Below are 144,179 nucleotides of genomic sequence, written 5' to 3' on the forward strand. Positions count from 1 at the left end.
ATCAGCATTGTGCCGAGTGATCGGGGAGAGGAAAGATCATGCTACCCACTTACACACTAAAACTGAGGTACGATATAAGTACTTTCTCGTACTCAAAGGTGAACTTTTCATAATTGTACCCTCAAAGGTATAATATTGGTCTTTACAGTCTTTAATAATAGCAGTAAGTACAGATTTGTACCATTTAAGACAGAGCCATTCTAACACATTAATATTATTTTATCTAAACCATTCCTCTGTAGTTCTGGCTTTATCTTTAGAATCATTGTCTTGAATCTCCTTCCCAGTCTCAAGTCTTTTGCAGCCTCCACTGGGTTTTCTTCCAGGTTTGTCCTGTATTTAGCCCCATCCATCTTTCCATCAACTCTGACCAGCCTTCCTGTCCCTGCTAAAGAAAAGCATCCCTACAGCATGATGCTGACACCACCATGTTTCACTTTGTGGATGGTGTTTTTAGGGTGGTGAGTAGTGTTATTTTTTAGCCTCACAAAGCACTTTGTATTTAGGCCAAAAAGTTCAACTTTGGTCTCATCTGACCACAGCACCTTCTTCCACATGTTTTCTGTACAAACATCACTTCTTATGTCTTTCTTTTAACAGTGGCTTTCTTCTTGCCACTCTTCCATACAGGCCATATTCGTGGAGTGCATGACTTACAGTTGTCCTGTCGACAGATTCTTCCACCTGACCTGTGGATTTCTGCAGATCCTCCAGAGTGACCATGGGTCTCTTGGTAGGTTTGCAGTTGTATAATACATGTTCCGTTTTTGGATGATCGATTGAACAGTGATCTTTGAGATTCTTAAAGCTTGGTAGATGTTTTTATAAGACAACCCTGCTTTAGACTTCTCCACAGCTTTATCTCTGATCTGTCTGGTGAGTTCCTTGGTCTTCATGATGCTGTTTGTTCACTAGTGTAATCTGACAAACCACTGAGTCCTTCACAGAACATGTGTATTTATATTGAGGCTAAGCTGGACTTTATTAACTTATTCAGTGACTTCTGAAGGCAATTGGCTGCATTGGATTTTATTTAGGGGGTTCAGAGTAAAGGGGCTCACTACTTTTGCACATCACAGTTTTCAGATTTTTATTTAAAAAAAAAATTGAAAACAATGTATCATTTTCATTTCACTTCACAATTAAGTGCTACTTTGTGTTGTTTTATCATTGAAAATCTCTATAAAATACAAGTTTGTGGTTGTAAAGTGTCAAAATGTTCAAGCTACGAATACTTTTGCAAGCCACTGTATGTTTTTAGTGTATACAGAGAACAAGGACAAGTGTGGTTTCCTAGATTTTTTAGCATTGTAGTGGCATCCCTGGGCATCCAACCTAATAATAGCAGTTAGGAGATGATTTTACAGTTAGATTACGTTATTCGAGCATAAATAACATACTGTTGTGTATGCAAAAATACTATATATTCAACTTTTGCACTGAAAATGTAAAAAATTTATTTAACACCCACATTTGTTAATTAACATCAGCAACTCTTTGAATAGAAAAGTGTGAAGTTTCTATAAAAGGCAACTTTAATGCAAATTTAGCACTCCCTTTCTTTGATTCAACTCACCAAATAAATGACAGGTTTAGTAGGTGTGTTGGACAGAGTGTCCACCCCTGCATTAAAAATTAACACAAGGTTTGCAGTTTTCCTGAATTCTGGATACATAATGTACTAGGACCAATAACTTTTGGAACCTCTGTGACTGTGACATGCGACACTGTTAAGCTGATTTATATCCTTGCTAAAAAATTATTAGCTCAAAACCAGCTGGTCATACAGAAAAAAACATAACCTTTGCTGATCAAGAGCAAGTTAATGAACTAGTCTACCAGCATATGGTAGGATTTATTTTTTGGATCACCAGATGGATTTTTAGCAGGGATATTTTGAAAAGGAGCAAAGCAGGTATAAAAAAGCCTTTATAGTGATTAGAGCAGAGCATAATTCAAATGAGGAAATAAGAATGTCATTCTATTCTCCTGAAAAAAAAATAAACAAACACAGATACTGTTAATAGGATTAAATCTACAGCTGTTTTTCTGCTGTGTTTCTGCCGTCTACTGTGTTATGACCACTGTATCACAAACATATGATCAATGAAGCTGAAACTAGTATGATTTTTGGCTGTAGATGATGTGGTATACATTTCTTGGCTGATAAAGCTGTTCCAAAGTGAAGGATCCTTTGTTTACAGCTTTAAAAAAAAGTCAGCCGATTTTCTTAAAGGACGCAGCAGAGGCATCCTTCCTGAACCTCTGTTACTCACAATTCTCTGCAAATTTAAACTGTTTGTTTAAAATGACACTGGGCAACAATGGTCTGCATGGCAGAGTGCCAAGTTAAAAAACACTGATAATCAAAAAAAAACATTAAGACTCGTCTCAATTTTGCCAAAAAAAACCTCTTAATTATTCTCAAAACATTTGGGAAAATACTCTGTAGACTAATGAGACAAAAGTTGAACTTTTTGGAAGGTGTATGCCATTACATTTGGCGTAAAAGTAATACCACATTTCAGAAAAAGAACATAATACCTAAAGTAAAACATGGTGTTGGTAGTGTGATGGTATGGGGCTGTTTTACTGCTGTAGAATCTGAGAGACTTGCTGTGATAAATGGAACCATGAGTTCTGCTGTCCACCAAAAAAAAAAAAAAAAAAAAAAAAACGAAAGTAGAATGTCTTGCCATCTGATTGTGACCTTTGTGACTTGGGTTCTGCAGCAGGAACACATCAGCAAGTCCACCTCTGATTGGCTGAAGAAAAACAAAATGAAGACTTTGGAGTGGGCTAGTCAAAGTCCTGACCTGAATCCTAATGAGATGCTGTGACATGACCTTAAAAAGGCCATTCATGCTCGAAAACCCTTCAATGTGGGAGAATTACAAGATTTCTGTAAACATGAGTCAGCCAAAATGCTTCCACAGCACTGCAACAGACTCATTGCAAGTTACACTTTTTCATACAGGGCCAAGTAGGTTTAGATTTTTTTTCTCCCTTAAAAACTTAACAGGCTACTGAAAGGGACAGTTCTGCCCTTTGGAATGCACATAATGTCTGCTATCATTCAGGGATAGTTACAAAAAAATATTACAATTTTTATAAAAAATAAAAAACACTGCAAATCTATGCTGTTATATGGCGACTTTGAGCCATAATGGTAAACGGTAATAAGTAATCGAGCCAATAAAAGCAGAGCTTTTTCCAACAATACCACAATAAATGTAAAATCAGCATATTTTTATTTCATGGAAAAATAACACTGCATATCCTACACTTACTATTAACAATCAAATAACAACTTTAACTTTGCTTTGGAAAAAAGAAAAAAAGATGTCTGGGTGAAGAGCTCCCTCTAGTGTGTGTATGACACACTACATTAAAATATACACCACATATCTTTGGCTTTTTGGGGGGTTTATGAAATGTGTTGATGCTTGAGTATGTAGGTCAGCAGTGTGCACATCAGCAGTATTATCCACTACTGCAAAATGTCAGAGCAGAGGTATTGGATCGGTGTAGGCCTACTGTGTTAAAGCAGCAGTGACTCAACCTGCCTCCTACATGTAACAGTCATATTTCTGAATCTATTATTTGCATTGATGGCCTTCCCACTGTGATTTCTTATCACTTGGCAACAGAGATGGTTGAGTGAGCTTCGGACTGATTGGTAGAGAGGTGCAAAAGGTGAGACGTGACATTTAAATACACTGACTGAGTGTGTTTCACTCCCATCAGTCCTGATGGCCTGAATAGTGAAGTAATGCTGGTCACAAGGCAGATTTTCTCTGATCTCTCTGCTTGTCTCTCTTGTGTGTCACTCTAAACAGGTCAGTGCATCCAAATGTGGGCGAAAGGCACACATTATAGATAGGACAGCAGGGGAAAAACACTTACAAGCTCCTGCTGAGACCAGAGGCTGCCCTGCTTAATAAAGTGCCAAGCAGTCACTGAAACACTTCTCTATATTCAAGTGTCTGCTTGCAGTGTGATAGCAGAACTCTTTTTATGAGGGGATTTTATCTCAAGCTGCACAGTCTGTGACCATGACTTAGGAATAGTCCTTTTCTTTTATACTAAATAAGTCCCTATGAGGCTAGTCTCGATTCACAGGCCCTGTGTAAAAGTAGTCTGTGCTGTCCCCAGAGAAACGTTTGCCATCCTCCCAGTTCTTAAAAAACAAGATGCTAAACAAGCCTAGACTGCCATTGGTTGTATGGCATTTGTGTCACACAAGTGCTTGCTGTATAGGACACACCACAAAAGCAGAACATCCATTTTGTGTCCAACAGTGCTCATTTGGCCATTTCAGTAGAAACACTGAGAGGTTGCAACATGAGCCTTCTTATATTTTTGGAACAAAGACATCAATATTCACTTCACTATCTCAACCCTCTGATGTAAAAATTGCATGAATTCCTTAGCTTGAGTTGCACTGCCACAATTATGTATCAGATTTCAATACTACTAGTGTTGGGCACGTTACTTTGAAGAAGTAATTAGTTATAGTTACTTCTCCAAAAACGTAACTGAGTTACTAACTGAGTTACTCCACTTTAAAAGTAACTAGTTACCAGCAAAAGTAACTATTGCGTTACTTTTGTGTTACTGATTTCAATTTTTTAACTGTCCATACTGTGAAAAATCAACCTGGACACAATCTAAATAGGCTAATAACTGGATTTGAGATATCTGAACATAACTGAAGTGGCCATACACATGGCACATCTGAGATTTAGTCACATATGACAAAAAAGAGTGGGTTTGGGCTAGAGATGGACCGATCAGTGTTTTTGGGGCCGATTCCGATCGCCGATCGTCTTTCACCACGATCGGCCGATCGCCGATACCGATACTGGGTGGGGCCAAATGCCACATTAATGCCACAAAATCTGTTTTAATGACGTTAATAAACTGTGACAGCGCTAGTCGCAGTTTCACCGCAGCAAAGGACGAGGACGTGAATCACTTATCTAACCAGCCTGTACTGATTTCTGCCCCCAATAACCCTTTCAATAACCTCCAATAGCCTTTAATAGTCTTCAGTATTCTTCAGCAGTCTAACCTTGCAGCCGTGGTGTGTTCTAAACTCCGTAGTTATAAACATCCTGAGGTTAGCAGCGCTAACTGACCTGTTTATAATGTAATCCAGCAGTGACTCCGCGACGGCTGCTCTAAACTGCTGCTGTTAGCTGCTTGGGCTGAAAGATGAACTGTAGATAGCTGTATTATCCTACACAGATAATATTAAGAAACTGAAAAACGCTCCAGACTGGCTGAGCTGCCCCTGTAGCCCGTGGCTGGGCTGTAGCTCTGACTGAGTAAAGACAGCGGGGTTTGAGCTCCGGCTAGTGGTTGGATGAGGAACTGCAGCCTCCTGTAAGCGCAGTTTTACCGGCCATCCACACACAGCTCTGCTTTACTGCTTGACCCTAAACTCCTGAATCAAATCGGCTAAAATCAGAGGAATATCCGACGATCGCCGATACCGTATTTTGGCTGAAAATCGGCCGATACCGATACACTTCCGATCGATCGTTCCATCTCTAGTTTGGGCCACCTTTTCCTGACGAATCTTGATTTCTGCAGAGGCAGATGGATATTAGGGTTAAAATGTGCCAGGAACAGCATGAATCCATAGACTGAAACTGACTTGTGTTAAGTTTAGTTCAGTGCAGGCTGGTGGAGGTGGTGTGACCATGTGAGGAATACATTCTTGGAATATTTTAGGTATGTTAATACCAATCATTCATGTCTTGAGTGCCACAGCATGTTGTTGATCATATGCATTCCTTTGTAACCACAATTTCCCTTTTTTTCTATTAATGGTTATTTTCATCAAAATGATGCATCAATAGAAGTCTTTCGAACTTATTTAAAAACATGACCAAGAGTTCACTTTTTTCCAATCACTAAATTTCAATATTGAACATATTTAGCATGTGCTAGTTTTTAGAGGCAATTCCTCTAACACCACTGACAATGGTACGACTATTGTCGTACGAAGTGGCCCCATAGGAATGAATGGGGCCATCGGAGGATGGCAGCTAGATCGAAGGACGGCAGCTAGAACTCCAGTACTGTGTGTAATGGAGCAACTGGTCAAAAGTTTGGGCACCCCTGCCAGCACTGCAATCACACTCGCAGTTTCTGTAGGAACTGCAATCTAGTTGCCATTGGGTTTCCGCGTGCGTTTGTTTAAAAACCTATGCTGCTCTCTCACCGGCTCTCGACGAATCTGTGAGACAGCGGCATCTATCGGTTAATGAGTGTAGTGCAAGCAGAGTTTAGTGACGCTGCCTCCACACACACACACACACACAGATGAATTAGCTTGCGACCGTATTCAAAGCTAATAGGACTTAAAGCTCCTTTGGGAGCATTTTCTATAGTGGCGCTTTAAAATGACATTATTATCATTTATGGCAATAATTATTGGGACAATATATTGTCCTGAAAATGTTTTTATCGTGACAGGCCTAAGCACAGATAAAATAAGTGACAATAATGAAGATGGCACAGGTGAAGATTAAAAAATATATAGATTTCATTAGATTTCCCTCCAGTAAAGTGCCCTGGTAGTTCAATTTACCATTCCTCCAGCTTTAACACACTTGCTTAGCTTCAGCTGTTGGGTTGATTTCAATATATTGTGCCTTTTGTGTAGCAGCATTACATACATTACATACATAAAAAAATTATTTTAATTACCACATTACTGCAAATAAAAGAATTTTAAACTTCACTTTAAATAACTTTTAGTAAATTTTATACAGTTTTATTTTTTTTCTGTTTTGCTGCTGCCTGGTTAAGTAATGAAGATTTTATAAAAAAAATAATTAATGGTATTATTTCAATTATTTATTTTGCTATTGTCATAAAAATATTGGTTACACTTTATTTTGAGAGGCCTTTTTTAAACAAAATAAACAATTACTATACTCTCAATAAATTATTAATTACATATCAGAGATATTCACATCTGGACATTCAGAAGATCGTCAATATGACATCTACTGAATTAAATAGTTTTTCAGTTTATTTGGAGTGTCTATCATAATATCTGTAGATGTTAACCTGAGAAATTACTGACCATTTAACACCTCTAATACAGACCACCTAAACATCTCCAACAAGATGTTACAGACCTGCTACTGACACTAGTCATTAAACTCTAATTTAGATCTTGGATTTGGGTTAAGGTTAGAACTAGGTTTTGGACTTGCTTTGTGTTGAGGTTAGGATAAGATTAGGGTTATGTTTTGGGTAAGTGGAAGTAGCATTATTAGGTTTATTTAACGTAACAGGTCAATAGAACATCTACTAAATATAAGTAATGCATGAACATCACAATTTTACGATATTTACCTCCATGTATTTAGACGCTTCACTACTGCTACTATGCTGATATGTCGTTGATGTGTTACTGATACTATAAGAATTAGATTATGACTCTTTCAAATTCATTATGCATAATGCTCAAGGAAATGCTTTAAATCCCAGTTTACTAAGAGCAACTGGAAAAATGAAGCACTGTAAATGGATACAAACGGGAAGTTAGCAATTCCATTTTTTCCCAGCAGAGAGCATCATTCTCAAACATTTGTCCAGATGTCATGAAATACTTCAAATTCAGGAGGTTGGGTCTCCAGAGAAATCTCCTGATAAAATCTTATTGTGTCTGTATTCCAAAAAGGTATAGGCCTATTGCAGATGGGGTTGGTTATGACCACCGGCTGTGAAAGGCTGAGGGGTGGTCAGCAGCTTCCTGTGGCCCTCAGTGCAGCTGCTCAGGATGTCTTGCTTTCTTCACAGGAACTCAGCAGCAATGGCACTTAGAGTGACTCACAGGACAAAATTATCTAACCCTTTTTCTGTGGATGACAATGAAAATTAGCAATACCAAAGCATACAGCTTCTGTGTGTAGAGAGAGTCCATTTTCTTTTAAATTAAAGCTAGATTTGGGACTGCTAGTATTGAAATAGTCTTATCCCATTCTCTTAATAAATCACATATCCGCGATTTCCACTGATTTCTGCACAAATGAGTGGTTATTTAAAGTAGAATTGATCCACCCTCCTGCCACTTTTGTAGTATAAAAAAATATTTTACCAGTTTTTTTTTTTTTTTTTTTTTTACTTTTCTACAACATCAGCTTGCTATTATTATTTACTTGAATCGTCCAAACTGGTTTATTTTTTACATCAATTAATCATATCTATAAATGTTTATATTAATTCAGTATTTATGATACTGGGGGCATTTAAGTAAAGAGTGATTAATGTATCAAATTATCCTTCTTGATTTATTGCTACCTCAATTACATTATCTTTACCTTCTGAAAGTGTGATGTATGCTATTATAATATTGGAAGCATTTAATAAGTCTGATAAATGTTTTTTTAATATCTAAATTTCCTACCTGTTGTTTTATACTGGGAAAATTATGATAAGGGGTGTTTTATCTTAAAATGTCCAACAGTTTTATTTAGTCAGCTATACCTATAAATATAAACTACTGTAGAGCAACTTAAAGGTATCACAGTTACAAAAAACGTATACACAATATCTACAATGTAAAATTACGATCAGCAGCGTCACATGTCACAACATAAGACAAATAACTGTCAGGGGCCCCAGCCCAGTGGAGGGACAAACTTTAAACTACAGAATGCCAATGTGGAAATCTGCAACGGCATCAGAAAAGACCCAACCTCCCTTAGGGTGCCCCACCTGACTCCACTCATCCCCATTGCAAGTGGCGTGTGTGATAAATAAAGAGTGGAAAACGGTGAACAAAAAGCAGGACTGCGGTGAGTGGAGCAAATAATAATGATTAAACATAATGTTGAATAACGAAATTGTTTTCTAGCCTAAATGTAAACGGAAGGCATACCATTTCTCATACACAATGTGCTTTACAGAAAATTTTAAGACAAAATGCAAAAGAATTTAAAAGAAAGTTATATGTAATTATAATCAGAAGAATAAAGAAATAATAAAAAACAAACACAAAAGAAATATACTTGAATCAAACAATGAATGTTAAATTGAAAATAAAAGTGTTTAACTAACTGATTTTTTTTGTTGGCGTCAGAATATTTACAACATAATGGTAATAATTGCTGGTTAAAGGGGCACCTTGCTTTAGGCCCTAACCAACTTTATGAGTGAGTTATTTTCAGACTTCTGGACTATATTTTCTTTTTAGTGTAAAATCTCTTTTCGGAATTCTGTGTAGCCCAAGAATACCCTGCTAAAAAAATCCAGCAGGTCATTCAGAGAAAACATACAATATGGTAGCCAAGAGGTAGTTAACAAGCTAGACAGCCAGTAACGTTTTAAGGTATGTTTTTGTTTTATAAATGACCAGCTGGACTAGAGCTGGATTGACCAACATCCCTCTTAACGTGCCTCTTAAAGCTTGATTTTCAGAACATATTTTAGTGTAAAAGCTCCTTAGAACTGGCAGCATTGTCCCTGGCACGGGGTAGCGCATGTATGACCCCAGTACAGTGTCTGTGGAGAGACTGCAGGCTGTGCTGCTACTGCTGCTGGTCTGTGATGAGGTCAGTGCTCGCCCGCTCCCGGTATGTGTCAATCAGGGCGTTACGTCACGCATCTCCATGGCGTTTCCGGCGCGGTGGGCGGGGCTCCGGTGTCCCGGTCTGGAGGAGTGTTTGGAGGGGGGAGCGCGAGCGAGCGCAGCCTGGACTCGGACACGCGCGGCCATATTCGGCTTTAGACTCAGCCACACCGGCTAGCACTGGGGCTAACAGCGGAGAGCCGCCGACCGGAGGAGGACCGCCGCCCCCTGAGTCCGCGCACACCCGCACTTGCGTATAGCGCGGGCGGAGGGAGCCGCCGGCGGTGGAGGTGCTTGCGGTCAGGGAGAGGGAGGACACGGCTGGCTGTTCGGGATATATAATAGCTGTGTTTCGGGCCGAGTCTGAGGGAATGGGCGTCCGGTCAACGTGAGACTCGACGGGATTAAAAAACTGGCTTCTGACCGCCGAAAGTGCGGGTTTCCCGTCAGGAACCTCGTCAGTGTGAGCTGGAGCAGATGGGAGCCCCGGGGCCTCGAGTGTGAGACGGGGGTTTTGCGAGGCGGCCGATTAGCTGGAAGCTTCGTTTAGCAACGCTGAGCCCGATGTTGGGCTTGTTTTGCTAGCTGGCTAGCTGAGCAGCTAGCTAGCAAGTTGGAGTCTGGCACTCCAGAGCTCCAGTAAAAGGCCGAACAGACACTCGGGAAACTAGTGGTTTCGCTGCGCCCGGCGGTGCGGGGTGGTCTCTGCCCCCTGTTCCTGTTCACTCCGGCTCGGGGTTGTTTTTTCCAGGCTAGAGGGAGGGAGTGGTGCTGATAGAAAATGTCTGCGAAGGTTCGCCTGAAGAAGTTGGAGCAGTTGCTCCTGGATGGTCACCAGAAGAACGCCAGCTCGCTGAGCGTCGAAACCCTGCTGGATATTCTCATCTGTTTGTACAACGAATGCAGCAGTTCGCCCCTGAAACGGGAGAAACATGTGACGGAGTTTCTGGAATGGGGTGAGTTGCTCTCGGCTGGTCTCTGTGTGATGATGATGGCCATTGATTGTATCAGCCCCTAATCAACGGGTGTCCCCATTGTAACTGTTCCAGTTAACTAGCTGAGCTGAGCTGGTCCTGGAGGGCCTCTCTGCCCCGCTGCACTTTTTTAGTGTTTCTCTGCTTTTAACACACCTGATCCAAATAATCAACTGATTAACAGCTCATTCTATAGTTGGAGTAGTTGTGTTAAAGTAGGAAAAGCAATAGCCTAGCCCTAACTACAATGTTCAGGACCAGGGTTGGGAAACACTGAGATAGTTAGTTAGGTTGGCTATCTGACCTCATCACTGATTCAATCTGAATATAGTCAGTCAGACATAACCAATATGCCATAACCAGTGTGATATCCTCCCAGAGAGCTGGTTAACATGAACATGTAGTCCCCACATATGAATATCAGTGATGAGACCAGATGGGGTTTCACCTGGATTTGCCCAATCTGAGTTGAGATTAAAGTAGGTTGTAACGATTGGCTCCATTTAGGAAGTCCATGTGGATTCCAGTGAAATCACATTTACAAACCCACAAAGATACCATGCCCTCCTGATAGCCACCCAGCTCATGTTCCACCCACTGAAAATTCAGTTTGGGTGACAGCTGGTCACTTTTAGTTCTGTACACTAGTGCTATATGTCAGTACGATAGTTAGCTATTTAAGTTGTCAATTCTAAGTTTGTAATGTTGACCGTGCATTAGGCACCAGCTGTACATGGATTTTGCTTATGAGCCTGCTAGCTTCAGATTTAAGTATCCTTTGTGGTCCGATTGGTTTATCTTTGAAGAATTTGCCTTCTCATTAAGAAGAGACATTCATGAACAAAGCTCATGGGTTTTAGTTCCTTCTTAATATAAACCCAAATTCCCCTCAACTTCCCTTAAAGCCAAGTTTAGTCATGTAGAAGTAGACTGTTGCTTGGTGAATAATTAACAGCTCCTCTGTAACGCTGAACCCGTTCCTCCATCTTATGCCAAGACCCTGTGGTTTACTTAGAACTGTTGTGTGTGTATTTATTTGTTGAGATTGTTGGCAGGCAAAGCCCTTACACCACCTCCTCTTCTAACACCATGTAGTGGAGCTTGCTCTCTGCTGGAAATGAATCCAAGGTGGGCACCGTCACTACTGTCTCTGGGCCTGCCCTGGCCTTGTGTGAGTGGTTAGCCAGCACAATGAGAGGATTCTCTACTCAGAGAGTTTCAGTGACGTCAGTAATGAGATTACAACCCAGTGTGTCTACTCCCTAAAAGAGCACCACTGTCCTTGAGAAACCCGTCACAAGCAGGTGCCACCTCACATCCCATTACTAGTGATAAGCCCTGAGTGTGACTCAGGAAACCCACCAGTGTGCTCCTCCTTAGGCTGCTGGGCCATTCACTTCCTGTCTGGGCTTCTGGTTGTGGAAAGTTAGGCTAGTTGACTCAGTAGATCCGGTGTGGTCAGCCGGAATCCGCGTGAATGATGTTAGGGATGCTATTTTGAGAGTTCTAATGTCTGTTCTTTTTTAGAGAACTCAATACACAGTTGTTTACTACAGTAAAGCATGTACCTGTTGCTGGGTGATAATAATACAACTCAAATTGCAACAAATTGTGTTATTTAGGCATGTGCAATAATCTCAGTAAAAAATTGACCACTATTATCTGTGTTAGAAAAAGAATTGAGCGACTTTTTAGCAGTAGTAACTTTTAGTTTTCTTGTGGTGTCTCAATCTAGTCTTTTGGCATATCTTAGAATGGTGAACTATATGTATACATATGTCTTCATCATTCATTCAGTTTAAACATAGCATGAACTTCAAAAAATGAGGGTTGTAAAATGGGTCAATTCTAAATCCCTAAATCACTATGACCCTGTGTTCTTGTCCTTGTCCAAGATTGTGGTACAGTAACATGCCACAGACACTGCTTGAGAAAGTGGTGAATTTGTTTTACTTTGTCAGCTGTCAATTTTTGTGCAGCAGCTATACAATAATATGTCACAATAATCTGTTAATTGTGTGGGCTTTGCTTGATGCAACATCCCAGGAAAAGGGCATTAAATGGTGCTTGTGGATGCAAAAGCATGGCAAATTAGTTGGTAGCAACCAAAGCCAAAAGCTAACTCTGGCCTAGCAGCATTCCAGATGAGGCAGTTTAGTTAGCTGACAAGATAGCAGCACTATCTGGTAAAACTTGTATTGTTTGAAATAATTACTTAAAAATGCAGTGTTATTTCATGCCGATGGCTGTATTAACAATGTGGCTACATGTGATAATACTGTGTGAGAAGTCACATAGCGATCAGAGATGTCAGTAAATAGTATTTGAGAGAACAAGATATAGCTAGACTATATAAAAAAAAAGTTTAATAAACATAGAGTTACAAAACTGAATGACAGTCTAGAATGTAACATTTTAATAGCCTAATAAGGTGATTTGCTTGTGTAAATTATGTGACTGTATTTTGACTGTATTTAACTGCTTGATTTGGCTGGTATTCTATCATAATTTCTCATTAGGCAAAACATTAATTCGTAATTTTTAATGTTAAATGGTATTTATTTTAGTAATGTATGGAATGATTGGTAAATACAATAATTAGTCTGAAATGATTAATTAAGCACTGGCAGAAAATACTGAATAATAATAAACGGAATAATTGCAAATATATTTCATTTATATTATTTCAGTCATATGGCAGTGTTTCCTCTTACATTAGGATTTTGTCAGCAGCGACAGGAGGCTGTTTGGCTATTTTTGCAGAAAGATATGAGCTGCACAGAGCTAGGACAGGATAGGCTGTTGAGATGTGATAAAAGTAACACATTTATTAAAAACCTGCAAAAAATGTTGTGGCTAAATATTGTTTGGTTCTAGTCATGAAATTTCATTTTGGTGTGTCTCTAAATTATTTGTTCTGTTTGTTTTGTTTAATTAGGTCAAATTAGGTCCAAAGAGCAGCTGTGGGAACTGCTCCTGTTCTATCTGACAGATATTGACGTTTTACACTATTGACTCGAGCTGTAAGTCCACAGTCCATCACTGCTCACTCAGGCACTTTACTTACTGCTTAGACGCTCATATGTGTGGAGAATCAGGTCAAAGACCTGTCAGGTGGGATGTCTTGCAGTTGCAGTATCTGTTTAGAGATTATATGTATATTATATGTGTATTTCCTCAATCGATGTTCAGGATAATATGTTAGACATGGCTCTGTTTTGTTCGTGAAAGGGAACGTTGAAAGGAACGCCGGGTGGTGTCCCCCCCAGAGGAAGAAGTGGCATCGAGGTCAGCAGGATATAGACTGTGGTATGCAGGTGTTTAGGCTTGTGTGCCTACCTGATAACAGGGCGGTGGTGACAAACTAAAGGAGGGGATTAAGGGATGTAAACATAGAAACTAGGGGTGGGAATCGTTTACTATCTCACGATTCGATTCGATTCCGATTTTGGGGGCCACGATTCGATTCAAAATCGATTTTTGATTCAAAACGATTTGAATTATAAAAATTTCTGCTTCTGGCTTATGAATCTTATTGAAAAAAAACCCTCCATAATATACACTGGTCCTGGAGCAGGTAATGTGTTACAAAAACAATAAAATGTGCAGGAATGTGGGTCCTCAGTGACAGAGGAATCACTGGGATATCACAATGACGTTAATGAACAATAAATAAATAATAAATAACACTGCTTTATTACCAGGCTACTAGCGGTGGTGTGTAGGTGACGCTGCTGGGCTGATGTGATGATAGCAGTGGAGCGCTAAAGTTCAGGAGCAGCTGCTGATTAACTAGTTAATTTAAGGTCGTTGTATTTCTTCAGAAAGGGGGCAGGAGGTGGAGAAATTAATTCATATGGTCCATTCCTTAATTCCTCTGTGATGAGGAGCTGAAATTAGCTCTGATTAGCTTATTGTATTTTTCCGTTCCGCCTTAAACGCTGCAGCCCGCTGCCACCTGTAGCGTTATTTAAGGTGGAACTGGAAAGTTAGCTAGTTAGCTAGCTAACAGTTACTGAAACTAACTACTAGCGATCTTTTTTATGCTTGTTATGAAGCATTCTGCCATAAAACATTGAAACTACACGTTAATCTAATGTAATATAGTGCTTGTTCTGCCATCTTACCGGTGATTCTCAAACACCTACGCTCTGTGTGTGTCTGGAAGATCTCCGTTTGAAAGGACAAGCGCTATCCCCAGGGTTGCCAGGTCCAACAAAAATACCCAGCCCAAAATCAGTCTAAAACCCGCCCCTCAGAATCGATTTTGGGACATTTTAAATCGATTCTGAATCGTAGTAAATGAGAATCAAGATTCTTATGTGAATCGATTTTTTGGCACACCTCTAATAGAAACCCACATTTACTTGCAGTTGCAAAATTTGTAAGGTCTCTGATGCATACATTATTTGATCTTTATAGTATATATTCACAATAGCATTGGTTTATGATTTTTTTATGTGTGTGTGTGAGTCAATGTGAGTCTGTTTGAGAACAGATGTGTCACTTCTCTCTGTGGTTGTAATGGGATTCTCTATTCATCACAAAGGAACGTAGGAGACTAGCTGTGCATCTCTAAGGAGGGTAGCAGCTGAATGGCTGGCTTACCTCCGGTGTTTACGTGTAAACAGCATTGGGTAGTGTTCTCCGATGGCATGCTGCAGAGCAGGTTATGCTTCTGTTTAATTCTGACCCAGAGAGAAAGAGGGAGAGAGGAGAGAGAGGGAGCGGGAGCAGCAGCGCTAGCAGGGAGTAGGCTTAGGAAACATTGCTACAGCTCTCTGGCTGGCATTCCCCCATGGGATCAGCACTGTTTATCTGTGCCAGTCTCGAACATCAAAGCCACTGCTAGTCAAGCATGCTGTGCTGCTGCGAGAGCTTTGACTAGAGGATACTCCCCTTCTGAACCCTTAACCCTCCCAGCACACTGCTTTTCAAAAGGATGTGGAAGAATGAAATCTAAGACAACAAAACTACCTGGTCCCTGTGGAGAAATCAGTGTTTGTCACTCGCTGTATCCGTGGCCTAATTTTGAGAGGTCTTGTATAGGCTGTCTCTTACATCCTCATGAAATAGACAGAAATGAGAGTGCAGTGTATTTTTGGGGCCTGAATATTTGTAATTGTAATGCAGTGATAAAACATTTCCATAAACTAGGGCTGAAGACTTAACAGTTTTAGCAAAAGTAGTCTTTTATTTATTTATTTTTTTTACCATACCACAGAATATATATATGCTATTATATTTTAAGTGATGATTTACCAGACTCTGTTGTAGGACTACACAAGAATTTGATATGCATGTATATTACAACAAAAAAAAGGTTTTAATAATGCTGATATTTCAGTATCTCTCGCCAGAGACCAGAGTGAACTACAATAAGAATACATATGTTGAACAGCAGAACACAGAGTTTCCCTAAACTCCTTTATAACTAGCCTTAACAAAAAATGCACCCCTGCATCACGATAAGCCCAAATATGATCATCTATTGGTTAAAATTGGTACTGCGCCATCAGGAAGACGCTAATTATCCGGCAAGAACTCGTGAATCATCAGCAAAATATGGTCAAATATTTAAGTTTTGTTAAGATTTCCATCACAAATTGAGACATATATAAGTATCCAATGATCTGAAAAACATAAGGCATTTGTGAATTGTAAATGTTTATAAATGTGTTTTTAGATGAATGAATGTGCATTAAACTCACACTATTTACAATTATAAAAATATTCAGAATTATTTCAGTCCCACATTATTACTTCCAGAGCAGTAGATGCTCTGAATTGTAATCGGGTTTGATGAAGCTCATCATCATTTAAGTGAATCAAGCAATCAAGCTATCTTATAAAAAGACTGCACAGTTCCCATTCTGCCTTTCATTATGAGAACTTTCCACTGCTTTCTGTAAAAACTACATAACACACTACTTTACTTTTACTTTCAATACTTGAGTAGTACATTTAAGAATAAACTACTTGCAATACTTGAGAACAAAAAATGTTGAATACTTTAGTACATGCCTGGTGCTTAAATAATACTTTTTGATTGAGCACTTGTGCTTTTTCTCAAGCCTAAATGTATTTTATACATCTGTTTAGTTTACTGCATTCAAGCCGAGCACAGAAGCCAGAACACCCTGTTCTTCTATAGTCTGGCAGTGTCAGTGTGTGATGACTTACACCACAGGTGGTGACATTATAATGTTTCCATCAATGTCAACTGAAAGTATATAAAAGAAGTATATAAAATAGTGCTCCACGTATTGTGCGTATCATTTAAGCCCTATTCTGGAGTGGGGGTGCACAGTTTAACTCTGCAGTGACCCTGACACAATACATTATATGTCCTAATGTTGCTGGACTAGAATTTGCCCCTGTTGCTGACACAGATGCCTGATGTAGAGAAGTATTGCCAATAGAATGTGGAGCAGATAAGACAGGAACATACAAGGACCATGCCTTATGCCCAGCATAGGCAAAAGGGCTATAAAGCCCCTAAATTGAGCTGTGGTGAAGCAGAACTGTGTCCTCTGAAATGCTGGTGCACCATGCATAACTTTTGGGGCGGGATTGTGATCATCCAACAACCTAAGCTTACTAATGCTTTTGTCACTGTTGCATTTTGGAAGTCAAAAAGTACATTTCAGAAGGTAAGATGGAAGAATGAAATAAAAACCAACAAATTCCAGAATTAAGAATTATACCCATTACATCACCAAAAAATAATTTACTTTCTTAGCTTTTCTTTCTGACCGTTTAATGCCATATGCCATATTTTTCATGCCTAGTGCCCAGAAGAAAATCTGGTGATATGACCTCTGTGTTTGCATCTTTATTCTGTAGATATCATGGCAACAACTTGCATGGCTCCAGTTGGAGATTCTTGTTAGCACTTATGGCCAGATTCATGCAAAACTAACACAAGCTCTTTTAAATGCTTTTTTAAACGTGTTTTATGTCGTTACTACCCTCGTTAATTTAAATCTCCTGGGGTAAAGTAGAGTTGTAAAAGTTTTGCTGCTTGCTTGCCTCTCAGAATGTTCCATTCTGTAAATTGAAACCTCATAACATTTTGCATAAAACTGTGGTGCAACACAGCAAGATCAGCAATTATATGCTAATTGAACAGAGCAGTGAGGGATTCAGTGTTTAAGGTGGTTTAATTTGCGGTGTGTCCAAACGTTTGTAGACACCCCTTCTAAATAATGCACCAAGTTAACCATTCTATATTTAAACTAATCAGATCTACAGCTGATCCATGACTCAGCTTTTTAGGCAGTTTCACAAAAAAACTCCCTTTTTTACTGGCTTTGTACTGTGGCAATTTGTAAGAGGTAGACATGACTGACCTATCCTTTCCTAATCAGAAAAAACACAATTGTGTTCTTTTCTTTCAGTTGTTACAAAGCCAAAGAGGATTTACAGAATGTCACCAGAAATTTTCCTCATTGTGTTTTGTTTGTGGATATGACATTTTATTAGATTTTCTTTATTATTTGTTTAGTTTTTTTTTTGTATTATAATGTTATTCTCACTCAAAGTTTTGAAGTAAAATCAGTAGTAAAATCAGACCATGTGAAATATTAGCTGACTACACTGCCATGTAATAAACCAAATGATTGTTCCCAAGTAACAGACTCCAGACACCTCCACTTAGTCAGACTAAATCAAATTGCTATAGACCGAATTATGGAAAGTGGCTAGTTGTGAAATACGTCTTTGAGAAAAGGATGAATTTACACTTTATCTGTAAGGAGTAGAAATCACAGGCATCACAAGATATGATATCGCACTATGTTGCCCACGATAGCGATGATATCACGGTACTGTGATTCTGCGATGTCACAAGACAATTCTCTACGATACTTCACAGCAGCTGTGTTGCTGAAGAGGATGAACTACTCCTAAATTCAAATACCAGAAATGATATATTTGACAACAACAAAACGTTTCTCTTGACCACAGTGCCAACACATATCGGTTGCTGGTCATCTCCTAGAAGACAAAAGCATAAAGGCAAGGTCTTTAGTGACAAGACCTGCAGTGCTGCTTTTGGCACTGTCAATAGTTTAAGTAGCACTAAAGGCCTATTTACACCAAAAACAATATTTGGCTGTCAGAAACTGATGCAATTGTTAACATAGAGGAACCTTAACACTGTATTATGTAATGTGAACTACTAATAAAATTAAAATAAAAAAATAAAAACAAAGTTCTCAGCCAAATGTGCAACTATACTATAGTATAAATATAAAGCTGACTGTTTAAAGAGAAGCTTATTCTAGTTTTGCATTGAAAATGTAGCATTCCTACCTGCAAGCTAAAAAAAAAATGACACAATGTTTCAAAATGTTGTTCTTAAAGGTAAGAGAACATGGCGAGTCAGGACAGGGCTTGTCTGGAATGTCTTTCAAAACAAATGGTGCACACTTCTACATAAATCCTGCAGACAAACATACAAAGAATACAGAGTACAAGTTCTTACTTTGTCATTGTAAACTGTCTAGCAGTCCTTTTTTAAAGGACATCATTTTTGAAACATGTAAAAGTCACCTGACTTCAGGCCGAAGGGAATTCCAGTCATTCCTGAGAATATCCTCCCCCAACATAAGGCATGTGTAGGCGGGCTCCCCTTCCCCCTTCTTTCCCCTCCTCTGCTTGAAGGTGCTAGGCCACAGGCATGACACAGATTAACTGTTCGGGTCTCCCATACTTCTGTACTTCTAAAGTCAAGTGTGTGCATGAGACCTTCTACTCTACGCAGAACATAGTATTTCTTGGCTTAACTAAATTCCCTCAGTTGAATGATTTCTTGATTTATTAGAGAACCAGTGTCTAAGTGTTTGAGTCAATAGACACTAAGCAGGCACTATAGACAGTTCAGAACATAACACTTGTTTATTAGAAGCTCTTCTTTGCTCTGATTGGTGGAGTGAGGGTGAAGAAAGGGCACAGTTTCTGCCTGCTCAAGTCTACTCTAGCACACATACTTAATCTGTCATGCCCGTACAAGCTTGATCAGATGTTTTATCTGATCCATGGTTATTTAACACAGTGGAGATATTGGTTGAGGCAGAGGGTGGTAGTTGAGCATTTATGTTTGCACTGCCATTAGGAATTTTAGTCTAATGGCATTATAACTGGCATTATAACTTTAAAAGGCTCTTTTACTTATATTTATTTAATCAAATACTGATTGTGTTAACAATAGAAATTCTTCTGCTTAACATTGTTTACAGATTATTTAATTTTGATTTAGTTTCAAGTACCTACCAGCTTTATAAAACTACCTATTAATCTGTGCTAACAGTAACACAATTTATACAATTCTATGACACATTTTAAACCTAAAAATCATTACACATTTAGCATCAGTTAAAAAAAAAAACTCAATGTCTGTTAAAAAGAGCGAACAAACAAGACTTTATGATAAATTCGCATACTGCCCACACACCCAGAGGAAGGCGCGGGATCCCCAGCTCTAATACATCAGCTGAGAAGAGACTGTGCTGGCAAGCATCACAATGGGCATAATGAGTGAGAGTGCCATCAATCCACCCAAAGAGCATGGCCAGTTTTGGGATCTGGTTAGCCTAATTTTAGCCTTATCTAGGGTTATCTTAACTTGATTACTAAAATTCTGTTCATCGCAAAACATGCTAAAATGTTACTGAAACCCTACCTCTAAAGGCTAAGATGAGAATGAGAATAAGCGGCTGGTGTCTGAAATTGCCGTTTTTAAACAGATACATTTAGAGCCACAAGTTTCAAACTCACTCCTGTCTGAGAGAGTAACGTCGAGTGACTGGTGTTGGAATAAGGGCAAAATGTGACTGTACTACCATGTTTGATAAGCTAGCTAAATTAGCTAACAGCCTAAACACCACAGCACATGCTGTGTTAACGCCGTATACCTAAGAGCACATATTTGAGTACACTTAAACTTGTTTGAAACTCACAACTATGGTGGAGCTGTAACCCACTTCCCACCCCAACTATCAGATACATCATAATTTTGCCCAACCTTAGTTAATACAGCAGGTAAAGTGTTTTTTTTGGGTTATTTTTAAGGTTTATGTTTGCTATTTATCTGAACAATTCATGCTCTTAAACACACATGTCAGAGTCACAACAAACACATTGCAGTCATGTATATCTTTTTTTTTCCCTTTTAAATGCAGTCTGTGCCTTCTAACTTAGCATATACTTTAGTGAAATATACTCTAAATTAGTAAAGGAAAATGTATCACTTCTCTTTCTTTGCAAAACTGATTGTGGGTGTGATGTCACAAAATCCCCTTACATGGTGCTACTGATCATTATGTGACTCCTGTCTTTGAAGTAGCAATTTTTAAGGACATCAGTTAGACTTAGATGAGTGTTGTGTCAGTAGTTCCAATCTAGATTCATTTTGGATCAATAATGCAGCCAATGAGTGACCATTAAGAACGTAAGCATGGATAAGAGATGAAAGCCACAGAGGCTGTGACCTTGACACAAGCTGTGTTCTCAATCAAGAAATGTCACTGATCCTTTCATACCTTTGGTGATTGTTCTCAGTGGTCCATTTGGTGGGGCACTGCAGCTGTTTTTCCTAGGCCATATGTGAGGCTTTCTTTTTCCATGATTCCAATACAGGATAATGTGATGGTATGAAGCGGAGATCAGAGAGATAAAGTGTAGCATCATCCACTAATCTCTACAGTTTGTGTATGTGTGTCCTTTCTTTGCCTCATTCAAGTTGTGTCCCTTGCACATTAGAGCCATTTTAGGATCCATAAAAGTCCGTTTGATGTGTTAGTATTTATTTATTTATTTAAAAAAAGAGCAAAATTGCATCACTGTTGTGGTCAGATCTGTGTCTTTTAGCCCACAGAAGGGGAAGCTAAATTTCACATCTGAGGAAAAGGAAGTTGTTTGTACTGTTCGAAACCAGGGTTTGTGGTTAGGAAATCTGTATTAATGAGGTCAGCTTATGCTGTGTTTAAAATGTGTTGGGGGTGTAGTCGTGCACCACATGAGGCTTACCTTTCATCATGGTAAGATGTGAGGATAGAATCCCAGTTTGCTCCAATGAATTGTGATAAGAAAGAAGCTTGGTCCAGTTGCAGCACTTGGCTCTTGTTTTGTGCTGTGCAAATTTTATGGTGCCATAAACAGACATTACCCACAGCCTGCAGCAGTGAGATGTTCTCAGAAGTTGACTGTGCATTGTGTAACTGGTTTTGTGGGAAGAAAGAACTATTAAATATAATTCCTGCAGTATTAGCACTTTTGACTGGGGTCACCTTTAAACTAAAGTTGTTCACATAACAGAGAACCTAGTGTTCTAAATTGGATTGATTAATTAAGCAATAATACACGAGAGGGAGTGCTATAACGTGTAATATTGGTCTGTGACTGCAGCACAGCAGTGCCAAAATTGTACGTCATAGCATGAACCTCGAGTGGATTATTGCGATTATTCCATAGTTCCATTATCTCTGTTTATTGAGACATTTTGAGTTAAAGTGGATGCCAAAATATGATCTGTTTGGTTTTAAAAACTCTACAAGCTAAAATAGTTTCTATGCTGCTCTTTTTTTGTGGCTGTGTTAATTGGCTGGTAGGCGCTGCATTGTTGCTAGGTTACCTGTATGTGGTGGAGTAATACATGGAGATCTTCGGTTACAGTGCATTACCGTCTGATAACAGCACTCATAGAACACCTCTCAGCCAATCACATTGCAGGATCAAAACTAACTGTGGTATAATTGATTTTACAGCATGATTACTAAATTTATAAGCAATATTGATAATGAGTCGCTTTGTGTCTTTGTAGACTTAAGTCATAAAGACCATAGTTCAGTTGTTTGTCAATAACTGTTGGCTTCACTGTAGTGGTTGTTAATCCCTTGTTGCGTTATTTGGGTTTGCAGTCACTAGAGGCATGCATTTTTTCTAGCTCCAATCAGTTGTTTCTGGCAAAATTAAGGTTTTTTTACTGCATGATTTGACGTAATGGACAGTTTATCAGAAACATTTTCTCAGATAAAATAAGTGTCGGTGATCTTTTGCTTGGTTCAGCTGGTATGAGATTGAGGCAAACCGTGCTATAAGATTGTGGAAGTCAGGAGAGCCGTTGAATGACACAGCAAGTAATGGCGACCAACTTTGCTGTAGGCACTCAAAATGCAGATGCAAAATGCAGACCCTGCAGATTCAAAAGTCCCTGGAGCCCAAGCTTCAGGATCACCGTATGAGGATGCACAATAGTGTCAGAACTGATTCAGCATTTTAGTATCGCCCTTTGTCATAGGTCAATCAGGTTCACTTCACTGGGTTTGTAAAGTAAAGTATTTTTACTACAGGATGTTTGTAACATGTATGACCAATGCACAAAAGATAAGAAATCTCTGCATTGTGGAAGTGACCACTCATTTAAAAGACTGCTTTTACCTCCAAATATGGGATAAAGTGTTATAAAAAGTGTCAATTTCGTTTTGTATAAACCTGATCTTTAAACTCACTTAAATTGATGAAATTTTAGTTAGAAATTTGCAGCCACATGTTTATAACATGTACATAAACTATAGCCTGTGCTACAGAGTGACTTGACTGAAGCATAGTGCCTCTGAGGAGTCCATAGTTCCTCTTCTGTATTTGACTGATGTTGCCATTTACACAAAATTGAGCAAAATATTTAGACACGTGTGTATTCGCATGTAACCTGAGGCTGTTTTTTGGCATGTTTAACTGTTGAATCAGTTAAAATGTTGGATCAGTTTGTAAAAATGGCTGGTGTATATGGTGCATTCCTACGCTAATAAAATCACTGAGAAAAAACTGAGTAATAATTATCCCCACCAATAAGTTTCCCCACCTCCTCAGGTAAAACAAATTGGGTTTCAACTGAGCTTTTGATTGCAAGTTGTATTATTTGTAGTGATTCATTCATTTGTTTATTCTTTTAAGCAAGTTAATTTATGGCAAGCTACCACCACTGTACCGAAGCCACTAGTGTTGTAAGTAGTGGGGATTTCAAGAGCCTCCACCTCTGTCTTTTTGGCTTTTATTGTCATCCTCTGGCTGATGTTTTCCTCACAGCCGGTAGAAGAGGATATTGTTGAGGTTGGTTGAGCTGTGAAGGTGTTCAGGCCTTCCTCAGACATCTCCCCCTCGGATGGCTGGCTCATTCCTCAGCTGGCACACAAGAAAAGTTATCCGATTTCCCCAAGGGAGCCCTGGAGTAAATCCCTGAGAGCTGAGGATTGCTGTGCAGCCTTCCATGTAAGAGCCATGGCTTTACATCTTGAGAGACTATACCTGCTTGTTTATTCCCATCACATTCCTGTTACTCCCAAGATGTTCAGTACATGCCATGCAGAGTTCCAGCCCTGGGTGTGCATGGCTGGCTGACAGGCAGCAGGCTCCGATGGGAGCTGCCGGTAAATGGCTGGTTTTGGTGGGGGCTGGGCCTGCGTGGCAGCTGGTGCAGGATAATAGATTAACCCTGGGCGGGGCCTTGATGCTTTTACCTCCTGTTACCAGCCAAGCCACCCCCTCCTCCTCACTCTACCAGCCTAAGCACTTCCACTCCCCTCCCCGGTCTTCTCACATCGACGTCCCTATTAATGTTTAATAAGCCATTTTGTGCCTGTCAGCCCTATTCACTGCCATGCCATGTCAATTGGAGCTGCTTTATGATATTGCTTGTGTCTGAGCCGCTTTGTGTCTTTGTAGAATGAAGTCATAAAGATCGTAGTTCAGTTATTTGTCCAAACGTTGGCTTCACTGTAGTTGCTGTTAATCCCTTATTGCTCTATTTTGGTTTGCAGTCACTACAGGCATGACTGCTTCCTAGCTCCAGTCAGTTGTTTCTGGCCATGGTTTCATCATTCTATCAACAAACACTGGCTTTTCATGAATTACAGTTTCCCTTATGGGCTTTTCTCATGAAGATAACATTACATCATCACTATGTAGCTATGCTTATTAACATCCTGAAGAAGGATCTGTTTCATTGGTGGACAGATTTTGTTTTTGTAGAGCTTTTTCTGTGCCTTTGATGCAGGCCTCACCTGTAAGGAGTGTTCTCATAATTCTTTAACTGCCAACTAGTTGTGATGCCTAACAGGGGTGTGCCAGCTTTCAGGGCATGTTACTCAAGTGCAGTGGCTTTTGGAGCTTAGTTGCCCCACCTTAGGGTTTGGTCTCTGTTGCTGTGTCTCAACCCCAAAGCTCACCACTAGTACGCTTACTTTAATAGCTCAGATGTTTTTGGTTGGTTTTGTATATGTACACAGCACATTTCTAGAGTTTGAAAATCTGGAGTTAAACACAAATGTGGGAAAGTTTTAAATTGTATGAGTTTATTCTCCAAGTTAAGTTGAGGGGAACTATTTAGAGGTGTAATATTCCAGTTTATTCCAAGGTGTATGAGCATCATTTATGTGCATAATGGATGTGTCCCCAATCCTACTTTACCATCAGTGTGTAGTCTTGCTCCAGGGTACCTTCCATTGGGTATTCCATTATACTTAATAAAATGGTTGTTTGCCTAGTCAACATGTTGTTGACTATAAGAGCAAGTTACCATTGTCTGTACTCTAAAGTGTGACAATGTGTTGGCAAAGCACTAAGAAGATCAATGCAGAATTAAAGTTCCCATGCAATGGAAAAACACACTGGCATACACTTGTTGAGTATGAAAATGTTATTGTGATCAGTAATGGAGCTTTTTGTTTGCCATTTTCTTCTAAATGTTCCAGTGTTTTAAAATATTACAATGTTTTTAACAATAAAAGTTTAATAATACACATTTTTGCATTAATCATTAACACTGTGAAGGAGTTTATGTTAAAATTAACTCCAGCTGAGAGCTGTATTTAACTCTTGATGGAATAAGTATTTTAAGTCCCACAACAGTTTAGATTTAACTTCTGAACAGAGTTCAAATGCCAACTCCCAGAAAAGAGTTACTCTGTCATAAAGTGTTTTCGATTATCATGCATATACACTAAGAATTAGGTGATATTTACTCAGGGAATTTAACCAGATTTTGCTGTGTAGGTAATAGGGTTGCAACGGTATGAGATTTTCACGGTATGATAACCGTCTCAGAAAATACCATGGTATCACAGTTTGTTACATATATTATTATACTGACCCTTAAAGAAATTACAACAAAGGTTTTTTGTTCAGTTAACTATTTATTGTAGAAACCTGGAACAATTATATAGATAATGTCTCCTTAAAAAAAATAAGCTGTACACCATCAGGTGAAGGAAACCAGGTTTTTCCACTACTCTTAAGGGCATTAAGATTGTATATAAAAAAATATATATATGAATATATATATATATATATATATATATATATATATATATATATATATATATATCCTGTATTTAAAATATTCAGTATAATTATTTAAGTTTAAATTATTTAATATCTGTTAAACTGAGCCTGGGTCAGTGTCTGATCAACAACTGTTGTAAACGTCCTTTTTACTGCCAAGTTGGTATATAACCAGATACTGCAGAAAGAGGGGATTTATTTCTGACATGATCCTCACAACAGAGACTTCTATTTTAAGGCTTTCACATCGAGTCTGGTTTTAACATATGAAAAACAGGCACGTCAGAATTTGAAAATGAAGGCATGTAATTGAATGGCGTCTTTCACATCCAGTCCGGCCAGGACCTTTACACGGACACGTGAATCCATCGTAGCACGCACTGTACCTGCGTGCCCAAATTTCGGATAACTCGGCGCTTTTGCTTACCGCGTGGGTTGTGCACGACTACAAAGCGGTTTTATTTAGGTTCAGATTAAAATGATAAACTTAACACTAGGGTTGCAGCGGTAACCGGTTTCACGGTATACCATGGTATTAAAATGCACGGTTATCATACCGTGTGTGTTTGCTTATTACCGGTAAAACGCAAGCCAGCGGAGAAACTCACCCGCGCATGCGCAACTCTGCTCCGCTTCAGCTCCTCAGCACACAGCGTTGAGAACAGCAGAAAGTGCATCAGACTAAACAAATCTCCGTCCGCCTTAAAAAAGGCTAAACTAAAATCAGCAGTGTGGGACTATTTCGGATACCCGCCGAACGCACCCGAGGATGGTTATCTGATTTGTAATCAATGTGGACGTAAAGTCACAGCTAAAGGTGGACATACGTCAAACCTGTTGTCCCATCTCCGAGAACACCACCCCGCTGTGCAGCGCAAAGTATGTGTTTAGTTTATAATTTTAATCTGAACCTAAATAAAACCTCTTTGTAGTCGTGCACAACCCATGTGGGAAGCGCCCGCAAAAGCGCTGAGTTATCCGAAATTTGGGCACGCAGGTACAGGCGTGAAGTGCGTGCTACGATGGATTCACGTGTCCGTGTAAAGGTGCTCGCCGGACTGGATGTGAAAGACGCCATTCATTTACATGCGTTCATTTTCAAATCCTGACGTGCCTGTTTTTATGTGTTAAAACCAGACTCGGTGTGAGAGCCTTAGAATAGAAATCTCTATTGTGAGGATCATGTCAGAAATAAATCCCCTCTTTCTGCAGTATCTGGTTATATACCAACTTGGCAGTAAAACGGACGTTTACAACAGTTGTTGATCAGACACTGACCCAGGCTCAGTTTATCAGATATTAAATAATTTAAACTTAAATAATTGTACTGAATATTTTAAATACAGGATCTTTACTTCTTAGAGGACATGTAATGTGTGTAACGTGTGTGTGTGTGTGTGTGTATATATATATATATATATATTATATATATTTATATATATATATTTTTTTATATACACTCTTAATGCCCTTAAGAGTAGTGGAAAAAACTAATTTCCTTCACCTGATGGTGTACAGCTTATTTTTTTAAGGAGACATTAAATTATAATTGTTCCAGGTTTCTACAATAAATAGTTAATTGAACAAAAAAACCTTTGTTGTAATTTCTTTATGGGTCAGTTTAATAATATATGTAACAAACTGTGATACCGTGATAACCGTGATACCGCGGTATTTTCTGAGACGGTTATCATACCGTGAAAATCTCATATCGTTGCAACCCTACTTAACACATACTTTGCGCTGCACAGCGGGGTGGTGTTCTCGGAGACGGGAGAACAGGTTTGACGTATGTCCACCTTTAGCTGTGACTTTACGGCCACATTGATTACAAATCGGATAACCATCCTCGGGTGCGTCCGGCAGGTATCCGAAATAGTCCCACACTGCTGATTTTAGTTTAGCCTTTTTTTAGGCGGACGGAGATTTGTTTAGTCTGATGCACTTTCTGCCGTTCTCACCGCTGTGTGCCGAGTAGCTGAAGCGGAGCAGAGTTGCGCATGCGCGGGTGAGTTTCTCCGCTGGCTTGCCTTTTACCGGTAATAAGCAAACACACATGGTATGATAACCGTGCATTTTAATACCATGGTATACCGTGAAACCGGTTACCGCTGCAACCCTAGTAGGTAATATTAATGTCTTTCTGCTAACAGACCCGTATTTATTTCCCCAGCCAAAAAGGTGGTGGTTCTTTGTGTTGGAAAGTTTTTTTTAAGGGTTTCAAAACATATTTTTTTACATACAGCTAACACTGAAAGGAGTATTGTAGCCTAGATTGCAGTTTTCCTCATTTTGAATGTGACCAACAAGCATGTCAATCAATTTTCATCATGCAGGGCTTCTGTAATGTTCTGTGCATTCAGTCTTTCAGCATGAAATGTACTTCTTAAAATCAATCCAATGTAGAACACTGTCAAACTATGAGCAAAAGCTGTGAGAGTCTGTGAATTCCTGTTTTAACTAGTGTTTAAAAATGATTTGAAAAAGGTTTTGGCCTTGCCTTTGAGTCACTACAAAAAACGCACAGTCGATATTTGGTCTAAATGAACTGGATAAGAAGTTTGCCTTTATGCCTCAAATGCTTTAAGTGCATTAGCTGCTTTTGGTTCTGTCCTGTGCTCTTAAAGGTCATCAATTTATTAAGCACATTAAACATGTGCCCTTCTGGGGAAAGAAAAACAAACCTCTAGCTCTTCCTTCCTTTTACTTAACCAGTGGTTCTTAGTTCTGTTCAATTTTCAGAAGCGAAATGCTCCCAATGTGCTGTATGTGTGCACGGCTTATGCTTAGTGCAGCAGCTTCAGTCTCTGTGTAGTAGTTTTTTAGCTGGATACTGTATGAATATCTGTATATTTGTATGAAGCCTCATGTCCGACACTCACTCTGCTAGCATCCGTGCTCAGCAGGAGCCTGGATGCCCTCCAATCAGTGGCACATATGTTTAGAATTCAAAAGGAGTGTATAATATTTAGCATATTAGACTACAGATCCATATATCAGATTAAATCAGGCAAATTTGTTGCATGTTCACTTTTAGACGCTGAATTCTAAATGTGATTTATTTTTAATTAGACTAAGAGCTTTACACAAGGAAATAGAGTATGGTAATTCTCTTAAATTACAGATTACGTCTGTGATTTGATGGCTTTACTGCTTCCTCTCTGTACATCTTTCTTTAATGTGGTAATCTATGACACACTTTTCGAGAAGCCTGTGAAGTGAATCAATAAATAAAAGATGGGATTCTCTTCATGTTACTGGGTAGAAGCAGCATCTAGAGCAGTGCATTGCTCTACTGATCATGGTCCTAGTGCCCGTGGGATTAATACACTGCTGAATGTTGTATTTTGAGTGCTTCCAGTAAACCCCACAGGATGAAGAATGTCCTGTAGAGATTGGCTCAGAGTGGAAGGTCTCTGTTATCTGTGGAGTATTTTAGACAGTAAATAATGTACATCTTACAGATTAATATGGATGTACAGATATGGGACTGTGCTCTGATAGTCTGCCAATCCTGATAAGCATTTATGTGAAGTAGGAATCGGGACAAATTCCTTCTGAAGGCAGTAAAATTCATGAAATAAAGCATGAATTGAAGTGTTTTTAGCACTGTAGTGTCATTTCTTCTGAAAAAATAATTAAATATTAGTCAAATTGAGGTATTACTCAGCAGAAGTCAAATTTTGTTTTTTATTGTAACTACATAATTAAAATATGTAACAAGATTTAATGGGATTTTGCCGATTTTCCCGTTCCTGTTTCCAGTCTTTTATCTAATTTGACCACCAGCTGGGCACTGACAGGCCTTTTCATGAGCTTTCCAGCCACTGCCTTGCCCGTAAACATTGTTTCGGCCTCCAGTCATGGCGACTACACTACATGTCCCGGGTTCTGACCCTGTGGTGAAGAAAGAACAGTGCAGACTGTGTTGGCTGACTCTCAGGCACGTTTCCTCATCCTACCGACCAGCCACAAACAAAAGTCTCTCTCATACCCTGACTTGTTAATCTTCGCTTAGTTATGTATGTATTTTGCAATGCTGCTGCATTTTAAGGGCGATTCAGACAGAACAGTGGGCGCTATTCTCCCTCCCGTTGTTCACTACTTAGTGGCTCTCCACTGCAATGACTGTCTCCAGGCGTGGCCAGTTGTCTTCATGTGAAATGCACACACACGTCCAGTTATTTCAGAGAAGTGGAGTTGGAATTTTTGACCGTGTTTCTCTTTAGCGCGGCAGTTAAGATGAATATTTGCACTTTCCTTAACTAAACGTTAAGAGAAAAGCTGTGTAAAATCAATATGGATTGTGTAACTAGTATAGTCAGCTATTAGTCCTGGGCATTATGATCTCAAATCAGTGCCACGGTTAATTGAACATTTCACTTAAATTACAATTTATGAACATCATAGTGCTGGCGATTTTCACAGTTATTTTTATTTAGTCGAATTACAGTTTTATTGCGATTTTCAAAAGGGAGTAATAGCGATTTAGCATCTTTACTTACAGACCTGTTGTCTTTTAATCTAAAATATCTGAAAACGCTACCTATTTCTAAAGTGTTTATCAGCCTTTCCTTTTACCGTCGCCTCCTGCAGACCAACGCGCACATATTTTCTAAACATTCCGCCGAGGACTGAGTTTGTACTGGAAAAAGTTCTAGCATTTTCGACACAAACACCCGATGGGATAAAGCAGTCTCAGCACTCCAGTTCTGTGATTAATTGTGGAAAACCAAACTTTCGTTCTAAGGTATAATTCAGTGTCTGTCAGTGTGGGAGTTTCTCTGCGGCTGTATAGACACGAGTACAGCGTGTGGTATCAATGCATGGGCCTGTAAACAATGTTTTGAATCATTGATTCACTCAATGAGTCGACTCCACCCAAAGCATCTGAACACCAAAAACAGATCACAGGATTATTTTACGAAATATCAGCAGAATTTATGTGTGTACCATCTTTCATGACTGTATAGATGGTAATATGATGCTACATGTGCTACAGTGCACGACATAATGCAACATTAGCTAGTTTAACCTACCTTTCTATTTTGTGTCTGCCCCTGTCCTACGTATTTCCTCTCCTATGTCTTACCTCTGTCCCTTTCTTCCTGTGTCCCTTGTTTAAAATTAAAAGTCCTCTTTTTGTAATTGTGTTTCCATAGAGTTTTAAATTCAGAAGCAGCAGTGGCAGTAATTGGGTGGAGCCAGACTAATGAGTGTTGCTTCTGTATTAATTGTCTCTATGCCTACTTAGACGTGTGCATTTAACATTATCTTATTGCTTTTTAATCAGTTAGTGTGATGCACTATGCTGTTTGAAATGTGTGGGTTATGACATGAATTTTATTATTGGTCATCATAACAGCCTACAAATTCTATATCATCAATATCTTGTGACTTATACAATAACATCGCTAAGAAAAATATTTCTCATATGTGAACATTTCTCTGATGTAGGTCTATTTTACTAACACAGGTATAATCCAGATATAATTGTATATACCTAATATTATTACTTGTTAGAATGAGAAATGTTACACGGAAGAACTCAGAAGGAAGAATTCAGGGCATCCTATCCTCAGAAGCTTTTCAGCAGGGTAATGTGTGTCACAAATGAGTAATAGCAGTCCCCTCTGATGGATAAAGGCTTGTCTGCTGTGCTTGGTGTAAAACAGGACAGTGATTTTCCACCAGAGGATGTTTGGTTCACTTTTTTGTGGGCCAACTCCTCTATCACAGTCCATACACTGAAACATTCCTGGTCTCTGTCACCACCAGTGCTCTGCTTCCAGGTGTCATAATGGCTTTATACTTAATTTCACAACCCTAGACAAGACAAGAAGATTCTTCATTTTAGACTAAGCATTGAACACACATTTAGTTAATGATGACAGAGTTTGGGGTTTGATGTATGTAGCCATGTTTGGCATGTCTTGTTATTAATAATATCGTCTGTGTGTCCAAGATTGGAGTAAAATAAATGATTATTATTTGGAAAGATATGCCATTAAAATGAGAAGTTCTAATTGTTTTTTTGTATCAAGCAGCCAAAAACTGTTATTTACCTATGCAATTGACTTTTATGACAGTTGCACAGTGCGATTGGGATGCTAAAACAATATATTGTCTGATCAAAATTGAATCACCGTCTGCTTCGTTTGCAGTGTGAAAGCACTTTTCTATATGGTTCAGACTAGTGCTGGACGATATGGCCAAAATTTATATCACGATATATTCCTTAAATTTCGGTCGATACGATATAATTTCGATATCGATAAATACTTTGAAGGCCTCAGAAAAAGAATCCCTGCAATCTCTGCAGCTTGCACTGCAAATTTAAATTATTATTTAACTGTGTATTTGCACTTTTTGTATCAATCTATCTAATGGAAATCTGTACCTACTACTGTATGAAAATGTTTTTTAAGTCTTTGAAACCTCCTTTCACAAAAACTTTAATACTTTAGAAATAAAAGTAGTCAAAATAAATCAATGCTCAATTTTATTTGCATATAGCAAAATAATAACATGACATCCCTGTCAAACATAAGCCTATATAACTATTACAAATAAAAATAACTTTAAATGACAACAGAGGCAGAGCTTCTTATTCATTGTAAACAAATTTAACAGATTAAAACAAAAGTGTTTTAACTAGGATATATAATACAAGAAGCCTTTATATGCATAAAAGCAACAAGATTTTCCCGTCAAATAAACAAACCTATAGGATTTTTCAACTATAAATAACTTAGTGACAACATAATCTATTAAAGTGCTTCAGCCAGAATACAAGAGGTATTCAACATGATATCAACGGCAAATAAACAAACCTAAAGGATTCATAAACTTTAAATAACTTAGTTTCAACATAATCTATTAAAGTGCTTCAGTCAGTATAAGGAAAATATTGTATGTAGTGAAGATGCTTGAGGTGGTGGAACAGATTAGATGTATTAACGTTACGCTGCTTGTCGGCTCCACTCACCGGCACAATTTGCAGCAAAGCCGCAAGCGAGCGGACCCGCGGCTGGGCGAGCGGAGCCGCGGATGAGCGAGCGGACCCGCGGCTGGGCCAGCGGAGCCGCGGATGAGCGAGCGGACGCGCGAATGGGCGAGCGAAACAGCGGCTGACCGAACCGAGTCTACCCTAGCCTTGGATCCGCTCGTCCCGGCTCCGTTTCGAGACATTTTAGATGCGTAGCGGAGCGGACCTGAACCTAACCTAGCCTAGCCTAGCCTAGCCATTTTAACCTAGCCTAGCCTAGCCTATCTGGCTACGTGCCTGTGTGATTGCGTCATCACGCACTGAGGTAGCACAGCTATGGGGGCTGAATGTGTTTGGCTCTGCGGCGAGCTGACGCCAGTAAAAAACGCCTGTCCGTGACAGATTCTGTACATAATACATATCGATATACCACAAAAGTGATATCACCGTTATTGAAACATTTCTTATCGCGATAAATACCGATATCGAATTATTGTCCAGGCCTAGTTCAGACTTTTGCTAAGTGTCACACGTGTGCACAAGAGTCATTCTGTTATGGAGGCAGAATTCCAGGCACTACACCTGGAAAGGCAACTCACTCACCTGGCAAAGTTCTACAAATCAATCTGTGTCAATAAAAGAAAAAAGCAGCCCACATAGATAATAGTCCGCTCAATAAACAGAAGTTGGAAACAAAAACTGACTGCACAAAATGTACGCAGTGTAACAATCACATGAATCTTGGTTCCTGAAAATATGTTTTCTTAATAAAATTATAAAGAATATTTAGCATTTAGAATTTCAGTTTAACTTGGAATCAGGCCTAAAGTGTCAAAAAAGCTTTCTTATCATGGTGCTAATGTTTTGTGCTGTAATTGATTTTGCCCTGGAATCAGTGGAAATTCTTTGGTGTTCTGCCTTCCTTTGCCCAAACCCGTTTGGCTGTGGTGTGAATGGGCCTATTTTAGAGAGGCTAAAGCAGCTGTTTGAGCAGTAGGAAGCGCTCTGTGTTCCATCAGGACCACACTGAGCCAAGAAGAACCTTGGGTGCTTGTGATTGGCACAGGATCAAGAGGAGTGCACAGGGCTTCAGCCATTCTATCAACTGTTTTAACTGTTTCTGACTTTGGCCTTGTGTAAATTGTGTATTAATATTCAGATAATATTCAGCCTTTGCAGCTGGTGTTCTAATTCTGGCTGTAGACTTAATCATTGAGATTGTGGGTGATGAGAGTTTATTGTAATTGAGAGGTCAGGGCTTGTGTGAACAGCAGAAATGCTGCATTATTTAGGCTGAGGGGATTATCAGATTACACATTTGGACCCCCCTCATATTTGGTCTTTGTCCTCAAGGAGTGCATCCAGAAAGTATGTGACCCTCGCTGTCTTTGTCTCATGTAGCATTGTTGGATGTAATGCACACAAGACACAGCAGCCCAGTGATTATCATCAGACAGAGGGCTGCTGTAGCTGAGGTGGTGGCAGGTTGCATGCGTCTGCTTGCAGTCATATCTCTTTAAGCTTTGTGTTGTTTTTGTGCTTAGTGGGTGGTTATTATCCATTTAGTGTGCAGTCCTTCAAGCTTTTGTCTTATCTCTCTTGAATCTCTTGCTTCATAGATATGAGCACCAGTACAGTGTGGAGAGTTAGTGGATGGATGACTATTAAAAGGTGGACTGATTGCTGTAATCCGGTCTGGTAGAGATCTCTCTTGGAATGTTTATACTTGTAGTTTGGTTCCATTGGTCCGGACCAAATGAGAAATTTTATTTTGTTCTAGTTTTGTTTGCATTGAGATCATAATGACACATGTATTACAGAAGGCTCCAAGTAGAGGTCTGCACAAGGCAAGGTTGATACTAGATTTTGTGTAGCAGTGATTTTCTGCAGTACTCTGCACCACTCCTATCAAGAGGACTTTCAGCAAATTGTCTTGTTCTATTGGTTTCTTCATGTTTATCATCAGTCAATCAGCTCATTTCAGTTAGAAAAGGCTGACCATCAATCTCCCAAAAGATATGTCTGCATTCAACTAAAGAAGTGGTTCCCGGAATGGTGGGCATTTGAGCAACGTGGTAAAACAATAGGCACTTCACACATTTCCGAAACAGCTCCGTCATAAAATACAAAATAGAACACAACCTGTAATACTGCTGGCTGTGGTCGATCATCTGCCAGTAAATTAGACACACAGAAACCAGGATATCCATAACAGTATGGATTGCTTGTGTTCGACATATACATTTCCATTTTCTCAACTGCATCCGGACATGAAAATAGCATTCTGCTTGCACATGTGTAATATGTGCTTGGAGTATATCTGACTACCTCTAAATGTGGTCTGAGTAATCCGATCACAGTATAAACCTTATGCATTCTGAGCATTTATACACATTTTTTATGTGTTCAAGTAAAATCTGAATCTAAAATGACCAAAAACGCATGTAAGTGCAAGTTGTAAGCAGCTTCAAATATTGCTTTATTGTTAAAATTGACTCATAAAGTATCATATGCATTTAAATGCAGTGCATTTGCAGTGCATGCACATGCAGTTAAATTTTAGTGCACTGAATTTAATTTAAATTTGATACCTATCCAGGATTTAGCAAGGCAATCAGTCATTCAGTAAGTGTTGTTGATCAGCTACAGAGAATCAGGATCTAGGAGCTAAGCTAACCTCTACTTAGCTATCCTGTAGCCGAAGATCCATAAAGTAACACACAGTACAGTACAGCAGCATTACTGCTGTACATCTGTGACCATAGGTTTATCATCAAGTATTGACATAGTATAAACACTCTGCACTAATTGTGCTGCCCTACTGGTGTTGGAATTGGCAGAGTTGAAATGCAAGCTGTTCTGATCTGTGTTTGGACCTGTAGATGTTTTTTCAGGTTTAGCTTATCCCAAGTTAGTCTAGTTACCAGGCCAAATGTAACAGAACCACTGAGAGCGTTTTCACACCAGCACTATTTGGTTTGGTTAAAACAGACTCTGGTTTGTTTGTACCCTTAGTGTGTTTTTAATTTGAGTAGGTTTAAAAACAACAATTGCAATAAGCAGTTTCACACTGAACATAGCATGTGCAGCATTCACTACTTGCAGCTGTTCATCTCTGTCAACTATGTATACATCTTCGCTGCACGTCTCCTTGAAAACACTGAGTTTAAAAGTGCAGGGGCAAATTTTCTGCGTTCTTGTTAAAGCAGATTCACACTGCACAGATATACGTGTTGGAACAGAGTATCTTCTCACTATATTTACTTTCTTGCTCCTGCCTCAGACAGTTCTGACCAATCAGAGGAGACAATGTGCTTGCGTAGTTTATTTGTGCGCATTTTGGTGCATTTAGGTTTGTGCCTGTGTGAAACCAAACCAAACAGAGGGAGAAAACCCTCCAAATAAACAAACTCATCAACTGATTTGGACCGTAAAACTAACTACAGGTGTGTAAATACACTCTGAAGTGACCATAGAAACAGCCAAGAAGAGGTTAAAAGCTGCATAATTATTTTAGAAAGGATTGCTTGGAGGATTTTTTCTATTTCTGACTGTGACAGTTATCAAGTAGACTCATTCATCCAGGTTTGCTTGCTCTCCACTTATTATTTTTATATTTTTTATTTGTAATGACTCAGCAAGTTTCTAAACAGGCTCCTCTTCTGACCGGCATTACATTAGGAGTGATGTGAGGAGAGAGTACCATCTGCTCACCCTGAGAGAGTAAGGCCAGTTGTGCTCTTTTAGACTCTTACATTTGACATGTCTCTCAGGTTAATAATTTGTATATTCATTGTATTCTAAGAGAGCTATTTATAATATTTATCCTATATTTGGCTGATAATGTGAAGGGCAGTGGTAGCTGTCTATTAATACATAGAAATATTAGTAGTATATTCAGCCAGGTTGCTGTCTCAGCAGTGCTGTAAATCATTGACTATAAACCTGCTGCTAAGTGCTAGGTTTCTGTGAGGAGTTGCCTCGTGGAAAGCATATGCTTTTCCTACACTGCTCCTCAGGCCCATCCCTTTCCGAGGGGTCAAGGCTGGCCGAGCCTGTGTTTAAAGTTAGTGGCCTTAGGAGTGATAAATGTCTTTTGTGCACGAGACTGTGCACATGTCCTCATATGGCGAGGGCTGCAGGCCGGTTTAGCCACATCTTGGGTGCCTGCCAGGCCCCCTGCAGTGCTTCGTAAAAGAGGAGGAGGAGGAGCTTTTGTTGAGATAGGATGCTGTCCAGATTGTTTGGGTCTTCAGGCTGTGTAGTTCTCCGCTCCATACTCCCTCATACTCCAAATAATTTTTTTCTGATGTTAGGTTTTACACCCTCACTGCTGTTACATGCAGACTGCTGTTATTAGAATATTGATGAGCAAGATTGTTTAGGCTTCCTGTTGGCGGCGCGAGCAGTCACAGCAGCCACTCCGGGAACAAAACACAGTGCTTTTTTTGTTTGTATTGTTTTAAAACCCAATGTGAACTCGCAGCACTTTTTGTTTGTACTGTATCTGTCCTGTATCTGTTTGTATCTGTCTTGTCTGTTAAGTTGTCTCTTGTCTGCTGTATTTATTGTATTGTCAGTTTTATGTTGCACACTCGTTGCACACCTACACTTTGTTGTCCATTATATTGTTGCACCATGTTGCAAAATGTTGCACCATGGTATTGGAGGAACGTAATTACTTTGCACTGTGTACCTGTACTCAGATGTGATGACAATAAAAGCCTCTTGACTTAAATTGAGACTGCTCAAAATAGGTGCTGTGTTGTGAAATGGTACACAATGGCAAACATTGTGGTGTTTTTAAATGGCAGCCAACAAGTGGGCGAACTGGTTATGTGGAGCCTTACAAACAATTATTGTTGCTGTTAGATGAATAAACTTAGATCAATTGAGAATGATGTTTACTGATTTACTGACTGATAATCAAGTATCTGTCTTTTTTTCTTCTCTTTCTCCACAGTTAAGCCGTTCACCACCACAGTAAAGGAGATGCGGCTCCACAGGGACGACTTCGAAATGCTCAAAGTGATAGGCAGGGGAGCCTTCGGAGAGGTAAGATGAAATAAACTTATCTAAAGACCCTCTAGCTATTTAGAATTTTCTCCATTTAGGAAAATGCCTTTTTCTCTCGTCACAGGGCAATTTGCTGTTCAGTGTGGTTTGTTTTGGTGTTCCCGAGTTTTGTTTTCACGACCCATAGCACAATTCTGCTGTATCACATTCGTTAGACAGCGCCTCCGTATCCAACCAAAACCATAAGTTATCGGCCAAACAGCAAACGGTTGTAACTCTCTCGAAAACCCCCTTATCTGCAGCCACAAGCTCGTTCCTTCCTCTCTACCTCCTTTCCCTTCTTTCTCTTTCGTCCTCCTGCCAGTTCCCCTGTGGCCGAGCCTGGCCTTACTGTGCTGTTTTTGGGCCGGGACAGATCTGGGCGTTTGAGATGGATCATTTGTTTAACTGTGGAATGTGCTGCTCAAGTCCCTTCTCTACCGACCCTGGCCTGTTCAGTCCATACACAAAGCTCTTTCTCTCAATCGCTCTCTTTCTCTCGCTTTCTCTGGAACAGGACGGATGGAAAGATCAGTCGTTCTCACTCTTCTTTTGTCAGCGAATCTCTTCTGTCTTACCTTTGGACTGAACCGGATCAAAGCTGGTAGAATAATAGATTTTCAGTGCAGTACAGATTCAGATTTGCCTTGGCTGTTTCATCTGCCTCTCAATTCCAACTCATACTTGGGAAAAGCTCTCCAGTGCTTGACTTTGTCGAAAAACATATTTTTCATGGAATGGGGTCCTGCATTCTTTTACACAAGCAAATATGTTAAGCAAATGTTTTATAATGTACTGTTTTACAGGGCTGATTAGACTCGAAGCATTGAAAGACAAAGTCGTTTTTAAATAATCTTATGTAACCTTTCAAGGATGTGTCAGAAAAAATGACATGATGTTATGACTTAATTATTTGACTTAAAATAAATGACCATTAAAACCATGTCTTCAGAGTATGGAAATAAATGTCAGTATATGGTAAGGTTATTGGATATTGTGGTGATTTTACAAGAAGGAATCAATTATTAGAAAACACAGTTTTAGTGCAAGGGAGTAAGTGTCCGGTACTAACACTCATCTTTATTTAACAATATTTAATATAGACAATGTAGAGTGTTTTCTACATGCTGACATTACAAAGCACAAAATATATTTTTTCATCTCCATCGACTCATTTCAGCAGTTACTTTTCATTTTGCTTATATAGTAACATTTTATCATGGTTATCATATTAATGCACTTTACATGTAGAAAATGAAGTGACTAGCTTTATAATCAAACTGTTTTTGTGCTGTTGATCACATTTACAGACACTCTGTACAAAGTTCTATAAAATTTGAACATAAAATGGCCTATGTGATCTAATTAGCTGTTAGCTACACAGCTTTCGTTAGTGTAGTTAGATGTGATAAATTGGATAGTATTAGTACTGAGTGTACAAAGTAGGGGTTTAGATGCATGCAGTAAATATGCTGCAAGTTAGTTTTTGAGGTAGATATTTTTTTAATTCTGCTACACTTGTTATGTTACTGTTTTTGTTATGTTACTGTTTACAAAATAAGTCAAACAAGCGCTGGATGTTAATCTACACAGTCGGATATACTCCCCTCTGAGCTAGCGTGGTTAGTGGATAATGCTAATGCTGCTCGAGCAGTGCTAGCTGGGGTTAGCAGCAGCCTACAGGCCGCTAACACTTATGTCTAGACAGGGTAATAGTTAGTGGCTAATGCTAATGCTACTTCGGTCTCGGTGCAGGAGAACCAAACTGAAACTCATGTATAATGCTGCTCTCCAGTGGAGTGGCTTTATTGCTCCTTACAACCAGCCTGGTAGAATTCATAAATAAGAAGCACCGCATTAAATAGCATAAATAGCAAAAATTTTAAAGGTTTTTAAGCGCCCTTTATAGCTCGGAATACGGTAGTCTGCACTATAACAGCTGCTTCACTCTGCGTTGTTGCGATGCATTTTGACTTTTCAGGGTGCGTGTAGGCTAAGGCACAGATTCAATGCAGAGCCATAAATTAACCTTAAGACACTCGGTCTGGGAAAAGGGGGCCTGATTACCAAAAAGAAGGCTTGTCTGAGTCTGCATGAACAGACTCTCATTGTAAGTTTGACAATATAATGTAAAATTTTGGCTTCATTTCTATAGATTAGAAGGGAATGGAACCACAATGGTTTTCTGTAGTCATTGCTTCTTACATGACTGTGAAAATATATTTTGTGCTTTGTAATGTTGTAAGAAATCCAGCTTATTATGGAACTAAACACAGATAAATGTAGTTGGTGCACTAGTGGTTTGGACTAAGTATTGCTAGGCCACATACGTTTTATGTGAACTGCAGTGTGAAAGACATTAAAGTACTCAGTTTGGAGCATTTTAACTACACAAGTGCTGCTGTGTGTGAAAAGTCTCCTATGAGATGCACGTTGTAGGCACCATTGTAGCATCACTTATTGTGTCATTTGTTAAGCGTGAGCTTGTAAATTTTTGAATACTCCAGTAATGTGTTTCCCACCTTACAATGCAGGCAGGATTGCCAATTGTGGCAAAGGAAACGGGGCAGGACACTGCAGCTTCCAGGAAAGGCTCAGGAAATGAAGTCTGTCTCAGAGGAGAGGTTGTTACCAAAATAGTGTTTCCCTCCACAGATAATGTACTGTCAAGCACATACTAGGTAAAACTTCCTTAACATCTCCTTCAAACACAGAAACTATCTGCCTGTGAGGTCCTAGTCTGCAGTGGCAGGCAGCTTACTGTCTCATTTTAATATTTATGTTCTTTATTCATTTTCAAAACATTATCATCATCTTGTTATTATTTAATTATCAAAATCATTACTATCATGGCTACTTTGCTATTACTATTAGATTATATTAAGGGTAAACTGAATGTGTAACTGTAAGTTTAAGACATCATTATATGAAACATTAAATTTCTTGCTCCTTGCTACTCCTCTTCCATTCAAGAAATTGAATTTGTTCTTTGAACCTTCATTAAATATAATAATTCCTTATACGCTTAGAAACAGAATAGTTATTGAAAGTGAAGGAAGCATATGCACTAACAGATTAGAGTTATATTACGGGATTGTACCTAAATATGCCTCAGTCAAAGCAGGCAGTACAATGTTTGCGATAACTGTATAACCAAAGTTACACTGTTAGAGCAGTTTGAAGAAAAGTGCAGAGCTGTAGAGACTCTGTTCTCTCTATTACAGTCTGCTTTAATAAATATAAAAATGCTCCAGATGTCAGTGATCCAGGATTAAATCCAAGATTGGAGTAAAACAAAAGATTTTGGGTAGATGTAATTGGCCTCTCAGAAATATCATAGAAAATGAGAAAACTGTGAAATTTCCTTTGATTCTCTTTCAAAAGTTTAAAACAAATGCTTTTGTAAAAAAAAAAAAACACATACTTATATAAAACAAAATTTAAAACAATGATTGATTAGTTTCCAGGTGTGTGAAAAAAGTGTTGTATGAAAAAAAAAAAAAATGTTTATGAAAAAGTCCATAGTATAATGTATATGGATTTAGGGTGTGTCTGTGTGAATGGCTAAGAGTCTAAGCAAGAGCCACTGCATGGCTTCATGTATTCCCACTCCCAGCCATTTCCTCTACCCAGGCATTACAGGATGTACTTCCAGATAAGTCACTGCATTTCCTGTTTATGATTGATGGCTGTATCCCCTCTGAACGCCTACTGCATGACTGGCCTTTATGATACACCAGGTTCCCCAGACAGAGCCATGCACTTCAATGGCTGCCAAAACGTACCTCCTCGGAAACTTGTTCTGAATAACTCACTTAAATGGAGTAAAAGGAGAGAGAGAAAAAGACTGTTCAACTCTACATACACAGTGAAAGTGAGAAGCAGCCTTTTGCTGCAGTGTGTTGACAGTAGCATATGTGTGCTATTTTCAGAACGTGACAGATGTCCTATATACAGTGTGGTTACTTGAATTTTTGACAGAGAAACAGATGCATATTGTGATTCCTGAGCTTGAACAAACCCCTTCTTGGGTTGATTTTTGTGAAGTTTTACTGTGTGTGCAGGATGTTAAATTTTAGGGTTGCAACATCTTTTGAATATTTTGGGTCTCTAATAAGTATATGGCTGCCCAAAAATCTGATGTTTAAACCATTCTGTAAATGTATGTCTTTAATTCTCAGCCTCTGCCATCTTCACTTTAATATTGTCAAGTATTGAGCAGCATTGCATTGTATCTAATATAAAATTTATATGTGACAGAGGTGCAATACATAAAATCATTCAGATTCAGGAATTCAGCTTAGGAAAATTCTCACATTAACCATGATACTAAGGGAAAATGTGGTATGATTGATTTTGATTGTGATGTTTGATTTTAAGTATTTTCATGCAGAGTAGCCCTTAGCGACCCAATTGTCTTATTTACTTATTGGCTCTGATATTCTTTCAACAATTTTGCTGAAGAGAAAAAACACCTCAGAATGCTCAACACTTCCAATCTCAAGAGTTCAAGGAGACTTTGTCATTTGCATCACATGTGGTTCATGAGGTGGAACAAAATTTTATTCCCACGGTCCAGTTTACACCCAAAAAGCTATTGCTAAATAGGTAAACAAAAAGATAAAATAAAATAGATATCAATATAAATACACAAAATATAAAAATGTAAAGGAAAGTACTTGCAACATGAAGTCAGCATAATAGTCTGAATGAAGAGCAGTAATAAGGTAAAGTGTCTTAGTGTGTATAAAGTGTCAGTGTTTTTTTTATATGTAATTGTCCTTGTAAAGTGTCAGTGCAGGGTGTTGGCTAGGTGGAGTTTAAGAGTCTTACTGCTTCATTCCAGAAACTCATGGTTATCATTATTAATATTATTCTCATGGTAGGTAGAATACAACTGCATAAGACCACATCAGGTTCCAGTTCTGTCAGCCAAGAACAGAAAGCTGAGGCTGCACTGCACAGGTTCACCCACAGGTATATTATTTTAGTAATTGTAGATCAAAGTTCACATTAGTACAATCTCTAAAAATAAATTGGTCCATGGAATCAAATAACCTTCTTAATGTGATTTAAAGCTATAATGTAATTGCAGAAAGAAATATATGGTTCCTGTCTTTGGGTGTGTGAATGCAGAGTAATGCAGAATTGCACATTTTTCTCACTCTTCAAAATTACAACTGTGGAGTCAACAGCAGTCTTTGATCCCTCAGGCAGTGACTGCGTACATGATCTCTGCCTTGCGTAGGAGTGTGCCAGTGACTTGTCCAATCCTGCAGCAGCATGACAGGACTCTGGCCACCCGCCTTCCCTGCATGTACCTCCCTGCCTTTCCAATCAGGTCAGGCCGACTGCCTGTGTTGAAATCTGTGTCTAAAAAAGGAGAGATGGAAAGAGGACGAGAGACACTCTGGGAGGAGGAATTGAGGGGATTCTGAGCACATTGGGTTTGGTTTGTTTTTGTAATGAGGTCAGTTATCTGGTGTGGTTAGGAGTCTGCCTGATAAGGAGTTTGTCTTTGATTGAACCTCTGTTTTAGGTTGTTTGCAGTGTGTACCTTTCGCATACTTTCCCCGTGACTTCTCCTTTCCTGTGTTCCAACCTGTTTGGTGTGTGCGTTCGCTGTGGATCCCTTTCGAGTGTTTATCTTGAGCTCACAGTTTGCCTTCAGTGTTCTTTGCTGAGGCAGCGCATAGTGTTGTGACCAGGTGTGGGTGAGGTGGTTCTTCACTGGAGCTTACTGTGGGTAAACATGTCACGTGATGTCTGTGGAGCTACGAGGCAAAGTGCACAGAAACAACACTCGAAACCAGGTTGTGAGCAGAGTGCACTGTGATGAAAATCTCCCAGGCTGCTGCATCTCAGTATGACACCTTTTATGCAATTCCTATAACCACTCTAACCTTTCCAGAACTGGTTCTTGCTTATGGATAGTCCAGAGCTTTCCTGCGCTGCTTTCTGCTTATTGGTAATCTATATCCTTAGCAACCAGCAGTTGTTTATTTTCTTGTTTTTAAATAGTCATTATCACCCTTCTGTCACTCATAGCAGACGTTCTTCATGCCCATCCCTGCCTCCCTGTCATGTCCTCGCTCATACAGGGTGTCTCCCTCTCCACCCCAAGCAAACATCTCTCTGCTCCCCTCCCCTCTCTCTCCCTTCCTTTCTAGCGCTGACTCACTGCTCTATACAAGAAGACCATAGTCACTCACACACACACACACACAACACACACAAAAGTTGGGCTGTTGACATTAGGCCACACACAATATTTTAGTTTGTTTGTTTTTCTGTTGATACTGATTTTAACATTTTAAGCGTATTTAAACCACCAAAAGCTTTAGTTAATATAACCTATATAAAACTATAAACACCTCACAACTATAAAAAGCTCTCTACTACCTTGTCACACTTTGCAAAACATCTACAGGTGTTCTTGGACATTGCATAGAATAGGAAAACGAATAAACATGCTAAATATTGAAAAAAAAATCGAATGGCTGGGTGTACTGATTCAAGCTCTTTTTTAATAATGCTGTTTACTTTAAAAATGTTAATTAAGTAAACATGCATCATCATGTGTGTTTTTCATGTATTCCTACTATTACATCTTTTATTATTATTATTATTATTATTATTATTATTATTATTATTATTATTATTATTATTATTATTATTATTATCATCTCAGACCCCTGCATTTCCAGATCAAAAACCTTCATTCTGAAACCTTCATTCTTTTCCCAGTGGATCTTAACCAAAGTAGGGCAAGTGTAAATATGATAAATAAATGAAGAGAAAACAGCCTGAATTCTCTCTAGTCTCGTAATTGATCTGCATTTTAACTGGATTATTTTTTTATTTTTTCCTTAGGTTGCAGTGGTGAAGATGAAGAACACAGAGAGAGTTTATGCCATGAAAATTCTAAACAAGTGGGAGATGCTGAAGAGGGCTGAGGTAAAGAAAGATCCTGCTGTTTTTTAACTTGGGAAAAATTAACTGGTTGCTTGTTTTACACCCTTTGGTTCATGCTTTCTGACCAGCGTATCTGACGAGTCATTAAACCAGTAGAAGAGTTTTTTTTTTATTATTAATACTACTGAGCTCATTGATCAGGACCAAACCTGTGCAGTGAAGTCTGTGATGGAGATGGGGGCCATTTTCTTTCCACTCCATCTTGACCCAGTTTCAGTACAATGAGCTCTGACAGTGGCCTCGGGCCTCCCAGAGCTGTGTCAGGAGAGCTTTTGTCAGTGTGGCTGGTCAGTAATCCCATGCTGAGCAGCATCGGGCCTTCTGTGTGTCCCAGTCATAATATACCACATTATCAGCTATTAGACCATCAGAGGAAGGTGTAAAGCAGAGGACTGTAATGGAACAACAACAAATCTAACAAGTAAGAGTGAGAATGAAAGAGAGGGAGGTTTGATTGAAGTTGTTGTCTGTTGTTTTCATCACAGACGGCCTGCTTTAGAGAAGAGAGAGACGTGTTGGTGAATGGAGACTGCCAGTGGATCACCACCCTGCATTATGCTTTCCAGGATGATAACTACCTGGTGAGCCTCTTAATCTATGCCTCTCAATTTTTCTGGGAATTAAACAGATTACAATGTCCATTTCATTATTAAAACCCTCCTGTAGTTCCAAGTCTTCAGCTAACCCATGAGTGCTGCATTTTCTGTTCAGTACCTGGTGATGGACTACTATGTGGGCGGGGATCTGCTAACACTACTCAGCAAATTTGAGGACCGGCTGCCTGAGGACATGTCTAAGTTCTATGTGGCAGAGATGGTCCTTGCCATTCACTCAATCCACCAGCAGCACTACGTGCACAGGTAAGTGTGTGTGTGTGTGTGTATAAAAAGAGAAAGAAAATGCAGTAAACTGTGAGAAGTCAGATTAATATCTTGTAAAACCGGTTTGCATCAGGGTTGTGCACAGTTAGTCCAGGTTTGTGTACATAGAAATAAATGAATGTGTTGTGTGTATATGGGAGACAAGGTGTGGTTAGCAATTAACTTTAGCAATGCTTTAATAGCCTTTTCCAGTTTAATGCTTCTCTATAACATCTAACAGTTGTTTTTATCAAAAAAATAGTTTACACTAACCAAACTTTCTTGAAAAGAACAGATTTGCCATTTAGCAGGTTTTAACCCAATCCCATTTCACCTCTTGGCCCAACCTCTCTGTTCATGTTCTGTTCTTGTTACGCCTAGGGTAGGGTGTCCTGATTTTTGTTAGTCTGGAGAGGTTCGAGCTACATGGCTTTTCAAACAGAGATTTTTTAGAGGCACACTCCAGTTGGAGGGCAGAAGAATTACACAAATTCAAGTATTTTCATTATAAAACAAATATGATAACCGCTACATTATCATAGTTTAATGTGTAGTTACAATTTATTATGGTCATTATCTTCATAAGAAGCATATACAAAAATTGCTAGTAGTTTGTCTAAGTAGCTAGCTGGCTAACTTTACTGTTCCTCTGAAAAATAAAATAAAATAAAAGCTTATAAAAGCTACCTTCAGCTCCCCATCACAGAGGAATTAAGAAATGGACAATAATTCAGAAGACATACAGTGCCCTAAAGTTAACTAGTTATCCAGCAGCTCGGTTACTGAACTTTAGCACTCTATTTTAGATCTTTAGTGTTCTGTATTTTTGCAGATCCAAAAGGACTCATTGCTGTAAAACTGTACAGAGCAAACAGCTACTTCTTACTGATGAAGAAAATCAAGTTAAATTTTAAATGAATAAATTGTGAATAAAACAATGCTGTGTACATTTTATGCTTTAAAACTATATATTTATATGTAATTGTCTGTGTTGTACTTGTTTACAAAGTAAAAAAAAGCCACTAAAAAGCCACATCACTGCCTCACACCACCTTCACAGAGAAGTGATAGGACTGCAAATAGGCCTGGTTTGGAAAGGCTTAATGGGTCTTTTCCTGGCAGTGCTACTAAGTGGGAATGACCTGTGCTGGACTGCTGTTTGGCCCAGCTGAGCCCTTTTTCCTTCCTATTCTGAGGGGGCCTGGTATCTTTTGCAGCTTCCCGCTGACAATGAGTGAATCTTATGTCTCTAATTGCTGCCTCCTGGCCTTCTTTCACTGTGTCCTTCAGCCATGTCAGCTGTTAAATAAATATGTTGTGTGAGAAGAATTATCTCTCTTTGTATTTTTGGTTACGTTTTTTTATACAAAAGGTATTGAAAAAATATTGTTTGGATATCGGTTCAAACTATCTGTATTGGTACTGGCAATTGTAAAACGACACCCAGCCCTAATTACCTGTAGGAAATAATTATAAGCCATATAACAAATGATTTTAAAATATTACCATTACCATTAAAATTACCATTAAAAATTACCATTTCAGCTGAAGAATTGCTATGGTAAAAGAGTTAGGTCACTGTATTGTTTATTTTCCCCAACTGCATACTATAAGAAACAAAAGTATCTTTAAATATTTTTTATTAATTTGTTGGAATCATTTTACATACAAAATATACTTTAAAATGAATTAATTAGTCATTAGCAAAAAAAAACTAGTAAACATAGGAAAAATAAATAAATAATTTGAAACATTATTTAGGTGCCACCATGTTAACAACATCAAACATCACAAAATATGACCTTTTTTAGAACCTTTGAAAAGGCCAGGAAAACGTGAATAGGTCCAGGCTCCTATCTTTTTGTTTATTCAGATGTATATCTTACAGATTTAGTTTTGTATGTGTCTCTGTGAGTGTGCTGAATTTTGACACCATGTTTACACTATGCCTGCTGTGCCCAGCATGGCACCAACACTGTAGAATAGAGGGGCACGCTGTGTGTGGCCCTGGTCCAGCAGAGAGAAAAAGTGAATGATGGAGACGGCTGAACAATGCCAGGCTGTTCAGTGCTGTGAGCAGGGCACTGCCGGGCATGGAAAAAAGTTACCCTGCAGAGCTTTAGGCGCGAGTGTGTTCTGAAGACATGATCACTCCATTTGGTCAAAACAGCTTCTCTGTGCTGGAATGTATTTCTGAGTTTATTTCTCTCTCCCTCTTGTTTCTTCTTACAGGGACATAAAGCCTGATAACGTGCTGCTCGACATGAACGGCCATATCCGCCTGGCTGACTTTGGGTCTTGCCTGAGGATGATGCAGGACGGCACGGTGAGTGAGAAACAGCCACGGTGTCATCCATCCCGTCTTTCTCTAAAGCAGAGCCCACATGCCTTTCAGCATCTAAACAGCAGTTGATCTATATGTGTGTGGTGAAAGGACACCCCAGCCCTCATCACTATGCCCCTGACAGTGATAGAACTGGCTTCTGACCCTGGGTCAGCGGAGAGGAGTGCCTCGTTCATTTGATAGCCTGACAATTCATGATATTGCACTTAAGTACAAGGTGTAGTTCAATATAGGGGGTGGTTATATGGTCCTGAATTATGTCATAATATTTTTAGTGATGTGACAAAAGACTGAAAATATTTTATTCATTTTAGAAATGCTTAAAACTAAGAAGGTTCTACTATATATAATATACTTTTGTATATTGTGTGAACAGTAACTTATCGAGAAACAAGTAAAATGAAATAATAAACAGAATGAATGAATATTATAACAAAAATTATGCATTATGTGATTTAATGCATGCATACAAACTATGCACACAGTTACACACAAAATGCTCTTAAAGCATCACAGTCAATAGCAAATCAAATTTACAGTTGACTGCTGTCAAGAATACTGCTAATATCACAATGTTTTTCAGAATAGTTTAAAATGAGGATTTTAAATTTGTGTTTTTATTTCTGTTCAGTGTTTTTCATCAGCCTGACAGATTTATCTCTTTTGTCTCCTGAAAGACTTATCTCTTTGTGATTAGGAATTGTGCAAAAGCAATTGCAGTTGTTATTCTCTGTGCTGTCCTAAGGTTACTTGATTGTATCAGCTCTGATTGGATCAGATTCAAAGTTTACTTCCTGTTGTACTTTACCACTCCAGCTGCAGCGATTTTAGTTTTGAAGGCTTGGAGGAAAGATTAGCTTTCCATGTGATTTTCTCTTTTACTCAGTCTTTTAAATCCGGTGCAAAGTGTGTTACTTGTCTGACTTTTTGATTAGATTCATTTCAGATGTACTCAGATACACCAGCAAGTCATCTTTTCACTGTTCCCTTGCATCAGTTATGTTCCTAAATAGCAGAAGGAGTTTGGATTATAAGGAAACCCAGAAAGCTCTGTGTGTCCCAGGCTAACAGTAGTTTCAGTGTGTGTATGTGTGTGTGAGCTTGAGTCACTCGAGCGTTCAGTAGTGTGACTGTGACATAATAGCATAGAGTGGTGACAGGCCATGCCGGGCAACTGAGGGAGAAGTGACAGGTCGAGCAGCAGTAGCCCCGGCTCAGACTGCCAAAGAAACTGGGCCAAAGACAAGTGGAGAAGTTGTGTTTTTACCTCTCCCCAGTGTGCTGGGCTTCGTTCCCATTAACCTCCTCTCTTACTCGCTTATAAATCAAACACTCTTGTTTCTGTTGTATGTTTTTTTTTTTTTTTTTATCCTTTTATCCACATATCTGGCATCCCTTTAAAACCATAACGCTTTAAAAGAAAGCTTGTGGATTATAAAGGTCTGGTGTTTATTGTGGTGAAGACTTTACTAGCTACCCAGGGAAACACACATGTACCTTTGTGTAAACAAGGTTTACTTCTAACCTTTTTACCTTTAAACAAAGCCGTGCAGTAAAGGTTTGTGTTTAGAAAAGCAGATGTGTTCCTGATCTGTTATATTATACCTCCACATACACCAATCGGCCTTAACATTAACACCGGCTCTTTGTTTCTGCACTCATTGTCCATTATATCAGCTCCACTTACCATACAGAAACTTTTTGTAGTTCTATAATTACCAGATTGTAGGCTAGGGGTGGGACAAAATATTAATACAGTGATGTATCAAGTCATATTCATTTGAGATACATTATCAATATGTTGTGTCAAATATCATAAACATGGGTGCTTTAAACTCCATAAGACTTGCTCACCCCCAATTTAACTTACTAAATTTACTGTTCATTACTCCACATGGGTAAATCTGCGGTGACGAATATTGGCTGTATATTGTATACACTGTGATTCCCATGCCTACTGTAGAGCATTTGCTTTCTTTGCATACAGGACCACCACAGAGCAGGTGTTATTTGGTCATGGATCATTCTTACCACAGTGACGCATTCACTGTTTATTTATTTATTTATTTGCTTGCTATGGAGCTGTTGTCTCATATTAGCGAGTGTCCAATACAATGTTAATCACTCTGTTCTTTCTTTTATTCCATTGAGTTTGGTGTACTGTCTTCTCCATTGTCTCTCCACACCATTTTATTTCCCCCTGTCCCAAAACGAATTGTTTCCTTTTTGTTTGCCTATGAGGTTTTTTTTTTGTTTGTTTGTATTATCAAGGTTTCTTTCTGTCTTTTCTCATTTAAAATGTATTTTTGTTGACCTCACTCTCCGTGATGTCCTTTTCTGTGCTCAGGTCCAGTCATCAGTAGCAGTAGGAACTCCAGACTACATCTCCCCAGAAATCCTGCAAGCCATGGAGGATGGTATGGGGAAGTATGGGCCAGAGTGTGATTGGTGGTCTCTCGGCGTCTGCATGTACGAGATGCTGTATGGGGAGACACCCTTCTATGCAGAGTCTCTGGTCGAGACCTACGGCAAGATCATGAACCATGAGGTGAGTCCCTTAAGATGCTATAAATATTTTTAGAAATCGGATCAGTGTCACGGCTGACTGATTTGTGGCTTGATTGGCCGACCTCTGACAATGACCAAGAGCAGGACTGCATGCAGTGTTAATTTATTTAATGAAAAAAATATTAATATAAAATATTAAATATCTGTATAAACTGATGCTACTTGACTGGATATGTTTAAAAATATATATTTTTAAGTAATTCATTTCTAAGCTAAAGTAAGTAGTGTTTGTATAAATGTCTATTTGCTTCATTTGTCTTGATATGTTATAGCTCAGTTTAATGTTAGCATAATTTAAATGTAAAAAAAATGTTTTATTACAAGTTAGCAATAAATAATCACAAAATAATAAAACACAATTATAGTAAAGTCTTAAAAATACATGACAACCTGAATATTTTAGAAATTTAATTGACTAGAATTTGACTAAAATTTCTAAAACTTCTTAAACTAAACTAAAACCAGACCAAAACTAAATGTCTAAAATGTGACAAAAATATTAAACAGTCAAAACACTAAAACAAAACCAGAATCACTGCCTGCTACCTTAACCTTTCCAGGCATGGCTCCGTAGTGTTAAGTGTATGGTCTCACAACAAATGAATGTTGCTTTTTTGGAGTTTAAATGTTAACACAACATTTAAACTGTCAAATTCTGGACATGTGCTTTCTGTGTCGCAGGCAGTGTTAGTTTTATACATTCTACAAATTAATGAGTTTGTCATATATGACTAAAAAATCGAACAATAAACCTGACAACATTATCGATTTGTAAATGAAAAATAACATTTTTATACACAATGAAGGCAGAACTGACAACATTATCGATTTGTAAATGAAAAATAACATTTTTATACACAATGAAGGCAGGAAGTGTAGCACCCCGGTAACAAAACAGAGAAGCAAGATGAGCAACAAACCTGAGCGACAAGTCGCGTGTTCCCATAGTAAATAGATTATTACCTGTCGCTCTGTTGCCTGCCAGTGTGAACGCTTGGTTAGCACTGCCTGGTTTAGTTCAGAGCATGTCTGTTAGTGGTTTTGTCCGATGTGCATCTGTGCTATCGGCATATCCTGGTCAGATACAGCTAGCTAAAGAACGTTTTTAATAACACTGCTGCTAGCTGCTATTTCACTTTTTTCTTCACTGTCATTTTTTTAAAATGTTGTTTTAATAAAAAACTAATTATTATTATTGTTGTCCTTGTGGCATTATTATTAACATTATTAAGGGAAAATATTCAAATTTATTTGCACTTGCAAGCGTATTCCTGTGTGTCTATAAAGCATTACGAAGCCTATTAAAATGTGTAACTTTCTATTATATACTATGCATAATACTTTGTTCATATGCAGATTAAACACAGATCAGCCACAACATTAAACTAGCTCTGTATATACATTACACTGGTTAGCCATAACGTTATAATCACCTTCTTGTTTCTGCTTTCCCTGTAGCTGGTTTAAATATTGTGGTTGAAGCTTGTCTAACCATTACCCTAACAACATGAATCCTACATTTTTGTATTGATCATTTAATTAACTGAAATAACTATGCTAGGATTCATTATGGATCATTACAGATACTTTACTTTAAAGTATGAAATAGTCATGCAAAGAGGGAAGAGAAATCCTGTATAGAAGAAAAAGACCTTGCATCGAATAGTAATGTACCTAGAGATCCCCACTCCTACTGAGTTTATTTCTTCACTGGATTTAATTGGGTTCTGTTAGATGAATAATTCCATGAATATGGTTCATAGTTTTATTTTACAGTTAAATGATGAACTGCAGCGTTTTGTTAACATAGCAGGTTATTAACACAGCTCAGCATAAACTGAGATCACTTTTCTAATACAAATGACCAGATATATTTTTTTAAATAAAATGTTGGAGTTGTAGATCACACATTTATAGCTTGGTAAATGTACTTGCATGTTTTTATTCTGTGGCTGAGCTCCCTCCCGCTGAGGTTAGCAGGATTTGTGGAAATGAGTGCGGCCGTTGGATCATGACAGGCGAGCAGGATTTGGGTGAAATTTGCATGGGAATGAAGAAGTGTGCTCTGCAGAATACTGCTTCAAAGCAGGCGTGCATGCTGTAGCGCATGTCAGTTGATGTGCACTGGCTTTTTTCCCTCTTTTTCTGCTGAATCTTAAGAAGACAATGTAGGTTTAGGGTGGGGTGTGGTTCAATGATAAGCAGAACTTCAGCTGTTCCAGGATGTGTACTATTGTTGATGCATACAACTTTGCATACTGTTTTATTCTTTTTCTAAAATTTACACACATCTCTTAGAATATTCCTATATTTAATGTATTGTTATGAAAGTGACCTGCGGCTGTGTCTTTAACCTATCTGACAGTATGGCTTATGAGTCTGTACTTTATCTTGGTTTTATTACTTCCTTATTGTAAAAGTTAGAGATATTCAAATCATGTTTCTCAAAGTCCAGGTACTACAGATTTTCCCCACCCTCTTACCTAGAAATTATGTGACGTATTGGCCAAGCTATAGTTATATTACACTGTATGTACACTATATGGGAAGTATTGGGACACCTGCTCATTCATTGTTTCTTTCTAAATCAAGGGTATTAAAAAACGTTTATCCTGCTTTTGTTGGAGTGACAGTTTTTAATGTCCAGAGAAGATTTTCTACTAGATTTTAAAGCATTGGTTTGAGGTAGTGCTGGGCGAAATAACCAAAAATGTATATCATAGTACTTTTCACGATTTTGACGCTTTCACGGTATATCACTGTATTATTATTTTATCTTATTTATTCATTATTATTATGTATATTACATTTTTTTTGCATGACTGGGCTGTTATATAGGTTTCCGACTCTGCTAGGTGGGCTTTAATGCATATAATTTAAAACACTAAGGCTTTAAAATTAGGGCTTTGATTACTATTACAAAATGACACAATATATGAAGGAATCATTCTTCATTAGCAGAAAAACAGACGAATGTAAACAATAGACCTTAAAAAGAGAAACGACATCAAGTTTAACGCGGCTACCTTAACAAAACTATGTATTTTAAATAGTTCCATAAACAACATAAATTGACCAAAATACATAATGTTTAAGTATTAAAAGCTCTATTGCACAAGTTAGACACAAATATCAATATCAATTTACAATTTTTTTATTATTAAAGCCATTGTAGGTATACAGTATTAAAATCAGCCATATTTCCCTTCTTTCTCCAATTAACAAATACATTTAATGCAGTGTGCCATAAAATTATTCGTCAAGCTACAGTATTAATATATTTAAAGAGGGCTTTAGTTACTTCCTTGTATCCAGAGTTTTAGGGAGTTTTATCTCTTGTTTTGAATAAATGACTTTGCACTCAGGACGGATTCTGGGCTCCTCTGGGGGACGAGGGGAACTTTTCTCAGAGCTGTCTGATTGCGCAATTCCATTCCTCTCACTCCAGTCACTACAGTGTGTTAGCTTGTTACGCTAACTGGTTAGCATCATAGACATATATACATGTCTATATGTTAGCAGTATCTAGGGAGCTGTGTGCTTCTTTAGCTGTGCTGTTCTACACGGCGCTCCTCAGCACCTCTATACCCTGAAATATTGTGTTATATCATCCACCCCTAATGATCACATCTGGGTACTACTTTTTTGCTGTTTTAAGCAAAAGAAAAAGTATTTACTTTAATCCTGGATATATGGAGTGCATTATTAGAAACATGACATTCTGGATCATTGACTTCTGTTACGAATCTAATAAAATTCTTGTATTTTTTTATTATCTAAGTTGGGGATGTGCAATATCATTTTATATATGCAATATTAAAAATTAAATTTTAATTTTGTTGCAGTAGTGTATGCTAGAAATATTTTTTTCCTTTAATTAAGTGTTTTGTCATATCGCCAAGAGTATTGTATTGCAAAAAAAATAATAATAATAATAATAAAATAACGAAATATTGTGACATTATTTTAGGGCCATATCGCCCACCCCTAGTCCACAAACATTTGTCATATAGTGGAAGTGTTCAAAAACTAAATGTAGGACAAGGTCTCTTGTGTAACCAAACGTTTATGCACCATTTATGTTTGTTTGTGTTTGAAACTTCATTTTAAATTGACCTTTTCTGTTCTTGTTTTACTTCAGGAGCGCTTCCAGTTTCCGTCTCACATCACAGACGTATCAGAGGATGCCAAAGACCTGATCCAAAGGCTGATCTGCAGCAGAGAGCGCAGACTTGGCCAGAACGGCATTCAGGAGTTTAAAAAGCACGCCTTCTTTACCGGCATTGACTGGGAGAACATTCGCAGCACCGAAGCTCCTTACATTCCTGATGTTAGCTCTCCATCCGACACCTCAAACTTTGATGTAGATGACGATGTTCTGAAAAATCCAGTGAGTCTTTGTTTCATCGCTCCACAGAACACAATCCCATAACTTCTCATAACCTATCTATGAGCAGATAGGAGCTTTTGTTATTTTGATTCAGTAGAAGTGTACGTGTTGAAGTTTGTTTAGTATGTGCATTACTGTGTAAACTGAAACCTTAGTACCTGTTGCCACCAAATCATGCTGCAAATCTTTTTCAGTCACTCACAGGTTTGCGACTGCCTGCGTTCTCAGAAATCTGATGGCAGTCAGTGATGGTGCCCTTTTTGCTACATTCAGTGCCTTGAAACATCACAGGAGTTTTAGCTTAAATATTATGTAATGCTCACATGTTGGTATAAAAAAACAGAAAAGTAGAAAAACTACATGAACAGAAATAATGAATTTCTACATTAATAGAAATAATAAATATGGGCATCATTCCGTTTAATGTGGAAGGACTGATTGAAACCAGAGCATGAAATTCCATGAGAGCATGAAAAACAATGAGAGAAACAGTGTGTGAACCCGACCAAACCTGTTGTTGGATCTTATCTAGAAGCATTCAGCCTATTGTTTGTATATTTGTTATTCATATCTTCATTAGACCTTATTTGGCTTAAAGTTAGTTTATATAATTCTCAAAAATGTAGCCACTGACCTTTCTATGTTTTCTTTGCGCAGGACATCGCTCCTCCTATGTCGCACACTGGCTTCACCGGCCAGCATCTGCCCTTTGTTGGTTTCACCTACACCACAGAAAGCTGTTTCTCAGACCGAGGTCGTCTGAGGCTGGCAGCGCTTGCAGACGGTGGCTCAGGAGAGGGGCTACGGAGCAGTGAGGATGGAGGCCTGCAGCTGGAGGCTTTTGAAAGGAGGATCCGCTCTTTAGAGCAAGAAAAACAGGAGCTTAACCGCAAGCTGCAAGGTACGGAATCACTGATGCTCAGTGTTTTCAAAATAGCTTGAGCAAAGTGTCCATATACAGCTCTGGACAAAATTAAGAGATTACTTCTGTTTCTGGATCTGTTTCTCTGATTTTGCTATTTATAGGTTTATGTTTAAGTAAAATGAACATTGTTGTTTTATTCTATAAACTACGGACAACATTTCTCCCAAATTCCAAATAAAAATATTGTCATTTAAAGCATTTATTTGCAGAAAATGAGAAATAGTCAAATTAACGAAAAAGAGGCAGAGCTTTCAAACCTCAAATAATGCAAAGAAAACAAGTTAATATTCATGAAGTTTTAAGAGTTCAAAAATCAATATTTGGTGAAATAACCAATTGACTTTGATTTTTAATCAAAGTTTTCATGCATCTTGGCATGTTCTCCTCCACCAGTCTTACACACTGCTTTCAAATAAATTTAAGCCACTCCTGGTTCAAAAATTCAAGCAGTTCAGCTTGTTTTGATGGCTTGTGATCTTCCATGTTCTTCTTGATTATATTCCAGAGTTTTTCAATTTGGTAAAATCAAAGAAACTCATAATTTTAAAAAATTCAGAGCTGTATATTTGCTTTGCCTTTTCCACTTTCATCCTTTGACTAATTGAAATGTTGCATTTCGTCTCTTTTTACATCTGTTTTCCCAGAATCCACCCAGGCTGCGCAGTCCCTCTATGGCTCAGGCCGTGGGACAGGCACACTGGGCCGTGATAAGGAGATTAAAAAGCTTAATGAGGAAATTGATCGCCTCAAGAAGAAACTAGCAGGTAATTGGACACATTTAACTCTTAACTGATTATAAAAAAGAAAAAAAATCATAATTGAGAAATCATAAGCATGGTGACAAAACAGCATGACAGCTGTAACTCCCACATTAACCAATGATGAGTAAAGAGATTGTGAGGAAAACTGTGAACTCACTCTCTTATTCATAAAGGAAATTGACACCTTCTTGGAAGATCCCTAATGCTTCCAGTAATAAATAATCAGTGATAGTGAGTCATCACCATGTTCGCGTTGTTTCATAATGAGCCTGTTTGATTGTAGCATTTACTCACTGTGCTGGGTGTATTCTTCTCCTAGACTCTGATAGGCTGGAGCACCAGCTGGAAGAAGTGGTGACCCTGCGGCAAGACTATGAGAGCTCCTCCACCAAGCTGAAGGCTCTGGATAAACAGGTCAAAGCTCTGCGTCAGGAGAAGGAGGACATCCACAAGGTAGTGAAGCCATCAAAGTTGTGGCTACCTTGGAGATTTGTGCTCATTCACAACTTTCTGACTCTGAATCTTTCTCTTTGTTGTTTGAGACCTACATTGTCATTACTGTGTCACAAGATCTAGAATAAAATGCAAATATAATATGAAATAATATAAATAAATATAAATATAAAATAAATAATATTTAAATCAAATTAACATTAAAACTAATTATACAACAAAATTAAAAAAATAAAAGGAAATCAGAGAAGCATTTTGTAAATTTACTGTCAGTTTCATTACATACACGTGGTTCCTTCCATCACTTACTTCTCTCTCTAAGATGCCATTGTGCTCTTTTCATGTGACACAAATGGCTTGTCGTCATCCGGGCAGCTGTCGGCACATAGGCGCAAAAGCGTTTTTCTCCTCAGCCTCAGTTCCTCCCTGAGCCCCCCAGCACTCTCTGTTTCACCCATATCGTGACCCTTTGTCTCATTCCTTTCCAGTGTTTATACACACTGGGCTCCTTCATCATGATTAATGCCATCATTGCCTCACTTAAGCAGAGGCAGAGCTCTCTACCAAGCCAGGGCATTTCTGTCTAATTGGATTTGTCCTGCTCTTCCACTCGAATGTTGACCCACAGCTCTCTCTCTGGCTCTACTGCAGCAGTGATATGTTGCTGGCAGTGGGATTTTGACAGATAGGCCAGCTAGAGTCTGCATTTGCAGTTAAGCACATTGTTTTTATAAGATTTGGAAATGCCCTATGCCTCCAATAGTGAAGCTGCACCAGCTATATCATGTCCCTCTCTCTTAGCGTAGCACTTCCAATTCTCTTGACGATTTCTATTTCTCACTCAGCCTCTTTTTCAGTCCTCTTTCTGAGGCTGCCAGGGCTGCCGTCTTTTTTCTTCCACTCCTTCTTTATCTTACATGCACGTCTACTTCTCTCTTCCACTTTCTTCTGTTCTTTTTACTATTCTTTTTCCTTTTAGTCTTTTTCGTTAACATACGTCTCTCTCTCACCTCTGTGTTTCTCCTGCGTCCGCATCCACAGCAACTGGTGGAGTCTCTGGAGCGTCTGAAGTCTCAGACCAAGGAGCTGAAGGACGCTCACCAGCAGAGGAAGCTGGCCATGCAGGAGTTCTCAGAGCTGAACGAGCGAATGGCAGAGCTGCGTTCACAGAAGCAGCGTCTGTCGCGCCAGCTTCGCGACAAGGAGGAGGAGATGGACGTGGTCATGCAGAAGATTGATGCCATGCGCCAGGACTTTCGCAAGACCGAGAAGGCCCGCAAAGAGGTGAGAACAGAGTAGTTGAGTGTAGGAGTGTGCATGTGAAGAATGAAGTGTAAGACTGCGTAAAGTTTGAAGCTTGTTTGCAGAAGGACTGATTCTGAAAACAGTTTGAATATTTAAGTACCAAACTGGTGCTAAATTAAAAAAATAAACTACAGATAATTCCCCCTTATAACAACAAGCTGGTTACCCTCATTACATTTATGGTCTTATTTCTCAAATCATTTGTTGCTTTTCTTTCTTACAAACCTTATTTGTCTAAATCAGTAAAGTCTAGTTAACAGGGTGCCTTCAGGACCAGGACTACTATAGATGCATTCCAAACCTAGGATGCAGTTCAAGTAGGGCAGAGCCTTGGTAGGACTGTCTTACGAAGACTCCTTGTCAGTAGCTTATTGTTTAAACAGAACAATATAGAACAGTCTAATGAGGCTTTGTGTTCACATCACTTGAAAAGTATTGCCTCCTGCAATTACAGCAGTTTCTTTGTTGAAATGAGTTAAAATGATAAAAACTGACTCTCCTGAGGCTTGATTTTTCTAAACTTTTCATGCAACTTTCTTATTGCTATTTTTTTTTCAGTTCCGCATAGTATGTGTGCAGAGAACTGTGGGTAAATTGATGTCCAGGAAGAGTACATCCTTCCAGTTACATCATTGTGGTTGCGCCAAAAGTCTGCTCTATTAAAGGGTGCTGTATATTGGAACAGTGTTCTGTTTTGTAGAGGCTGGGAAATGCATCCCATCTTGGCTGCAGTCTAAGATTTGGAACACAGCTACTGCTTTAGTAGCAACTGCCCTGTTATTATCATTTTAACCAGAAGCGGTAGCTTCTCCATTTCTTGCCATTTGGACCCATGTTAATCGATATTGTGTTTTATACATATTTTAAAAAGAAATGTATAGACTTGTCTTAGAACTTATGAATTTGGTGTTTGTGTGATGTGCTACATGGGAGTTTTAATGGGCAATTGCTCCTCCCCCCCCCCCAAGTGTTTACATATAGTTCTGCTTTAAAGTAAACTGATTCATTCAAAGCCCTTCAGATGTGACTCATGTTTGAGAGTGTCATCTAAGTATTCGGTTGCTGTGCTGCGCTGCAGAGGTTCAGTGATGCTTCGTCCTGCAGTATTTATAACCCCGCATAACACCATAGTCCCTTTGGGGCTGACGGCACATACTGCCAGACAACAGCGAGGCCTGGAATTCACAGCATTTTTGGAGTTCCTTACTGACACAACAGAAGCCCCGGGAGAAAGTGAAGCCGGGTCTTGCTTAAACGTAGCAGCCTGAGGTCTCCAAGGGCAACAGCAAGAATTTTGCAGCTCTCTCCTTGCACCCCCTTCCCCCACCTCACTGTAGGCCTCACTGCTGACCCCCCTCGACCTTTAGCGGTCTTGTATGGCTAACCAGGGCCAGATGGACAGCACTGACTCGCAGGCCTCTTTTACTAAGATTTTAGAAAGAGATCTGATGTCAAAACCGTTATAGTTATTTCTTCAGAGCAAAGTATATATCTCTTCTTTCTATCTCTTATTTTTCCTCAATTTTGCACACATTCTCACTCACTCATGTATGCAGAACCCCTTTCATATTTAAAACACATTTACATTTATTTGTTCTGGATTTGCCAGAATTGTGTGAGTGTTTTAGGAGAAAAGACTTTGATATTTTAAGACATATGGCTTTTCAAAATCAATATACCGGATGAGCCCCCCCCCCCCCCCCCCCTCCCTCTCTCAAGTATCAGATTTCTACAGCAGAATGTCACTCAGGGCGTGTGGTTGAAATCAGGCCAGGAGAAAGAATGTGCTTTTCTAATTGTGAGAGTGAGTTTGAAGAGTGGTTTCTGTGATTTATTCACTTTGTCTGTGTGTGTGTGTTTGTCTTTTAGCTTGAATCTCAGCTGGAAGATGCTCGGGCGGAGGCTTCAAAAGAGCGGAAGCTGCGAGAACATAGTGAAGTTTACTCAAAGCAACTGGAGGGTGAACTGGAGACACTAAAGGTCAGAGTTACTTCACACACCTTCTCTTCCCAACTCTGCTGCGTTTCTGACGTTATTCTTTAATTCTGCTCTAATTCCTTACTTAAGAAAAAAAAATAAAAGTAAGGAAGTAAGTCTGCCTGACTCTCCGTACCTGTCTGTAGCTGTTCTCCTTTTGGGCCTCCCTGTGGGCCTGTTCCACCTTTGTTCCAGCTGGCCAGCTCCTTCCACCCTGTTTCACCCATGTTTCATCCTGCTTTCTGCGTACACTGTCTTTATTTTGCTTTCTTTCTCCCTTCTCCCCTGCAGATAAAGGGATATCCTGCATGGGTTATTTTTAGCTCTGTTGTTCTTGTTGTGTTGCCTGTTATTTCATTTGGCATTTGTTAAGGTGCACAGCTGGGCTAAAGTGTATGGCTTCAATGTTTGTTCTAAATTCCTATTTTACACTGTTTGTATACACTCTTTCATTTTCCTCTGATGTCTGTTTTACTCTTTTCCTTTTTCCTATTTTCATTGACCTTTTGATTTCATTTGGTTGTTTTCTGTTCCATTTCTGAAAGCAGTGTTACATGTTTTTAGCTCTCCCTTCTCTCAACACACCTGATTCAACTAATCATCTCATTAACCAGTGCTTTAGAGTTGGTGTATTAAAATAGGGAATTCTCTAAAATTTGCAGGAGGTCCCAGGGCCAGAATAATTTAGTAAGAAAAAATGACCCCAGATGCAGTCAATCAGCCAAGACAAAAGTTTTTGTGTTGTTTTTATTATTATTTCCTTTAAAACAATTGCAAATGCTAGACCAGGGGTCGGCAGTTAAGGCCAGATATTGTCAAAGTCATTACATGGTGGGCCACAAAAAATAAATCTGTTTTGGAAAATGAAGTGTAATGGGATGGAGTGCTACAGACTAGTAGCTCTCCAGCCCAGAGGGTTGTATCTCCTTATAAGAAGATACGGAGCCCAAGAATGGGTGGAAACTAAAGTCAAGCCAAACGACAGAGAAACGGGAGGAATATACACAAATGCTCGCCAGAAAAGCATTTTATTTTTTTTAATTATCGTTCATTATAGTTCAAACAACCTCATGGGCCAGATGTTTCATGCTTGCGGGCTACATCTGGCCTGCGGGCCGCCTATTGCCAACCCCTGTGCTAGGCAAATATTGCAAACAAACACTGGACTGAAGGCCTCAGCATACCTCTTGTAGAGTCATTAATCTGGCTTTGGCCATGTCGTACACATGGCAGCTACCTATGATTGGTCGGTAAAAAATGAGACATGCCATGAAGCAAACTTGAACGGCTTTAAACAGCACTTTGTAAAAAAAAAAAACATGTAATGCTTTGTTTTTGCAGAAAATATGCTGAGAGCTTTATGCAATCACATTTTTTATCGATGATTCAGACAATTGATTTGCAGTCCAATGTATGCTAGTAATTGTAGCCTAAAATGTTCTGTTCTAAACTAGCAAAACCCATTTCAGATGCCAAACCTGTCTTGGTTGATGGGCTGCTGATGACCAAAATCTTGCTTAACTGTTCCTTAACGTTCCCTAACGCAGTTATGTCTCTCTGGTGAAACAGGGCAGTGGGCGAGCTTCAGGTGCGAGTGCTGAGACCCAACAAGAGCTGACAAAGGTGAAGTCCGAGCTGGATAAGAAAGTGTTGTTCTATGAGGAGGAGCTGGTGAGGCGTGAGGCCTGCCACAGCACCGAGCTGAAAAACCTGCGCAAAGAATTGCACGATTCTGAGAGTCAGCAGCTGTCTCTGCACAAGGAGCTGCTTGTGCTCAAGGACAAGCTGGAGAAGGCCAAGAGGGAAAGGTAAGTGACGAGCCTGAATCAGTGCAAAGTGCAGTAAAGCATTGTCAAAGTGTGCATGAAAATTTGCATGTGAGGACATGTCTCCTTGAATTTAGGATCATGTCTAATTTTGTGTTGGACAGGCAAACGGAGATGGATGAGGCAGTGGGTACTTTGAAGGATAAATATGAGCGTGAGCGTAACCTGCTGACCGAGGAGAACCGCAAACTAACCTCCGAAACTGACAGGGTGAGAACTTTGTGGAGCCGGTGTGGAAGATGCTGGAAGGGATTTGGGTTTGCAGACAGCACAGAACATAAAAAAGACCTTGATCCTTGACACTGTTATCTTGTCCCCCTGCAGCTTTGCACATTTGTGGACAAACTAACAGCCCAGAACAGACAGCTGGAGGATGAGCTACAGGACCTGGCGTCTAAGAAAGAGAGCGTTGCACACTGGGAGGCACAGATTGCTGAGATTATTCAGTGGTGAGGAAGCTAATTTAATACTTCTAATGCATCTCATCCATTTTATCTATGTTGGATCTCCAGGAACCCGTACCTAGAAAAGCTGTGGTGACCTGCTTTTGCTTTGTGTCTGGTTGCTCTGCAGGGTGAGTGATGAGAAGGATGCCCGTGGCTACCTGCAGGCTTTGGCCTCTAAGATGACTGAGGAGTTGGAGTCACTGCGCAGTTCCAGCCTTGGATCCAGACACCTGGTACATGATCCCTTTTCAACTTTTACTCAATTTGCTTAGTTCTTCCTGTACTCTTGGTTTTAGAAGATACTATAGGCTAAGCTCACTTAACAGTAATTGAGCGCACATGAGCAGATTTTCTTCTGTTTCCTTTTTCTGTGAATTCTCTCCTCTTTTCCCTCTTGCATCTTGCATTTCTTTCTATCCTGCGTTCTCTCTCCTGCCCTCCTTCTCTAATTCAACTCCTCTGAGCCATAGCACAGTAACGGTGTGGCACTGATATAATTAAGAGCAGGCTAAGTATGTTCTCCTCAGTACCTTAAAATAGCAAATCTAATGGAAATTGATTGAAGGGAAGTGACATGTTGCTGTTGTAGGTGAAGAACGAGGTCATGTTTGATTTAATATCCTTCACTAACAAGATTAAGGACAAACAGCAAATAGAGAAGCAGCAGTGTTCTTTGCAGTGAGAGTTCTGCCTGTTCCTGTCCATAAGTGACCCTTAGACAGGACCTAGGCCTTAAAGAGGTAATTTGTTGTGCTTTGTTCCTATCCATAAAATTTACCAGTTAGAAATAAGATCAAAACCAAAAATCAAACCTGACTCTACCTGAGCCTGTGCATGTTCTGTCCAAGCCTGACCCAGTCCCCCCCATAAACACTCCTTATGAGCCTAAGACTGATCTAAACCTAAAATTTGAAGTTTTAACATTTAGAAACATTTAAAGGCATGCAGCAAGGTGGCCGACCAACGTAGTTAAGCTAAGCTAAGTAAACAAAACTGTAATAAAAAAGACTTTCTTTTAAAGTCATGCGAACTTTGGATGCTAATCTACACCGATTTCTTTCCAGAAATTTATTTGGGTAAGTAAAGCTCTTCTGTTTTTTTACAGTAAGCTTAGAATTTTATAATTTCGGCTAACGTCGCCCAACCTTGCTACACTGAGGAACCCTGAGTGTTTCGGTAATCCAGGGCGATATTATCTAGCGGTTCATCCTACTTAGTTTTTTTATGAGGTATACTCCCCTCTAAACAACGAAAGAGCTAGTGGTGCGGTTAGTAAGGCTAATACTGCTCCAACAGCTCTAGCCGGGGTTAGCAGCAGGCTACAGGCTGATAATACTCACCTCTGAATGGGGAAATAGCGGTTTGCGGCTAATGCTAATGCCAATTCAGCCCTGGTGCTGAAGAACTAAACTGAAACTCTGAAACTGTATAACTCTGTGCTTCAGCTGAGTGGCTTTACTGCTTCTCACAACCTGACTGGTAAAATTCATACATAAGGCACACTGACAATTTGGGAAAAAAAAAGGATTTTAAGTGCGTCTTATAGTACGAAAAATACGGTAAAATAAAAACTGAGGCCTACGTCGCAGACCATTTTTTTTTAAGTCGACCCAACAGGGGGCTGGAGCAAGGTGGTGGGAAATCTCGGCCCGAGTTTGCCTTGGACATCAGCTCAGGCTCAGGCAGAGAGTCTAAACTCTATTACCGGTTTGTGTTGTTTAAGTACCTCAACAGATAACATCCCACAAGAACACCTTTTATTTTTTTTACACGTTTTCTTTTTTGCAACAATAAGAAAATAGAAGATGTATGTTGATGTCTATGTGCATGTTTGTTCGTTCATGGGGAGCTCGGCCTTCTGACCTTAGAGTTCTCTTGGTCCATGTGATAGATCTGTGAAGTGTTGTTTTCTTACCTATTGCCCTAGCAAGGGTCTGGAATGAGCACCCCCACCCAGAAGTCTTTGGTGGCTTTTAGGAGCACAAAGCGGGTGAGTGCATCCATCAAATCCTCCGGTCAATGTGGATCAGCTCCCAAAAGGAAAGGATAAAACGGATTGCTCTCGTGGCTGTTGTTCATCTGTCCGTGCTTCCTCTTGAATCTCAAGCGAGATTTTTAAGAAGTGTTTTTAAATCATAACTGAATTTGTTTTCGTGTTCAGAGGAATACTGAAGGGCAGATGAAATGTTGCTTTCCATTGCTGAATGCTTAAGCTCTGGGATCAGTATGTGTCCTACCCATTCTCAGCAAAACCCTCACTTAACTGACCTCATCCTTTGGTTGACCCATTAACTGATATTAATTGAATACTTAGATTTCAGACAGTACCTGCAGCAGCACTTAGTGAACCTGGTTAAGATCATGTTTTAATTACAAATGGAGATATTGAGTCTGTGGTTTGAGCACGGAACGGTTTCACCATTTGCTGCTTCTCATCAGCTGTAGCGACATGCTGGTAGTTTCTGCTTACATACATAGTCCTGCATGTACTTTAGAGACAAATCTGTTTACTTTTTGCAGTTCTCATATCTATCTCTGCCTGCTTATATTTGTCTGCTATTGTCTCTCTCCTTGAATCTCTGACTTTACATTTAAATGCTACAATGGTCACTGAAATGCTTGTAGTTGGATTTACTGTTGCATTTCTATGTTTTTTCTTGTTCTATATGCTTGGGGATTTAGTTTGTAGTCACAGGTTCTAAATGTTAGCACAGTTTTACATACAAAAATGAATACATCCATTTCAAATGAGATATTTCATAAAGATGTACAGCATGGTACCCAAAGACTTTCTCCAAGATGTTGAATTCTTGATATCAATTTGGTGAGCTTCCGTAATACGGCTCATATCCTGCTTATCTCTTTATTCTTTAAAGGATCCCTTGTGGAAGGTGCGTCGCAGTCAGAAGTTGGACATGTCTGCTCGTTTGGAGTTGCAGTCAGCTTTGGATGCTGAGATCAGAGCCAAACAGCTGGTCCAGGAGGAGCTGCGCAAGGTCAAGGCTGCCAACATCTCCTTTGAGAGGTCAGAATTTTCAGCCTAATTTATGGCTTTTAAAGAGAAATTGCTACCATATTTTACTTAGCCTTTGCTACTGGTGTGTCCATAGTAAGACCAGTTGTTAAAAAAGTCAGAAACTACAAATGTATACAGAGGGTTTCAATACTTATGACTAGTGCTGGGCGATTGTGGCCTGAAAATATAATCTTTTTTTTTTTTTTTTTTTTTTTTACAAAAAAATCTGATTTCGATTATAATCGAACCCCCCCTACTAAAAATCTTTTAACTACAGATGACAAAGAAATGGTTCAAAACATGGTTTACCTGTAAAAAAAAAATTCTATATATCTGTTTGTTTTTTAGAAACCAGAAAAATCACTTAATTGTGCATACAGCCCTGTTTAATTCTCTATGAGTTGATATATTTGTTGATGTACTTGTATAGCCTCTATCTGTGTTGCAGTTACCTGTTGAGTATTTAATATCTAAGCCTTTCTTTTTTGTTATAGCAAACTGAAAGATGCAGATTCGAGGAACAGGGACCTGGAGGAACAGTTAGAAGGAATGAAGAAAGATCTGGAAGAGAGTCGCTCACGCACTGACAGAGGTAATAACATATAATTCCTGATTTTCGCCTCCACAGGGGAAAAAACAAAACAAAACAAATCACATTCATGCTTTTCTACAAAGTTATGGTCATTTTACAGAGGTGTTGTTTTTTTTTTATTTGTGTTGTACACAAATTTGCTAAATAAACAGTTATGGTGTAAGATCATGTACCATATATAATATAACAAGTAAATATAACCATATACCATATATGATAAAGGCATATTTTCTGTACTTTTCAAACAAAATTAAGAATTCTAAATTATTTGATCTAAGTGATCAATAAGACTTGTCTTGGGAACATAACCAGATTACACTGACACTAAATTCAGATTTCTGGATTTTTAGACATATTTTAAATAATTTATAATGAAATTCTGGATTTATTTCCTCCTCTGCAGGTCTGAAACTTCCAGACTTTCAGGACTCCATCTTTGAGTACTTCAACACCTCTCCCTTGGCTCATGACCTGACATTCAGAGTGAGTGTTCATCATGGCGAATATCCATCTGCTTCTGCATTGCCCAGCTTTAACAACCTCCCTCTGTTTATTTAATCATCATAATGACCTCCAGCTACCTGGCTTTGCTGCCATTAATAATGCACCATGTGTCTCCATAAAAAAGAAAAATGGTGTTTTACGGAATGCTGGGACATTCCCATTGCATAACAAACTGTATTCAGTAGGTGGCTCCTGGAGCAGTTAGATTACACAGTTCCAGAATCGTATCATGAGAGTAACTTTAAGGCCAAGTTGTTTAAATGTGTGTGACGTGATGCTTCCTGCTCTCCTCTAATAGAGCAGAACAGAATAGAATAGACTGTTCTAGTACACGCACACACACACACACACATCTTTGGGGAGTATTATACAGGTCTAAAGCTACACTGAGCTGCCATCCTAAATCTCTGGTTGTCTGATTTCTGCGGTTCTATTTTTAGGGAATCTGCCCTTAAGGTCAGTTTAGTCTAGTATTCTAGTATTCTGGGGGGACAGACTTTATCTGGGTTACAGTCCAGAACAGCTTGTTTTCTTTTATTGAGCTGTGATGCTTTGAGGCCTGAGGTTTTATATTGAGGAGAAACAAACAGCGAGGTGAAACAGTTGAGGCTGAGTAAAAAGCTGTGTGATCTGTAATTTTATTTTTGTCCCCCGAAAAGGACTCTGTCTCTTCCTCATCTGCATCCTCTCTGCTAGCATTTTGGGATGAAGTAAGTTGGCTGTTCAGAGCTCCCCCACCCCCTCTGTCACCTTTAACCCAAAAGAGGAGCGGTCAGCAGACAAAAAGCCTTAGATTAACACATTACACATATCAAGGTTAACTTAGAATAAGCAAGAATTTGTTTTATAATTTATTCTCATATATATGTGTAGAATTTTGTGGCCTAAGATTAAATGCTTTGATTTATATTAATTTATTTAAGACTGTTATGCTTTTTTATAGTTTTTTTTTGTCTGAAGACTGTGTTCTCCTTCTATAAGTCGACAAGTCCCAGATCCCGTCTAAGCTAATTCTAGCTTCTGAAGGATAGCAGGCTAGTGCATAGAGTGTGCTTTCAGGATTAGCATCCTTGAGTTAGCATTAACCACCTCCTTGCATCTTCTAACCTCTTAAACGGCTAATTTGAATCATGTCACGCCTCATTTGTCAAGACTGTAAAATCATGCTGCGAGTCATGCTAGCTCTAATCGTTGAGTAGCAATAACCCCCTTAATATGGAATGAATTATTAACTGAGAAAACCATGCCAAAGCAAATCAGAGATAATTGCATTGTAAGCGGAGATAATCTGAATACTGATGTTCAGTGATAAGGAGCCAATGAAAAGGGAAATATTAGTAGTAGAGGCACGTTCCTATTAAAACCTTGAACATGATGACATACTGACTGTAATGCTATGTGAGAAAAAACTAATTAATTTCCAAATAATTGTTTTACATTTCATCCTTCAATTGTCTTCACAAATAAAATTAATTGACAGATTTAAAAGAAATGACTTTGTTTTCAGAATGAACCAGATTTATTAATGGCCAAAGGTCCACGGCCATTGTCTAGATAGATTAAAAAAGTCAAGTGCATCATACTAAAAGTAATAATATGGTAATATTAAAGCATCCATAAATGGTGTTGCAGTTTAAACCTGTGAGCACTTCTAGTTTTTACGATGGTTTAGAACTTTATTGTTATTTTGTAGTGTGTGTGAGTGTGTTTGTGTGGAGGAATTATTTTTTAAATTCATGACCCCACCTACTAATTGGAATAATCATTTTTTGTTTTAGCCTAAAACCTGGCTTAGTTTCCAGACTTCTTGGGTCCCCTTATTTGATATGAAATTAAACCACCAGCTCCTTCTCCACAAACACACCATGTGTACTACCTCTCACCCAAGTCTTCCTCTCCCTTCTCCTCCAGACTAGCTCAGTCAGTGAGGTGGATGCCACGCCTCAGAAATCCGACGTTCCCTCTTCCTCCCCTTCAGTGGCCTCAGAGCAGGATGTGAGTGTCCACCTTATACTTCCTCTGACATTCCACCTCACTGCTCACTTCCTGGCTTAACAACCACTGTCTGAAATAGAAAGCCTTCCAACCTTTTGGACACTTCAATTCATCCAGTCTTGAGATGCTTGGTACATCATCAGGGCGTAGTTTCAAAGCTTTATTGTTAACCAGAGAACAGCCCTTTTTGTATCTTTAAACAGTATGTAGCAGGACAGTGTTTGTTACGCTTGGGACGGGAAAGAGTAATAGACTAACCAAATACTCTTAACATTATTTGCAAACTGTATTGTGCTGCCTGTGGTCACACAAAATACACATGTCCAAAAGTTTGAGGACACTTTGCAAATCCAGTGTTTCTGGCGGAGTGTTGAATGTTCGGTCAAGTACTGCTGAATGATTAGAGAAAATGTGTTCCTAAAATCCTAGTTCTAGGATGGCGTACCCCTCTTGGCAATGGCATAACCTCAGGCCAAGGTTATTCAAACACTAAATCTTTAAGATTTATATTCAAGCATTACATTAAAAAGATTCATGTTTGATAATAAACGTTACTACAAATTCTCATTGTAATTGTAATAGAAATTATTTGTAAAAATGTATGTAAATCTACAACTTGAAAAATATAATGAATAAGAATTATAAGATTGGCAATTTCCTAAACTAAATTTTTAAATCAGTATTTTCCTGAATACAAGTAAAATATTTCATGTGCTCATGTGGGGTTGATTCCTGTTACTGATCTGAAATTGAAGTGGAGCAGAGATTGAACGGGCATCTTCTCCAAGTGTCCTGTAGGAGATTTCAAAGCTCTTGTTTTACTGCAGAGAAAAAGGGTTTTGTATCATCTACACTTGTAGCCTGTATACGTTCCAAGGCCTGTAAAGGGATTAAACAACTGATGACACTTTTTTACCCAACGTCTATACTTTTGGATATGTGTAGTATGTTTATACCACATATTTTTGGTATGTCTTGTTTTTAAACAGTCCTATTTTGTCAAAAAAAAAAAAAAAAAAGAATAATCTTTTCTATTTAAGACTTTGATGATGCTGTTTCTTTTGGCAGGAACCAGCGAAGCCACCAGCAACCACTCCAGTTGCCCCCTCTCCAGTCTACCAGTCTTCTCTGCTCACAGAGCCAAAGGTAAATCACTCTTGGCCGAGTCACAGAACAAGCAACTTCTCTAACACTAAGCTTAGAAATTGTGAAAATAATAGTCAGGAAAACTGAGGTTTAGATTTCACTTCTAACACGCATTTGTGTTGGCTCATTTTTTGTCACACCAGAAGATACTAATAAGCATTTTGGGTGTTTATTTCCACAGCCTAAAGCTCACCAGTTGAGCATTAAGACATTCTCCAGTCCAACTCAGTGCACACACTGCACTTCTCTGATGGTGGGCTTGATCAGACAGGGCTACGCCTGCGAGGGTTGGTGCACCACACTAAATCCCTAAATTATTTTGTTTTTAGAAGTAAAACTAACTGCTTTCAGGATTAAAATATCAAATATAATATGGATTAAGTTTTTTTTCTTTATTTAATTTTTTTTGTTTTTATGTTTTCTCCTCAGTGTGTTCCTTCATCTGCCACGTGTCCTGTAAGGACAACGCTCCTCAAGTATGCCCTATTCCACCAGAGCAGGCCAAGAGGCCTCTTGGTATTGATGTACAGAGGGGTATTGGCACAGCCTATAAAGGCTTTGTTAGGGTAAGTTAAAACAAATATGTTGTTTAAATTCAATGCAAATAAAACTGATATTGAAGGTGATAAGTGTGATAATTGATAATTATGTGTTTGTTCTGGTTTCTTAGATTCCAAAGCCTACTGGGGTGAAGAAAGGCTGGCAAAGAGCATATGCTGTGGTTTGCGATTGCAAGCTCTTCCTGTACGAGGTTCCTGAAGGGAAGTCCACTCAGCCGGTCGTGGTGGCCAGCCAAGTCCTCGACCTCAGGTCTCTTTTACTTATTTTACTTCTAAAGTGCTAACAGACATTGCACTCTTTCACTTTTCATTTTAGTTTTAGACAAATGTTTAAATGTTCTCTTTAAACCAAATAGTGCTATGCTTTCAACTCCTGATATGTTTTCCTTCTACCCCACAGAGATGAGGAGTTCTCTGTAAGCTCTGTGTTGGCATCTGACGTCATTCATGCGACACGCAAAGATGTTCCCTGCATATTCCGGGTAGGCTCTTTTGTTTTAGGTTGTGTTATAGAGCTATAGAATACAGATCTACACCGGTCTTCTAAATCTTCATTTCTGCCCGGCACAGGTAACGTCGTCCACACTGAGCTCCCCAGTTCGAGCAGTGTCTCTGCTAGTTCTGGCCGAGAGTGAGGCTGAGAAGAGGAAGTGGGTGGGCATCCTGGAGGGCCTGCAGAGCATCCTGGCCAAGAACCGCCTGAAGAACCGAGTCGTGCACGTCCTACACGAAGCTTACGACAACAGCCTGCCTGCCATCAAAACCACACTGTCTGCAGCCATTGTTGGTCAGCAAGCCTTGATGTTATTTTTGGCTTGGGGAAATTTCTAGTGATATGATTGTATTTTTGCTTGAGTACAATTGAGAAATTCTGTAGAAACACCTGTACAAATTGCAGTTCGGTTGTTTTTTTGCTGGTTCTCAGCAAGATTGAATTTTCACAGTATAATCACATTTTCATTCCTGCCATTTCTCACTCAATGCTTATTTCTCTTTTCTAGATCGAGAGCGAATTGCATTGGGCACAGAAGAGGGCCTGTTTGTGGTTGAGATCACCAGAGATAGTAAGAATCCTAAGCCCCATTCAGTCCATATTATCAAAAAAGATAATAAAAATATTGTTTTCTCCAAAAAGAGAAAATAATTGCCACTGATCTTTGATCTTTAATCCCTCCAGTAATTGTCCGTGCCGCTGACTGCAAGAAAGTTCACCAAATTGATCTGATCCCCAAAGAGAAGATGGTGGTTCTCCTGTGTGGTCGTAACCGCCATGTGCACCTCCACCCCTGGGGGGCGCTGGAGGGAGCTGAAGCTGCTTTTGATGTGAAACTGACCGAGACTAAAGGCTGCCAGGCTCTCACTACAGGCGTGCTGCGACCCGGGGGACCTGCCTGTTTGCTCGCAGCCATCAAGCGGCAAGTGCTGTGCTACGAGATCACTCGGGCTAAGCCACACCACCGCAAAATGTGGGAGGTTCAGGCCCCAGGTGTGGTTCAGTGGCTGGGGATGGTGCGTGAGCGCTTGTGTGTGGGTTACCCGTCAGGTTTTGCCCTGCTTGCCCTGCAGGGTGAGTCTTCACCCGTGAGCCTGGTGAGTCCTGGGGACCCGTCGCTGGCCTTCCTCGCACAGCAGCCCCTGGATGCACTGCACGCCATGGAAGTTGGAGCTAACGAGCTGCTCCTGTGCTTCAGTCAGCTGGGCATCTATGTAGATGCGCAGGGACGACGCTCCCGCACACAGGAGCTTATGTGGCCTGCTACTCCACTCGCCTGCAGTAAGTATGTGTGTGTGTGTGTTTTAGCTGACAGGTAAAATCTGACAGTATGTTTGCCTTTTACTTATGCACTGGAGCTTTGAGTCTAATGAAGCTAATAAGGACTGGTCATATACTTGCCTTATATTGCTAAAAAATATATATATATTCTTAAGACCTGCTTTCATTTCTGTCTTGCAAACACTGTATGCCCAAAGGTGAATGGACCCACCTTTGAATGGATGCATACAGCTATTTTAATTTGAACCATTGCTGTAAAATCCACACACAACCTGTCCATGTAGAGAAAAATCGCCATTAGACTATGACTCTATGAACTACTCTATGAACCTATTGACACCATGCCTAATGCAGGGTGTAGGCTGGAGGGGTATAAAGCCCGAGCATTGAGCTGTTGTTGGTTTTTAATTTTTTGGCATAATTTGAATCTGGTAGTTACTCTGGACAATGTATACACATTGTAAAATGAATTTATTTTTAGAAATAATATATATATATTTAATTATTTTATTAATATATTTAAAGGTTACGATTAAATTTCCTATATGATGTTCGTTTTGTGGCAGAGTAAAACTAATGAAACCAGACACAAAACTGATTGACTACATTTAGGGAAACAATTTAGGCTTTAATTTATCAATTCACATCCACAGCAAACATTAGCAAGTTGCTTATGAAAAATAGTTTCTTGTAAAACTTAGGTCATGACCATTCTTCCAGCACCCACTTTATCTCTTTATTTCTCCTCTTTCCAGGCTCAAACTCCACTTACCTTACTGTGTACAGTGACTATGGAGTTGATGTCTTTGATGTCCATACCACAGAATGGGTCCAAACCATTTCATTAAGAAAGGTAATCAGCTGTGTCTTCTGGGTAAAGTAAGCAGGAGTGCTGAAAGTTAAAATGATTGATGTTTGATGCTTTCAGACATATACTTGCTTGTATGACACCTGGACTGTGTGTTTTTTTTTTAGATCAGACCTTTGAATGTGGAGGGCAGTCTGAACCTACTGGGCACAGAGCAGCCCCGCCTCATCTACTTCAGCAACAACTCTGCAGGTACATAGGTTTATCAATATTTACTTCTTAATGACAAGGTAGTAAGTGGCTTTCCTTTCAAATTGTATTCCATGTGTTCATTATTATTGATTCAGGGAAGAGAAAGAACTTGGTTATTTTGTTTCTTTTGATGAAAATTTAATCTGTAATGTACTGTTGCCTAATTGTCTCAATGTAATACCTCTAGGGTTGGGAAAATATGGCATATATATATTATTTTGACAGAATGTAGTAGTAGTAGTGCCATAATTTTTAAAAACAACTATAATTTTAAAGTTAAAATTACGCTGTAGTGTATTGCAAACGGTTTAAAGTGTTTACTGAAATACTGACTGAAAACTGAATGCTAGAAACAGTATTACTTATGATTTGGACTATAAATCAGTTAACTAATAACTAATGTATGACAGTTTTTCAGGGCCTTGTGTGTTGAGTAATGTCCTGTTATCTTTGAGAAGATGATTGCAATGAAAGTCATGACAGAAAATGTGCACTGACAATGTTTTATAGCTTAGAACAAAGACTTTTTTTTGTCCTAATATGCTCATTAAATACAGTTAGATTTTTGGACCTTATTACATGATAAAACCCAAGAAAGCCTGTCAAGGCCAAGGTGTTCAAGCTTTGCCACTGTTGCCACTATCACTGTGGTGCTTACTTCTAAGAGGCTTTGACCCGTATCTCTGTGAAACTGCTTTGTTTTAAAACAAATTAAATTTAAATTCAGTTGAACAATAGGCATAAGCTATTATTATTAAGTCATTTAGACTTTAGACAGGCTCTAGAAACACACACTAATGGTCAGACTTTGTGGCTCCCATACGTTAAAATGCAGCTCAGTCATAGTCACCTAAAAGCCATTTTGTGAGTAAAGACACTCAGATTCAGAAATCTGTGGCAGGTCTGACCTTACTCTGTGCCACTCTCAGTTTCCAATTCATTTCCTGCCAGCCCTGGCAGATTGCCCTGCCGATAATGGCACTTCTGTTTGGTAAACTGAAATGACCTCATTCATCACACCTCCTCCAGGGCGCCTGCCAGTGTTGACCATGACTGATCCATATGCTTTCACTCCTAACTGCCTTGTAGGTCATAAACAAAGGCAAGTCCAATAGCGAAGGCATTGTAGTGCTGGGCGATTCAAAATCTTTAGTTATTATCTATGCACTTTTGAGATCATAATATTTAAATGATTTATTGGCATAAACCAGTTTAACAGTTAAGGAATAACCTTGGAACTGTTGCTGCTTTGGTACACTAGGTGGTGATGTGCATCTGATATACTCTAGGTGGGGTTGGAAAAGTTCTATATTTGTTTATAGTAGTAACAATTTGTGTGACATGTGGGAATTTTTACTTTTTATGTGTGTTCATTAAATGTTGCAACAGTTCAAAGCTGACGAACATGAAAGCTCGGTAAAGATGCCATAATTTCAAAATTAAGCAATAATACACTCTGGGTTTGTGCTATAACGTGTAATATTGGCACTGGTGGGCCGAGTACTGTAGATCAGCACAACAGTGCCAATATTACACGTTATAGCACAAACCTAAAGTGTATTATTGTGATTATACCACAGTTCCATTATCACTGTTTATTGAAATATTTTGATTTAAAGAGGATGAGAAAATACGATTTGTTTGTTTATAAAAACGAGTTAAAATAGTTTCATTGCTGCTCTGTTTGTAGCTGCGCGGTTTGGCTTGTATCGTTGCTAGGTTACCTGTATGTGGGGGAGTAACACATGGAGAGCTTAAGTTACAGTGCATTACTGGCTAATAATGTCACGCCTCTTAGCCAATCACATTGCAGGTTCGGAACTAACTGTGGTATAATGTTGATTTTACATTAGTTTTTATTATTACATCTCTGTCAGTTTTTTTAATTGAACATTAGAAAATACTTTATGTACATAAGTATTGGGACATTTGCTAATTTTTTGTTTCTTCAGAAATTAAGGTTATTAAAAATTACATTTTAACTAGATCTTAGAGCATTGCTGTGAGGATTTGATTGCATTCAGCAATTAGCTCATTCAAAAAGCATCCAGAGCTTATTTGTTTGAGGCAAACAGTATTTCATTGTGATTTACAATGGTCTAAAAAAACAAAAGGTGTTTGTAAGTAACATTACTTTAGCATCCTCTTATAAACTGAAAAAAAGACAAACTTAATCTGAGTTGCCCCCATGGATCAAACGTTTCCTCATTTCTCTTTTCTGACTTTGTCTTACTTCATTGTGTGTACAGAAGGTTATGATCTGGCCATCCCTGAGACATCAGACAATAGTAAGAAACTCATGGTGAGAACACGCAGCAAAAGGAAATTCCTCTTCAAGGTGCCTGAGGAGGAGCGAATACAGCAGAGGCGGTAAGAGATCTGTCCCATCTTTTCACGTTAATGACCATGTTCTCATCATCTAGTCCTTTAGAGCCAGTGGTTGATTGGTTTCATTTCTGTCTATATAACAGGGAGATGCTGAGGGACCCAGAAATGAGGTCGAAGCTGATCTCTAATCCCACTAACTTCAACCACGTGGCCCACATGGGTCCAGGAGATGGGATGCAAGTCCTCATGGACCTGCCACTGGTAATGGCTTTATATTATGCTGGGTTAGATCACAGAAGAATTGCAGGATTTATTGTAAAACAGCAAAGAAGAAATTACTGCTAGTTTTTTTTTTTCAGTTTAGGTGAACTGAGAAGGTTCTGATGTTTCATCAGCACTCATTAGTGTTGACATATATAGTGCACATATATCTAAAATTGTAGCATTTTCTTCTGAGAGCCACATATTCTGCAATAGCTCTACAGTCCTAATTAGGCACGTTGGTACATTTAAAATTCCATCGAGACTTCTAGAGTCACTCTCACCTTCTCTTTCACTGCATTGTACAACTCATCCCTTCTCTGCTCACCTTCTCTTCTCTTTTCCGTTGAGTAGTAACTTCTACTTTTCACCCTCCAACCCTTTTCCTCCTTTCTTTTTCACCCCTCTTCTTCTCTCTTACCCCCTTTGTGGTTGTGGATTTACCCTGGTCTCTCGTTGCCACGGCAGCAGCCGAGCGAGACTCCTTCCCCCTCATCCTCTCGCCACCACGCCCTGATCTCTCCTCCAACCAACTTTGAGCACGTCTATCACATGAGTTCCGTCTCTGCCGGGCTTTATCTGCAGAAAGAGCCCTCCTCGCAGCAGAGCCTTCCACAGCTCTCCTCCTCTTCCTCCTCACCTTCCACCTCCTCCCTCGGAAGGGTAGGCTAGCACCCTTTTCCCTCTTTCCATCTGCTCTTTCTTTAAAATCTCCCCTCCCAAACTTTCTTTATTTTCTCTTTTCTGCTATCTCCCTGTTTTATCATCCCCTTTTCTCCTTTCCTTCTTGTTTAATTCCTCAAAGGTGTGGTAGGTCTGTGCATTTGCACGGTACAGGGAGTGTTACCATTCAACATACTGTACACAAGGTGGTAGATTGCAACTTTCTTTCAAATTAAACTGTCCTGTGTATCAAAAACACACCATCATGTGCGTAAAATCACTGTACAAAATCAGAACAATGGGATCTGAGGACACATGATTATTACAGAGTACAACCATGCTATCTAGTGGTCATGGTTTAAACACAACAGAAAATAAACCTCTAACAGGCACTAATCTTTACATGTTATTAATTGATAGAAATTGTGAATTGATACAGTTTTGCAAAACATAAAATATCACAACTCTTTTTCAGTATTCCACCCTTTTACACCCTTTCCACAGAGGCTAGTGTTGCTCAGTTCATGCTATAAATGGACCTTGTTAATCAGCTGAAAAGCAGGACAGAAATAAGGAGCCAATTTTCAATTTAAGCTTTCGCTTATATCGGACTTACTAGATAGACATGAGCTGTGACCCACCAGTCAGGTTGATATTGGACATACTAGACCAGATATCAGCCAGACATAAATTATTCACGTTAAGTACTCTTACTTAGGGTTTTACTTAGCGTATATTATAGTGTTCGTGTATGACCATTTCTATTGTACATTAACAAGTACATGATATATATTGCTGTACAATGCAGCAGTTTGACTTTCCTTGACGTTCCTTTAAGTTTTAAAGGTCACCTTCCGCGAAAATCCGATTTTTCTTGTTTTTTGTGGAATACAGTAGGTCTCTCCGAGTTGAATGTGTACACCTGCACATTAAACTGTTTTGCAGCCCCCATTGTCTGCAGGAGCTAAGCAAAGAAATCCCCCCTCCCCCCCTCCGAAAAACGGGTGAATTTTGAATTATCTTTCTGCCTACGTAGGCAGAAACTCACAGACCAGCCCACCTTGGCTCGAGAAACTCCCAGAGGCGGAGCTGAAGCGACGCAACATCACCGCTCATCAGTTAGGAGGTGGGAGGCAGTGAGCGGCAGAGCGGTGGAGGGGCGTCGCAGTGCTCCTAGCCAATCAGAGGAGAGATATTTGCATTCTGTTTGCATGTATGAATATTCATGAGCAAAGCTGGAATCCGGTCATTTTGGACACACCCCTAAAACAGTCCATTAGAAAAGAGCTATACAGAGACACCTGAGCACTTTTTTTTTACAAAAACGGCTCACATGTCATTCATTCATACTAGAGACCACAACTAGACATTTTAAAATGAAAGAAAAAAACGACGGAAGGTGACCTTTAAAGAAATGGCTTATTTCATATAGATCTTCATACACGCACTGCTGAGGAAAAAAAAATCTCTTAAAAAAGAAGCTATATTAAAAATGGAAAGAAGTTTTTGACATTTTGGGTGGTTTTAATGTATATATAATTTTGAATGTGTACAGTACTCTAAACTACAATCTGATATAATTATATTAAAGTATGAGGATTTATTCGGTTAATATTCTACAGCTAACTATTTGGTCATTCTGACTGATTTATAATTCAGCTTTTTACTAATGATTTGTTGCACTATGAAATTGAAATTGAAGACATGAAGTTGACTTATTAATGGTTAAAGATGTCTGAAACCATGCTGGTTTTAGGAGTAGAATAGGTAAGGGCTATGAAACTTTCCTCTGCATCTAATGCCGGTATTTGTGCTCACTGCTACAGAGTGTGATGCCCTCTTCTCAGGATGACTCAATTAAAGACAAGCCACGTCCCCTATCTAGTATTTCACGACAACAATGGAGTAAGACCCACATCACACGCACTGCCTCCGGTTAGTAATCTCTCACCATCCATGTTAGTACTTTTATGTGTCTTTTCTATTGAAAGGGTGTTTTCCTTAGTTATAGTTTATTGATCATGCTTGTATCTATAGGGGGTGGTGACTTTATTGGAGCTGGGTCATCTCGCAACATCTCAGATCCAGATCAGGACTTCGAGAGAGAGGTAAAAAAAAAGGCTGTTCTTTACTTGATTCATTGCTGCTTTTACAAGCTTTGATCATATGCTGACCTCGGGTACAGGAAAATGTTCCATTCCAGTTGTTTTTGGGTGCCCTTGTTTTATGTTCAGCAATAACTGCCCCAGTTCTCATTGTCAGAAGCACAGCAACAGTAAACCCTCAGGCTCTGTTGCACATTCACTATTTTGTAATTTCAGCCTTGCTTAGGATCACCTTTATCTAGTCTCATTTTTTCCTTCATGTCTTTCTCTGCAGCCTGACTCAGACTCCACCAAACACTCCACCCCTTCCAACAGCTCTAACCCCAGCAGTCCCCCCAGCCCCAACTCTCCGCATCGCAGCCAGCTCACCCTGGATGGTCTGGAGCATACTCTGGATGGCTGAGAACGAACATCACCCTGCTTCGGCGCACACCTTCACTTTTAATACACATTGCCCCCGCCCCCAGCTCTCCGCTCCGCTAGAATTTGCTACAAAGTGCCAACATTCGAACTCTCATCTCACAGTTCGTATCTCCACACACCTGCGCCACCTTTGCAGCCAAAACTCTCTGCTCTCCAGGCTGCTTGCCAAGAGAATTATAAAACATACCCTGGATGGAACTGGGATACTGAACCGCTGTCGGAAAAACTTCTGTGATGTGTTCCTAGTGGAGTGTGATGTCTGGCTCATGCCGGCCAGTATGAGAATCAAAGCTCCAGCCAAGTATGGCCTCTGGATGCATATAATGACTGCCCCCTGCTGGAGCCTAGGTGGTAGTGTAGCTAACAGGGTCTAATAATCATCAGTATGTTTTTTCTTTTTCTTTTTTAATCTCAATGCCATACTCTTGTGAGGGTTGTTTTTTTTAACTCATTAGAAATCATGCAAATAAAAATGCCAGAAAATGCTGTTAAAATGACAAGTGAGGGGAAAACTGGCTTTCCTCTTTTAAGTGTGTAATAATTTGGTGGTTGTGTTCATCACTCATCATGTGGGATAGGAGGACCTGGAGACACCCTTCCCTCAGATAATACAGCTGGACCAGTAATGAAAACCCGTTTTGCTATTCTGTATTAGCGACACTTCTCTACGTAGTTGTGTCAGAGCAGTCACAAAGAGGCATTGACACTTATCCGACTGGGGATTTTAAGCCAAACCGGTGGGCACTTTTATTGTAATGTAAATCTTTTTGTTTTGTTTGTTTTTTTCCTTCCCCAGTCTGCATTTTTTTCAGGCATCCTTTGTAATATTCATGTTTTAACTTAGACGTTTGAGACAAACAAATACTTAGCTGATGGAACACTGCTCATTTCCATAAAGAAGTAAAGAAACTGAAGTAAAGAGAAATAAGACTTTACGTATAGTAAGTGTTTTAACAAGAGTAATGGCACACTGCTAAAGGACCACACTATTCATAGGATTTCAATAGTTCTTCTGAAACTGCTGCTGCTTTTGTGTGCTAATGTAAAGAAATAAATATGTGATTTAAGATTCTCACCATAGCCGTGTTCGATCCCTAGGTTTTACATTGTTGCATTAAAGGAGCAACTACAGGTTATCCTTCATGAGTTTCTGGAACGTAGACAGTATCATTTAATGTGGCGCTCTCACGTATGTGGTGGAATCAAAGCACCACACCACCACAACGAGAGCTGCGGGCATGACCGTCATATCCATTCTCTCACTAGCGTGCCTTCAGTGCCATTCTGTGTTACAGCAACACATTGTCCGCTAAAGCATTTCAGTTGTTTTTAACAAGACAGGCTAATGGTGATGTTTTATTTTGTGTTCCCCTCCCCTCACCCTGAAACACTGTATGAAACTTGCACATGAACATGTTTTAGTCCGAGGAAATTTCTTTTGATTTTGTCGATGGTATTCCTGTCTTTTCCCTGTGCCCCTCCTCCCTCCCTCTCTCCCCTCCACTTGACTTTTCAGCTTCTTAAAAATGGGACTTTATTCTCAGAACACTACTGCTTTTACTTCACAAGAAAACAAATCACATGTTGAAATCTTTGTAATTATTGAATTGTTAGCCTCATAAATTTGAACAAACAATAAAAAGAGTATCTGTTGTGCTTTTTTTTTTGTCAAACTGGTGTGTATTATGGAAGCAAGTTGGAGCTGCAGCTGGACATTAAATGAATCGGTTATTTTCCATTATTCATTCACAAGCATTACCTGCCTAATTCAGAATACTAAAATAGCATATGATTATTTTACGTGTCGGTTGACACTAGGCTTGGTAGCTAGCTAGGTTAGGAGTCTGAGGTCTGCTGTACTGGGGGATTCTTGAAACCAGAGGAGATTAGTATAAGAGTATTTCCTTGCCACAGTGGCCACCATCCCCGTCTCACTGTTACCAATATCACTGTGGTGTTAATCAGAGGCTTGGACCCGTAACTCGGTAGAGCAGCCTTTATTTGACATTTGTTGTGTAAAAAATAATAAAAAAATGTTAATGTAGGTTGTAAAAATGTGTAACATAAATTTAAAATAACTCTAAATGTCTCACATCGATTTAAATATTACATTTCATTTTCAGACTTTTATTTTGGAGGGTGTCTGAGCCAACGCTGCCCGGAAGTGATCAGCTGACGTTTCATGGTTTTGATTAGGCTGCAAAATCTCGAAGGTAACTTACATGAGATTTCTGTTTTTAAGCGCTTGCTTTCTCAGTCTGATCTGAGTGTATAAGACTTGTGTGTGTTCATACGGCTGTAGTTATGTATTTCTGTGATAATACAGTAGTTGTATAAAGGCGCGGCTGTGTTCTGTGAGCGCTGGAGGGCTGTGTTAGTCCAGACTGACAGCTGGGAGCGGAGAGACCGCGCCGGGGTTAAAAAGATACAGAAATAGACACTAATAAACACAGAGAGATATTAATACATACTGTACTTAGTGAACCCCGCTGTTTAATCTCTGTTAGACTGTCTGAATTAGCCGGTTTTAATCATTAAAGTGGAGGCGAGACCTCAGTATAATGTAAACAGTGTTCAGCTCAGCAGCGCCTTCTCCTGTGTTCTCCTCTCTGTTCACTGTGTCTGTGTATATCGGTCTAGATGAGCAGAGCCAAGCCAGAGGACGATGAGTACTGGAACAGCTCCAAGTTCAGCGCCTTCACCTTCGATGATGAAGATGATGAGTTCACTAAGGTGAGCTTTAGTAACTGACTGGTTAATCAGCTCCTGCGCTCCACCTTAAATCATACAGCAGATATACCTAGATAACTAACTTACCAACACTGGCGAAGCCTCGTGATGATCCGGGACAGTTTTACATATTAATAAGCTTGTGTTTTTTATTTTATTCAACCTAGTGCTGGGTAGTATATCGCTTCATCCGATATTAATACCGGTTTTAATATCCTTTACGCTGTTATTTTTTTACGTACCGCTAGAGGCGCTACAGAGCACTGCATAGAAAAGCACTGCCGAAAAACACACTGCTAAGCTAAGAAAAAAGTTCCTTTCGTCCCCCCAGACAAGCCCAGAATTATGGAAGCCCATTTCCGCCACCTGAAGAAAAAAAAAACGTCCTCAACTAAGTCTTACTATCCCATAATTATGACTTTTCTATCTCATAATTATGACTTAGTTGAGGACGTTTTTTTTTCTTCAGGTGGCGGAAATGGGCTTCCATACAGAATCATTTATTCAGCACAAGAAAAAAAAATCCCTAAAACTCTGGATACAAGGTAAAGATAAACTAGACCAATAACTATAGCCCCTTTTGAATATATTAATTCTGTAGCTTAAAGGATAATATTAATGCACAGTGAACCGTATTTATTTGTTAACTGGAGAACCAAGAGAATTATAATAACCTGATAAACAGCAGCGTAAATACTGTAATGCTTCTAATGGCTTCAGTAATAACATATTGTAATATTGTAATTGATATTAAACCTGTGTCTTACTTGTGTATTAAAAAATGTAAGAAATATCTCTTTGAACACTTATATTTTAAGTGTTTCAATTCCATTAAAAGTGTTTATGGAACTATTTAAAATATTAAGTTTTGATAAAAAAAAAAAAAGATGTGTTTAAGTTGTTGGTGTATCTCATTTTAAGGCCCATTGTTTACATTCTTTAGCTGTTTTTTCTGCTAATGCAGTCTGATTACTTCATATATTGTTTACTTTTTTACATTACATTTGACAGATGCTTTTGTCCATAGCAACTTTCAATAATGATGTACATTTAGTAATAGGCAAGTTTAAGGTAAAAAAAAAAAAAAAAACATTTTTAGGTTGGGCCTAAAGGAGGTCAAAGGGAAGTAGTGGGATTGAGGAGGAAAAGAGGGTAAGAAGGAAATGAGGTTAGAAGTAGTTAGTTGTTAATGTTTGTTAGCCTTAATGTTTTAAACAGTACAGTCACAACCTTATATTAAAGTCAGTGTTAAAAATATAAATAAATAATTAAAAAAATGTCGTGCTATACTGTGAAACCATCAGAATATTGAAAATATGATTTTTTTTTTGGTCATACCACCCATAAACCATAGTTCTGATATGACTGCTAAAACAAACTTTTAAAATACAAGTTATAATATTGTGTCATTTACCTTTGTTAAATCAAGATTTGAACCTTAAAATATTTCCAGTCATGTGCTCAGAAAAAGAAAAAACATGAATGAGCTGCTCACTTTATTTATTAAATTGTAAGTTTTACATCAATATTCAAAAATGTGTCTGGGCTCTCATGAGTTAATGTTTGGACAGCCTTTGTGTTCCCTGTAAAAATGTGAACAATATAAAACTGCCTGGCCTGCGTGATCATGTGGTGCTCACATGGGTGGAACATGGGCAGATCATGGGTTAGGTGGGTCTAAGGGTGAGTCTGTGTATCTGTTGTTACTGAACCCCCATCCTTACAGCCCACCTTAATATCTATTGGGTCTAAACTAGGCTTCATGTAAATTTTGTAACCTAAATGTATAACCTATTTTTTTAAACTCTCAGTTGGCCTACCTATACAGTCCCCACAGGGGCATGCTTTTGTGTTCTCTCTCACACATTTGTGAAAGCTATGATTACCCCTCTAAAGCTAAGGCAAAAACACTTTTTTTATGAATACAGTTTTCCACTCAGTTAGTGAGAAATTTTAGAGAGACTAGAAGCAGCATTTACAGCCCCCAGGAACAAAATAGACAAAAGGAAAAGGTGAACATGGAATTTACTGAGATTATAAATACAGTGCATACATTTGCAACATGTCTACCATGTACTGTCTAACTTGTCAATGAAGAAACATAAAATCTCTCCACATTTCATGGATTATAAACTTTTTAAATATTATTAGTAGTAATAATACTATAACTATAATTAATTGTTTATTTTATTCTGCTGCCGATTTTGTATGACGTGTCTTATTTGTTTTTGGTTTTAATGAATGAAACATATAATATAATAGGATTATGTCTAGATTTTTTTACAGATAAAATGAATAGGATGCAAAGGTTTGTAAGCCCTTCTTGTTTGCTGATGCAAGTACACAACATGTAAACATATTTCCATCCTAAACCAATAGAAGTCAAGATCACTATTCGTCTCTACTACAGGAATGTCCAGAAAGGCCACAAATTATATATTTTTCCTGTACTGTTTTCTTGTCATCAAACCTTAAGTTCATGACTTCATCTCAAAATAAATTGTTATAATCTTGATCAGAAAAAAAATGTTTTTTTTAGGAACCAACTTTAATTTAGAGCAGACAAAAGTACCACAGAATAATGGTATAGAAAAATGATTCAAGTAAGTTTTATAAACTTCCAAAACATCACAGTGATCAAAGGTTTTTTATATTAAAAAAAATGTTGTAAACCACAACATTGGAAAATGGGAATTCTGCTTTGTTTTCTTGTTTACTCAGATGAAAGAATCAAAGCGTGCCGTGAACAGCATTCTTGTTGATGATGATGACGACGACGATGATGTTGAGAAGGTCAGCTGGAGTGGGGAGCCTATTGGAAGTAAGCCAAATCTCACTCCCTGTTTTTTTTTTTTTTTTTTTTTGCCTCTTTTATAATATACACCAAGGGTGCTCATCCCTGGTCCTGGAGATTTACCAGCCTGCACTATTCAGTTTCAACATACTGGCTGTAATATGCAATAAAGTATTCATCATCTGGGTCAGCTGTGGACCAGGAATGAGCACACCTGCTATAAAAATGTCTGCAGGTATCCAGACATGTCTGTTCTGGCTTTGCTGGTAATTAAGAGTTTAATCATCAGAACGTTACCTCACTAAAGCTGTAGTGGCTGAATGCAGTCAAGTCCTCACAGCAATGTTTCAGCATCTACTGTAAAGCCTCCACAGATATGTAGAAACTACCAAACACAAAAGGAGCACAAAGTTGTTCCTGTTACCTTTAATTTCTGAAGAAACATTGAATGGGCACATACCTATGAGTGTACGGCCATTTAGCATGTACCTTTTGTTATATTGGGACTTTACACAGGGATTTACTGTTGTTTTGCAGGTATCTCCTGGTCAGTCAAAGAGACGGCTTCCAGCTTTCGTTCCAGTGGGGAACAGAGCTTTCCAAAAATCGACACTGCCCCCTCGTTGCCTAAACAGGGTTCTGGTTACTCCTTAAGTTCCTTGTTCAAAGGTACTCAATAGATCATTATGTATTGATTGGAGTAAACTAACCTGTGTGTGTTTTTCTCCATGTGTGGCTTTTTTTCTAACTCATTGCTTTTCTTCCAATAGCAAAGAGCAAGCCCTTCCAGTCATTTTCGGAATGTGAGTTAACTTAAACCTGCATCATCAGAACTAAGTAAATTGTATTCATTATATTTTATATTGACCTGCTTCTGTTTCTGTGTCTCCTAGCTTTTACTGATACATCAACCAGAGCTTATGCACCAGAACTGCGCAAACCGAAGTCGGAGTGTAAGGTGTGTTCCCACTCTTTAATCTGCTTTAATCCAGATTGCAGTAGTGGAGATGTATTAACTGGCTTTTATTACGTGTAATTTCAGGATTATATGAGCGACTGGAGCCCTGAGGAGACAGTTCGACGGATGCGGAAAGGAAGGGTAATGGGTGGCCCAGGGCAAAATAATTATTTCTTGCATTACATTTGACTCTAGGTTAAGTCTAAACCCTAAAGAAAACCAAAAGCTTATTCTATCGGCTCTCTTTTTGTTCAACCTCAAAACAACTAGGGTGCATCCCAATTGCATATTAATTACTAACACAAACTAGTTTTTAAAGATGAATATGGTATGGATAAAGCTATTATATATACATAATACATAGTCAGACCCATCTGTTTTTTTAGTGTGGTCACGATGCACAGTGCTATGAAAACAAAAAAAATAATGTCAATGAAAGAGGCTTCGAGTGGTCCAGTGGTCATAGTGGGCTGCCACTATTATCGCAAGATTGTTGGTTTGAATCCCAGTTTTGCAGCTTTCCTGCGAACTCGCTGTCTACTCAGTAATGCTGCATAAGCATCAGTATGAAAAGAGGAGGTGGCTGACTTTACAAATTTATGTCCTTGTACTGAGGCATCACTAGTGATTGCAGATACACAACTGAGTAGCAGCTGAATGAGTGGGTCAATTGGCCTAGCTGTATTGGAGAGAAAATTGGAAGAAAATTCAAAATAAATGAAAATAATAAAAAAAAGAAAATGTAATGATGACAAATTCAGCAGCAATGGCAGCTGAAGAATTGCAGTGACATACAGTATGCTGACATAACAGTGGCATATCTTTTACTGTTGGTATAAAATGGGTTAGGGTGTTAATATTGTGTGCAGTATGAAGTTGCCAGAGCTGCACTACTGTAATTATTACACAGTATTTACACAGAAGTTATAGCCTGTGCTTTTTGATAGTAATGGAGTTACAAACAGATTTTATTATTGGCTTTTTATAGCCTAAACGTTTTAATTAATTTTTTGTTTTTGTTTTTTGTTTGTTTTTATAGGCGTATTCCCTGGAAAGGTTCCACTCTCTGCAGGATAAATTGCTGCTGTTGGACGAGGCAGTCAGCTTACATGATGGCAATGTTATAACTGCTGTATGTATTACATTTTACACTTCATCAGGAGGAGATATTAACAGTAAATACTACTCAATGTCTTGAACACTGAACATCATTTGAGTGTTAATAATTTATCTTATTTGTTTTAGGTATTAATATATTTAAAGAGGTCATTAAGTAAAGGTGAGTGGGTGTTCATTACATACATTTTTGTGCTGTTTTTAAAACAACTGTTGAAGCAAAGTACATAACTTTAAATGCTATGATTCTGATGCTTTTTACAGAAATCCTCTTCCGGGAGTTGATGGTGAGGGAAGTAGCTTTGCGGCATTATGTTCACTATCTGAAAGAGATGGGCGAGCAGAAGCTTTTGGTGGAGCTGATGAAGTAAGCAGTTCTCCTTTTTTCCTCATTGACGTGGAGATAATCTAGGTTTATGTGCCTGTACATGTGTGTGGCTGTGTTTGAATAACTGCCATTCTCTTCATTATACCACAGTAATCAGATTTTATATTTTAACTTTATTGCAGGGCCCTTGGCAGAACAGAGGATATGGCAGTGAGTGTCAAATGCCAAGTACCTCTCATTAAATACCTGCCATCACAACCGAACAGATTTACATAACTGTTTGATATGTTTTTATATGCTTGTGTAGTTAATGCAGTACAAGGAGCATTTGAATATAAAGGACGAAGGCCGAAGAAGGGACTTCCTTAAAAGTTGTCTAAGGTAATAAAAGAAATGTTGTATATAGGGTGGGTGATATGGAATAAGGAATATTATGTCATCATATTTAAAGCCGATTTCTTGATATATAATATTTGTAGTATTTTTATTTTACACACAAAATGCATTGCATCAGTGTCAGCTGATTTAAAAAAACACGATACTATTCTTAATACAGTGATTGTAATTCATAATGTGCTGCAATCCATCCAATTCTACATAATTTATTACTTTCTCTGTAATAAAATGTGCAGTTGGCCAGTGTTCATTAAACAATGGTAATATCCTCAATATGATTAGAAAAACATTGTGTGTATCACAATAGCATCATATTTAGTCATATTGCCTGCCTCTAATTGTAGATTAAATCCTCTTTTCATCTTGAGAAGGGGCTTACTATTGATTTTGTTCTTTTTATTAGTCTTCCTTTCTCACAAGATGATGCCATGCATGTACAAGACCATTACACACTTTTGGAGAGACAGATCATCATAGAGGTGAGAACTGGTTGCTCTGTATTAATGACTGGAACCATTCAAGAAATATTTGGTCTAAAGTAGTTCTTCCCTTGTTCTGCCCTTTTTTTTGTCCTTTGTCGTTTCTCATTCGTGGTTTCGTGTGTTGGTTGTTTTTTCTTCCCCTTTTTCATTCTGTGGTGTGTAAGAGGTGTTTGGTGGGAATACTCTACTGGAAGTGTGCTGTACATCTCTAAATGAGAGAAGAGGGAAGTAAGAAAGGGATGACAAACGTGTTTTTCTGATGAAATGCTGCATTTAGTCACACCTTAAACTGTAGGGGATTTTTTTGGATGCTGAAATGTCAGCCTGGGTTAGTAGGAAAATGAAAGAAGAAGCACTTGACTTAGTTTCAATTGAGAAGAAAATATTTCTCTGAAACATTTAATATACAGTGGTATGAAAAGATTTGGGCACCCCTGATCATTTTTATGATGATTTTTTGATCTTTGTAAACCATTGGTTGTTTGCACAAGGAGAGGCCGTATGGGAGAGTAATGGAGAAGAAGCTTTTTCTCAGCACATGCCACAAACATTTCAAGACCAAACACTTTACTGCTCCCCACAGTAAAATCTGGTGGTGGTTTATCATGCTGTGAGGCTGTGTGATCAGTGCAGGTACTGGGATCTTGTTAAAGTGGAGGGTCTCATGGATTTCAGTCAGTATCAGCAGATTTTTGAGAACAATGTTTAAGAATCAGTGAGAAAGTTGAAGTTAAAGCACCGGGGCTGGATACTTCAACAAGACAACGACCCTAAACACTAAACTCTGCTCAAAATCTATTAAAGCATTCATGCAGATGAACAAGTACAATGTTCTGGAATGATCATCTCAGTCCATAGACCTGAATATTATTAAAAATCTGCGCTGTAATTTAAAGTGGGCTGTACATGAAACTCAGAAACCATCAAACCTGACTGAACTGGAGATGTTTTGTAAAGAAGAATGATCCAAAATATCTTCAACCAGAAGCCCGACTCTCATTGGAAGCTTTAAGAAGCATTTATAGGCTGTTATTTCTGCAAAAAGAGGATCTACTAAATATTGATATAATTTTTTTTTTTAAAGAAAAAAGCACCTAATGTGCCTGGAATGTAACTCATCCACTCACTCTCTTGAGCTTTGCATCAGTGACACTGTGTGTCCTTCTTTATCAGGCAAATGACAAGCGGGGGGAGGCAGAAATCTTTAGGAAATACCCTAGAAAGGCTTCCATCCTGAACATGCCACTGATCACCACACTTTACTACTCCTGCTTTTACCACTACGGAGAACCCGAGGTAAATGCCTGCACACTACATTTTTATTGTTCACTTGAAATTGTTGATCTCAGTGTGAAACAAATATCAGAACACATGTCCAGACATTATTTTATTAGGATTTGATTGAATAGGGAAAAGCACAGAGGAGAATTTGGACGAGGTACAGTATGTCAAAATATTGATTAAAGAGAAGGTAGAGGAGAAAAGGGTTTTTATACCAGGTGTTACCCCATGACTGGGTGGGGTAGGAAGAGGATGGATAACATACTATAATATACCTAGTTTTAGTAACTGTTTAATGTAGAGTGGGGTCAGTGGATGCTAAACATAACCTAGAGAAAGTCATGAACAAACACTAAATAATTTCCAATGTGTTTGTGTGCAGGGTACTTTCAGCAGCCCCGCTAACATCAGGAAAACATTCAGGGTAAGGCATGTTTTATACTCATATCAGCTTGCAGTGTTTTTCTTTCTCCTTGTTCTTCTGAAAAGTTTTCATTTTTCCATACTTTCACCTTTGGCCTGAACTGTGTAAGTTTTGCTGGGAAACCGTTGACCGTTGTATCACAAAATGTTTTCTTTGGCAGATTTCAGAAAAGCAGTACATCCTCACAGCTCTTGGAGCCAGGGCAAAGTTGAAATCCTGGTTTGATGTGGATAGTTTATTCAACACCAAGAACTGGCTGGGTTACACCAAGAAAAGATCCCCCATCGGCTTTCACAGAGTGGTGGATATCCTGCAGAAAAACAATGCACCTGCCCAGGTCCCGCACTTTCAGTACCAGTATTCTTACACCAGGGGGAGCTGAACGATGAAGTCTGTGTTGTTTGTCAGATGTTGTCATTGTCCTTACCAGTTCCTTTCTATATTGGAATAAGGTGTTTGCTCAGTTAAGATTTACTGGTTGTGACAATGGGAGGTACAGTGCTTATGTAAATCTGATGAATAGATCCATCTGTTCTTTAAGGTTTTGGAGTCATTCAGAGGATTATTAGGATAGCTAAATGTGGTTTTAGCTATCCTGATTAGCTAATCTGATGAGTGTTGCTCATCAGAATCTGATAAGAGTGTTGATAAAATACAGAATACTAGAATGCTGAAGAATTCTAAATAGGACTATGTTTTTTTTTCTCTTCATCAGGTGTTGCAAGAATATGTGAATTTGATCGATGACCCAGAGCTGAGGCTGAGCCTGGCTCAGAAATATAAATGTCATGACATTGTGATTGATGTAAGTATGTATTTACATACCTACATTTAAGTTTACACTAGACACATGGTATTAGAAAAACTGGCATTTATACTGCAATTAATATGGTGATACTAAAAAAATGATAGATTTTTTTTTTTTTACCATATTTCTCCAAAAGTCAATGATCCAACATGTCAAAATTAATATTAATAGCATTATCAGTGTATCGGAGATTCATGAAAAATAATTTATATTGGGCAAATATAATAGGAATATGAGAACAGCGTGACTTTTCCTTTTGTATCAAGTAGGCATGTCACGTTAATTATGTTATCGACTAAAGACATTGCGATTTACTTTGGGACATTATATTTAAAAACAAGCATTTAAATATTAAATGGAGAGTGCAATAAACATAAAAGTGGTTTGTTGCCTAAAAGCAAAACCATGCCATTGAGGGTTAAGATATTTAATAATTTTTATATTCCAATTGCAATCTCTATATATTAAAGATAAATATCAAAGGCTCTTTTGAAATAATATAATTACATTATTAGGATAATATATTGTTAATACATCAGTTGTACTTGAATAATAATTATAATAATATTGTTTATCACCGTAATATAATATGGGATAGTATATCGCCCAATAAAAAATAGTTATCATGACAAGTCTAGTATTAGGTAAATTGTAGTTTGTTTTACTTAACAATCCATTGACAGTGCTGTAACCAAATATTGTGCAGTCCTAATGACACAATATATCATAAAATGTTTTTCATTTTTCTTCCAAATTCTTTATTTACCATAAGTGTATCTTAGAATAATATCACAGATTATTAAAACTGATTTTGTTCCAACTAGACATACAAAGATCTGAAGGACCGGCAGCAGCTGATTGTGTATCAGGGTAAAGTGGAGCGTGGCTCACATGAAGACAGAAAGATTGAGGAGCTGATAAATAACATGGTAAGGGAAACTCTTGCCACACAAACAATACATTTTAAGGTAATTTCCTGTCACATCCAGGAAATGTGCATACAGAAGTTGACCTTTGTGTGTCACCCTTCAATGCTCTGCCACAGCAAAAAGACTGTTTGTGAAATTATCTTCGTCATACATGAATTAGTTCCTCTTAGTTTTTTTTCCTGTAGTAATATCCATTGTGTATTTCTGTGATTCAAAAGAATAATCTTAAAAGGAACCCTAATCATTTATATTTTACTCCTACAGCAAATCAGGTGGAAGAACTGACCTTTGAAGGCTGAGGGGTAATATTTTTTCAGCTGATGCACGGCCAAACTTCATAAAAGGACTTAAAAGCTGTCGTAGTATTAACACAGTCTGAGAGCAGCCTTTTTAGTTTTTCTGTGTTGGTGGATCAAAAGGAGGACGGTCACAGATCCACAAACAAGTCATACTTCCTTCACCTGCCTTTTCATTATCATATTGCCATCTGCATCTTGGAATATATTTTCCTGGCTTGTCATGGCCGTAGAGCTGCCAAGTGTCCTTTTGCCAACAACAGTGAAAAACTAACTTGCATTTTGAGGAAGAAATGCATAACCGGGAGCGGCTGAACTGCACAGACCATTGTATGTTGTCCTTATTTACATCACTGTCAGTCTGTATTGAACATTCCTGATTAATGGATTTTTGTATCAAAAAGGTGAACACGAATTTATTTAATAAAAACATATTTAAACTGTTTTTCTTTCGTTGTTATGCTTTGATCAGAGAGAGGGAGGAAAATAATGAGCAAAATGTAATCCAAATTCAAAATAACTGATGTCTACAAAGCAGGAGAAGGTTATATAAAGAGAGAAGATTGTTTCCAGTAGATTTTTCCTTAGTTTGCGGTGTTACTAACAAATCAACCTTTACCTTTAGAAATACCTTTAAACCCAAGGTTTATCATACAACTGCACTAATATGACAGTAGTGTTTTGCATTTTAAAAAATATTTTTGGAATATTTGGAGTAAAGATGTATAGAGTTTTACAGTTTTTTTATGTTGGAGCCAAATGCAAAGAAAACATTTTACTGGTAAGGGGAGGATGGATGTAGGACAATAGGATCTGCTAAAAGAACAGAAAATGTATGACTACTAAAGTAGAACAATGATCCTAAACCAAGAGTAAGAAACTGAAGGGTTGAAATTAGGGCTATCAACATTAATGCACATGTAACTTTTTAATTTAAATGAATCACGTGACAGAATTGACAGAACATGGTGACGCAATAGCGTTAAATTTAGTGATTTAACTCATGTTGAGGTACGAAAGTCGATTGCCTTTATTTATGCTGAGGTTTATACTTTCACACTCGCATGCTCATGCACAATGTTTTTTTTCTCCATGAAAGCTCTTATTTAAACTCAGTAAATCAAAACATTACAATATTATAGTATAAAAAACATTAAAACTACCCTGAGATATTATAATGCAGTAAAAAAGGATCTAGTCTGCTAGGTGTAAACCACACTACACTACCACACTATTATTACTGTCTCCATCCCAAAAATACAGTTAAGTAAAAATGTAACAATGATTTTATCCATGATTTGGTTTGGAGAAAATTGTTGTGATTAATAGTTATTTTATTGGCACCATTAATACAAATCTAAGTGTTTCTAACACCGATGTTTCATTTATTTACATTTAAAAACTCATTATCAAAAGCTTTGTCTTACGGAACTAAAAATGTGATTAACTGTGAATAATTCGATATTTTTTTTATCGATTGCGCTTCAGACCCCTTTTTACTCTAAATGACCACATTATTATAAATAACCTGTAATTTAAATAACTAAAATATAAGTGGAAAATTGGATAGTCTTACAAAATTAATTAATTGGGATTGGGATGTGATGGAGAAGACTTTGTGCAGTGGTCAGACTCTACCATTATTAACGCTGCAAGATCTTGGTGAAAAAGAATGCAACACTGGATTAAAATAAATCTTGTGACATTGCAGAAGCTTATTAAAACAATGCCACAGTAAATGTGTCCTGCAATCAAAGCTAAATACGGTCCAAAAAAATATTGGTGTGTGTGACCTTTTTCTTTCTTTTTTTTTTGTGGCCAGTGTATTTCTGATAATAACCAATGTAGTGCTGCTTAAAGTGGAAGTACGTATTATTTTGTTTCTAATCTGAAAGCAGAAGCATTTCTGAGAGTAGGAGGGATAAAATGTTGTGTTTAATGGTACTACTGTGCTGGAACGACCATCCCTGCTAAGACTAATATATTCATTCTAAAAACTGGGGTGTCGGGTCGCTTTTCTCTGACTGAACTCTCCACTCTCTCTCTCTGACTGAACATAACCTGGAATAGGATTCATCTGGTCTGAAAGGAGACGCATCACACCCGCCCAGTTTAAAATGATTCTTCCGCATGCTTGCAGTCACCTATTCTCACCAGAGAGGGCCCTAAGACACAAACTTATGTACATTAGCTTTAAATATTGAAGAAATGTGTAAATTTAACTCTTGGAAATATTTTAACTAGTCTACTTACAGTTACACACATGTTAATTTGGAGTGCCCAAACTTCTGCATATGAAACTGTATGTCCAAAAATCTAAAACTCCTCTTGTAATAAGTGAATTTAGCTACTGTCTCCCTCAGAAGACCACTGTTACCAAATTGCAGTAGCTGTTTAAAGACTCCTCTATGAAGCAGTGTCTTGACTACATGCTGTTAAACCACTTATCCCAGCAGTCCTCACTGTGATCAGTTCCTAAATCAGGTATTTTGAAATATCTCCGCTGACTCACAGCCTCATGAGTGGTGGAAATTCGCGCCGCGCTCAGTTTTACCGCTCGCTGACTTTCCGTGTAAGAGTCTGACCTGAAAACCACCCGGAATCATAGTGCCCGCGGCTGCTGGAGACACGTGACCGGCCTGACTCTGCCCACAGGAGCCGCAGCAGGGTCTCCTCCTCCTCCTCCTTTAGTCAGCCCTCAGTGAGACCCCTGAAGACCAGAGATGAAGACCCCCTGCTCTGGAGAGGAGCTGCTGAACTAGCATCCACATATACAGGTCAGTTGACTCTCCTTTCTGAGTTTACTGATATACACACTGATACAGTGTTTACTGAGGGGCTTTTAGTTATAATAAGAAGATTTATAATTGTATTCCTTTCTCTGACAGAAGTAGTTAGTAATTAACAAACATTAGAGCTCGAGTTATCCCAAGATACACAGTCTTCAACTTTATTCATACCTTTATCTACAGGAATTAATGTTTTGAACTTGTTTAATGCAGGATATCAGCAGCTATCATCAGTTTAACTATGTGACTTATTATTAATAAGAATTGTGTAAACCTTAAATGTTTGTTTAATTCCAGTGTTGTAAAGTAAAGATATTTATTACTGAAACCACGCTAAACGCTAAAACGCTAAAATCTCCATAATGTCAATTTTACAGTTGAAGGAAATAAAAACTGAATTTTAAGTAATGTAAAGTCAGCCTAAAATTGTATTCCAGGTCATTTTAGCATTTAGCATTTGAGCATTTCTATTTGTATTAAAAAAAAGAAATTGACACAATGTTGTGTTTCAGGATGCCCAATATCCGGCACATTTAAGTGCTTTTCCCGCTTTAACGCAGCCACATTAACTAAAACAAAAGTGCAAAAAAGTGAGCCAGGGTTGAGAAACACTGACAGAACAAAACAGCTGCCAGATTCATATTATACAAAAGGTATGAAACAACAAACAGGAGATACAACTTTATTGCAAAACAGTAAGAAGTAAGAAAGAAGCTGTAATTTCTTTTCTGTAGTGTCAGATGGCTTTTTTGTGACCAGAGAGCAATATGGATAATGCTATTTGAAGTAAACAAAAGATGCATTCATATTTAATGAAGGTAGGCTATTTCTGCAGCTGCAGATTGTTGAGGTTACATTTTCTGTAATCTGGTACACTGAAAGCTACTACTAAGGCTGGGAGGTTAATCACATTAATTTGATTAATCAAATTACTGTTTCAATAGGATAATCAAGATTTTTGCTTCAGTCACAAGAACTATTTTATTTTACTGATTTTCAGTTTGCACTGTGTTTATTATAAAAAAAAAAACTGCATGTAAGGTTGAAATCATATGCTGCTTACTATGAGGGCTGCTTACTGTTCATAAAAAAGATTGGTTAAATGTAAATGAAACAATAGCTTGTGCATCACATTAAATGGCGCTGTTTGTTTACAACTAAAAAAAGCTGAAGTTGTTTTGCAAGAACTAAAAATCATAATCCAAATCCAATCATTTATTTGAAGAATATCGAGACAACAATATCAGCCAGCCCTATCTACTACATATATATTGTGTAGTATCTCTTTATTGTTGTTGTTGTTTTTATCCTCAGGCAACTCTAAAAAGCATTAGTGCACTTGGGTTATTCCTGTCCCCCAAATGAGAGCAGGCAAGAGAATAAAAGCACTTTTCTGACCCAAAATGTATGATGTCTCTTAACACTGCTGAAGTGTTAGACTAAATGGAAGGAGGTCACTGAACACAATGCAGGCAGGCAGAGGGCCAGTTCTTCTTTATGTTATGATCTGTAGCTCTTAGTCTGAGGTCCTGAGGTGCTAAAAGGTCTGTCTTGCTCTCCTTTATACTGTACGGACTCTACACCACACACTAGGGCTGTGCAATAGATTGCCATCACAGTGTGTACATGTTTAACAGTCAAATAAAATCTAACATCATGCTCGATATAAAAGGAACGTTCTGTTTCCAATTATATACTGTATGTACCAGAGGCAGATTATATCAAAAAACTAATTTGTTACTATATAATTCATACTGCAAATAGAGAATACTTGTACTATGACAATAGGACATTTTTTATACACATTATATCTATATTGTTGTAAGCACTACCATATGGCTTGCACCATATATTGTCACAATTTATATGGCAAAACAACATATCACAATTTTATTTATTTATTTTTTGATATTGTGCGGCCCTTCCACATACTGTAACATTGCTGTGGAGATTTCACTGCATTAATCCAAAAGAGCATTAGTGAGGTCAAGAACTGATGTCAGATGAATAGTCCTCCATTACTACCCTTTAGATCATGCAAGAGGTATTGAAAAGAGGTCCATAACTTCAGAGAACGCAGTTCCACTGTTCCACAGCTCAACACTGGGGGCTCTATTCCTCTGTACCTCATATTAGAAGAAGGTCCTGTGTAGTGGAAAGGTGTGTATTTCAGAGAAATTTAGCATGGAGCAGCAGCAGATATTGCATTTTAATTTTTTAAATAGCTGAAATAATTATCTGGGTAATAAATCAGGTTAAACTGCACATGAACCTCTGTTTTGCCCAAATATGAGGAGTTTATTTGAAAGTTGAATCAGAACAAGGTCAGATCACATTCTCAGTTTGTTTGGGACCACGGACTGATACCACTTCCACTTGTGGGTCTTGGTGTGGTTGTTTTGGTCCACACCTGAATATGATTGCTATTTTCAGAGCTGCCAAAACCACACCAGGTCTGAACACAGAAACACATTAGAAGATCTAGAAAATTCACCAGTGATCATCCATGTCTCATTTTATTTAGTCCATTCAAACACGCCCACGTTTTAGCTGGAGATGCTCTGGCGTTGCTCATCATTAGGTCTAGCCAGTGTTTCTCCATCTGAGCTCCACTGCCACACTAATTCATTCATCTGTAGCATAAAACAGCAAGGCTTAACAAACAGCATGATCAATTCAGACATGCTCCAATTGCAGCTTTCTCCAGTGGAGCTCAAGCTCCATCCTGGCACCTGTCATTCACTCGTCCTGGGCCAATGGTTAAATCGTGCCCCTTGTTTTCCTTATTTTCGTGGCACTCCCCCTCTCCGCAGAGAGCAGATGAATATTTCAGCAGCTGTCTAGTTGAGCTGGGGGTGAAGGCACGGATGAGGGAAAGCTCCTCTGCCTTTAGTTGGGGGTTGTTTTCTTCCGTAAGGTTGAAGTGTGGCTGGTGTGCAGGGATGCGCTACTGCAGGGGTGGAGAACTAAAAGCCAGACTCCAGCTTGCAGCTACAGTTTGCGTGGATTTGTACAGATATGAGATCTGACACAACTTCTAGCCTAGCCGTGAATCTTTGACTGGTTTTAGCTGGTTACGTGCAAAGATGACCTTTGACCGCAAGAAAGGAAGTGTGTTTTTTTTCTGTTTGTATAGTGAGAAACACATACAGACTGTATATTCAGTAGAAACAGTACCCTTGTACACACTTTTGTTAATCACAGCAGTAAAAAATCATCACCATAATGATAAAGTATTGTCATGTTTCCCACCTCTACTGAACAATGTAATTAATTGTTACATTCTATTGGTTTGGATATTTATGGTCAGCTCTTCATCCACAACTGTGTGCTAAAAACATTCGGTAAACCCTATATACAGTAAATTACATTAATTGGAAAGACATTATATGATGTTATATATAGAGGTTTCCTTACATAGGAGTATAGGTTGTTCCATAGTGTTACTTGAAAATACGATTTATTACTGATAACAACACAAGTAATGTCAAAGCAAATTTAAAGGTACTGTTACTAATGGATATTTCAGTGATTTGAGAGAAAAGTGTGAAAAACCATATATGGGTTTTAAGAAGTCAATATAAAGTTTCTTTACCTGTTTTTCTTTAACTTCACCAGTTACCGTGGTAAAAAAGTGATTATTTATGGAATCAAAATGTTTTTTTTGTAGTATTTTAGAACACATTATTTTTAAAAAATTCAGATTACAGGAGTTGAATTATTTAGTTTACTGTATTATATTTAATATCTTTCATGTCAGAAAGGCATGTCTAAAAGGAGGCCTACATGATGAAAATTTTAGAGATATAAAGCTGACATTATTTTACTAAATAACAGTTTACTATTGACATGGTTGTTTTGAGATACTGAACAGAGAATTGAACACAAGAAACAGTCTTATCCTCCAGCTTCTTAATCATATATATTTTCTTTCAATAGATATTGTTGCAGCAGCCACACTCTGGCATCTGCAGACCAGTTATTGTAACTGTATCACAATTTAAGGTGGAACAAAAATTTTAAACAAGAAGCCAGCACTTGAGAAAGTCCAGCCTTGCACAAGAGGAACCTTTTCTGGAAGAGAAACTTGATATATATTGAACTTATTGATCAGGGTTTATTGGTTCACTTCAACAGCAGGAGTCAAGCATCAGAGTCGACTCTAGTCAACTCAAGAGTAGCATCACTACTCAGAGCAGCTTAAGCAACAGCATCCCCCATGTCTTTATCGACCTGCTACCTCCATCTATTTTGGAGAGACACTAAGTAGGGGTAAAATATAAGAAAACGTATTTTAAAATAATAATATACATTGAGTTAGGAGGACTAAAAAACATTTTAAAAGAAGTCTTGCAATGCCCTTGAAAACATTAATGAGTAACATGAGCCTTGCCTCACTTTTTCCTCTCCCTTCTTCTGTTTTTGCTTCTAGAGACCATGCAGGAGTTGGCCGTGACTCAACCCTTTGTGACCGTGATGAATGGCAACGTGAATCTGACCTGTACCACCCCATATGAAGAGAACCGTATTCCTCTAGTTGTTCTCTACAGCGTAGTGCTGTTTGTGGGCCTGCCTGCCAACCTTGCCACTGTCTACCTCACCCTGCTTCAGGTGCGGCGTAAAAATGTGTTGGGCATCTACTTGTTGAGCCTGTCTGTCTGTGACTTCTCGTACCTGCTGACGCTGCCCGTGTGGGCCATGTATGTCAACGGGGGACACCGCTGGCTCTGGAGCTCGCTGGCATGTCAGGTGACGGGCTACGTCTTCTTTACCAACATGTACATCAGCATCTTCTTGCTGTGCTGCGTCTCCATCGACCGTTACGTGGCAGTGGTGTACGCTGTAGAGTCGCGGGGGCTCCGTCGCCAAAGATTAGCCACTCTGGTGACATTTATCATATGTATGGTGGTGGGCCTGGGCCATGTTCCTGTTTTTAACATGGAAGAGGGCAATGCAGCCACTGGTGAGCGTCGCTGTTTCGAGCCAGGCCAAAGCACAGCCATGGTCACAGGATTCAACTACGCACGCTTCTGCTTGGGCTTCTTTGCCCCACTTGCAGTGCTGGTCTTCACCAACCGAGCTATCTTGGCCAACGTACAGGCCAGCACTGGTCTGCGTCCCTGCCAGAAAGATAAAGTGCGCCTCCTAGCCGTAGCTGTGGTGTTGCTCTTCCTGGTCTGCTTTGGGCCGTACCACATCATCCTGCTGATGCGTGCTATTACCTACCACTTTCCCCAAGTGCAAGAGGACTGCCACTTCGAGAAGCGCATCTACACACCCTACACCATCTCCCTGGGCCTGTCTACGATCAACAGCGCCATTAACCCTATCCTGTACGTGCTGTCCAGCGACAACATCCGTAAGGAGATAAGGAGCTGCCTGGCTGGTTTTAAGAGCCGTGCCGGACACCACCAGCGCTCCACAGACAGCAGCCAGAACAAGATGCATTCAAAAAACTCTTCAGACCAGCTTTCCACAAGAGACCAGGAAAAGACAAGGATTCCTACACCGTGCTAGTTTCACAATTATGAAAATACTTTTGGTGCTGTCCAAACACGCCAGTACATGCCGGTATTTGCTTCAGAAGAACTCCTTACCCTAAAGTGAGTCAAAAAATAAGAAACAACTGTATTGCTGCAATTTGAGAAAAAGTGTTTGCGCTGGCTTGTTCTTCCGTTCTTTCTTTGGACAAGAAATAATATTAATATGATAATTTCTTCTGTTTATACAATGGCTTTCTCACATTCAAGCACACGGTGAGAGACACTGGATGGAAGAAAAAGTGAATCACAGCACAGTATGACCATATATATTAACAAAAATGATGGCGCAATAAGCTTTTCTGGGAATGTTCTAGCTCAAGATCATTACTTAACCACTGACGAACGGGATAATCATAGGGCTGCTAGTTCTCAGAAGTCAGCTTTAAATCTGCATTTAAGCAATGCAAATTTAATACAGTCAATGTGCTGATTTATTTGTTATTTTGGTTATGAATGACACATGTTCATCCTACTTAATATTTCATTTTATTTTTATGATTTTGGCAAGACAGTTAAAAAAAAGGTAACTCTCAATATTGCAATGCAATCTCTGAATACTTTGGAATCAGACACAAGAATCTTTTTGGAAGCCCAGCTCTGATGCTTCATTGACAATAACTTTAGAAAAGAATTTCTTTATCATTTGTTTTAAGGGACTGAAGTTGTGGTGGTTGGTGAAGGGCCAAAAATATAAACCATTTTACTCATGAAAAACAAGGTAGAGTTCAAATCGATACGCATTTAATAACATTATAATATTCATTTATTTTAGCAGTACAATTTTAAGAAGAAAATGAGAGCATAATAAAGTTCTAGAGTTTGTTTCCTCAGTATTTAAGACAAGGTAGAAGGAGGTCACTCTCTGATTGACCAAATTAAACATAATCACAGCCCATCATTAAGTAATGCGTTATAATTTAAACATTGAATTTAAACAATTTTATTAATATTATTATTTTAAAAAGGGTGCTACTCTATTTTGTAATCAATAACCATAATAAGTTTCATTTTTTTTCACATTCACACTGCTGTACTTGCATGTAGATAATAGCACTCTGAAGTTTGTCATGGTGCAAACATTTACTACTGTACTTGACTTTAACTGTACTATACATCAGTTTCAGTGTGTAAGTAGTTTATGTTGAACTGCATGTCTTCCATGTTACCAGGTAACTAGGTATTAGTGATCTTCTTCAAGTAAAGGTTTTGGAAAAAAAAAAAGGTTTATATTCTCAAATGTTCCTGTCTGTAAAGTTAAGCATGTAGCCTAAACTGAACAACACACATATTGTATTTTAAGCTTTATGGTAGACTTGTTTGATGAATGGCTGGTTTGTAATATATGTCATTTTTATGCATTTGTAACCTTTTGTATTGTATTTTGTGTTTTTTATACATAAAACATAATTATTGGTAAAACTGAAATTGTCCTACTGTCTTTCCTGTAAACCAGTACAAGAAAGTTGCAGTTAATTTTCTGTGGCCAGGTGATTTCTTAATTTAGTTCAGTACTTTAAGTAGCACTGTGTTCTCAAACATTTCACACACACATCCGTTTTGGGAGTGTGTTGCTAAACATTTCACAATATACTGTATGAGGGAGCAGCTCATAGTGTTAATACTTACTGAAAATATAATCTAGGCATAGTGAAACTCTCAAAGCATGTACACACTGATAATATCTTTCAACGATTGTGAAATGGTTCTCAGACAATGAAATCTCAGCCAGACTGATACAACTACTAGAGAAAACACTTTAAAAGTAGAGGAAGAATGAGTGTACATGAATGACAGAATTTGATCAGTGCTATCTGAGGTTCGCTGACTATAATCCAGTAAGAACAAAAGGAAATTGGTCATAAAACAGCTTCACTGTCAGCCATTAGTGTAGAGTGGTCTGTCATGCATACAAAATGAGAATTTTTATCCTCATTCTGACATGTGCTTCAGTAATAAGACACCAGATATTAAATAATGCATACCACTTCAAAAAAAAAGAGCTTTCCATGCCTGTGCACTGAGCTGATTTGCACTCAAAGCAACAATTAAGGAATTTTCATTCACCTTCACAGGCTACAGTTACAATATATACATTAAACATGGCATCTTATAGTATTTATTTCAACATTCAATATTTTATTTCCCAAATGTTACTATTCCGTCCTTATTTTTAAATGTTAATACAGGCAAAGATTTATTTTTTTTAATGAGTATACGCTGTATCTGCTTATATTCATTTAATATTTAGCTAATTTTCAGGTTTTTAATCAACATGTAATAAACACACCTATATTATTTTGCTGTTATAACACACAGTGAAACTGTATTCTCTAGAATACATCAGTTGAAACAACATCCTGACATCAATACTGCTCATGTCTGTGAATGCAATCAAATCCGCACAGCATTATTACTCCAATAAAAACAGCAAAACCTTTATTAATACTCTTAATTTCAGAAGAAACAGTGGATGAGCAGGTGCTCCAGTAATATTTGTCTGTATAGTATATAATATGTACCCACTATGATTTTATCTACTGGCAAACTGCATAGGATCAAGATTTGACATAATACCACAGTTTGATAGAGTTTGATGGCGTGGTTTCCAATGACAAACAAGTATCTCCAAACAGCAACTTTACAGGAGATAAAAAAAAATCTCATAAACTCTCAATGGAAGTCAATGTAAAAATAGTTTATTTCAGGTCATTTTGAAGTATTTTTATTGGTTACTTAATCAAGACATTTTGGCACAGTGTAAGAAACAGTTTGGCTGTTGAAAGCATGTAGTAAACTAAAAGTCGACGAAAATTTAGATTTTAAATTAAATTTTTTCATTGGTCAGCGACGATATGCAGTTTGCAGCAAAATGCTCACTTATCTTTGAAAGCTGACAGAGTCATGAGATGCACCATCATCACAACAGCCTCCTTTCATAGGAAAGGAACTGTTCCATCTTCATTTATGATTTTTTGATGGTTACTTTGGGGTTATGAATGTCATAGTAGGACTGACACTTTTCACATTTCATATTTTTCCTAATTATTAATGCCTAAAAGGTTAAGAATGGTTCTGATAGTACTTTATAACAAAGGTCATAAATAGCAGCAATATAAACATTGTTAAATGGTAAAGTAATGTCTCAACAAACCATTAGTTGGCACTAGTTAAAACATTACTTAATCTTAATGCTTACGAATGTTGTAATTAATAATGTAATTACTAATAGTTAAGAGCCAATAAATTGGGATGTGTAATAATGTCTTTAATACAGTCAATTAAGAATAAGTTGAGACATTCTGTTGTAAGTACTCTTAATTAATGTACACTTACTGTAAAGTGTTACAATTGTTCTTATAATGAAAGAACTAAAAAGAAAGTCCATTGTTTATTTACCTTAAAGGTTTTACTAAATCACTGTATTGGGTAAAGTTTTAACAGTCTGAAAAGGTCATATACGTGATTAGAAATCATTTTATATATATATATATATATTTTGTTTGTTTTATAGTTAATTTTTTTAACTGCTATATGATATTATATTATATTATTTTAATTTTTTTGGAAAAGCCTTCCAGAACAATATATTAGTAATTTGGAACTGGACAATACTTTCTAAAGATGCAGATTTCCTTTGACCTGTCTGGGGTTTGCATACATTCTGTTTCCTGTGTATGTTGCAGATGTTACTTAGGCTGAAAAGCATTTTCACACCTTGTGTGGTATCATAGATTTCAGGGTAAACAAAGGCAATAACACATTTACCACAGATCACACGAGAAAAAAAAAGAAAGAAAAAAGGTTTGCCTCAAGTTAAGATTGAAACGTGACAGTAAATACATTTATATATTTATTTATATATATAATATATATATATTTAAATAAAACCTATATTTTATGTTCAAACAGATAAAATGTATTGTTTTTTTGCAAATATTCACTTATGTTGAATATGATGATGCAACATGTTACAAATAAGTTGGCATTTTTACCCCTGCGTTACATCCCCTTTCCTTTGAACAACATTCAGTAAGCGTTTGGGAACTGAGGACACTAACTTTCGACACTTTGTTGGAGGAATTAATTTCCATTCTTGCTTGATGTTCAATTTCAGTCCGGGGTCTCCATCATATTTTGAACTTCACACAGCACTGCACATTTTCAATAGGAGACAGGTCTAGACTGCAGCCAGGTCAGTCTAGTGCCAGCAATCTTTTACTACGAAGCCACACTGTTGTAACACATGCAGAATGTGTCTCAATATTGTCTTGATGAAATAATCAGTACAGCCCTGAAACAGAAGCTGCCTTCCAGAATTAATGGTGCTTCACTGATGTGCAAGTTACCCAGGCCATGTGCACTAACACACACACACCCCTATACCATCCGAGATGCTGCTTTAGAACTTTGGGCTGAGAACAATCCAGAGAGTTATTTTCCTCTGTGGTCTGAAGAACATGATGTCCATGATCTCCAAAAGCACTGTGAAATATGGACTCTTCAGACCACAAGACACTTCTGTACTCTGCATCAGTCCGTCTCAGATGAGCTCAGGCGGTGTTTCTGGGTGTTGTTGATATCTGGTTTTCTCTTTACACAGCAGAGTTTTATATGCTTGTACTTGTAGATGAAGAGATGAACTGTGTTCACTGATGATGGTTTTCTGAAGCTCATGTGGTAATTAATATCTGTTACAGAATGATGTGGGTTTTTAATGCAGCGCTGCTTGAGGGATCAAAGGTCACAGGTATTTAGTGTTGGTTTTCTGTCTTGCTGCTTACTTGCAGATATTTCTTCAGATTCTCTGAATCTTTTGATGATATTATGGGATGTAGATGATGAAATCCATGATTTCTTGCAATTGCATGTTGAGAAATGTTGTTATTAAACAGTTGGACTATTTGCTCACACAATTATTCACAAAGTGGTGAAACTCATCCCATTCTCGCATGTGATCGACTGAGACTTTTAGGGATGCTGCCTTTATACCAAATCATGACATGAACCTGTTCATCTGTGAAATGTTCCAATTAGGGGTTTTTGGAGCATTCTTTTGTTGCCCCTGTCCCAACTTCTTTGGAGCGTGTTGCAGAATCAAATTCGAAATGAGTGAATATTTGCAAAAACCAATACATTTTATCTGCTTGAATATTAAATATCTTGTTTATGTAGTATATTCAATTGATTATGGGTTAAAGCAGATTTTCAAGAATCATATTCTGTTTATGTTCATGTTTTACCCAATGTCCTAACTTAGTTGGAATTTGCGTTGTAAACAAATGTTCTTAAATCATCAAAATTTCTCCTGATAAAAACACAGGGAGGTAGAGATATAAGTGCCATGTGAGCCGCTGCTGACACTCAGAAATCTCTCAAGCAGAACTTAATAGACTGGACTGACACATAGTCATCTGCTGTGTCTGCTCTGCTCTTCCACTGTAAACCTCCTGAATAATTCATCACAGACCACTGCAGGCCGTGTGCCCTGTAGCGAATCAGAAAGCGAGCAGCCCCTGTCCGCAGCCAATAGGAAACTTTCTACAGCATGTCTCTGCCCCGTCACAGGGATACAGGCAGGGTGATGGGGGGCAGACGGGCACTGTCTGGCTGTTCTAATGGCAACACTGTCTGACGCATGACACTTGACCACAGTCTCCACTCAGCTGGTGGCCGTTAGCACATTATACACCTGACTTCACTCGCCCTGTCTCCAGGCAGGACAGAACAGAAAAACAAATAGGGAGAGAGAGAGAGGTGTACTATGGATGCCTACACATTCTAAACTATGCTGATAAATTATGATACGCTGTTTTACATCCAGTTCAAATACAATACAATGTTTACTGCTGATTTGTGATTTTGAAATTTTTTAATTTTAATTTTCTGTTCCATATAGAAAATAAATCGATCTAAATATTAATTGTAAACATTATTACAATGAGGTAATTTGTTACTATTATTAGTACTCTGAAATAACTGTTGCCAAGGTAAATTTATAATTAGAAATTCCCTTTTTTCCATTATTCCTATAAATAGTACAACTATTAATTAATAAAAGCACATTTGCCTCCCAGCACTGGGGTCTTGAGTTCAAGTCTCTATCTGGGTGGAGTTTCCATGTTCTCCCCGTGTCTTAATGGGTTTCCTCCAGGGACTCCTGTTTCCTCCCACAGTCCAAAAACATGGAGATCGATAAATTCTCTAAATTGATCTGGTGTGCGTGTGTAAGTGTGTGGTATGAAAGTAAGTTTGTGTGTGTGTGTAAATGTATGTATTACTGTGCCCAAATATGGATTGCCTCTGTCCTGGGTAAAATCCTGTAGTGCCCAATGCAGTCCTCTAGGTGGACAGTCATTTCCGGTTGAAGGTATGCTGTGTGCTATAGGTGCTTAATAAACTAAGGGCATACAATGTGTTCTGTAGAAAGCTACATATGTTTTACATTTTTTACTGGCATAGAGAAAGTATGCCGGAAAGCAGAGCAAAGTGTCTGGTTAACAGGTCTTCGTCAGGGGGGCGTATTCACATGTTCATAAACGTTCTTCTTTTCAGGAAATGACTTGTGTTAGTGAGTCTTTTCACACTTTGTGTATTATAGATTTCTCAGCTATTTCAGATAACATGATTTCATGAAAGTTCAGTATCATAAGTATATATTTAATGCCCGCTGTGTCTGGTTTGAGCTGTCAAACTCTTTTACTATATTTTAGGACACCCTAAAAAACCAAGCATTCTCTTGCACCTACACCACATGGCCAAACATGCCAACAACTGTATTAACCAGTGGGTTTGGCAACTTCTGACACAGACTAATTGCTAATAACATATGTAAAACCATACAGCATGCAGCCTTAACGTATTCCCTAAATAAACACTGACAGTAGCAGTGAAAAAAAAATCTGTAATTTAACAACAATCTGCTAAGTGCTTTTAATGTGAAGTAGAAATGCCTAGCAACAGCAGCTCAATAAGAAACAATAAGTTCATCCCAGAGACTGTATAAAAGATGGACGCCGTGTGGCCGTTCCCATTCATTCAATGAAAATGAAGCCAAAATCTTCCGCCATGTTGGCGATCTTGAAACCCGAGACCAGAGGAGGGAGAAAGACTATTGAGAGACAGCCTACTCATTTAAATAACCCCGCCCCTGAGGGCTGCCTCCACAGAGCTCACACAGTCTAGTCCCACCCCGGCAATAATCACACCTTTTTGAATAGAGCTAAATAACGTTTTTAATAGCAAATTCTGTAGGGATATAAAAATTTGACAATATAAGCCGAGGTTACACTAGCTGTTACATTTAAATAATGGAGGTAGAATTACAGTATACTGGGGAAAAAACGTGATTGAAAGTTGTCTGTTTTGCCATTGAAACCTCTGGGGATGGGTGGAGTTACACAGCTTTCTGCAACTGAACAGCAGGGGGCGCCCGACCTGTGGTGGCTTCACTTTTGAGAGACGATGCTCTGTCCAGCTACACGAAGTCTATGGTACATCCAACTGATCCAGTGATTGTTTGGAATTACTTTTGCCTAGGCAATAAAATGTAACTGTTGAAATTCTTGCCTATGTGTTGTCTATGCTACTGGAATCCTCCACTAGAGGCACACATATACATTTAGGCAAATGTGGACATTATCACACAGCCTTTCCACAAAACCTCTATCATTTTTGAGACGTGCACAACTGAAGCACCAAATAAATGCAGGATACATAGGGCAGCCATCATGTGTACGTTAATGCATAGTTAATAACATCTAGTATACCGACCGCTGGCTTTTCTCTACCTCTGACCTACAGCCTGACCTTAACTGTGATGCAAAGTGTGAACCAGGCCTTATTGCACCACATTAACGCTCAAACTCACTAATTTGCTTGTGCCTGAATACTGAAAACTAATACCCTTTACATCTAGTAGAAAGTGTATGCAGACAAATGTGAAAAACTGGCAGCTGTGGTTGCCATTTTTTCACCGTAAAAAATACAGTGTATATGGCTTCACGGTAAGGTATATTAACACTTGTTAAACAACAGTTTGAAAATGTACTAATAAAGAGGAGTTACTGTTAAAATAACGGTGAAAGTGTATATAGGCTCATGGTATAGCTGTATAATTCACAATGTAACCCTGTTGCTTTTTAAGTGAAAAATGATCCATTCAACAGCATTTATTGTCCAATTTTTGTGGTTGTCCAATAACTTTGAGTCACGCTGTAAACAATATACAGTTTTAAACAGCATTTTCTTTTTCAAAAGCGCTTCATTAACTGGACTACTGCTCACTTACAGCACAGAGACGTGCTCGGAGAGTGAAATCACATACATACACATAATGTAAAACCCAGGCAGGTGGATAAAACCGCTATGAAACTACATCATGGTGATGTCTCTGAACTAAACATCTAATTAACATAGCCACGCCCCATAGACAGCTGCGTTACATCCCACACAGGAAATTTGGCAGTGTTAAATCAACACTGTTAGTGTTATATTAACACTGAGAGTGTAAAGTTTAACACTAACAGTGTTGATTTAACACTGCCAAATTTCCTGTGCATTCAGGCCCTGCTTTTCACAATGTAATATACTTTTTTCACAAGAATATACTGTAAACAAAACGGTTTATCAATATGAAATTTACTGTTGACAAGAATTAAACTGTAATATCTTATACATTTGCAACTGTTTATTTTACTGTGAAATACTGGCAGCATTTTCAAACTGTTGTTTTTACAAGTGATAATATACCTTACCGTGAAGCCATTTACAAGATCACTGTATTTTTTACGGTGAAAAAATGCCAACCACAGCTGCCAGTTTTTCACCGTAAATTTGACAAGATTTTTTTTTACAGTGTATATTTCACATCTTAAAATGGTAAAAAATATAATTGACGGCATGTTTTTTATTTAAGGTTTGTACACCGTGAATAATACAGTAATGTGCTATTTTTAATATGACTGTCCAATGCTGTCACCATTTCAGCTTTTCACCATATATTTCACATGTTAAAACAATTAAAATTAACATTTTTCACAGTTTTTTAATCTATGGTAATTCAATGTTTATTCTACAACAATAAGCTTCTTCTTGCTTTACGGTTTATTTCTGTTGCCATTTCACAGTTTTTCACTGTAATTTTCACGGACATTATTTACAGTGCAGTTACGCCTGTTTCCTGGTGTCTGTTTTCAATCTTTTGAAAAATCTTTTTAGTTTTTTTCTTTGGTCTTCCAGTCCTTTAGGTGTTTCTGAGCTCACCAATGGAACCTTTCTTTTTTTAAGAAAGATAGCTGATGACAAAATTGCTGAGCAGGCCAGATCAAATATTTTTGACATTTCTCTGATGGGTCTGTTTTAGATTTTTCAGTCTACTGAGGGCTTGCTTTACTGGCAGTGATTGATTTTTGGGCTGCATAATGATGGTGAACAGCAGCATATCCCAAATGCAAATACCACACTTGAAACAATCTCTAGGTTTTTATCTGTTTTTTTTTTTTTTTTTTTACTGAAGAACGAAAACACACACCATGCCATTGGTTTGCAAACTGGGAGGCCTAATTCCTACACAGTTTAACTGATTTGTATGTAGATATGAACATTTGTATGCCTCATATTAATGCATTTTAATAATATTTATTACTAAATTCCAACTTCAGTATACTAATGTAATAGGCTGATGTAATATCTTTAAGTAATCATTGGCCTGACTGTAATTACATTATTATATAGTAATCATAGTATGAATTAGAATATACACAAGAATGTCTGAAAAAGGAAAAACAGTTGATGTAGGCCTATACAAGGACAAGATTTTATGATTTTATCCAACATTCTTCGTTATCCTATTTGTAATCACTTTTATTTTATAATTAATTTGCATTTCTTTAAGTTAATAAAAGTGTATACACTGACATGTTTCAAAGATAAAAAGCTTAAAAAATAAAGTGCGCTTCCTGGCTGTTCATATTATGTTTTTTAATTATTAATAGATAAACAAAGGCAGATTCCCACTGTTTACAGCTTCAGAGAGCCCCTCCTCTCTTTTTTCTTCTTTCCCTCCCCCACAAAAAGAGATCTTCTCTCAGATGCACAACATATCGTAGCCACAGAATTCTCATGTAAAATGAATTGCTGCATATGTTGCCTGCAATCTAGGTCAGCGTATCTACACAATTCCCATCATATTATCGATTAAAGATTCATAGAATTCAGTTTGTGTGTCACAGAATGTGTAAGCATGTAAATGAATACCAAAGAGCAATTTTGGGCTTGAGAAGGGAGGGAAGTAGATTCTGATTTACAGTAGATGAAGAGTTATAAACTGTAATATTGTGAGAAAATATCAGTACTGTGAATCTCTTAAAGTGTGTATGTTGATGTGGTTTAAATTGCAGTAGTTAAAGTATTGGGAAGAAATAACACTATTATCCACTTGGTTTTTCTGCATATCTGTGTATGACCACTGTAGCTGTTCAATTCTTAAATCTTAATTTCGTTTGGTGCAATGTAAGTGTCTTTGGCGCCATCTAGCGGACACTAGAGCAATGCCTGCCAAAACTCTTTGCTGAGAAAAGTAACAAAGTATTTTGTGGAAATGATGCCTAGTAAAAATAATTCACAATTCAAGTCACAGGCCTAGTGCTGAATTATTCAGAATTACAGTAGCAATAGCATATTTTAAAAGGTAATTAGACATTTATGATTTATTGCTTATCTGTCTTCTTTTTATGAATAAAACAAAAAAGACTGATTTGATGGGAGGTCATATTTAAGAACTAAAATAAAATAAATATAATCATAATCTAAATTTCATTCAGTTTTGATGCAGTTTCAGTTTATATGGATTTGGACAGTTAATTTTTTATAAATTTAATACAGAAAAAAACAAACCACACGCTGGTTAAAACAGTCATGTGTTACACTATCTTATACAAATAAGAGACTAACTAACCTACCATTCTGTAGGAGACATTAGTCTATGTTCTGACACTGCGATTCTTTAATAATAGGAAACAAGGCTAATAGAAAACTCAGCTGTAAGCTAAGCTATTAAGCTATAGAGTCCACATTCTGATGGCAGGTCTCTAATGGAACTCAGTAGAAACCATTAGCCCACATCCTGATGGGAAACCCTTGATAGAAACCATGAGGGCAGTATTCATTAGCCGATGGCCCGTCATTCTACAATAACAATATTTGGGAAGTTTAAAAAAGTAAATAAAAGCAAAAAATGTTATTTAAAACTTCTAAATATTTCATTACACATTGATGCAAATATACATATTGTTTTTTGAATATTAAACGTATTTAAATTTGAACATGTAACAACACTATGTTATTACTAGTTACTGGTATTGCATCCGACATGGCTTTGATTGCAAAAAAGATTGCCTCACCTGAAGATAAAATGTTAAACCAAATTCTTTCCCTTCATTATATTTAAAGAAGGCTTGTCTTGTGACATATTTAACAAATAAAGTTGTGTAATCACCAAAAAAGTGGTTTGTTCCTGAGGGCAACACCCTGCCATAAAGGGGTTAGGAGAACTTTGAGCAAACCACTGTAAAATATAACCACATAATAATGAACAATTTGTTAAATGACAGCATTCTTTAACTTCATTATATCAAATCATATTTTTTATTTTGATCTGCAACATATGTACACCCCCTCTAATGCACAACATGGGTCAAAAACTTATTAATTTCCCACGTTCACAACATGCTGGCTGAGCTTTTCTGTGTTCTATCTTTTACAAAAAGATGACCAACATTTACTGTCTGTGTTCCACTAGCTTTGTCCTGATTTCTCTGTAGGCCATTCTGATGCTAAATATTGTGTTTAAATGTAGATGTATGTCTTTCCTGTAATGTAATGTAATTACATATGTCTTCACGCAGATACACTAACTTATATTTAAAAGACTAAAGTTGATCTTTTTGGACTGAGCATCACGATAAAATTATATTTGAGAGTTTAAGAACCTTAAATGAATTCAAATTATAAATTTGGTTTTTAAAGAGCACTGAAACTGTCTGTATATCGGGTATCAGTGCTGAAATAACATGTCACACAACTCAGTAGCGTACAAACAAGAATGAGAAATAAAAGAGACGAGACAAAATATAAGTCGAAAAAGAGTTTATTAATATAAATATCTGACAAATACAACAATACTAACAACAACAACAACAAAAGAAATTAAAAATATGTTGGTAAACTTTCAAATAGCTAAATCCTGGATAAATGTTTAAATAAAAATGTTAAATTGGATGTTTTATAATAACTTTACATATTAAAAATGTTTAATGTCAACTTTAAATATTAAAAAAACTGGAAATTATTTGACCATGCTAAATACATTAGCACAAAAGCTAGTAACAACTGGTAAAATGTTAAACATTTTTAAACACTTAACATTGATTATTTTGATTTTAAACTTCTGAGATTGTTTTTTATTTGAAAATGTGTAATGATTAAAAAGCTAATTTTTTAAAAACTAATTGCTAATGTATCAAAAATATGTTTGAAGTACATCAAAAAGTTAAAAACTAAACTAAACTAAGCATTAATTAAATACTGTGACTAGATTAATACTAATAATATTGTTTTATTTGTATAGCACTTTTTATACAGAATTACTCAACATAAAGTAATTTAAAAAAGTATTAAGCAAATGTATTACCTTGAAAAAGATAAAGAAAAATGATCAACTCTAAAACTAAACTTAAAAATTTAAACTATAAAAATGTAAAAGAAACATATGAACTCTATAAAAATGTGAAAGAAACATATCAACTCTATAAAAATGCAAAGTAAATTCATTACTTCTATTAAAATATAAATAAAACATTAAATCTATAAGATGTAAATAAAATGTATTAACTGTAAAAATTGTTACGGAAACTTAACAGAAAAAAAATATATATATACATATATATATACATACGCATGCATATATATATATATACAGATTAATAAATAAAGAATACTGGTAAATCAGACGCGAAGTTTCTTGCGTGGTGGTTCCCATTCCTCTTCTGTGAGCACAACGCAGGGGCCCTTGTGCTCGTTGTCCCTGTCTGATGGAGGATCCAGCTGTCTGCAGGCAGATGTAGCAAACCTAAAGAGAAAGGACAAAGAACAAAAAACAAAACAAATATTATCCTTGGACTATTTTAAATGTTCAGTTAAGTAAAATATATATAACTGTAAACACTGTAAACAACATCAGATATTTTACACATAATTTCAGTACACTTGAAGTGAATGTACTGAACGGATACACATGGGGGGGGGGTTCTGTTCAGTTTAGTGAGATTAGTGTAGAAAAGCTGTTTTTTCTTACCAAATCTGGGAAATCCGGGTGGTGCTCCTCCAGCCAGTCCAGGTAGTCCAGCAGCTCCGCCCCTGAAAAAAAAACCCTGGTAGATATGTGTAAAAATGTGTAACAAATATGTGAAATGTAGTGAGAATGAGTAAAAATGAGTGAGAAATGTGTGAGAAATGTGTGTGTGAAATGAGTGTGTGAAATGTAGTGAGAACAGTGATGGTATAGTTACTTTAAAAAAAGTAATCTGATTACTGATTACTTCTTTAAAAAGTAACTTAGTTACTTTATGGATTACTTGACAAGTAACTTTATTAGTTACTTTCAGCAGCTGCAGACACCACCTCCCGCCGCCTTAACATAAACATTATAACCAGTTTTGCCAATACTCCCTTTATTGTAAAATAAATATTAAACCGACCTTTTAAAAAAATGAAGTAACAACAAATATTTTAAAGTAACATTTACATTAATTCAACTTTTTTTCACTTGCAGGTTTCTTTTTCTGATCATATATGTAAATCAGGGGTCTCAAAGTAGCGGCCCGCGGGACGCGGTTTCATACGGCCCCTCACGGGTTAACAAAATAAACATACATCTGGCCCGCAATTCAATTTAATTATTTATGCTTTATTATGTTCGTTTTCATATTTTATCTTAACTTGTATTTTGGTGTGTGTGTGTGGTTTTTTTTTTTTTTTTTGCTTACGCTGCGTTGCCTGCTTTAGTAGTCTTCAGTAGCCTTCAACAGTCTAACCTTGCAGCCGTGGTGTGTTCTAAACTCCGTAGTTATAAACATCCTGAGGTTAGCAGCGCGCTAACTGACCTGTTTATAATGTAATCCCAGCAGTGCCTCCGTGACGCTGCTCTAAACTGCTGCTGTTAGCTGCTTGGGCTGAAAGATGAACTGTAGAGAGCTGTATTATCCGGTGTTCTGTCGAATTTTCCTACCCATCGATACATGCTTCCCAAACGTACTGCGCATGCGCCGACCTACACAATTTAATTATTTCTCCTGTTTTATGTATAATTCATCTGGTTTAGGGGGGGTTTATGTGCATTAAACAACCTGGACGCACTGTCATTGCACAAAAGTGTAAATGGAAACTAAAAATTACACTTATTATCATAAATAAAATACAAAAGCAGTTTGTAATGAGCTATATTTACTATAACTTTGCCATGGTACAATGAATTATGCAATCCAAATCTAATAACGTACATCTACTGCAATATCACTGGGTACATGCCCTAAAATAGTGCTTCTTTTGTATTTTTACAGTTAAATATACATTGGGGCAGCACGGTTCGACAAGGTAGGAGAATTCGACAGAACACCGGTTAGTGGGGTTATTTTATTTCATACACAGAAGAACTTACAAATTTTTAAAAACGCTCCAGACTGGCTCAGCTGAGCTCTGTAGCCCGTGGCTGGGCTGCAGCTCTGACTAAGCAAAGACTGCGGGCTTGTGGTGCTGCAGCTGCAGCTCCGACTAGTGGTTGGATGAGGAACTGCTAAATCTGAGGAAATGCTAAATCTGTCACAGCTCACAATTTTTGATTTTATATTTATTAAGCCTTATTTCAGTATCAAACGTTTTGATCAAAGTTAATATAACTTATAAATTAAAAGGATTTATGTTAATAGAGCAACAAGCAACAAGCAAGTTACATCTGGCCCTCAGAGGACAGCCAATATGCCAATGTGGCAAAAATGAGTTTGAGACCCCTGATGTAAATGCTATAAAAAACAAATTAGCTCAAAAACACAAGTGTTTAACGAAGCGAATAACGAACAAACTAACGAGTGAGCAAAGAACAAGCCAGTTTTTGGCACCCAAAAATAAATTAAAAAAATTTTGACCCAAAAAAACTTCGAAAAATTTTGAGACCAAAAAAAAAAACTTCGAAAAATATTGACCCAAACAAAAACTTCGAAAAATTTTGAGACCAAAAAAAAAAAACTTCGAAAAATATTGACCCAAACAAAAACTTCAGAAAATTTTGGGACCAAAAAAAAAACATCGAAAAATATTGACCCAAAAAAATATTCAAAAAAATTTTGGACCCAAAAAATTTTGACCCAAAAAAATTTTGAGATCCAAAATATTCAGAAAAAATTTGGACCCAAAATTGGACCAGAAAAAAACGTCGAAAAATATTGACCCAAAAAAAACCTTAAAAAAATTTTGGGGTCCTAAAAAATGTTCAAAAAAATTTTGGACGCAAAAAATTTTGACCCAAAAAAATTTTTACCCAAAAAAATCTTTGAAAAAATTTGGGGTCCTAAAAAATGTTCAAAAAAAGTTTTGAGACCCAAAATATTCAGAAAAATTTTGGACCCGAAAAATTTTGACCCGAAAAAAAAATCGAAAAATTTTGAGACCAAAAAAAAAACTTAAAAAAATGTTGGGACCCAAAAAAAACTTAGAAAAATTTTGAGACCCAAAATATTTTGATCCAAAAAAAAACTTCAAAACATTTTGGGACCCAAAAAAACATTGACCCAAAAAAAACTTCTAAAAATTTTGGGACCAAAAAAAAACGTTGAAAAATATTGAGACCAAAAAAAAAACTTCGAAAAATTTTGAGACCAAAAAAATATTGACAAAAAAAAAAACTTCAAAAATTTTGGGACCCAAAAAAATCTTCGAAAAATTTTGGACCCAAAAAATTTTGACCCAAAAAAAACTTCGAAAAATTTTGGGACCCAAAAAAATATTGACCAATAAAAAACTTCGAAAGATTTTGGGACCAAAAAAAAAACGTTGAAAAATTTTGACCCAAAAAAAAAAACTTCAAAAAATTTTGGGACCCAAAAAAATCTTCGAAAAAATTTGGGATCCAAAAAAATATAAAAAAAAATTTTGGACCCAAAATATTTTGACCCAAAAAAATGTTGACACCCAAAATATTCAGAAAAATTTTGTACCCAAAAAATTTTGATCCAAAAAAAAACTTCAAAAGATTTTGGGACCCAAAAAAAAAACGTTGAAAAATTTTAGGACCCAAAAAAATGTTCAGAAAAATTTTGGACCCAGAAAATTTCCGAAACTGATCCGAAATTTTTTTTTAAAGATTTTAGGACCCAAAAAAACATTGAGCCAAAAAAAACTTCGAAAAATTTTGGGACCAAAAAAAAAACGTCGAGAAATATTGAGACCAAAAAAAAAAACTTCAGAAAAATTTTAGGACCCAAAAAAATATTCAGAAAAAATTTTGACCCAAAAGAATTTTGAGACCCAAAAACATTTTGAGACCCAAAAAAACATATTTAGAAAAATTTTGGACCCAAAAAATATTGACCCAAAAAAAAAACTTCGAAAAATTTTGGGACCCAAAAAAAAAAAAAAAAAAAATTTGGACCCAAAAAATTTTGACCCAAAAAAATCTTTGAAAAAATTTGGGATCCTAAAAAATGTTCAAAAAAATTTTGGACCCAAAAAATGTTGACCCAAAAAAATTTTGAGGCCCAAGATATTCAGAAAAATTTTGAGACCCAAAATATTCAGAAAGATTTTGGACCCAAAAAATTTTGACCCAAAAAAACTTCGAAAAATTTTGGGACCAAAAACAACATCGAAAAATATTGACCCAAAAAAAAACTTCTGAAAATTTTGGGACCAAAAAAAAAACGTTGAAAAATTTTGACCCAAAAAAAAAAACTTCAAAAAATTTTGGACCCAAAAAAATCTTCGAAAAACTTTGGGACCCAAAAAAATTTTGACCCAAAAAAAAATTTTTTAAAACTTTGGGACCCAAAAAAATTTTGACCCAAAAAAAAAGTTCAAAAAAATTTTGGGCCCAAAAAACTTTTGACCTAAAAAACATCGAAAAACTTTGAGACAAAAAAAAACTTTGAAAAAATTTGGGACCCAAAAAAATTTTCAAAAAAATTTTGGACCCAAAAAATTTTGACCCCAAAAAATCTTTGAAAAAATTTGGGATCCTAAAAAATGTTCAAAAAACTTTCGGACCCAAAAAAACTTTGAGACCCAAAATATTCAGAAAAATTTGGGACCCAAAAAATTTTGACCCAAAAAAACTTTGAAAAATTTTGAGACCAAAAAAAAAAACTTTGAAAAATTTTGGGACCCAAAAAATTTTGACCCCAAAAAAATTTGAGAAGTTTTTGGGACCAAAAAAAAAAAACATCGAAAAATATTGACCGAAACAAAAACTTCAGAAAATTTTGGGACCAAAAAAAAACATTGAAAAATTTTGACCCAAAAAAAACTTCGAAAAATTTTGAGACCCTCAAAAAACTTCGAAAAATTTTGGGACCCAAAAAAATTTTGACCCAAAAAAAAGTTTGAAAAAATTTTGGGCCCAAAAAACGTTTGACCTAAAAAACATCGAAAAACTTTGAGACAAAAAAAAACTTCAAAAAATGTTGGGACCCAAAAAATATTGACCCCAAAAAAACTTCGAAAAATTTTGGGACCCAAAAAAATTTCAAAAAAACTTGACCCAAAATAATCTTTGAAAAAATTTGGGGTCCTAAAAAATGTTAAAAAAATTTTTGGGACCTAAAATATTTAAAAAAAAAATTTGGACCCAAAAAAATTTTACCCAAAAAAAACTTTGAAAAATTTGGGACCCAAAAAAAATTTCTAAAAAATTTTGGACCCAAAAAATTTTGACCCAAAAAAATTTTGAGACCCAAAATATTCAGTAAAATTTTGGACCCAAAAAATTTTGACCCAAAAAAAATTCCAAAAATTTTGAGACCAAAAAAAAAAAAATTTCGAAAAATTTTGGGACCCAAAAAAACATTGACCCAAAAAAAATCCGAGAAGTTTTTGGGACCAAAAAAAAAAACGTTGAAAAATATTGAGACCAAAAAAAAAAAACTTCGAAAAATTTTAGGACCCAAAAAATGTTCAGAAAAATTTTGGACCCAGAAAATTTTGGACCCAGAAAATTTTGGACCCAGAAAATTTTGACGAAAAAAACTTCGAAAAATTTTGACCCAAAAAAATGTTGAGATCCAAAATATTCGGAAAAATTTTGGACCCAAAATTGGACCAGAAAAAAACATCGAAAAATATTGACCCAAAAAAAAAACTTCGAAAAATTTTGGGACCCAAAAAAATATTGACCAAAAAAAAACTTCGAAAGATTTTGGGACCAAAAAAAAAACGTTGAAAAATTTTGACCCAAAAAAAAAAACTTCAAAAAATTTTGGGACCCAAAAAAATATTCCAAAAAATTTTGGACCCAAAAAAATTTCGAAAAATTTTGGGACCAAAAAAAAATTTAAAAAAATTTTTGACCCAAAAAAATCTTTGAAAAAATTTTAGACGCAAAAAATTTTGACCCAAAAAAATTTTGAGACCCAAAATATAAAAAAAAAAAATTTGGACCTAAAAAATTTGGACCCAAAAATAAAAACTTCCAAAAAATTTGGGACCAAAAAAAAACGTCAAAAAATATTGAGACCAAAAAAAAAACTTTGAAAAATATTGACCGAAACAAAAACTTCAGAAAATTTTGGGACCAAAAAAAACACATTGAAAAATTTTGAGACCCTCAAAAAATTTCGAAAAATTTTGGGACCCAAAAAAATTTTGACCCAAAAAAAAAGTTCGAAAAAATTTTGGGCCCAAAAAACTTTTGACCTAAAAAAACATCGAAAAACTTTGAGACAAAAAAAAACTTCGAAAAATTTTGGGACCCAAAAAAAATTTCAAAAAAATTTGACCCAAAAAAATCTTTGAAAAAATTTGGGGTCCTAAAAAATGTTAAAAAAAAATTTTGGGACCCAAAATATTTAAAAAAAAATTTTGGACCCAAAAAAATTTGACCCAAAAAAAACTTTGAAAAATTTGGGACCCAAAAAAATTTTCAAAAAAATTTTGGACCCAAAAAATTTGGGACCCAAAAAAATCTTTGAAAAAATTTGGGATCCTAAAAAATGTTCCAAAAACTTTTGGACCCAAAAAAATTTTGACCCAAAAAAATTTTGAGACCCAAAATATTCAGAAAAATTTTGGACCCAAAAAATTTTGACCCAAAAAAACTTCGAAAAATTTTGAGACCAAAAAAAAAAAACTTCGAAAAATTTTGAGACCAAAAGAAAAACTTCGAAAAATTTTGAGACCCAAAAAATTTTGATCCAAAAAAAATCTTCAAAAGATTTTGGAACCCAAAAAAATATTGACCAAAAAAAAAAACTTCAAAAAATTTTGGGACCAAAAAAAAAACGTCGAAAAATATTGAGACCAAAAAAAAAACTTCAGAAAAATTTTAGGACCCAAAAAAATATTCAGAAAAAAAAATTTTGACCCAAAAAAAAATCCGAAAAACTTTGAGATCCAAAAAAATATTCAGAAAAAATTTGGACCCAAAAAAATTTTGAGTCCCAAAAACATTTTGAGACCCAAAAAAACATATTTAGGAAAATTTTGGGACCCAAAAAAATTTTCAAAAAAATTTTGGACCCAAAATATTCAGAAAAATTATGGACCCAAATTTTGGGACAAAAAAAACCGTCAAAAAATATTGAGACCAAAAAAAAAAAACATCGAAAAATATTGACCGAAACAAAAACTTCAGAAAATTTTGGGACCAAAAAAAAAAGTTTGAAAAAATTTTGGGCCCAAAAAAAACTTCGAAAAATTTTGAGACCCTCAAAAAACTTCGAAAAATTTTGGGACCCAAAAAAATTTTGACCCAAAAAAAAGTTCGAAAAAATTTTGGGCCCAAAAAACTTTTGACCTAAAAAACTTCGAAAAACTTTGAGACAAAAAAAAAACTTCGAAAAATTTTGGGACCCAAAATTTTTTTTACCCAATAAAGAACTTCGAAAAATTTTGGGACCCAAAACATTTTGACCCAAAAAAGAAATCCGAAAAATTTTGGTCCCAAAAAAATTTTCAGAAAACTTTTGGACCCAAAAAATATTGACCCAAAAAAAACTTCGAAAAATTTTGACCCAAAAAAACTTTGAAAAATTTTGAGACCAAAAAAAAAAACTTCGAAAAATTTTGGGACCCAAAAAACATTGACCCAAAAAAAATTCGAGAAGTTTTTGGGACCAAAAAAAAAAACATTGAAAAATATTGACCGAAACAAAAACTTCAGAAAATTTTGGGACCAAAAAAAAACATTGAAAAATTTTGACCCAAAAAAAACTTCGAAAAATTTTGAGACCCTCAAAAAACTTCGAAAAATTTTGGGACCCAAAAAAATTTTGACCCAAAAAAAAGTTTGAAAAAATTTTGGGCCCAAAAAACGTTTGACCTAAAAAACATCGAAAAACTTTGAGACAAAAAAAAACTTCGAAAAATGTTGGGACCCAAAAAATATTGACCCCAAAAAAACTTCGAAAAATTTTGGGACCCAAAAAAATTTCAAAAAAATTTGACCCAAAAAAATCTTTGAAAAAATTTGGGGTCCTAAAAAATGTTAAAAAAATTTTTGGGACCTAAAATATTTAAAAAAAAATTTTGGACCCAAAAAAATTTGACCCAAAAAAAACTTTGAAAAATTTGGGACCCAAAAAAATGTTCAAAAAACTTTTGGACCCAAAAAAATTTTGACCCAAAAAAATTTTGAGACCCAAAATATTCAGTAAAATTTTGGACCCAAAAAATTTTGACCCAAAAAAACTTCGAAAAATTTTGAGACCAAAAAAAAAAAACTTCGAAAAATTTTAGGACCCAAAAAATGTTCAGAAAAATTTTGGACCCAGAAAATTTTGGACCCAGAAAATTTTGACGAAAAAAACTTCGAAAAATTTTGACCCAAAAAAATGTTGAGATCCAAAATATTCGGAAAAATTTTGGACCCAAAATTGGACCAGAAAAAAACATCGAAAAATATTGACCCAAAAAAAAAACTTCGAAAAAGTTTGGGACCCAAAAAAATATTGACCAAAAAAAAACTTCGAAAGATTTTGGGACCAAAAAAAAAACTTCGAAAAAGTTTGACCCAAAAAAAAAACTTCAAAAAATTTTGGGACCCAAAAAAATATTCCAAAAAATTTTGGACCCAAAAAAATTTCGAAAAATTTTGGGACCAAAAAAAATTTTTAAAAAATGTTTGACCCAAAAAAATCTTTGAAAAAATTTTAGACGCAAAAAATTTTGACCCAAAAAAATTTTGAGACCCAAAATATTTAAAAAAAAAATTTGGACCTAAAAAATTTTCACCCAAAAATAAAAACTTCAAAAAAATTTGGGACAAAAAAAAAACGTCAAAAAATATTGAGACCAAAAAAAAAACATTGAAAAATATTGACCGAAACAAAAACTTCAGAAAATTTTGGGACCAAAAAAAAACACATTGAAAAATTTTGAGACCCTCAAAAAATTTCGAAAAATTTTGGGACCCAAAAAAATTTTGACCCAAAAAAAAAGTTCGAAAAAATTTGGGGCCCAAAAAACTTTTGACCTAAAAAAACATCGAAAAACTTTGAGACAAAAAAAAACTTCGAAAAATTTTGGGACCCAAAAAAAATTTCAAAAAAATTTGACCCAAAAAAATCTTTGAAAAAATTTGGGGTCCTAAAAAATGTTAAAAAAAAATTTTGGGACCCAAAATATTTTAAAAAAAATTTTGGACCCAAAAAAATTTGACCCAAAAAAAACTTTGAAAAATTTGGGACCCAAAAAAATTTTCAAAAAAATTTTGGACCCAAAAAATTTTGACCCAAAAAAATCTTTGAAAAGATTTGGGATCCTAAAAAATGTTCCAAAAACTTTTGGACCCAAAAAAATTTTGACCCAAAAAAACTTCGAAAAATTTTGAGACCAAAAAAAAAAAACTTCGAAAAATTTTGGGACCCAAAAAATTTTGATCCAAAAAAAATCTTCAAAAGATTTTGGAACCCAAAAAAATATTGACCAAAAAAAAAAAACTTCAAAAAATTTTGGGACCAAAAAAAAAACGTCGAAAAATATTGAGACCAAAAAAAAAACTTCAGAAAAATTTTAGGACCCAAAAAAATATTCAGAAAAAAAAAATTTTGACCCAAAAAAAAACTTCGAAAAATTTTGGGACCCAAAACATTTTGACCCAAAAAAAAATCCGAAAAACTTTGAGATCCAAAAAAATATTCAGAAAAAATTTGGACCCAAAAAAATTTTGAGTCCCAAAAAAATTTTGAGACCCAAAAAAACATATTTAGGAAAATTTTGGACCCAAAAAATATTGACCCAAAAAAAACTTCGAAAAATTTTGGGACCCAAAAAAATTTTCAAAAAAATTTTGGACCCAAAATATTTTGACCCAAAAAAATCTTTGAAAAAATTTGGGATCCTAAAAAATTTTGACCCAAAAAAAAGTTCGAAAAAATTTTGGGCCCAAAAAACTTTTGACCTAAAAAACTTCGAAAAACTTTGAGACAAAAAAAAAAATTCGAAAAATTTTGGGACCCAAAATTTTTTTTACCCAATAAAGAACTTCGAAAAATTTTGGGACCCAAAACATTTTGACCCAAAAAAGAAATCCGAAAAATTTTGGTCCCAAAAAAAATTTCAGAAAACTTTTGGACCCAAAAAATATTGACCCAAAAAAAACTTCGAAAAATTTTGGGACCCAAAAAAAATTTCAAAAAAACTTTTGACCCAAAAAAATCTTTGAAAAAATTTGGGGTCCTAAAAATGTTCAAAAAAATTTTGGGACCCAAAATATTAAAAAAAAATTTTGGGACCCAAAAAAATTTGACCCAAAAAATAACTTCGAAAAATTTGGGACCCAAAAAAATTTTCAAAAAAATTTTGGACCCAAAAAATTTTGACCCAAAAAAATCTTTGAAAAAATTTGGGATCCTAAAAAATGTTCAAAAAAATTTTGGACCCAAAAGATTTTGACCCAAAAAAACTTCGAAAAATTTTGAGACCAAAAAAAAATTTTCGAAAAATTTTGGGACCCAAAAAAACATTGACCCAAAAAAAATTCGAAAAGTTTTTAGGACCAAAAAAAAAAACGTTGAAAAATATTGAGACCAAAAAAAAAAACAGAAAATTTTGACGAAAAAAAATTCGAAAAATTTTGAGACCAAAAAAAAAAACTTCGAAAAATTTTGGGACCCAAAAAAAACTTCGAAAAATTTTGAGACCCAAAAAAAAACTTCAAAAGATTTTGGGACCCAAAAAAACATTGACCCAAAAAAAACTTCAAAAAATTTTGGGACCAAAAAAAAACGTCGAAAAATATTGAGACCAACAAAAAAACTTCAGAAAAATTTTAGGACCTAAAAAATTATTCAGAAAAATTTTGGACCCAAAAAATTTTGACCCAAAAAAAAACTTCTAAAAATTTTGAGATCCAAAAAAATATTCAGAAAAAATTTTGAGTCCCAAAAAAATTTTGAGACCCAAAAAAACATATTTAGAAAAATTTTGGACCCAAAAAATTTTGACCCAAAAATAAAAAATTCGAAAATATTTGGGACCCAAAAAAATATTGACCCAAAAAAAAACTTCGAAAAATTTTGGGACAAAAAAAAAAAACATCGAAAAATATTGACCCAAACAAAAACTTCAGAAAATTTTGGTACCAAAAAAAAACGTCGAAAAATATTGACCCAAAAAAAAACTTTAAAAAAATTTGGGACACAAAAGTTTTGACCCAAAAAAATCTTCGAAAAAATTTAGGATCCAAAAAAATATTCAAAAAAATGTTGGACCCAAAAAATTTTGACCCAAAAAAAAACTAGAAAAATTTTGAGACCCAAAAAAATATTTAGAAAAATTTTGGACCCAAAAAAAATTTCAGAAAAATTTTGGACCCAAAAAATATTGACCCAAAAAAAACTTCGAAAAATTTTGGGACCCAAAAAAAATTTCTAAAAATTTTTGACGCAAAAAAATCTGTGAAAAAATTTGGGGTCCTAAAAAATGTTCAAAAAAATTTTGGACGCAAAACATTTTGACCCAAAAAAATTTTGAGACCCAAAATATTTAAAAAAAAATTTTGGACCTAAAAAATTTTGACCCAAAAATAAAAATTTTGAAAAATTTTGGGACCCAAAAAAATATTGACCCAAAAAAACTTCAGAAAATTTTGGGACCAAAAAAAAACGTCAAAAAATATTGAGACCAAAAAAAAAAACATCGAAAAATATTGACCCAAACAAAAACTTCAGAAAATTTTGGGACCAAAAAAAAACATTGAAAAATTTTGACCCAAAAAAAACTTCGAAAAATTTTGAGACCCTCAAAACGCTTCGAAAAATTTTGGGACCCAAAAAGATTTTGACCCAAAAAAAAACTTCGAAAAAATTTTGGGCCCAAAAAACTTTTGACCTAAAAAACTTCGAAAAATTTTGGGACCCAAAAAAATTTTTACCCAATAAAGAACTTCGAAAAATTTTGGGACCCAAAACATTTTGACCCAAAAAAAACCCCGAAAAATTTGGTCCCAAAAAAAATTTCAGAAAACTTTTGGACCCAAAAAATATTGACCCAAAAAAAACTTTGAAAAAATTTGGGGTCCTAAAAAATGTTCAAAAAAATATGGGGACCCAAAATACTTTAAAAAAAATTTTGGACCCAAAAAATTTTGACCCAAAAATAAAAAATTCGAAAAATTTTGGGACCCAAAAAAATATTGACCCAAAAAAACTTTGAACTTTTGGGACCCAAAAAAAACGTTGAAAAATTTTGGGCCCAAAAAACTTTTGACCTAAAAAAACGTTGAAAAATTTTGGGACCCAAAAAAATACTGACCCAAAAAAAAAGTTCGAAAAAATTTTGGGCCCAAAAAACTTTTGACCTAAAAAAACGTTGAAAAATTTTGGGACCCAAAAAAATACTGACCCAAAAAAAATCTTCGAAAAAATTTGGGACCCAAAAAAATTTTACCCAATAAAGAACTTCGACACATTTTGAGACCCAAAAAATTTTGACCCCCAAAAAAAAAAATCGAAAAAATTTTGACCCAAAAAAAACTTCAAAAAATTTTGATACCAAAAAAAATAACTTCGAAAAATTTTGGGCCCAAAAAACCTGTGACCTAAAAAACTTCGAAAAATTTTGAGACAAAAAAAAACTTCGAAAAATTTTAGGACCCAAAAAAATGTTTACTCAATAAAGAACTTCGAAAAATTTTGAGACCCAAAAAAAACTTCTAAAAATTTTGGGACCCAAAAAAATACTGACCCAAAAAAAAAAGTTCGAAAAAATTTTGGACCCAAAAAAGTTTTGACCTAAAAAACTTCAAAAAAATTTGGGACCCAAAAAAATACTTTGAAAAATTTTGGGACCAAAAAAACACTTCAAAAAATTTTGAGACAAAAAAAAAACTTCGAAAAATTTTGGGACCCAAAAAATTTTTACCCAATAAAGAACTTCGAAAAATTTTGAGACCAAAAAAAAAACTTTGAAAAATTTTGGGACCCCAAAAAATTTTGACCTAAAAAAACTTCAAAAAATTTTGGGACCCAAAAAATATTTCAGAAAACTTTTGGACCCAAAAAATTTTGACCCAAAAATGAAAAATTCGAAAAATTTTGGGACCCAAAAAAATATTGACCCAAAAAAAACTTCGAAATTTTGGGACCCAAAAAAAACGTTGAAAAATTTTGGGCCCAAAAAACTTTTGACCTAAAAAAACGTTGAAAAATTTTGAGACCCAAAAAAAACTTCAAAAAATTTTGGGACCCAAAAAAATACTGACCCAAAAAAAAAGTTCGAAAAAATTTTGGACCCAAAAAAGTTTTGACCTAAAAAACTTCAAAAAAATTTGGGACCCAAAAAAATACTTCGAAAAATTTTGGGACCCAAAAAAATTTTACCTAATGAAGAACTTCGAAAACTTTTGGGACCCAAAAAAATCTTCGAAAAAATTTGGGACCCAAAAAAATTTTACCCAATAAAGAACTTCGAAAAATTTTGAGACCCAAAAAATTTTGACCCCCCAAAAAAAATTTAAAATAATTTTGACCCAAAAAAAACTTCAAAAAATTTTGATACCAAAAAAAATAACTTTGAAAAATTTTGGGCCCAAAAAACCTGTGACCTAAAAAACTTCGAAAAATTTTGAGACAAAAAAAAACTTTGAAAAATTTTGGGACCCAAAAAAATTTTGACCCAAAATAAAAGTTTGAAAAATTGTGGACCCCAAAAAATTTTGACCTAAAAAAACTTCAAAAAATTTTGGGACCCAAAGAAAACTTCAAAAATTTTGACCCCCAAATAAATTTAGAATAAATTTTGGACTCTAAAACATTTTGACCTGAAAAAAATTTTCTAAAAATTTTGGGACCCAAAAAAATCTTCGAAAAAATTTGGGACCCAAAAAAATTTTGACCAAAAAAAACTTCGAAAAATTTTGATACCAAAAAAAATAACTAATAATAATTTTGGGCCCAAAAAACCTGTGACCTAAAAAAACTTCGAAAAATTTTGAGATAAAAAAAAAGTTTGAAAAAATTTGGAACCCAAAAAAATCTTCGAAAAAAAATTGGAACCCAAAAAAACCTAGATTTTGGGACCAAAAAAAACTTTGAAGAATTTTGACCCAAAAAAATCTTCGAAAAAATTTGGGACCCAAAAAAATATTCAAAAAAATTTTGAGACAAAAAAAAAACTTCGAAAAAGTTTGGGACCCAAAAAAATTTTACCCCAAAAAAACGTCAAAAAATTTTGATACCACAAAAAATAACATCGAAAAATTTTGGGACCCAAAAAATATTGCCCCAAAAAAAACTTTAAAAGATTTGGGACCCAAAAATTGTGACCCCAAAAAAAAAATAAAAAAAATTTTGACCCAAAAAAATCTTCGAAAAAATTTGGGGCCCAAAAAAATTTTGCCCAAAAAAGAACTTCGAAAAATTTTGGACCCAAAAAAATCTTCGAAAAAATTTGCGACCCAAAAAAATTCTGACCCAAAAAAAACTTTGAAAAATTTTGAGACCCAAAACATTTTGACCCAAAAAATACTTCGAAAAATTTTGGGACCCAAAAAAATCTTCGAAAAATTTTGGGACCCAAAAAATTTTGACCCAAAAAAAACTTCGAAAAATTTTGGGCCCAAAAAACTTTTGACCTAAAAATACTTAAAAAAATTTTGAGATAGAAAAAAAAGTTCAAAAACATTTGGAACCCAAAAAAATCTTCGAAAAAATTTGGGACCCATAAAATTTTGACCCAAAAAAATCTTCGAAAAAATTTGGGACCCAAAAAAAACTTTGAAAAATTTTGGGACCAAACAAAAACTTCGAAAGATTTTGGGACCAAAAAAAAACTTTGAAAAATTTTGGGACCCAAAAAATTTTGACCCAAAAAAATATTCAAAAAAATTTTGGGCCCCAAAAAACTTTGAAAAATTTTGAGCCCAAAAAAAACTTTGAAAAAATTGGAGACCCAAAAAAATCTTCGAAAAAATTTGGGGCCCAAAAAAATTTTGACCAAAAAAAAACGTCGAAAAATTTTGAGACCGAAAAAAACTTTGAAAAAATTGGAGACCCAAAAAAAAATTCGAAAAAATTTGGGACCCAAAAAAATATTTAAAAAAATTTGGACCCAAAAAAAAAACTTTGAAAAATTTTGGGACCAAAAGAAACTTCGAAAAAGTTTGAGACAAAAAAAAACTTCGAAAAATTTTGGGACCCAAAAAAATATTCAAAAAAATTTTGAGACAAAAAAAAAACTTCGAAAAAGTTTGGGACCCAAAAAAATTTTACCCAAAAAAAACTTCAAAAAATTTTGATACCACAAAAAATAACATCGAAAAATTTTGGGACCCAAAAAATATTGCCCCAAAAAAAACTTAAAAAAATTTGGGACCCAAAAAATTGTGACCCCAAAAAAAAAATAAATAAAAAAAATTTTTACCCAAAAAAATCTTCGAAAAAATTTGGGGCCCAAAAAAATTTTGACCAAAAAAAACATCGAAAAATTTTGAGACCGAAAAAAAATTCGAAAAAATTTGGGACCCAAAAAAATATTTTAAAAAATTTTGACCCAAAAAAAAAACTTTGAAAAATTTTGGGACCAAAAGAAACTTCGAAAAAGTTTGAGACAAAAAAAAACTTCGAAAAATTTTGGGACCCAAAAAATGTTTGCCCAAAAAAGAACTTCGAAAAATTTTGGGACCCTCAAAAATCTTCGAAAAAATTTGGGACCCAAAAAAATTTTGACCCAAAAAAAACTTCGAAAAATTTTGGGCCCAAAAAACTTTTGACCTAAAAATACTTAAAAAAATTTTGAGATAAAAAAAAAAGTTCAAAAACATTTGGAACCCAAAAAAATCTTCGAAAAAATTTGGGACCCATAAAATTTTGACCCAAAAAAATCTTCGAAAAATTTTGGGACCAAACAAAAACTTCGAAAGATTTTGGGACCAAAAAAAAACTTTGAAAAATTTTGGGACCCAAAAAATTTTGACCCAAAAAAATATTCAAAAAAATTTTGGGCCCCAAAAAAAAACTTAGATAAATTTTGGGCCCAAAAAACTTTGAAAAATTTTGAGCCCAAAAAAAACTTTGAAAAAATTGGAGACCCAAAAAAATTCTGACCCAAAAAAAACTTTGAAAAATTTTGGACCCAAAAAATTTTTACCCAAAAAAAAAATTCGAATAAATTTTGGACCCTAAAAAATTTTGACCTAAAAAAAAACTTCGAAAATTTTGAGATAAAAAATAAGTTTTAAAAAATTTGGAACAAAAAAATATTCAAAAAAAATTTGAGACAAAAAAAAACTTCGAAAAAGTTTGGACCCAAAAAAATTTTACCCAAAAAAAACTTCAAAAAATTTTGATACCACAAAAAATAACATCGAAAAATTTTGGGACCCAAAAAATATTGCCCCAAAAAAAAAAAAAAAAAAAAAAATTTGACCCAAAAAAATCTTCGAAAAAATTTGGGGCCCAAAAAAATTTTGACCAAAAAAAAACGTCGAAAAATTTTGAGACCGAAAAAAAATTCGAAAAAATTTGGGACCCAAAAAAATATTTAAAAAAATTTGGACCAAAAAAAAAAACTTTGAAAAATTTTGGGACCCAAAAAAATATTCAAAAAAATTTTGAGACAAAAAAAAAACTTCGAAAAAGTTTGGGACCCAAAAAAATTTTACCCAAAAAAAACTTCAAAAAATTTTGATACCACAAAAAATAACATCGAAAAATTTTGGGACCCAAAAAATATTGCCCCAAAAAAAACTTAAAAAAATTTGGGACCCAAAAAATTGTGACCCCAAAAAAAAAAAAAAAAAAAAAATTTTTACCCAAAAAAATCTTCGAAAAAATTTGGGGCCCAAAAAAATTTTGACCAAAAAAAAACATCGAAAAATTTTGAGACCGAAAAAAAATTCGAAAAAATTTGGGACCCAAAAAAATATTTTAAAAAATTTTGACCCAAAAAAAAAACTTTGAAAAATTTTGGGACCAAAAGAAACTTCGAAAAAGTTTGAGACAAAAAAAAACTTCGAAAAATTTTGGGACCCAAAAAATGTTTGCCCAAAAAAGAACTTCGAAAAATTTTGGGACCCAAAAAAATCTTCGAAAAAATTTGGGACCCAAAAAAATTTTGACCCAAAAAAAACTTCGAAAAATTTTGGGCCCAAAAAACTTTTGACCTAAAAATACTTAAAAAAATTTTGAGATAAAAAAAAAAGTTCAAAAACATTTGGAACCCAAAAAAATCTTCGAAAAAATTTGGGACCCATAAAATTTTGACCCAAAAAAATCTTCGAAAAAATTTGGGACCCAAAAAAAACTTTGAAAAATTTTGGGACCAAACAAAAACTTCGAAAGATTTTGGGACCAAAAAAAAACTTTGAAAAATTTTGGGACCCAAAAAATTTTGACCCAAAAAAATATTCAAAAAAATTTTGGGCCCCAAAAAAAAACTTAGATAAATTTTGGGCCCAAAAAACTTTGAAAAATTTTGAGCCCAAAAAAAACTTTGAAAAAATTGGAGACCCAAAAAAATTCTGACCCAAAAAAAACTTTGAAAAATTTTGGACCCAAAAAATTTTTACCCAAAAAAAAAATTCGAATAAATTTTGGACCCTAAAAAATTTTGACCTAAAAAAAAACTTCGAAAATTTTGAGATAAAAAATAAGTTTTAAAAAATTTGGAACAAAAAAATATTCAAAAAAAATTTGAGACAAAAAAAAACTTCGAAAAAGTTTGGACCCAAAAAAATTTTACCCAAAAAAAACTTCAAAAAATTTTGATACCACAAAAAATAACATCGAAAAATTTTGGGACCCAAAAAATATTGCCCCAAAAAAAAAAAAAAAAAAAAAAATTTGACCCAAAAAAATCTTCGAAAAAATTTGGGGCCCAAAAAAAATTTGACCAAAAAAAAACGTCGAAAAATTTTGAGACCGAAAAAAAATTCGAAAAAATTTGGGACCCAAAAAAATATTTTAAAAAATTTGGACCCAAAAAAAAAACTTTGAAAAATTTTGGGACCAAAAGAAACTTCGAAAAAGTTTGAGACAAAAAAAAACTTCGAAAAATTTTGGGACCCAAAAAATGTTTGCCCAAAAAAGAACTTCGAAAAATTTTGGACCCAAAAAAATATTCAAAAAAATTTTGAGACAAAAAAAAAACTTCGAAAAAGTTTGGGACCCAAAAAAATTTTACCCAAAAAAAACTTCAAAAAATTTTGATACCACAAAAAATAACATCGAAAAATTTTGGGACCCAAAAAATATTGCCCCAAAAAAAACTTAAAAAAATTTGGGACCCAAAAAATTGTGACCCCAAAAAAAAATAATAAAAAAAATTTTGACCCAAAAAAATCTTCGAAAAAATTTGGGGCCCAAAAAAATTTTGACCAAAAAAAAACATCGAAAAATTTTGAGACCGAAAAAAAATTCGAAAAAATTTGGGACCCAAAAAAATATTTAAAAAAATTTTGACCCAAAAAAAAAACTTTGAAAAATTTTGGGACCCAAAAAATGTTTGCCCAAAAAAGAACTTCGAAAAATTTTGGACCCAAAAAAATCTTCGAAAAAATTTAGACCCAAAAAAAACTTTGAAAAATTTTGGGACCAAACAAAAACTTCGAAAGATTTTGGGACCAAAAAAAAATGTTGAAAAATTTTGGGACCCAAAAAATTTTGACCCAAAAAAATATTCAAAAAAATTTTTGGCCCCCAAAAAAAACTTAGATAAATTTTGGGCCCAAAAAACTTTGAAAAATTTTGAGCCCAAAAAAAACTTTGAAAAAATTGGAGACCCAAAAAAATTCTGACCCAAAAAAAACTTTGAAAAATTTTGGACCCAAAAAATTTTTACCCAAAAAAAATTTTCGAATAAATTTTGGACCCTAAAAAATTTTGACCTAAAAAAAACCTTCGAAAATTTTGAGATAAAAAAAAAGTTTTAAAAAATTTGGAACCCAAAAAAATATTCAAAAAAATTTTGAGACAAAAAAAAACTTCGAAAAAGTTTGGGACCCAAAAAAATTTTACCCAAAAAAAACTTCAAAAAATTTTGATACCACAAAAAAAAACATCGAAAAATTTTGGGACCCAAAAAATATTGCCCCAAAAAAAACTTAAAAAATTTTGGGACCCAAAAAATTGTGACCCCCAAAAAAAAAATAAAAAAAAATTTGACCCAAAAAAATCTTCGAAAAAATTTGGGGCCCAAAAAAATTTTGACCAAAAAAAACGTCGAAAAATTTTGAGACCGAAAAAAAAATCGAAAAAATTTGGGACCCAAAAAAATATTTAAAAAAATTTGGACCCAAAAAAAAAACTTTGAAAAATTTTGGGACCAAAAGAAACTTCGAAAAAGTTTGAGACAAAAAAAAACTTCGAAAAATTTTGGGACCCAAAAAATGTTTGCCCAAAAAAGAACTTCGAAAAATTTTGGACCCAAAAAAATCTTCGAAAAAATTTGCGCCCCAAAAAAATTCTGACCTAAAAAAAACTTTGAAAAATTTTGGACCCAAAAAATTTTTACCCCAAAAAAAACACAGAAAAACACAAACCAACAACCTTAAAACATCTATTTCACCACAAACTAACACCCCAATACTTCAGAAAAAATCCTCCATACACAATTCCTTAATAATTAATCAAATTTAAAAAATCAAGTGCAAATTGAGACAAAGTTTTTTCGGGTGCCAAAGTTTTTTGATACAAAGTTTTTTTCGGTTCCCAAATCTTTTTGATGACGATGTTTTTTTGGGTCCAAGAATTTTCGGAGACGAAGTTTTTTTCGGTTCCCTAATTTTTCGAAGACAAAGTTTTTCTTTTCCAAAAATTTTTTGGAGACAAAGTTTTTTGAGTTTCGAAATTTTAATTGTCATACTTTGAAATATCTAAAACTGTCAGCAAAAAATCAACTGCTGTATCTTATGACTCAAAGCATGTGCCTTCATTTGGAAATTTTCAGCCAAAAATTAAATATGATTTATTTTCTGATAGTGTATTACAGTATTTTATTTTAAGTGTGACTCAATAAGCATTCATCCGACCCCTCCTAGCTCTTTCGCCAAAATCCTTTTTTCACGTCATCATGGAACTTGTCTCTATCAGCACATACAGTATATCTCTTGATAGATATGAGTTGTGTGGCAGAGGAAATTCACGACACCCAGTAGTGCCCTTAAATGAGGTAAAGTGGTGCAGTCGCACTTTTCTCCAGCTTTTCTCCGCTGCTCTCAGCAGTGCTGGAATAGCTCACTGCTTTACAGCCTTGATGGGTCCTCATGGAGCTGAGCGGCTCTTGTGTGGTTTGGACAAACATTTGATATGAAATGGGAGTATGGCGCCAGAGAGGCCCATCCTGCGTGAACCTCTACGAATAAAATAATATTTTTGCAGTTCGACTTGCATTATTTTATTTTCCCTGCGCACCATTTTTCGCTAATTAATGCAATTATACAGGGTTTGGGGGGATCATATAAGAGGAAACGGATCTTATATATTGCCATTGAATAATGAGTCCTAACGTGCGGGGCTGAGGTGTAGAATTTATGTGCATGGGTTGGGTGAAAGCAGTAGAACAGCGTAAGGAGAGTGAAAGGGCTTAACATTATATACAGCTGAGCAGTGTCAACTTCTCCGCCGAGGTCCCTCTGCACTTCACTGTCCATTAAATATGGAAACTTTGATCTGGTCTCTTCATCCTCAGGCGAGGGGGAGAGTGATGACCGCTAACATATTTAAACACGGGCTTCCAAGCCCATAGATCAAAGCCCTCTCCCTCGCCCTCTCATTAGCACGAGACCTACCCGTCTCCATATTTCCTCAAAAGAGCCTCACTCCTTCGCCCATCAGATTTACAATAGGGAGCAGGACTATTTACCCGATTCCAGCGTCATCCAGAAATAACAGAGCAGGAAAATAAATGGAGCCTGCCATATTTTTCCACACAAGTAAGAAAATATGTGCAGTACTTGTGCCTCGCCATTTCGTAATTAGTTCTTAAATATTCTATGCCTTGGATCTGCGCGCCCACATTTAACCTTTTCCAAGCAAGATAATATACAGTTGGGCATTAATGTCAAACATGTCTCCTGCTGATCCAGGGCCGTAACTCTAATCTGTTTGCACAGACGCAAGTGATCCACAGCTCCCCCATCTCCATACGAGGAGACAATTCGCAGACAGTATCTGATTATATCATACTTTCTGGTTTTTATTAATTGCCACTTTGCTGTAGGTACTTAGACCAAATATGATGAGTCTACGATGTTTGATCACCGAGATCTAGGTTTAGAGAGTTTGGAGCACACATGGAAGCAGCATGAGGCACTTTTAGAGCAGTCATTGAAGTCATTATTTATTTGCTATGCCTACTCAATTTCAACTCAGATATCAGTGCATTTTGTTCTGTAAGTGAATTGGAATGCATTTGAAAAAAAAAATGATCTAGTGATTTTAGTATCAGAAAGCTGGCTGGGTAGCAAAGGTGTAGAAAGTTTATTACTCAGGTGGAAGTAAAGATACTAGGGTTTAAAATATTTCTGAAGAAGCTGAATGATCAACTCAAGCTTTTTACTCAAGCAGAAGTGTAACATTTCTGGTTTAACAACTATTTAAATGATAAAAGTAAAAGTAATGTACAGAACAAAAAATATACCAATAGAGTATCTAAATGGTATGTGTTTATACGTCCCATCCGACCACAATCAAATCCTGGAATGAGATATTTATCCAGATATGTTCTTTTTAACAAAACAGGCTAAAATGAAATAGGAGTTACTAGGCTATTCTTAAAATGTAAGGAGTAGAAAGTACAGATAACTGTGGGAAAATGTAAGGAGTAGAAGTAAAAAGTCGTCTGAATAATAATTACTCCAGTAGAGTAGAGATAACCAACATTTCTAAGTAAAGATGCAAAGTATTTGTAATAGGCTAATGTGTCTTTCAGATACATGGACATGGTACACAAGAAATTATATTTTTGACTACTGGGCCACTTCTACTCTTTTGCACTTTGAGCTGTCCATAATGGGCAACTGTACACATGCATTTTTTGACAGAATTAGAGAAGAGAACTTCTAAAGTAAAGGTCAACTGACAAGGTGGAGTAATACTAAAGGTTTTTATAAAAAAACATGACATTAGAGAAAGTCTGGATTACTAAAAAATAAAAAATAAACTGAATAACGCATATCAGAAAACAAAGAAACATTTTATTATTTTACTGGTAAAATTTAAAATCACTAAGCCGAGCAAAATAATTGGGGCAAGGCTCAAAGCTAACCTGGCTACTGTGTCTTCAGCTTGCTAACAGCACATCGCACTGTGAGGAAACAATGAAAGAACAACAACACTATATGATAAGCCAGTCAATAAGTGCTGACCTTATTACTTCTTTTCTTGTAACAAGCCCACTGCTCAACTAGGGTATACAAGGAGAAAGGTTTGCACAAGTGCATATCTATACAATATAAGGCAAGTAAATGAATATAATTAAAAAATATATATTTTTTACAGTTTGTAACTATTGACTAAATTGACTTATTTTACTTATGGAGCCCTTGCTTATCATGCAAAAAGCAAAATTATCATTAATGAGCATACTTCTCAGGAGCACATATTTGAATCCAAGGTGAAGTAATACTAAAGGTTTTTACAAAAACATGATTTTCGAGAAAGTCTGGATTATCAGAAAATAACACCATAGTACCGGTAGTAATTTATCTAGCTAGATAACACACATAAACAGCAGATGACATACAAAAACATATTGCTAACTTCACCTTGAAAATGGGCTTGGCAAACAAGTGGAATTTATTTTGGGAAATTACTAAAGACTTAGTACCAGTTTATTTTTCACTGGTATAATTTAAAAATACTTGGGGCAAGGCTAAAAGCTAACTTGGCTACAGTCTCCCAGCTCCACCACTGGGACTGACAGTCAGTTGTGATTTGGTGGTCACTCATTGCTGTCCACTGGGTAAAGTGGTGCTCGATCTAGTCGCTCCCACAACACACTGTTTCCACTGTTATAGAGCTTTTCTAGCACTCCTGTGGGAAAGTAAGGATTGAATTATCAGTAAGCTAACAGTGGCGCACATTATCTTTCCACACAGGGTTTAGCACTACTTTAGGCCTGTACTTCTTAGACACAGACCTTTTACAGATTTAGAGCTTTTAACAGACACTTAAGTAGCATATTGTTATACTGTATGTTGCAGTTTAACTTTAGTAAAGCCTAAAATTTATAAAACACACCTATATGTCATTTTTATAAACAAAGGTTTTAGCCCATGCTACCACTGGAGGGCAGTTCAGAGTCAACAGTCTCGGACATCAAACATTGTGATGGTGAAGAAGGTTGTAATAATTACTACCCAAAATTTAAGAAGGCAGAGGTAATATATACTCAGTAAAGAGTGTAAACATAGATCAAAAAATGTTTATACTTTAATACACTTGATATTAATACCTACCTAGCAATCATAAAAAGTAAATTGACATGACCTCAATAAATTAGTGATATAGTCTATTGTGTTAATTTACGTTATATGTATGTTCACAGCTCTGGAAAAAACAAGAGACCACCTAAAAATGAGTTTCTTTGATTTGTCCAAGTTGAAAACCTCTAGAATATAATCAAGAGGAAGATGGATGATCACAAGCCATCAAACCAAGCTGCTAAGATGCATAAAAACTGTGATTAGAAACCAGGGTTATTCCACCAAATATTGATTAAAGAACTCTTTAAACTTTATGAATATGAACTTGTTTTCTCTGCATTATTTGAGGTCTGAAAGTTTAGATTTTTTTGTTATTTCAGCTATTTCTCATTTTCTGCAAATAAATGCTCTAAATGACAATATTTTTTTATTTGGAATTTAGGAGAAATTATATCCGTAGTTTATAGAATAAAACATTAATGTTCATTTTACTCAAACATAAAAATATACATAGCAAAATCAGAAAAACTGATTCAAAAACTGAATTAGTCTCTTAATTTTTTTTCAGAGCTGTAAATAACAGTGAACAGTGCCATGACCAATACTTTAATAACTACCCCAGCTGGAAATTAAAAAAATTATGCCATGATGAAAAACTAACATTTTTAATTCCCTCTTTCTCTGAATATAAATCTGTTAGAAGTAAAACTGTACAACTACAAACAAAAATCAATTTCTACAAGTATTTTTTTATTGTATGATGATGAAATTTATAATACTAATTGAAAAGGGAGAAGTTTTATTCAACATTATGTTGATTCATTGTTAAAATTTCAATGTTAGCACAACCATATAACATTAAATGTTCTTTAAACAGTGAGTTTTAACAACAGACATTACTTGAACTATATTTGAACAACATTTCTATGTTGAAGGTTAGTTATGTGCCAGGGTGCACAAGTTTACATCTATATTATATAATGCAAAAAAAAAAAAATATATATATATATATATATATATATATATATATATATATATATATATATATAGCCTACATTTGTATATCTGTAAGGTCTTCTTTTGAGGAGAATGTTAAATATTTGTAGTTTTTGTAATGACTTGTGGAGTACTTGATTATCATGCAAAAGCAAACTTCAATTACTAATTAGCATACTACTTAGGAGCACTTATTTAAATCCAGGAGTTGTTTTAATCATGTAATTGAGTAAATCAGATAGTGTTGACTGACTGAAAGTGGGATTTTCCTTCATACTCATATACAAGTCCTGTATAGATGGCATGTCTAAGCCAGTTATGCTTATGTATGTTAATGTGACCCACAGCTCAGTACGTATGACTCCTACAATCTTAAACATTAAGCAGCAAGAAAAGACTCTCAACTCTCTACTCTAATTGCCAGATTTAATAGATGTGTTGGAAAAGATTTAAAGGGAAATCCAAAAACTGTGCTGAACACTAGCCCTCCTGGACCAGAACTGAATATATCTGCCATAGAAGAACCACTGTGGGTTTCCTAAAGTTACTTTTAGTTGAGCAGCATCATTTGAGTCATTTTAAAAAAAACTCATCCACTGAAAGGTTCTTTAGGTAATCTAAAGTGAAGGTTCTTCTACTGCAAGGATGTGTTATTCCTGTTGTGGAGGGCTGATGTCCAGCAGGACTTGCTGATTTTCTTGCTCAAACATGGCTAATAAAGCTGGTAATTAACAGATGAGTTGAATCAGGTGTGTTTAAGCAGGAAAATCACCAAACTGTGACGGATACCAGCTCTCCAGGAGCGGATTTAAATCGGGCATCACTCCAAAGAAACCAATTTGGCTGCTTTATTTTTAGGAGTGGGTGCCCAGTGAATGAGTGGAGCCAGGTTAATTTAGTGCTGATACAGCCAGTCATTTAGATCTGTTTTCCCCGGCAAAACATAGTTGCTTTTTTTCTCACAGTTGCTATTTTTCTTCGTAGCCAGCAGATGGTGGCATTGCAAATCAACATGAGAGACAGTTCTCAATCTGAAAGCAAGTCAAATTGAATCACTGTTTAGGCCATAGCACTAATTTACATCTTAGTGTAGCTTTGATAAGAAGATCATCTCACGTATGACACTTTTAGGGTTTAATTATTACACCGAAACAATTTTGTATTTGACCAGTCACGTTTATAGTTAACTCAGACCCAGTTCTAAATAGTGATACAAAATTCTGAATGAATCAGTTAAAATAACTCATCAGCTCATTCATGTTTTTTATTCTGATAAAAGGAGCACATGAATGTAAATATTTTAAAATCCTAATGGGACAGAATACACATAACAACAATTTCATAACTTGTAGTTAAACTTTTTGTTCTAGAAACTGTGTCTGAAATATTAGTATGTAAATGTAAAACATTTATGTATACAAATTGTTTAAATGGTTGAAGCAGGCTTGTAAAAGCTAAAAATACACTTTAAAGGGTGAGAGTCTTCCCAGCTATCCAATTTTGGTTAGAGCATAGAACATATTCTGAACGTTACGATTACAATTCTTAAAATGTTCAATCTGTTTTCTGGATTGTCTTAGAACTTTAAAGCTTTTTATTCTGGTAATGTTGCTGCAACTTCACATGTTTATTTGTTTAGTTTGGGGAATGTTACTACTAACATTTCCATAATGTTAGTATTCATCTAGCTGGACGTTATATAAAAAAAAAAAATTAATAGTAACGTTGTTTTGCAAATCATTATTATATCACACGTTTTCAGAATGTTTGTTCCCAGAACATTTCCTGTATTTCTGTAATGTTCCCTTCTGGAACCCTTTTAAAACATTGCTTAACGTTCTTACAACATTGAAAAAAATAAATTAAACAGGGGAAACTGTTAAAATATATCAGTTCTTGAAGGAGCTAAAAACCATTTCTTGGCAATACTGTTTTTATTTCTGTATTTTAGTGTATTGTTTTTTAATTTTTTGTTCTTCATGAAAAATGTAGATGAGGACTGATGAGCAGTGTTCCAGCGCCCTGTCATAAAGCAGGATATCATTTTTTATGAAGACAAATTGGAAGAAATAGAAATCCAGGCTTTTCCTCAGTGCAGAGAGTATCGGGTTCTTCCTCACGGTCACGGTGAAGCGGCCCGGCTCCTCCTGCTCAGCAGCCTGAGTGACTTGTGGTGGGATTTGATGGGGATTACTGATATGACGGGCGCACGCCTGTGGCTTAAGTGTGGAGCTGATGACCTAACCAGAGGCCTGTCTGGCTACAGAATTCTCCGTTCTGGCAGGGTGTGCATGCACACAGTGGACACCGGCGATGAGCCTGAGGCCTGTTAAGTGGTTGGGCCTGCTTCAGATCCACAACCTGAGCCCTGTCGTCCAAAAACACGGCAGGGCTCTTTATTTATACTGATTCTCGATCAAAGAGCTGGTGTTTGGATTTATTTCTCAGTGAATCACGAGGCCTACTATATCACATAGCCGCAAACCTGATTGATTAAAAGCAGGGCTATAAAAGAGATGTCCTGCATTTGTATTTAGCACAGGGATCAGATGTCTAGCAGAAACAGATTGATTATAGCCTGAGTGAAAAGATTGACGTCGTAGTTTTAATTTGATATTTCAAACAGTTGCGCTTCCTGTAGCGGCAGGATGTGGGTACACAGACAGTAACAGTATGTCTGGGATTATTATAATTCTTCTGTGACATGACTTGGTGCCTGAATAAGGAATAAGGACAGCTGAGTTCCTCTCGCCGTCTGCCAGCACGCAGTATATCTCTCCACATAAGAGAGTCATCTGCTGCTTCTGCACTCAGCCTTGCCCACAGAAGCCCTCGCAGGTCCACGGCTGTCAAGAAAATTCGCTTTATCACTCAGCTTTATAAATCATCGCACACTCCCCAGGAAATCGAGAATGTTTGACTTTCCAGTCATAAACCATAAAATCTGTCATTAATATAATAACACGAGTTGGGATGTTTGGAGACAGGGCTGGGGCCTAAACGAGGAGCAGACATGGGCATCGATGAAACACTCTGGCATGCGGCAATGTCTACGATTACTTTGTCATTTTCCAAAACACAAAATCAGAAATAATTGGCACAGTGTCACCGAGGCCGTATGTCAGTCATCATGAAAGCGTTCCGCGAGCAGGACGTGACTGTTCTGCGTTACCAGTTCATTAGTTCTCAATTAACACTCGGCCCCATCAAAACGTTTATACGCCTGTTCCTTTGACGAGAAACATGTCTATACTCCTCTATGGCCGCCTACATCTGAAGATGGAGTTTCTGTCCAAATATTTCACATTTTACTGCTTGGCTCGGACCTATGGAAAAGGCCTGTTTTGCATGAATATTTGGCACAACACGCAGCCCTGTCCTGTCAAATGTTCTGGTGCCTGAGGCGCTCAATGCTCGTGAGACGTTTCTGACAGTTTAGATGGCGGAGAACTTGAGACTCCTGGCACCGACGAGCAAGACTCAACAGAGGCCCATTGTTTGTGTGGTAGCTGTCCATGGTCCTGATATTAGACCATCTTCTCAATTATCATAATAATGTCCTGTGGGATTGTAGTGCAGTGCAATATGGTGAATCCGTCTGAATCCATGTGTGAATTTGTTGAAAGACCTCAAGAACTTTAACATCACCCAGGTTCAGTCTTTACATGAATAAGTGAGAGATTATAATAATTCTTAATGTAACAGAACAAACCATTAGAATAAAAAAGAACACATATAAAAACTCTATAATAACTTTTGTTACAACTTTTTTCTGTTCTTAGATGCTAGAAAGAAAAATAAATCATTTCTTATATGGCAGGGTTGGTTGCTATTATATATTTACATTATATACAGACCACAATGACCTCTTATCTATGAAGGACTCATCAACTCTAAACAACAGCTGCAGATGTAAGCTGAGCACTAGATGGAGCAGTCGAGCTGATTTGATTGAAAAAAAAATGAAGATTGTTTCCTATTAATTTAAAAGTGTGCAGCTATTTCATGTAGTTTGAGAATAGTAGTTAAAGACTGACTCAGCAGTATGATCTGAGACAGCAAATGCCTCTGACAGCAACGTAAAAATACTGCCTTTAAATCTGCTGACAGCCATGCTGATGGTGGCCTGCCGAAGCATGTACAGTATAATAAACAATAATATTATGAAAGGTGTAAAAGGTTTATATAGGCAGTCTATACATTCCCCCTTTTAATCTTGCCTCTCTCTTGTGTAACCCAATATCGAGTGTGTTTAAACAGTCCATCTTCTATGTTTGTTGTATTTTAGTAATAGTAAATGTTTATACGACCATTTTCAAACCAAACATCTTTTAAAAAAAGATTTTGTATTGCTGACATTTGGTCTTTAGTCTTTACACTTCATTATAATACTGTGCCATGGTTTAAAAACTTTGGAGATAGCAGAGAGCAGGAACCTGTCAGAGGTGCTGCTGCTACTTTTCTTTCAATCCAGCACTACTGAGAGAGTAATATTGAGACTGGACAGACGTGTGAGAACTGCTGAAGCTGTGACCGGATGTCGGCTAAACCTACTACTGTCCCCTATATGAATTGAAAACAAAGGTTTTTGCCCTTTTCTTTTCTGCAAATTGTTTTATTAGGTTTACATGAAGAGCCCATTGTTTAGTAAGACAGAGAGTAAGCAAGCCATAGACTAGGGGTGGGTGATATGGCCCTAAAATAAAAACAGGATTTTATTGCATTTTCACGATAACAATAATATATAATAACAATAATAAATAGCGTCTGGAACGACTGGCACTGAACAAGATATTCCAGACACTAAAGCCGGGCTAAAAGCGCTGGAGAGCGGGCTATTTGGATGTCAGCATAGCCAGTTAGTTAACTCTCCTGCTGTTTCTCTGTCCTTCTATGACTCGTGGAGGTAGGCGGTCCGACACAAACCCTGAGGATATCAGCCAATAGCGTTCGTCGGGAGGCGACCCTGACCCTGCCCCAAAAATGTCAAAACTACCCCTTTCAAAACTCGAGCACAAAAGCCTCGCTCGAGCAAAAACAAAAAACGCAGGTAATTTGCATGGCGTGTGAGGAGAACTGTGTATTCGAAAGGAAAAAAAACACCCGAGAAGGGGAAAATGAAGCTCGAGAGCGATATTCTGTTCAACGCACGCACAATTCCCCTTGTTTTGCTCGCGAGCTTCACATTTGCGCTCACTAGAAGATAATTTACACACGCAAAATGTTAAAACACGCTGGTTAATTTTTTTTTTTATCTGGTGTTTTTGCGCCCCCCACATTTGATATTGATGTGACGCCATATTAAACACCCAAAAAAGTATACAGTAATAAAAGTAATACACACAGCATCAATACACAGCAGTGTATTCAGCTGCCCATGTCCAGCACATTTCATTCCATCCACCTTTCTCCTGTTCTTAACACCAGCCATCCAAATAATCATCCTGGAGAAACTGATTTGGAGGATTCAAAATTCAATTAGGCAGCTTTATTTTGGGGCTTTGGTAGAGTGGGTCATTTTTGACCCGTAGGACAAGGGGAGTAAACAGAATGTTAAGATTGCACAAGGGTTAACATTGTCAGCCCTAATATTAATACATTTTCCATAAAAATATTTTTTTCTTGCAATTGTTGAAATTACATTAATATTCTATTTTGATAAAGATCAGAGAGAGACTGTATGTCTTCTTCACACCATTGATGGAAAATACTTTTCTGCATACCGGGCGGGAAGGCTTTTTTCTTAATTAACAGAATCAAAGCCACGAAGGGTTATCTCTTCCAGAAAATGTATTAGTATCCTTCCACGGACTTTTTGGACTTCATCAGGTACAGATGTTTTGCCTGATGTAAGGATGCTTTCTAAACAGATGCAACCCAATATTTCAAGCCTGTTTCTGGTTTCTGCAATGCCAGTCAGCAGTAGTTCTTGAAAGACATGCCCAATTACAAAAGCATATTAGGTACCGATAATCCACCCATATCTTTTGCAAGCTGCAATTTGGACAATTTAATTCTGTTTTTTTTTTTCATGTGCCAAATAAATCTCATAATATGTCTTTCAAAATCAGAAATAACTTTTTTTGTAATGTAGAGTGGTATTATCTGTATAGGGTATAAATCCTAAGAATATAAATTTTGATCAAGATCATTCTACCACGAAATTGGTAGATCTATCCATTGATACGTGTCCTAATTTACAGCCTTATTTATTGTAGAGAAATTCAGTGTTCCGAGTTATTTTCAAATTTGGAGAGTACTGTATTCCCATGAAATTAAATCCATGAACGGACCATTTAAAATTTCCCAAGTATGGTTGCTTCTGACTTAGCAAAACTGATCTTATAACCTGAAAAACAGCTGAATTATTTTATCAAATCTATAAGGGCTAGGACAGATGTTTTGAGAAAAACAACAAAATGTCATATGCATATAAAGCTATAACATGTGTCACTTCATTTTATACATGCACATGCTCTAATAGATATTGCAAGGGGCTCAATTGCCAATGCAAATAAGAGTGGAGACAGACAGCAACCTTGTCAAGTGCCTCGTTTAAGGTCAAATGGTGAAGAGCACATGCCATTTGTTAGAACAGGAGCTATTTTATAAACTCCTCCCTCAGTCCAAAACGATGCTGTATATCAAACCAATATTCCCATTCTGATCAAATGCCATCTCGGCATCCATAAAGATAACTACTGCCCTACACTGTAAAGTCTGGCAGAACTGTGTGCTGCCAAGAAGACAAATAACATTTGAAACAAAGAGTGTGCAGACATACTCAGAAAATGACCACAGTATGGATGGAAAGCTCTGTCCGTATCTGTATCCGTAATTAATGTTAAAAATATGGGCTTTAACCTTTTGAGACCCTGCGTCCTCATATGTGGACATTTCTGTTTCTGTTCAGGAATCCAAGTCAAAAGTTTCAACGGCCAGTCCAGACAGAAACATGGGCCAGGTAAACATTTTCA

At 36.7% G+C, this 144,179-nt stretch overlaps 3 protein-coding genes across 8 annotated transcripts; all 3 read left to right on the forward strand.

Annotated features, from left to right (window-relative positions):
• The first annotated feature begins 9,658 nt into the window (after positions 1 to 9,658).
• cdc42bpb (CDC42 binding protein kinase beta (DMPK-like)) lies at positions 9,659 to 80,872 on the forward strand. Of its 5 annotated transcripts, XM_049482623.1 has the most exons (38): positions 9,659 to 10,551; positions 37,863 to 37,954; positions 44,828 to 44,911; positions 45,415 to 45,510; positions 45,641 to 45,789; positions 48,022 to 48,115; positions 50,481 to 50,681; positions 54,843 to 55,091; positions 55,749 to 55,992; positions 56,661 to 56,780; positions 57,097 to 57,230; positions 58,272 to 58,514; positions 60,405 to 60,515; positions 62,082 to 62,320; positions 62,443 to 62,548; positions 62,663 to 62,787; positions 62,912 to 63,017; positions 64,712 to 64,774; positions 65,661 to 65,809; positions 66,295 to 66,392; positions 66,796 to 66,875; positions 68,808 to 68,891; positions 69,960 to 70,037; positions 70,219 to 70,324; positions 70,467 to 70,603; positions 70,708 to 70,847; positions 70,998 to 71,079; positions 71,168 to 71,384; positions 71,599 to 71,661; positions 71,775 to 72,371; positions 73,127 to 73,224; positions 73,347 to 73,431; positions 75,681 to 75,801; positions 75,903 to 76,020; positions 76,489 to 76,683; positions 78,510 to 78,618; positions 78,721 to 78,791; positions 79,063 to 80,872. In XM_049482623.1, exons 1-38 carry the CDS (start codon positions 10,377 to 10,379, stop codon positions 79,189 to 79,191), a joined length of 5,388 nt encoding a protein of 1,795 aa, XP_049338580.1. In that variant the 5' UTR covers positions 9,659 to 10,376; the 3' UTR covers positions 79,192 to 80,872. The 5 variants fall into 5 exon arrangements, with proteins under 5 accessions (XP_049338580.1, XP_049338593.1, XP_022542320.2 ...); XM_049482636.1 differs by lacking the exon at positions 76,489 to 76,683 and having other exon boundaries at positions 9,660 to 10,551; XM_022686599.2 differs by lacking the exon at positions 64,712 to 64,774 and having other exon boundaries at positions 9,660 to 10,551.
• A 451-nt stretch (positions 80,873 to 81,323) lies between these two features.
• vipas39 (VPS33B interacting protein, apical-basolateral polarity regulator, spe-39 homolog) lies at positions 81,324 to 92,198 on the forward strand. Of its 2 annotated transcripts, XM_007256619.4 has the most exons (19): positions 81,324 to 81,424; positions 81,852 to 81,944; positions 84,663 to 84,762; positions 85,273 to 85,404; positions 85,506 to 85,538; positions 85,629 to 85,693; positions 85,778 to 85,834; positions 86,733 to 86,825; positions 86,939 to 86,972; positions 87,074 to 87,176; positions 87,320 to 87,347; positions 87,445 to 87,518; positions 87,937 to 88,012; positions 89,189 to 89,311; positions 89,679 to 89,720; positions 89,881 to 90,057; positions 90,436 to 90,525; positions 91,353 to 91,457; positions 91,722 to 92,198. In XM_007256619.4, the coding sequence occupies exons 2-19, from the start codon at positions 81,852 to 81,854 to the stop codon at positions 91,740 to 91,742; spliced, it is 1,446 nt and encodes a 481-aa protein (XP_007256681.2). In that variant the 5' UTR covers positions 81,324 to 81,424; the 3' UTR covers positions 91,743 to 92,198. The 2 variants fall into 2 exon arrangements, with proteins under 2 accessions (XP_007256681.2, XP_049338617.1); XM_049482660.1 differs by lacking the exon at positions 89,189 to 89,311.
• Positions 92,199 to 94,247: 2,049 nt separating this feature from the next.
• Positions 94,248 to 100,140, forward strand: gpr132b (G protein-coupled receptor 132b). Its single transcript, XM_007256614.4, has 2 exons — positions 94,248 to 94,530; positions 98,975 to 100,140. Exon 2 carries the CDS (start codon positions 98,980 to 98,982, stop codon positions 100,057 to 100,059), a length of 1,080 nt encoding a protein of 359 aa, XP_007256676.1. The 5' UTR covers positions 94,248 to 94,530; positions 98,975 to 98,979; the 3' UTR covers positions 100,060 to 100,140.
• The last annotated feature ends 44,039 nt before the right edge of the window (positions 100,141 to 144,179 follow it).

The sequence above is a fragment of the Astyanax mexicanus genome, chromosome 1 (assembly GCF_023375975.1).
Source record: "Astyanax mexicanus isolate ESR-SI-001 chromosome 1, AstMex3_surface, whole genome shotgun sequence".
In the NCBI taxonomy this organism is placed as follows: domain Eukaryota; kingdom Metazoa; phylum Chordata; class Actinopteri; order Characiformes; family Acestrorhamphidae; genus Astyanax; species Astyanax mexicanus.

Coding starts and splice junctions, on each gene's coding strand:
- gpr132b (XM_007256614.4), top strand. CDS start 98,980: ATGCAGGAGTTGGCCGTGACTCAACCCTTTGTGACCGTGATGAATGGC.
- vipas39 (XM_007256619.4), top strand. CDS start 81,852: ATGAGCAGAGCCAAGCCAGAGGACGATGAGTACTGGAACAGCTCCAAG. Junction 85,694..85,777: donor AACCGAAGTCGGAGTGTAAG/GTGTGTTCCCAC, acceptor GTGTAATTTCAG/GATTATATGAGCGACTGGAG. Junction 89,721..89,880: donor ACATCAGGAAAACATTCAGG/GTAAGGCATGTT, acceptor TTTCTTTGGCAG/ATTTCAGAAAAGCAGTACAT.
- cdc42bpb (XM_049482623.1), top strand. CDS start 10,377: ATGTCTGCGAAGGTTCGCCTGAAGAAGTTGGAGCAGTTGCTCCTGGAT. Junction 66,876..68,807: donor CTCATGACCTGACATTCAGA/GTGAGTGTTCAT, acceptor CTTCTCCTCCAG/ACTAGCTCAGTCAGTGAGGT. Junction 71,662..71,774: donor GGTTGAGATCACCAGAGATA/GTAAGAATCCTA, acceptor TAATCCCTCCAG/TAATTGTCCGTGCCGCTGAC.